The 144,179-nt window shown below is 49.6% G+C and overlaps 1 protein-coding gene across 1 annotated transcript; it reads right to left on the reverse strand.

The window, feature by feature from the left end:
* Window positions 1-2,845: 2,845 nt before the first annotated feature.
* On the reverse strand, window positions 2,846-95,396 carry PABPC1 (poly(A) binding protein cytoplasmic 1). The gene is made up of 16 exons (XM_075353068.1): window positions 95,038-95,396; window positions 91,675-91,891; window positions 64,608-64,801; window positions 64,392-64,507; window positions 44,377-44,516; window positions 44,187-44,281; window positions 8,882-9,019; window positions 8,706-8,801; window positions 8,277-8,546; window positions 7,553-7,643; window positions 7,316-7,426; window positions 6,564-6,724; window positions 6,010-6,094; window positions 5,796-5,926; window positions 5,604-5,703; window positions 2,846-3,285 (listed from the first exon to the last, which is right to left on the reverse strand). Exons 2-15 carry the CDS (start codon window positions 91,865-91,867, stop codon window positions 5,611-5,613), a joined length of 1,914 nt encoding a protein of 637 aa, XP_075209183.1. The 5' UTR covers window positions 91,868-91,891; window positions 95,038-95,396; the 3' UTR covers window positions 2,846-3,285; window positions 5,604-5,610.
* Window positions 95,397-144,179: the final 48,783 nt, after the last annotated feature.

Consider the following 144,179-nt stretch of genomic DNA (forward strand, 5'->3'; position numbering starts at 1 on the left):
GTCCAGCGGAAGCTTCACTATTGCTGATAGAGTATGAAACTCCATGCCAAGATATGTCAGCGATTGAGCCGGGGTCAGATTTGACTTTGAAAAGTTGATGATCCACCCGAAACTCTGGAGAGTCTCCAGCGCAACGTTCAGGCTGTGTTGGCATGCCTCTTGAGAGGGAGCCTTGACCAGCAAATCGTCTAAGTAAGGGATCACAGAGTGTCCCTGAGAGTGCAGGACTGCTACTACTGCTGCCATGACCTTGGTGAAGACCCTTGGGGCTGTCGCCAGACCGAAAGACAGCTACGAACTGAAGGTGTTCGTCTCCTATAACGAAGCGTAGAAAACGCTGATGCTCTGGAGCAATCGGCACGTGGAGATAAGCATCCATGATGTCTATTGATGCTAGGAAATCTCCTTGAGACATTGCGGCGATGACGGAGCGGAGGGATTCCATCCGGAACCGCCTGGTTTTCACGTGCTTGTTGAGCAGTTTTAGGTCCAGAACGGGACGGAAAGACCCGTCCTTTTTTGGCACCACAAACAAATTGGAGTAAAAACCGTGACCTTGCTGCTGAAGAGGAACAGGGATCACCACTCCTAGTGCACACCGCCTGCAGAAGAGCATCGGCTCGGTCGGGAGGCGGAGACGTTCTGAAGAATCGAGTCGGAGGACGAGAACTGAACTCTATCCTGTACCCGTGAGACAGAATGTCTCTCACCCAACGGTCTTGGACCTGTGGCAGCCAAATGTCGCCAAAGCGGGAGAGCCTGCCACCGACCGAGGATGCGGAGAGAGGGGGCCGTAAGTCATGAGGAAGCCGCCTTGGTAGCGGTTCCTCCGGCTGTCTTTTTTGGGCGTGACTGAGCCCGCCAAGAATCTGAGCTCCTCTGATCCTTTTGAGACCTTTTGGACGAGGAGAATTGGGACCTGCCCGAGCCTCGAAAGGACCGAAACCTCGACTGTCCCCTCCTCTGTTGGGGTTTGTTTGGTCTGGGCTGAGGTAAGGATGAATCCTTACCCTTGGATTGTTTAATGAGTTCATCCAATCTTGCAAAGTTTCTAGAATTTTAGTCATAGTCACAGACAATCAGCAAAAACTGCAAACTCCGTCCCCGTCACCTGGACAGTGTTCACAGGTGTTTCTCCCTGGGTCACCTCTAGCAGAGACCCCGGCTGAGCAAGTGCCACAGGGGCCGAACATTGCACACAATGGGGATCAGTGGAACCTGCCGGTAGAACAGCCTCACAAGCAGTACAAGCAGCATAGAAAGCCTGTGCCTTGGCACCCTTGCTTTTTGCGGACGACATGCTGTCCTCTGAGCAATCTAGGAGGGTATATAGCCAAGAATAGCGACCGTACAGTGCAATGTATAGAATACAAGCATAAAAGTACAAATGAACACTTCGGCGCTAGTGGGGTCAGCACTTCAGGTGCTGCTTACCGCCCGCTGAAAAGCGGGTGTGTGGTCGCCAGAATCCCGTGTCCGGGTCCCCCAGAGCTTGTCTCCCCTCTCCAGCTCCGACTGCACACAGGAATGGCTGCCGGCGTCCTGTGAAGAGGGGCGTACCGTGGGCGTGCCTCAGACAAAGTGCGGGAAACTGGCGTCCCACTGTGTTCAGTGAGTGGGCTGGAGTATGCAAGCAGACTCCAGCCCTCGGCGCTGACGTCCGGCACAGCGTCCCGCCCCTCCCCTGACTGGCAGGCCTGGGGGCGGGAAAGCCACGAGACTAGGCCGTAAAAAGCCGGGGACTCGAGTAATAAGCGCGGCCGTTCAGAGGCACGGCCAGCGCGGAAGTCCCCGGCGCACTACAAATCCCAGCCGTGCCGCAGTGTAAAACTGACAGCAGCGGCCGGCGCGGCAGTCCCCAATACATTAACTCAGCAAAGCTGTAGTGAGTAGTGGCACAAGCGTGCAGCGCTGTTGTCCCCAGCGCACTAACACACCCAGCATTGCTGCGGTGTGTCTGCGCGCGGTCTGTACGGGGACACAGTACCTTGACGTAGCAGGGCCATGTCCCTGACGATACTCAGCTCCATATCCAGCAGATACCCCAGTGGCAGTGGATGGAGCACGGTCTCCTGTGCCTGGAGACCGGTAGGATCCCACTTCACCCAGAGCCCTAAGGGGGATGGGGAAGGAAAGCAGCATGTGGGCTCCAGCCTCCGTACCCGCAATGGATACCTCAACCTTAAACACCGCCAAGAGTGGGGTGAGAAGGGAGCATGCTGGGGGCCCTAGTATGGGCCCTCTTTTCTTCCATCCGACATAGTCAGCAGCTACTGCTGACTAAACAGTGGAGCTATGCGTGGATGTCTGACCTCCTTCGCACAAAGCTTGAAAACTGAGGAACCCGTGATGCACGGGGGGTGTATAGGCAGAAGGGGAGGGGCTTTACACTTTTAGTGTAATACTTTTGTCTGGGTCTCCCAATGGAGCGACAAAGAAATCCGCATATAAAGCAACATGGGCACATAGCCTAAAACTTGTTTTGCAGCAGTCACCGTCCTGGTTTTCATATGAAGGGCAACAGCTGCAGAAATTTTATATGGTTGTCAGAAAAAATAAAAATATCAGACTGTGCTCCAAAGAAAAAAAGAGCAAAAGCACTGTGTAACAAGTTGGTTTAATAACACTCCCTATTGGTGACCCATAAAAGCTGCCTTGTTAGTGAATCCTTGTTCTCGTCATTACCTCAAGAAACTTCATGTCCATCTCATCCGTGATTCCTACAATCTAAATATTTTAGTCTAGTTGGAGCAGAATTGTGTATGGGGGTTTTGACACCAGCTGTAATCAGCAGGGGAGAAAAAAAAAAAAAAAAAAACTTATACCAAATAATGACAAAATCATGCAATGTTTTAAGTAATTTTATTAAAGCAACAATTTTATAATCCAAATTATGTTTCTTTTGCCCAGCTATCTTTCCCACAAAATAGCAACGGTGGTGAAATTCTGGGCTTTGCAACAATAAAGAATTACAAAATCAAAGAAAGGAATGCTTAACTTCTCGTACTGTTTTCAAAATGCCTTTCCCCGGGTCTTAAAAAAGAAAAACAAAAAAAAAAAAAAACAATTCCATTTGTTTTTGTATTTTTCTATTTTTTTTCATTTTTTATAATATATCTAGGACCGGCACTGTAATGCCAGCCCTGGCATTTATTTGTACGTAAGCATTGTAGTTTCCTTTCCTTTTTTTATTTGATTTTATGTTTTGCAGTGTTTTTCAGAAATTTAAGATTTTCCATGTTTTGCTATTTTTTCTTTGAAGTGAAGTTCTTCAGTTCCCATAGCCTATAAGGAGAGGGGGGGGAGAAATGTACAATTAGCACACGGTTTCATTGTATATAATTAGCACACGATTTTATAACTAGATACTTTTAAAGGGAACCTGTCATCAGAAATTTGGCTTTCAACCTAAATGTTTCCCCCTCTGCAGCTCCTGGGCTGCAATTCTAGTAAGGTTTCTATACTTTTTGCCCCCTTTTGAACCAAAATACATACTTTATAAAGTTATACCTTTTGGTATGAAAATCTTGTAAATTCTCTATGGGGCGGGCCGTCTGGCGTCCGTTGCTGTCCCTTACGCCGTTCCCCCCCCACGCTCCAAATCATCCCTCAGGACGCCGCCCACTGCGGCCGAGGTCCCTTGCACGCCGGGACACCTGGTGGCTTGGTCGCAGGCACGAGTGTATGGGCGGCGCTGTGATTGCATCGCAAGTACCCGCCCATACTTTCGTGGCCGCGCTCTCCCCTCTGTACGTCGCTCAGATCCTCTCCGCTCCTCCCATCTATTTCCTGCTGCAGGGTACAATGGGAAGGAGGTGACGTCTGGTCATTTGGCCGGCGCTGAACGCTGGAGGAAGAGGGGAAAGTGCGGTCACGAGGTTATGGGCGGCACTTGCTGATGACACTCACAGCACCGCCCATAACCTCGTTCCTGCGCAAAACGTCGCCAGCGGTCACACGTGCACACAGTGCACAGTCCCGCTAGAGTCGCACAGCGCATGCGAGGGACCACGGGCGCCCAGGGGCGGCGTCTTGAGATATGAAATGCAGCGTTCGGGGGCGGCTTAAAGCGGCAGGAGGACAGTAACAGACACCAGGCAGCCCGCCCCCATGGATAATTTACAAAATTTACATACGAAAAGGTACAACTTTATAAAGTTTTTATTTTGTTATAAAAGGGGCCAGAAAAACTAGATGGACCTTGCTAGAATGCAGCCCAGGAGCTGCAGAGGGGGAAACTTAAGTTTATAGCTAAATTTCTGATGACAGGTTCCCTTTAACAATTGTGTTCAGTTTTTTTTTTAGATAAATGTGGGTGAATTGAAGATTAACCAAGAAATGCTGGAAGTGCAGTTGTAGAGATTTTGAAACATCCTCCACACCACCATTAAAGCAAGTTGTCCCCTCTTTCACAAAACTTTAGGTCCAAGTGACACACCCAGGGCTAGTGGGGTACTCAGTTCCGGGCCTTGAATCATAGGGTTGTGTCACTGGGATGGCCGGTGCCCGGTTCCATGGCCCTGAGGGGTGTCGCTTAAAAAGGGGAAATTAAAGAATAAAAATGCTTTTTCGTGATACCACTTGCGGTATGTGGGTGAAGCCACCGCTGCAAAGTCTCACTGCAGGGGCTGGTGGTGTTGAGCAGCTTGGATGTTATGGCCCTCAGCAAGTCGAGCTAGGCCCCAGGGGAGGATGATGGTGGTTGTAGTATGGTGGATGTTGGTGATGCAGAGGTGTAGGAAGAATTCAAACAGAGGGGCTGCAGTTTAACTTGTTCTTTACTCACTGGTTCTGAGTAGCTGCAACCCGGCTGGTGCTGGTCTCTACCAATCTAGGCCTCAGGTAATCCGGTATTCCCTTGTTCCCAGTCCATGTGGTGACCTTTACTTCCTTGCACCTGTCTGCAGTTGGTGGGTCCTCGTGGCCTGAAGCGTTTTGGGGTCCCCTCCTGTTGTCACAGTCCTGGCCCGTATGGCAGGCAGCTTGAACCTCTTGGGATGGACCTCTGTCCCTGCTCCCGGGTTCTCTTTTTACTGCTGTGCCCCAGACACCAACGTTTGTGAGAAATCATGATGATTCCCTCACCGAGCAGATTTATCAGGTGAGCTTGAAGAGTCTTCCCGAACTAGGGCTCTGCACCCCGCCAGTGCTGGGTCCTGTGAGTACTCAACCACACGCCTTGAGCCCAACATGCCATTTTACACTTTGTCTGACCGTCGACTTTGACTCCCTGACTGTCTGACCAACTGTCAAGATGTTAGTCTCCTGTCAAATGCTCTAACTAGCCCCTCCCAGGTTTCTGACTAGCGGATTAAATAAGTTCCGACCAATAGGTGGCCATCCATCAGACACGTCTCTAGCCTGTTACCAAGTCTGGGGAAAAAAGGCGTGTGCGTGTTTGAATGGTATTTACCGGCCCTGGTCTTCCAGGAACCCAGGGGTTAGCACTGCACCGGTCACAGTGTGCAATACCCTGTGGCACCTGATACCTCAGGGGCGCCACAGTCCATGAAAAAAAAAAATGTAACTCACAAAACAGACTGATTGAACAGAGTTTCAGACAGCAGTGTTTGATTTAATACCGAAATAGGACCACAACGTACATGCGTGTTAGACGGCTGCCACTCCAGTAGCGTTGTTTACAGCTTTCTGTGCGGCTTCCTTGGCTTGATGGGCTTGCAGCACAGCAACAGCTTCATCAACCTAAAATAGAAAGCCACATGTTAGCCTCATAACATAGCACCATAGCTGGAATGCACTTAAAAGTATGCACGTATTCACTACACTGCACATACCTTGGAGCGGAGAGACTCTGGTGACTCAAGCATATGAAGAAGCTCAGAATTATCAATCTCCAGCAACATTCCTGTGATTTTACCAGCCAGTGTCGGGTGCATGGCTTGAATGAGGGGGAAGAGGCGCTCACCTAAAATAGAAGAACCCTCAAGTCAGACACTATTGTACTTTGACAGTGTGTACAATGTAGCTTCAAGGACGAGCTTTACGTACCAAGCATTTGTTTCTGTTCCTGCGGTGGAGCAGAGGCCAGCATGGAGGCAGTCAGGGGCTCTTGACCTTGCACATGGACAGCAGGCTACAAAGCAAACATTGAGCAAATTAGGAAAATTACTTTTAGAATTTGGAAACCTGTTAATAGCTGCAACATGTGGTTAATAAAAAGTGGTGTTGTAGAATTGCATGGAATGAAAACTCCCTTTCATGAACTCTGCTGACTGTAGTAGTTTGTCAAGAAAATATTAAGTCACAACTACATAAATTAGATTGATTAACCAATCGATGACAGATGTCTTCGTGGACACTTTCATCTCAGCCGACCGCTCCTTGTGTGCTTTATCAGAAGGCCGGCAACTGACATGTCAGCCAGCGGCTTATCTTAGGCAGAACAATGCAGTTAGCAGCTCAAAACTAGGCATGTGCGATTAATGTGGCCGACTGATGGTCGGGAGAGCGGTCAGACAGTCAGCCAAACCAGGCTCATCCGGCTTAAGCTCAACAAGTATAGGGCTCTTAGCCCTCACTCTTCTCTATAAATCAATCCTTACCTGCTGCATAGCAACTTGTGGCTGGGCGTTGAGGTGTTGCTGAGGATTACGAACACCAGCAGCGTACTTGTACTGTGTAACTGAGCGCACGGTGGAAGTGGCGGCGGCTGCAGCAGCTGCGGCTGTTGGACGCGGTCCCATTGTTTGAGTTGATGTGTTTGCTGTAAAAAGTGAAAATTAGCATTATAAACTATATTACAGGTTTGGTTAAATTGTAATGGCAGTAGCTTTATTGTTTAGATGTTTTGATTGGTGAGCTTTACCAAAGATCATGTCTGAATTTGGCACTTGCAGGCTTGAAAAACAGGATAGTAATTCAGTCTTTGAGTACAGACTGTTTTGCTTAATAGATGTTGAAAGACCTGAAGCTAATCTTATGCAGACTGACCTGGCTGAAGGGCTGCAAAGAGCGCCTAAATCAGTCACCAGAACCTGCATATTTCAAATACGGACCTTAAAATATCAAAGCAGCGCCTGCTGCTCCACTTTACTACTGTCACAGCATGTGGAGAGGACAAGTGAACATTACCAGGATCTACCTGATGCATAGACAGCATTTGCTAAGATGCAGGAGTCTAGAGTTTCTCGACCTATATCAGGGCTGTTCTGGCCTTTGACAATGTATATAAAGCAAAAGTGTTGACTATTTTCATTTGATTTGGGCTTGTTTTGTAATCAGACAAAAGGCAATTTTTCATCTTGTTTTGGACAAGATGCCACTTGTGTACTGAAACATGCAGACAGGCACTTACCAACACGCTGAGCCGATACTACACGTGGGACTGAAGACGCGGGCCTCATTGTGCTGAATGTTGGTGGTCTTGGAGCCGCAGGTCTGATGGCTCCGGGCATATTTTGGAATGCTGCAGGACAGTAAATGGATAACAGGTTACCGTAACCGAAAAGACTTAGCATGACCAGATAAACTAACTTCAAGATCTTGCCACAATATCGGCACCAGCAACATCTACTATTAAAACTAGACTTACGGTGAGGCCTAGCTCCTGGCGCGGTCCAACGTGGATTGGGTCGAAGCTGAGCGATTTGTCCAGTTGGGTAATATGCAGCCCGATTTTGAGCCTAAAACAGAAAAAAAACCATGCATTTAGCAAAATGAACCTTCCACATATACCAGGAATAAAAGGGGCTGGTTGATGTAAGATGTTCAGCAAATACAGCTTGGATAGCATAGATTACAGGAATTCCCAGAGGTTTTAGTTTTGCTCCGTGTCAGTCACTGGCTGTTTGGCTCAATTTATTAAGTCAGTCCCCTCCACAGTATAAAGGGGCTTTCTTAATTACCTGAACCAGCTAGCCACTTAATGGAGGGCAAAGTCTTTCCTCCAAACAAAAAAACACAAAAAAAAAAAAAAAAAAAAAAAAAAAAAAAAACACAACAAACATGCTTTAGGCCAGTTTCACATATCCAGCATTTCACCAGATCCAGCACGCATGCAGTACATTCATTTACAGTGGAAGCGCGACACCATGCGGTAGTGTGCTTCATGCACAACCGCATTTGTCCGCATGGTGTCGCGCTTCCACTGTAAATGAATGTACTGTACCGCATGCCTGTCGCATGTGTTAAACGGGCCTTAGAGATCAGCACTGTAGTTTGGTGATTCATGAAGTATGTTACTCAGTCATTTTACATTTGCCAAATCACTTCTCTCATCCCCTTTAATTTATGTGTTGTGTGGTGTTGAGACTTACTTGTGGAATAGCAGCCATGAAGTAGCTTGATGGTGGTGGCTGATAAGGGTTGATGACTGGGTTGGGTACAGCCCTGACGCTGGCCATTCTCTGCATATACTGGTTGGTCAGATGCGCTTGTCGTTCCTCCTTCCTTTGTGCCAAGGCAACATACAATGGCTTGGTGGCTACTATCCTTCCATTCATTTCTGTTACAGCTTTGGTCGCCTCTTCTGGGGAGGAGAAGCAGACAAAGCCGAAACCTTTGCTTCGTCCACCTTCCATCATGACCTGAAATATCCAATTAAAACATACTTTAAAAATCGAGAGAGTAGGTGCTATTAATTCTCTGCTATTTGCAGAAATCTATGAATGTTACCTTTATTACAGGAGCAAAAATTAAAACGACAGCATATGATAAAGGCATGTTTACAAAGTAGTAAAGCGCACCTTAGCACTGGTGATGGTACCGAAAGGGGAGAATTCTTTTCTTAGTCTCTCGTCATCAATTCCATCATCAAGATTTTTCACATAGAGATTGACACCCTATAAATAAAATATCAATTAATAAACCTTGTAAATGAGCCCTGTAAACATGCACACAAAAACTAAGTGAGGTCATTTACCTGATATCTGGTGATACGATCTTGCTTCATTTGCTCGAATTTCCTCTTAAGCTCGGTTTGGCGCTCAACTTTCTTCTGGGCTCTTCCAACATAAATGGCCTTACCATTCATGTCTTTGCCATTCATGTCATCTACAGCCTTAAAATAAAACAAAATTTGTTTTGAGTGACTTAGAAACTAAAAATTGAGAAAAAAAAATAGGAGCTGAAATTAAACTGCTTAATCATTACAACCTACAAAATAAATAAAAAAAAAAAATGTAAAGACGCCCTGTCTCCCAGGAGGGCCGGCTTATTTCCCGAGTCTTAGGCAAATATACTTAATTCTACCATTTTTGTGTAGAGGTGATGTTTTGATCACCTTTTATTACAATGCTGCAGCGACCCGAAAAGCAATTATGGTAGTTTGATATTTTTTTCTCATTTTCTCAAGTCATTTACTGATCAGATTATTTTATGTTTGGATAGATCGGGCATTTCTGAACTCTGCGATAAGAGTATTTGGTTTTATCAATGGAGCAAAAAAGGGATCAGTTAAAATTGCATTTTTTAGGTTTGTCTTAAGTTTTTATTGGTTTTACTAGTCTCCTTAGGGGTTTTGAAGTTGCAATTGTCGGATCGCTCGTGCTGTACAGAGCAGGGCACAGCACCGCTCTGTACAGCACAAATCGCCTGTCTCCCACTGACGCCAGAATTCACAAAGTACGTCATCCCCACCGCACGATCACATCACAGGAGTGCCGATGGTAGCAGGAATCAGTGTGCGCCCTTGGCATGTTAAATCACACTGTCCCTGCCCTTGATACAGGCTGACAAGACCTTGGACATACCAGTACATCCAATGCCGTGAAGGGGTTAATCATTGATTAAATATAAAATTCTTAATTGAAATCTATAAACATAAGGAAACCTGCACAAAGAACCAAGGCTCAATCTTAGAACTTGCTCCCAAACCTTTATTTGCCACTTGTCACACATGGGCTTAAGGCTATGTGCGCACAGTGCGTTTTTCGTCAGAAAAAGAGAATTTTGTTACTTACCGTAAATTATTTTTCTTATAGTTGCGTATTGGGAGACCCAGACCATGGGTGTATAGCTTCTGCCTCCGGAGGACACACAAAGTACTACACTCAAAAGTGTAGCTCCTCCCTCTGAGCTTATACACTCCCTGGTAGCCAGTCCTAGCCAGTTTAGTGCAAAAGCTGTAGGAGAATAGCCACCCACAAGTAGAACCGAGTAAGAACCGGAACAACCGGAGACTCTGTCCACGACAACAGCCGGTGATAACACACGGAACAAGAAAATTGCCAACAGGCAACAGGGAGGGAGCTGGGTCTCCCAATACGGAACTATAAGAAAAAGAATTTACAGTAAGTAACAAAATTCTCTTTTTCTTTATCGTTCCTTTGGGAGACCCAGACCATGGGACGTTCCAAAGCTGTCCCTGGGTGGGAATAAACAGAAAAAACTAAGTAGGCGGAGCCTAACTTCACAAGTGGGCGACAGCCGCCTGAAGGATGCGTCTGCCCAAGCTCGCATCTGCCGAAGCATGAGCATGCACTTGGTAGTGCTTCGAAAAGGTATGCAGACTGGACCAAGTGGCAGCCTGACAGACTTGTTGAGCCGTAGCCTGGTGCCTAAAAGCCCAAGAGGCACCGACAGCTCTGGTCGAGTGTGCTTTGATCCCCGGCGGGGGAGGCACCTGAGTACTCTGGTAGGCGTCCGAAATGGTCGATCTAATCCAACGGGCCAAGGTCGGCTTAGAAGCAGAGAGACCCTTGCGCCGCCCTGTAGTTAGCACAAAAAGAGGTGCACCGCCCAAGTGCGAGACACATAGATCCGGAGAGCACGCACCAGATCTAGAGTATGCAGCGCTTTCTCAAAGCGATGAACAGGGGCTGGACAGAAGGAAGGCAAGGAAATATCCTGGTTAAGGTGGAAGGGAAAGACCACCTTAGGAAGAAAGTCCGGGGTTGGACGGAGAACTACCTTGTCTTTGTGAAAAACCAAAAAAGGTGACTCCGAAGAGAACGCAGCCAAATCAGACTCTCCTGAGGGAAGTTATGGCAACTAGAAAGGCCACCTTTTGAGAAAGACGATACAAAGAAACCTCCCTAAGGGGCTCGAAAGGGGGTTTCTGCAATACCGTGAGGACCAAGTTAAGGTCCCAGGGATCCAAGGGCCGCCGATAAGGCGGCATGATGTGAGACGCACCTTGCATGAAGGTGCGGACCTGAGCCAGCCGGGCGAGACGCCGCTGGAACAGCACTGATAGAGCTGAGACTTGTCCCTTAAGAGAGTTGAGGGACAGTCCTAGCTGCAGACCGGACTGTAAAAAAGACAGAAGGGTCGGCAACGAGAATGGCCAAGGAGAATGGCCTGAAGAGCGACACCAGGACAGGAAAATTTTCCAAGTCCTGTGATAGATCTTGACGGAGGAAGACTTACGGGCCCGAGTCATAGTGGAGATTACTTTAGGAGGAATACCAGAAGCCGTCAAAATCCAGGACTCAAGAGCCACGCCGTCAATTTGAGTGCCGGAGAATTCGGGCGGAAAAACGGACCTTGCGAGAGCAGGTCTGGACAGTCCGGAAGATGCCACGGCATCTCCACGGACAGTTGGAGCAGGTCCGGATACCAAGCTCGCCTGGGCCAGTCCGGTGTAATGAGGATGACTCGACGGCCCTCCATTCTGATCTTGCGTAGGACTCTGGGCAAGAGAGCTAGAGGGGGAAACACGTAGGACAGACGAAACTGGGACCAGTCTTGAACCAGAGCGTCCGCGGCGAAGGCCTGAGGATCGTGGGAGCGAGCCACGTAAACAGGAACCTTGTTGTTGTGACGGGATGCCATTAGGTCCACGTCCGGAGTGCCCCACTTGCGGCAGATTGACTGAAACACTGCCGGGTGCAGGGACCACTCGCCACCGTCCACGGATTGACGGCTGAGAATCTGCCTCCCAGTTTTCTACGCCAGGGATGTGGACTGCGGATATGGTGGACTTGGGAGTCCTCAAACCATTGAAGAATGCGTTGGACCTCCAACATTGCCAGGCGGCTGCGTGTCCCGCCTTGGTGATTGATGTAGGCAACCGCTGTCGCGTTGTCTGACTGGACTCGAATGTGCCTGCCCACCAACAGGTGGTGAAAGGCTAGGAGAGCTAGAAGTACAGCTCTGGTTTCCAGCACATTGATTGAAAGGGCTGACTCGGACGGAGTCCAAGTGCCCTGTGCTCGAGATGTACCGCTCCCCAGCCGGATAGGCTGGCATCCGTGGTGAGAATCACCCAGGACGGAGTCAGGAAGGAGCGCCCTTGGGACAGGGAGAGGGGTCGAAGCCACCACTGAAGAGAGCTCCTGGTCCGTGGCGACAGAGCCACTAACCTCTGTAAGGAGGAAGGCCGCTTGTCCCAACAGCGGAGAATGTCCAGCTGCAGAGGACGCAGATGGAACTGGGCAAAGGGAACCGCCCCCATGGAGGCCACCATTTGACCCAGCACCTGCATCAGACGCCTGAGGGTATAACGGCGGGGCCTCAGGAGAGAGCGCGCCACCAACCGGAGTGACAGCTGTTTGTCTAAGGGCAACTTCACAAGTGCCGGCAAAGTCTCAAACTGCATCCCTAGGTACGTGAGACTCTGGGTCGGAGTCAGGGTGGACTTGGGAAGATTGACAAGCCACCCGAATTGGGCTAGGGTGGCGAGAGTGAGCGAAACACTCCGCTGACAGTCTGCGCTGGATGTACCCTTGACCAGAAGGTCGTCCAGATAAGGAAGGACTGCTAACCCCTGGAGGTGCAGGACCGCAATCACTGCCGCCATGACCTTGGTGAATACCCGAGGGGCCGTGGCTAACCCGAAGGGGAGAGCCACGAATTGGAAATGATCCTCTCCTATCGCAAAACGTAACCAACGCTGATGTGACACTCCGATTGGCATATGTAGATAGGCATCTCTGATGTCGATGGACGCCAGGAACTCCCCTTGGGTCATAGAGGCAATGACTGATCGCAGAGACTCCATGCGAAAATGCCGCACCCGGACATGTTTGTTGAGAAGCTTGAGATCCAGAATGGGCCGGAAGGTACCGTCCTTTTTTGGAACTAGGAAGAGATTTGAGTAAAAACCTCTGAACCGTTCCTGAGTGGGAACTGGGACAATCACTCCGTTTGCCTGCAAGGACGCCACGGCCTGCGAGAAGGCGGCGGCCTTTGAGCAGGGGGGAGTTGAGAAAAGAAGGGAATTTTGTTACCGTAAATTCCTTTTCTTCTAGCTCCTATTGGGAGACCCAGACGATTGGGTGTATAGCTACTGCCTCCGGAGGCCACACAAAGCATTACACTAAAAAGTGTAAGGCCCCTCCCCTTCTGGCTATACACCCCCAGTGGGATCACTGGCTCACCAGTTTTAGTGCAAAAGCAAGAAGGAGGAAAGCCAATAACTGGTTTAAACAAATTCACTCCGAGTAACATCGGAGAACTGAAAAACCGTTCAACATGAACAACATGTGTACCCGAAAAAACCCAAAAATCCCGAAGGACAACAGGGCGGGTGCTGGGTCTCCCAATAGGAGCTAGAAGAAAAGGAATTTACGGTAAGTAACAAAATTCCCTTCTTCGGCGCTCCATTGGGAGACCCAGACGATTGGGACGTCCAAAAGCTGTCCCTGGGTGGGTAAAGAATACCTCATGATAGAGCTGCAAGACAGCCCTCCCCTATAGGGAGGCAACTGCCGCCAGCAGGACTCTTCTACCTAGGCTGGCGTCCGCCGAAGCATAGGTATGCACCTGATAATGTTTGGTGAAAGTGTGCAGACTCGACCAGGTAGCTGCCTGGCACACCTGTTGAGCCGTAGCCTGGTGTCGCAATGCCCAGGACGCACCCACGGCTCTGGTAGAATGGGCCTTCAGCCCTGATGGAACCGGAAGCCCAGCAGAACGGTAGGCTTCAAGAATTGGTTCTTTGATCCATCGAGCCAGGGTGGCCTTAGAAGCCTGCGACCCTTTGCGCTTACCAGCGACAAGGACAAAGAGTGCATCCGAACGGCGCAAGGGCGCCGTGCGGGAAATGTAGATTCTGAGTGCTCTCACCAGATCTAACAAATGTAAATCCTTCTCATACCGATGAACTGCATGAGGACAAAAAGAAGGCAAAGAGATATCCTGATTAAGATGAAAAGAGGATACCACCTTCGGGAGAAACTCCTGAATGGGGCGCAGCACTACCTTGTCCTGGTGGAAGACCAGGAAGGGAGCCTTAGATGACAGCGCTGCCAGCTCAGACACTCTCCGAAGAGATGTGATCGCTACCAGAAAAGCCACTTTCTGTGATAGTCTAGAAAGTGAAACCTCCTTCAGAGGCTCGAAGGGAGGCTTCTGGAGGGCAACTAGTACCCTGTTCAGATCCCATGGATCTAACGGCCGCTTGTACGGGGGTACGATATGGCAAACCCCCTGTAGGAACGTGCGCACCTTAGGAAGGCGTGCCAAACGCCTCTGAAAAAATAGCGCCGAGACCTGACCTTTAAGGGAGCCGAGCGACAAACCTTTTTCTAACCCAGATTGCAGGAAAGATAGAAAGGTAGGCAATGCAAATGGCCAGGGAGACACTCCCTGAGCAGAGCACCAGGATAAGAATATCCTCCACGTTCTGTGGTAGATTTTAGCGGACGTGGGCTTCCTAGCCTGTCTGATGGTGGCAACGACCCCTTGGGATAATCCTGAAGACGCTAGGATCCAGGACTCAATGGCCACACAGTCAGGTTCAGGGCCGCAGAATTCCGATGGAAAAAACGGCCCTTGGGACAGTAAGTCTGGTCGGTCTAGTAGTGCCCACGGTTGGTCGACCGTGAGATGCCACAGATCCGGATACCACGCCCTCCTCGGCCAGTCTGGGGCGACGAGTATGACGCGGCTGCAATCGGATCTGATCTTGCGTAGCACTCTGAGCAAGAGTGCCAGAGGTGGAAACACATAAGGGAGCCGGAACTGCGACCAATCTTGCACTAGGGCGTCTGCCGCCAGAGCTCTTTGATCGCGAGACCGTGCCATGAAGGTTGGGACCTTGTTGTTGTGCCGGGACGCCATTAGGTCGACGTCCGGCCTTCCCCATCTGCGACAGATTTCCTGAAACACGTCCGGGTGAAGGGACCATTCCCCTGCGTCCATGCCCTGGCGACTGAGGAAGTCTGCTTCCCAATTTCCTACGCCGGGGATGTGAACTGCGGATATGGTGGAGGCCGTGGCTTCCACCCACATCAGAATCCGCCGGACTGCCTGGAAGGCTTGCCGACTGCGTGTCCCCCCTTGGTGGTTGATGTATGCCACCGCTGTGGAGTTGTCCGACTGAATTCGGATCTGCCTTCCTTCCAGCCACTGCTGGAAGGCTAGTAGGGCAAGATACACTGCTCTGATTTCCAGAACATTGATCTGAAGGGTGGACTCCTGCTGAGTCCACGTACCCTGAGCCCTGTGGTGGAGAAAAACTGCTCCCCACCCTGACAGACTCGCGTCTGTCGTGACCACCGCCCAAGACGGTGGTAGGAAGGATCTTCCCTGTGATAATGAGGTGGGAAGAAGCCACCATTGCAGAGAGTCCTTGGCCGTCTGTGAAAGGGATACTTTCCTGTTCAGGGATGTTGACTTCCCGTCCCATTGGCCGAGAATGTCCCATTGAAGTGGACGCAGATGAAACTGCGTAAACGGAACCGCCTCCATTGCCGCCACCATCTTCCCGAGGAAGTGCATGAGGCGTCTTAAGGAGTGCGACTGACCTTGAAGGAGAGTCTGCACCCCAGTCTGTAGTGACCGCTGCTTGTCCAGCGGAAGCTTCACTAGCGCTGAGAGGGTATGAAACTCCATGCCAAGATACGTTAGTGATTGGGTCGGTGACAGGTTTGACTTTGAGAAGTTGATGATCCACCCGAACGTCTGGAGAGTCTCCAGCGCAACATTCAGGCTGAGTTGGCATGCCTCTTGAGAGGGTGCCTTGCCAAGTAGATCGTCCAAGTAAGGGATCACAGAGTGTCCCTGTGAGTGCAAGACTGCTACCCCTGCCGCCATGACCTTGGTGAACACCCGTGGGGCTGTCGCCAGACCGAATGGCAGAGCTACGAACTGAAAATGGTCGTAGAAAACATTGGTGCTCTGTAGCAATCGGCACGTGGAGATAAGCATCTTTGATGTCTATTGATGCTAGGAAATTTCCTTGAGACATTGAGGCAATGACGGAGCGGAGGGTTTCATCCGGAACCGCCTGGCCTCCACGTGCTTGTTGAGCAGTTTTAGGTCCAGCACGGAACGGAAAGAGCCATCCTTTTTTGGCACCACAACCAGATTGGAGGAAAACCGTGTCTTGTTCCTGAAGAGGAACAGGGATTACCACTCCTTCTGCCTGCAGAAGAGCATCGGCTCGGTGGGGAGGTGGGGACGGTCTGAAGAATCGAGTCGGAGGACGAGAACAGAACTCTATCCTGTGCACGTGGGCACAATGTCCCTCACCCACCGGTCTGTGACCTGTGGCAGCTAAATGTCGCCAAAGGCGAGCGAGTCTGCCATCAACCGCGGATGCGGAGAGATGAGAGAGCTGAGAGTCATGAGGAGACCGCCTTGGTAGCGGTTCCTCCGTCTGCCTTCCTTGGGCGTGATTGAGCCCGGCCGGAAGCTGAGCCCCTCTGAGGCTTTTCAGCCCTTTTGGACGAGGACAATTGGGACCTGCCCGAGTTTGGGAAGGACCGAAACCTCGACTGTCCTTCCAGGACAGCATTAATAGGGTAAGTCGCAATGCAGACATTGCGAGGTTACGGACGCCCCTGCGGCACAGATGTACATATGCTCAAGACCAGCTGCGCAAGAACAGCTGAAGCTTAGGGTGCCCATACGGCTGTGAATGCCGGAGCAACCGACACGCCGATAGCCTCATAGACCGATTTCAACCAGAGTCCATCTGTCAGACAATGGCATCTTTAAGTGAAGTCCCATCTCCACTGCAACTATGGCTCTAGCCGCAAGCCTGGAGATTGGAGAATCCACCTTTGGACCCTGGGTCCAGCGCTTGACCACGTCAGGGGGGAAAGGGATAACGTGTATCCTTAATACGTTTGGAGAAAACGCTTATCTGGTAAGCGTGGTGTTCCTGGACTGCTTCTCTGAAGTCAGCGTGGCCAGAAAAATACTCAATATACGTTTGAGCTACTGAAATGGGACTTCTCCTGCTGTGAAGCTGACTCCTCTGCTGGGGGAGCTGAGGGAGAAAGATCCAACATTCCATTGATGGACGCTATAGGATCATTCCTCATGGCGTCACCATCCGGTGTATCCGGATTGAGAGCGGTGTCAGGATCAAAGTCCTGATGAGCTACGTCTGCCTCATCATACAGAGAGCCTCCTGGGACCCCCCCCGGAGCACCGATTTTATTCCAAAAGAGGGTGGCCAGGGAGCACTGATCAAGATTGCCCATGGCCTGTCCGGACTGCAAGTCTCTATCCCATTGCAACTCCGTCCCTGTCCTTGGACAGGGTTGACAGGTGGTTCCTTTGGCCACGTCTAGTAGAGACCCCGGCTGACCAAGTGCTACAGGGGAGCATTGCACACAATGGGGTTCAGTGCCGTGGAACAGTATCAGATGCAGTAAAAACAGCATCGAAAGCCTGTGTTGCTTATATGCTGCTGCCGACTAGCCATCTAGGAGTATAGAGCCAAGAATGGCGACCGTACAGTGCAATGTATAGTATACAAGCATAAAGTACAAATGAACACTGCAGCACATGCAATACAAGCAGCATAGAAAGCCTGTGCCTTGGCACCCCTGCTTTTCTGCTGCTGTAGACTAGCCATCTAGGGGAATATAGCCCAGAATAGCGACCATACAGTGCAATGTATAGCATACAAGCATAAGTACAAATGAACACTGCAACCCCTGCAATACAAGCAGCATAGAAAAAACCTGTGCCTCAGCACCTTTGCTTTTCTGCTGCTGTAGTCTAGTCATTCTAGGCGAAAATAGCCAAGACTAGCGACCGTACAGTGCAGTGTATAGCATACAAGCATAAATACACATGAACACTTCAGTACATGCAATACAAGCAGCATAGAAAGCCTGTGCCTTAGCACCCCTGCTTTCCTGCTGCTGATGTGTCGCCATCTAAGAGGGCATATAGCCAAAAATAGCGACCTATGCAGTGTAAGCATAAAATACAAATGGACAACTGCGGTATTTAGTGGGGTCAGCACTTCAGGTGCCGCTTACCGCCCGCCTATAAGCGGGTGTGTAGTCGCCCTAGTCCTGTGCCTGGTTGCCCAGAGTCCGTTCTCTCAGCTCGGACTGCAGGAATGGCTGCCGGCGTCCTTCTCCAGCTCGTGTGAGTAGGGGCGGGCCGTGGGCGTGCCCCCAAGTCAGAGCGGGAAACCGGCGTCCCACAGTGTCCAGTGAGAGGGCTGGAGCATGTAAATAAGGCTCCAGCCCTCGGCGCTGCTGATTGACAGGGTGGGGGGCGGGAACGAAGCGGAGCTAGGCCGCAAAAGCCGGGGACTGGATTTATAAGCGCCGCCGCCGTAAAAGCGCGGTCGGCGCTAAGTCCCCGGCGCACTACAAGTCCCAGCCGCGCCGCCGCTCCCGGAGCGTCCGGCGCGGTAGTTCCCCATACATAAAGTCACTCAGCTAGGCTGCAGTGACTGTAACCCTTTACTGTCCCCGGCGCACTAGCACACCCAGTAAGTCTGGAGTGTGCTGTGCCTGTGTGTACGGGGACACAGAGTACCTGAATGGTGCAGGGCCATGTCCCTGAACGGTACCCAGCTCCGTATCCAGCAGGTTCAATGGGTCTGTGGATGGAGCCCGGCCTCAGGGCTTTGGGGCCGGTAAGATCCCACTTCCTCAGAGCCCCTCAGGGGGATGGGGAAGGAAAACAGCATGTGGGCTCCAGCCTCCGTACCAGCAATAGGTACCTCAACCTTACAAACCACACGCGGGGTGAGAAGGGAGCATGCTGGGGGCCCTATATGGGCCCTCTTTTCTTCCATCCGATATAGTCAGCAGCTACTGCTGACTAAACAGTGGAGCTATGCGTGGATGTCTGACCTCCTTCGCACAAAGCAGAAAACTGGTGAGCCAGTGATCCCACTGGGGGTGTATAGCCAGAAGGGGAGGGGCCTTACACTTTTTAGTGTAATGCTTTGTGTGGCCTCCGGAGGCAGTAGCTATACACCCAATCGTCTGGGTCTCCCAATGGAGCGCCGAAGAAAAATCTGTTTGGAGGGCTGGAAGAGAATTTTATCCTGTAGCCGTGAGATATGATGTCTCACCCACTGATCAGAGACTTGCTTTAACCAAGCGTCGCCAAAGTGGGAGAGCCTGCCACCGAATAAGGACGTGGCTGGAGCGGGCCGAGAGTCATGAGGAAGCTGCCTTAGTGGCAGAACCTCCTGCGGTCTTCTGCGGACGCGCTTTTGGGCGCCAGTTGGATTTCTGATCCTTGGCTGAGTTAGCGGACGAGGCGGAAGGCTTAGCGGATGACCAGTTGGAGGAACGAAAGGAACGAAACCTCGATTGATTCCTACCCTGGGCGGGTTTCCTGGTCTTTGTTTGTGGCATGGAAGTACTCTTCCCGCCAGTAGCTTCTTTAATTATTTCATCCAGCTGTTCACCAAACAGCCGTGAACCAGCAAAAGGGAGCCCAGCAAGAAACTTCTTGGAAGAAGCATCTGCCTTCCACTCTCGAAGCCACAAAATCCTGCAGATAACAAGAGAATTAGCTGAAGCCACCGCAGTGCGGTGAGCAGCCTCTAGCATGGCAGACATGGCATAGGATGAAAAAGCTGAAGCCTGAGCAGTTAAGGTAACCATCTCGGGCATAGATTCCTTGGTGAGGGAATGCATCTCCTCTAGAGAAGCAGAGATGGCTTTGAGAGACCACACTGCTGCAAAAGTCGGGGAAAATGCGGCCCCCCGCAGCTTCATACACAGATTTGGCCAAAAGGTCAATCTGACGGTCAGTGGAATCCTTAAGTGAGGTGCCGTCAGCCACCAACAACGGTCCGGGCTGAGAGCCTAGACACCGGAGGGTCTACCTTTGGGGAGTGAGACCACTGCTTGACCACCTCAGGTGGAAATGGAAACCTGTCATCAGAACCACGCTTTGGAAAGCGTTTGTCAGGGCAGGCCCTGGGTTTGGTCACAGCGGTCTGAAAACTGGAGTGGTTAAAGAACACACTCTTCACTCTCTTAGGCGAGGTAAACTGATGTTTTTCTGCCAAAGAGAGTTGCTCCTCTGACACTGGCGGATTGAGATCCAGCACAGAATTAATAGAAGCAAATCAAATCACTAAGATCTGAGTCACCCTCAGAGAAATCGATGGGATACATAGCCTCCGAGCCCCCAGTGAGGGCATCCTCCTCATCTTGAGAGTCAGCTCTTGAGACAGAGCCGTGGGATGGGGAGGTGGAGGAAACCCTGCGTCTTCTCTTAGAAGGACGGGATCTGGGATCAGATTATGAATCCTCCGTGAGCTCCGATGGACGGAGGTCAGAGGATAGGAGTCCTCTGTCAAGAGTATTAGAGGCACCCTGTGAGGGGGGCTGATGCATATTCATCAAAGTCCTGGACAAAAGCCCCATGGACTCAGCAAATGACTGGGATATGGACCTAGAAAAGGACTCTACCCAGGCCGGGGGTTCAGTCACAGGTGCAGCAGCAGCCTGAGAGACCACTGGGGGTGAGACTCCAGGCTGTGGCACCGCCAAGTTAGAGCAGACATCACAATGTGGATAGGTGCTCGGCTCAGGCAGCAGGAGCTTACATGCAGTGCATGCAGAATAAAGCTTTGGAGCCTTGCTCCTTGTGTGAGATATGCTGCTGGAGTGGGGGCTTTGCAGAGAATGAACCCCAGGGAGAATATACAGAGGTCCACAACCGGAGACAGACTGTGGCTTACCAGACCGCTGAGCGCGGTGTTGGGTGCCCTCCAGATCCCGAAGCCCGGTCCCCCAGTCGCAGCACCTCAGCAGAGATGCAGAATGCAGGATGTCCCAGAGCAGAGTGAACTCTGCCTGAGAAGAGGGCGTTCCTATAAAAGAGCGGGAACTGGAGGGCTATAGAGACCTGCAGGGAAGGAGGGACGCCCCAGCAGTGGGGAGTGTCCCTCCCCTGTGTAGAACGGCCGCCAGGAGGAGCCGAACCTGTCCCTCTGCATGAGTGACATGCGAGGGCATGAAAATGAAACTAGGCCTCCGGCGAAGCAGGGGCCTAAATTTAAGCGGCGAGGCCGACAAGCAGGCACCATCGGCGCGGTTCTCAGGCAAAAGCTAGAGAACCCGCCGGAAAAGTTAAAACAATCACATACAGCATACTCTCCCCTTACAATAAAGAACCGGGACCCCCAACATAAACGTCTCAGGTACTTAACTGCTGAGACGCAGGGCCATGTCCCTGGGGATGAGTGCTCCGGTCCAACAGAATCCTCAAGGGGCTGTGGATGGAGACCGGACTCCTGCCATGGAGGCGTGACTTCAAGCCAGAGCCCAGAAGGGATGGTGAAGGAGTGCGGCATGTAAGGCTGCAGCTTTGTAAATCAACCTCAACCTCAACACCGCCGACACAGTGGGGTGAGAAGGGACATGCCGGGAGTCCAGACATGGACCCGCTTTTCTTCAAACTCTTTCCAAAAGTCAAACAAATCAGATGAGAATGCATGTGTGGATGTATGCCTCCTGACACAAAGCAATAAACTGGCTAGGACTGGCTACCAGGGGGTGTATAAGCTCAGAGGGAGGAGCTACACTTTTAGTGTAGTACTTTGTGTGTCCTCCGGAGGCAGAAGCTAAACACCCATGGTCTGGGTCTCCCAAAGGAACGATAAAGATAACTGCATGACTGCTTCCCCAGCAAAGTCAATGAGTTCATTTTAGCTGTCCGCAGTGGGGGGTTTTTAGCTACGTTTGAGGTGAATAAAGTCAATTTTTTTCTGCATTTTCCACCCATGCAATGCATTGGAATAACGCAGCAATCAAGAACACAACAATCCAAAATGCAGCCAAAAATGCACAAAAACGCGGTAAAACCATACGTTTTTACTGTTGAGTTTGTGTGGTTTTTGCGGCCAAAACGTTGCATCTTTGTGGTCACAAAAAAGAGCAACGTGCGCATGTAGCCTAACTGTACATCATGCGCTGTGGTGACGCGGGTAATGTGGGCTGTATTTAATAGCTGATGTCCAACAGCCGCGGCTGGAGCAGAGCCATCCATATGCTGCCACCAGTTTTGGAGTCACAGTGACCTCATAGCTGGTGCCAGGGTCCATCGGCTTACTCCCCCTCATGAGGTGATGGCAGGATGCCAATGGGTGACGGACAGCTGGGGGGCTTTCTGCAGGCCCCCGGGCACTGCACTGTCCTCATCTGAAGCTTAGCTACCGTGTTTCCCCGAAAGACCCTGTCTTACATTAATTTTACCCCAAAAAGTCCCACCCTGTCTTACTTTCAGGGGAGGTCTTACATTAGCCGAAAAAAATGACAAAAAAAAAACAAAAAAAAAACAGTGCCGTATCCCACTGCACACAGCCCCATACCCCATAACAGTGCCGTATCCCACTGCACACAGCCCCACACCCCATAACAGTGCCGTATCCCACTGCACACAGCCCCACACCCCATAACAGTGCCGTATCCCACTGCACACAGCCCCATAACCCATAACAGTGCCGTATCCCACTGCACACAGCCCCATACCCCATAACAGTGCCGTATCCCACTGCACACAGCCCCATACCCCATAACAGTGCCGTATCCCACTGCACACAGCCCCATACCCCATAACAGTGCCGTATCCCACTGCACACAGCCCCATACCCCATAACAGTGCCGTATCCCACTGCACATAGCCCCATACCCCATAACAGTGCCGTATCCCACTGCACACAGCCCCATACCCCATAACAGTGCCGTATCCCACTGCACACAGCCCCATACCCCATAACAGTGCCGTATCCCACTGCACACAGCCCCATACCCCATAACAGTGCCGTATCCCACTGCACACAGCCCCATACCCCAGAACAGTGCCGTATCCCACTGCACACAGCCCCATACCCCAGAACAGTGCCGTATCCCACTGCACACAGCCCCATACCCCATAACAGTGCTGTATCCCACTGCACACAGCCCCACACCCCATAACAGTGCCGTATCCCACTGCACATAGCCCCATACCCTATACAGTACATGTTTCCCTACTTGGTTTTTAAATGCTGGACGTTTTCCTCTGCGGTGCGGCTGTGGGTGCGGAAGGCCTGTGCTGCAGGGAACGCTGTGCCAATCAGCAGGGAAACAGCGGTGACGTGGGGCTGGGGCAGCCAATTACAGCCCGAGCTGCTGGGCCAATCAGCGCTCGAGCCGGGGGCCGGCGGTGACGTGGGGAGCAGGGGCGGCCAATGAGCTGTTGAGCTGGGCGGATTGCGGGGTTAACACGGCGAGTTAACCCCATGAGCGCTGGACCCGCCCAGCTGCACCTGAGGACACCTCTGGAGCCTGGGGACCCAATGGGGGACTGCGGCTGCCCAAAGGTAAGGGCCTTACATTTCACAGCGGCCCCCCAACCCTGCCTTACATTCGGGGGAGGCCTTAAGGAAGGACCCCCCGTAACCCCCACCCTGTCTTACTTTCGGGGGGTCCTACTTTCGGGGAAACACGGTACATGCTGAGCTTCAAGATTCCCACTATACTGCAGAATATAGTACAGTTAGACGATTACAGGTATAAGTCTTGTTAAAGGAGACTAAAATGAAAATTAAAAAAATCAAAACATATGTACCCCCAAATCGTTGTAAAACAAATCACACAAGCCCAAGTTGATTGACAAAAGGAAAAAAGCAAAAACAAAGTTGCCCAGTCCTGAGGGGATTACTGAAGATGTGTTTATGTGCCCCAAATGCAACATCGGAAAGGACAAATTTTATGCACATGCTGTTTACTGTAAATAAACCAACCCAAATGGGCACATCACACCTCATTCCAAACCAGGAGGCAGATTCTGAATTTAATAAAAGCAGCCTAGGCGTTTGGGTTTTTTCCCCTTAAAAGTTTTGTTTATGTAGTTCACAGAACTCTTAATCCCCCCTAAGGCTATGTTCACACTAGAAAAATCATTTTTCTTAAGAAATTTCTTAAGAAATTTCTTAAGAGTGCACCTGTGTTAAAAAACGCACCAAAAACGCACCTGCGTTTTTGCCGCGTTTTCGGTGCGTTTTTGGTGCGTTTTAGGTCCGTTTTAGGTCCGTTTTTGGTGCGTTTTTACCGCTGGTTGCTCCCTGCGTTATTGTGCCAATTATCTATGGCAAAAAACGCAGTTAGCTGCAGAAAAGAAGTGACATGCTCATTCTTTTTCTTAAGAAAATCTACTGAAAGAATTTTCTTAAGAAAAAAACGCAGTGTGTGCACAGCTAATTTTTTTTGCCATAGGTTTTGCTGGGGAATGTCTGCAGAAAGGTTACAAGAATTTCTCAAGAAATTTCTGCAGCAAAAACGGACCAAAAACGGACCAAAAACGCAGGTCAAAAACGCAGTGTGTGAACACAGCCTAAAGGTGCTTTGAAGAAAGAAGTACACTTTTTAAACCACTTATTTTCCAGTTTCCTTATACACAATATACACAGATGACCCACTCACACAGACAATACACACTGCTAACATTGCAGCCCTTTATAACCTGCTCACAGAATTTCTCCCCAGTAAGATCTGCAGGATACAAGAGCAATACCGAGAATACCGATCTCTGCAACACACAATCACCCAATAGTAAGATATACCCATTACCTGCACATAATACCTGTAGGCAGAAGCAGATCAGCAATGTTCTGATCAATAAATCAGAGGGCTGCACAGAATTTGAGGCATGCAGGTTTTACTTTCATTTTTCATGAATGAGCTCAGAGTCTGGAGAGTTTCTTTTCTCCTTTGGGAGATACCAACTGAGTAATAGCTGTATAACAAAAGGCAGCGTGTATCCTCCTCCACACTACACCAGGACCCATCTTGCACTGTTCTGTATTCACTACATTCAGCGTACACACCTATGATGACACGCTGTACTGTCTCACACCCCCCCCCCCCCCTTATCAGCCCACACAGTGGTATCTCCCAGCTCAGAAGCAGGAAGTTTCAGCTGTCCTCACAGAGCCAGTGGAGAGCCCAGACTGCAGCACAACACTCCTCACTTTGTAAGGCTAGTTTCACACTTGCGTTGAACGGTATCCGTTGCATTGCGTTGTGTAACGGATGTGTTGCATATAGTGGCACAACGGATGCTGCAAAACAACGCAATTAGTTTTTATTTTTTTTATTTTTTTAGTTTTACCAGCGGCAGACTATTGTGGGCGATCAGCTGAGCGCTCCCTGCAGCCGGCCGCCGGGCGATCAGCTGAGCGCTGTCACTTGCCGGCGCCCGGGCATGCCAGCGGGCAGGCGCTCAGCTGAGCGCTGTGGCTTGCCGGCGGCCAGGCATGCTGGCGGCCGGTCGCTCAGCTGAGCGCTGTCGCTTGCCGATGGCCGGGCACTCAGCTGAACGTTCGGCCACCGCGAGCAAAAAGAAGGGAATTTTGTTTACTTACCGTAAATTCCTTTTCTTCTAGCTCCAATTGGGAGACCCAGACAATTGGGTGTATAGCTCATGCCTCCGGAGGCCACACAAAGTATTACACTAAAAGTGTAAAGCCCCTCCCCTTCTGGCTATACACCCCCAGTGGGATCACTGGCTCACCAGTTTAGTGCAAAAGCAAGAAGGAGGAAAGCCAATAACTGGTTTAAAGACCAATTCAATCCGAAGAAACATCGGAGAACTGCAACCATTCACATGAACAACATGTGTACCGAAACAAACCCTAAGAAAACAGGGCGGGTGCTGGGTCTCCCAATTGGAGCTAGAAGAAAAGGAATTTACGGTAAGTAAACAAAATTCCCTTCTTTGTCGCTCCATTGGGAGACCCAGACAATTGGGACGTCCAAAAGCAGTCCCTGGGTGGGTAAAAGAATACCTCGTGGTAGGGCCGTCAAACAGCCCTTTCGTACAGGTGGGTAACCGCCGCCTGAAGGACTTGTCTACCTAGGCTGGCGTCTGCCGAAGCGAAGGTATGCACCTGATAATGCTTGGTAAAAGTGTGCAGACTCGACCAGGTAGGTGCCTGGCACACCTGCTGAGCCGTAGCCTGGTGCCGTAATGCCCAGGTCGCACCCACGGCTCTGGTAGAATGGGCATTCAGCCCTGAGGGAACCGGGAGCCTAGCAAAACGGTAGGTTTCAAGAATTGGTTCCTTGATCCACCGAGTCAGGGTGGATTTGGAAGCTTGCGACCCTTTACGCTGACCAGCGACAAGGACAAAGCGTGCATCCGGGCGGCACAGGAGCGCCGTGCGGGAATGTAGATCCTGAGTGCTCTCACCAGATCCAACAGATGCAAATCCTTTTCAAATTGATGGACTGGATGAGGACACAAAGAAGGTAAGGTGATATCTTGATTGAGATGAAAGTGGGATACCACCTTAGGGAGAAAGTCCGGAATCGGACGCCGAACCCCCTTGTCCTGGTGAAGACCAGGAATGGAGATTTGCATGACAGCGCTGCTAGCTCGGACATTCTCTGAAGAGACGTGACCGCTACTAGAAAGGCCACTTTCTGTGAAAGACGGAAAAGGGAAACAACTTTCAAAGGCTCGAAAGGCGGCTTCAAGAGAGTCATTAGAACCTTGTTCAGACTCCAGAGCTCTAACGGCCGTTTGTACGGAGTGATGAGAAGACAAACTCCCTGCAGGAACGTGCGTACCTGCGGAAGTCGGCTAGGCGTTTCTGAAAAAATACAGATAGCGCTGAGACTTGTCCTTTAAGGGAGCTGAGCGACCAACCATTTTCCAACCAAGATTGTAGGAAGGAAGGAAAAATAGGCGATGCAAATGGCCAGGGAGAAACTCCTTGAGCAGAGCACCAAGATAAGAATATCTTCCACGATCTGTGGTAGATCTTGGCGGACGTTGGCTTCTTGGCCTGCGTCATGGTGACAACCACTCCTGAGATAATCCTGAAGACGCTAGGATCCAGGACTCAATGGCTACACCGTCATGTTCAGGGCCGCAGAGTTCAGATGGAAAAAAGGGCCCCTGAAACAACAAGTCTGGTCGGTCTGGTGGTGCCCACGGTTGGCCTACCGTGAGGCACCACAGATCCGGGAACCCCGACCTCCTCGGCCAATCTGGAGCGACGAGGATGGCGCGGCGACAGTCGGACTTGATCTTGCGCAGCACTCTGGGCAACAATGCCAGAGGTGGGACACATAAGGTAGCCGGGACTGCGACCAATGTTGAACTGAGGCGTCCGCCGCCAGAGCTCGATGATCGTGAGACTGTGCTATGAAGCCGGGACAATGTTGTTGTGCCGTGACGCCAGTATGTCGACGTCCGGCATCCCGCAGCGGCGACAGATCTCCTGAAACCCGTCCGGGTGAAGAAACCATTCCCCTGCGTCCATACCCTGGCGACTGAGGAAGTCTGCTTCCTAATTTACCACGCCTGGGATGTGAACTGCGGATATGGTGGATGCCGTGTCTTCCACCCACGTCAGAATCCGCCGGCTTCCTGGAAGGCTTGCCGGCTGCGTGTTCTTCCGTGGTGGTTGATGTATGCCACCGCTGTGGAGATATCCGACTGAATTCGGATGTGCTTGCTTTTCAGCCACTGCTGGAAGGCTTGTAGAACAAGATACACTGCTCTGATTTCCAGAACATTGATCTGAAGGGTGGACTCTTGCTGAATCCACGTACCTTGAGCCCTGTGGTAGAGAAGAAGGGAATTTTGTTACTTACCGTAAATTCCTTTTCTTCTAGCTCTTATTGGGAGACCCAGACGATTGGGGTATAGCTACTGCCCTCCGGAGGCCACACAAAGCACTACACTAAAAAGTGCAAGGCCCCTCCCCCTCTGGCTATACCCCCCCGTGGTATCACGGGTTCTCCAGTTTTAGTGCCAAAGCAAGAAGGAGGAAGCCAATAACTGGTTTAAACAAATTAACTCCGAATAACGTCGGAGAACTGAAAAACCGTTCAACATGAACAACATGTGTACCCGCAAACAACCAAGAAATCCCGAAGGACAACAGGGCGGGTGCTGGGTCTCCCAATAAGAGCTAGAAGAAAAGGAATTTACGGTAAGTAACAAAATTCCCTTCTTCTTCAGCGCTCTATTGGGAGACCCAGACGATTGGGACGTCCAAAAGCTGTCCCTGGGTGGGTAAAGAGATACCTCATGTTAGAGCTGCAAAACAGCCCTCCCCTACGGGGATGTCACTGCCGCCTGCAGGACTCTTCTACCTAAGCTGGCATCCGCCGAAGCATAGGTATGCACCTGATAATGTTTGGTGAAAGTGTGCAGACTCGACCAGGTAGCTGCCTGGCACACCTGTTGAGCCGAAGCCTGGTGTCGTAGCGCCCAGGACGCCCTCACGGCTCTGGTTGAATGGGCTTTCAGCCCTGAAAGAACCGGAAGCCCTGCAAAACGGTAGGCTTCCAGAATTGGTTCTTTGATCCATCGAGCCAGGGTGGCTTTAGAAGCCTGCAACCTCTTGCGCGTACCAGCGACAAGAGCATCGGAACGGCGTACGGGCGCCGTGCGTGAAATGTAGATTCTGAGTGCTCTCACCAGATCTAGCAAACGTAAATCATTCTCATACCGGTGAACCGGATGAGTGCAAAAGGACGGTAAGGAGATATCCTGATTAAGATGAAACGAGGATACTACCTTAGGGAGAAACTCCGGAATGATGCGCAGCACTACCTTGTCCTGGTGAAACACCAGGAAGGGAGCCTTGGATGACAGAGCTGCCAGCTCAGACACTCGCCGACGCGATGTGATCGCAACGAGAAACGCCACCTTCTGTGACAGGCGAGAAAAGGAAACTTCCTTCAGAGGCTCGAAAGGCGGCTTCTGGAGAGCAACTAGAACCCTGTTCAGATCCCATGGATCCAACGGCCGCTTGTACGGGGGTACGATATGACAAACCCCCTGCGGGAACGTGCGCACCTTAGAAAGACGTGCTAGACGCTTCTGAAAAAACACGGATAGTGCTGAGACTTGCCCTTTGAGGGAGTCTAGCGACAAGCCCTTTTCTAACTCCTATTGTAGGAAGGAAAGAAAGATAGGCAATGCAAATGGCCAGGGAGACACTCCCTGAGTAGAGCACCAGATTAAGAAAACCTTCCACGTTCTGTGGTAGATCTTAGCAGACGTGGGCTTCCTAGCCTGTCTCATGGTGGCAACGACCCCTTGGGATAATCCTGAAGACGCTAGGATCCAGGACACACAAGCCACACAGTCAGGTTCAGGGCCGCAGAATTCCGATGGAGAAAACGGCCCTTGAGACAGTAAGTCTGGTCGGTCTGGTAGTGACCCCGGTCGGCCGACCGTGAGATGCCACAGATCCGGGTACCACGATCTCCTCGGCCAGTCTGGTGCGACGAGTATGACGCGGCTGCAATCGGATCTGATTTTTGCGCAGTACTCTGGGCAAGAGTGCCAGAGGTGGAAACACATATGTGAGCCGGAACTACGACCAATCTTGCACTAAGGCGTCTGCCGCCAGAGCTCTGTGATCGCGCGATCGTGCCATAAATGCCGGGACCTTGTTGGTGTGCCGAGACGCCATTAGGTCGACGTCCGGCCCCCCCCCCCAGCGGCAACAGATTTCCTGAAACACGTCCGGGTGAAGGGACCATTCCCCCGCGTCCATGCCCTGGCGACTGAGGAAGCCTGCTTCCCAGTTTTCTACGCCCGGGATGTGAACTGCGGATATGGTGGATGCTGTGTCCTCCACCCACATGAGGATTCGCCGGACTTCCTGGAAGGCTGCTGACTGCGTGTCCCTCCTTGGTGGTTGATGTATGCCACCGCTGTGGAGATGTCCGACTGGATTCGGATCTGCTCCCTTCTAGCCACTTTTGGAAAGCTAATAGGGTAAGATACCCTGCCCCGATTTCCAGCACATCGAACTGAAGGGTGGACTCCTGCTGAGTCCACGTCCCCTGAGCCATGTGGCGGAGACAAACTGCTCCCCACCCTGACAGACTCGTATCTGTCGTGACCACTGCCCAGGATGGGGGCTATGGCAATGAGGTGGGAATAAGCCACTATTGCAGAGAGTCCTCGGCCGTCAGGGAAAGGGAGACTTCCCGTCCAGGGAGGTTGACTGCCCATCCCATTGGCGGAGAATGTCCCATTGCCGTTGGCGCAGATGAAACTGCGCAAAGAGAACTGCCTCGATGGCTGCCACCATCTTCCTTAGGAAGTGCATGAGGCGCCTTAAGGGGTGCGACTGGCCTTGAAGGAGAGACTGCACCTCTGTCCGCAGTGAACGCTGCTGGTTCAGCGGAAGCTTCACTATGGCTGATAGAGTATGAAACTCCATGCCGAGATACGTTAGTGATTGAGTCGGAGACAGATTTGACCTTGCCAAATTGATGATCCACCCGAAAGTCTGGAGAGTCTCCAGCGTAACATTCAGGCTGCGTTGGCATGCCTCGAGGGAGGTTGCTTTGACGAGTAGATCGTCCAAGTACGGAATCACCGGGTGTCCGTGAGAGTGCAAGACTGCTACCACTGCTGCCATGACCTTGGTGCCCACCCGTGGGGCTGTCGCCAGACTGAATGGCAGAGCTACGAACAGAAGATGTTCGTCTCCTATCACAAAACGTAGAAAACGTTGGTGCTCCGTAGCAATTGGCACGTGGAGATAGGCATCTTTGATGTCTGTTGAGGCAAGGAAGTCTCCTCGAGACATTGAGGCAATGACGGATCGGAGGGATCCCATCCGGAACCGCCTGGCGTTCGCATGCTCGTTGAGCAGTTTCAGAACCAGAACAGGACGGAAGGAACCGTCCATTTTTGGAGCCACAAAGAGATTGGAGTACAAACCCTCGCCCTCGTTCCTGAGGGGGGACAGGGATCACCACTCCTTCTGCTCTTAGAGCGTCCACCGCCTGCAGCAGGGCATCTGCTCGGTGGAGAGGTGGGGCCGTTCTGAAGAATGGAGTCGGAGGACGAGAACAGAACACTGTCCTGTGCACGTGAGCACAATGTCCGTCACCCACCGGTCTGTGACCTGTGGCAGCTAAATGTCGCCAAAGGCGGGGGAGTCTGCCATCAACCGCGGATGCGGAGAGAGAGAGAGAGAGAGCTGAGAGTCCTGAGGAGACCGCCTTGGTAGCGGTTCCTCCGACCGCCTTCCTTGGGCGAGATTGAGCCCGGCCGGAATCTGAGCCCGTCTGAGGTTTTGTAGCCCTTTTGCACGAGGACAATTGGGACCTGCCGGAGCTTGGGAAGGACCGAAACCTCGACTGTACTTTTAGGACAGCATTAACAGGGTAAGTCGCAGTGCAGACATTGCGGCAGAAAAGGTTAGGTTGCCAATACGGCTGTGGATGCCGGAGCAACCGACACGCCGATAGCCTCCTAGACAGATTTCAACCAGAGTCCATCTGTCTGTGAATGGCATCTTGAAGTGAAGCCCCATCTCCAGTGCAACTATGGCTCTATATGCAAGCCTGGAGATTGGAGAATCCACCTTTGGACCCTGGGTCCAGCGCTGACCACGTCAGGGGAAAAAAGGGATAACGTGTATCCTAAAAACGTTTGGAGAAGACGCTTATCTGGTAAGCGTGGTGTTCCTGGACTGCTTCTCTGAAGTCAGCGTGGCCAGAAAAATACTCAATATCTGCGTGAGACACTGAAAAGGAACTTCTCCTGTTCGTCTCCTATCTCCACTGGGGGAGCTGAGGGAGAAAGATCCAACCTTCCATTGGTGGACGGTATAGGATCATTCCGTATGGCGTTACCACCCGGTGTATCCGGATTGAGAGCGATGTCAGTATCAAAGCCCTGAAGAGCTGCCTTTTGTTCAAGTAGATTGCCCATGGGTGCAAGTCTCTATATTATGACTACTCCGTCCCTGTCCATGGACAGGGTTGACAGGAGGTTTCTTTGGCCACAACTAGTAGAGCCCCGGCAGACGAAGTGCTAGAGACCCCGGCAGACGACGTGCTACAGGGGAGCATGCACACAATGGGACGGTGTCATGAACAGCATCCCATGTAGTAAAAACAGCACTGAAAACTGTGTTGCGTTTTTTGCCGCTGCCGACTAGCTATCTAGAAGTATATAGCCAAGATTGGTGACCGTACATTGCAATGTATAGCATACAGGCATAAAGTACAAATGACCATGCAGCACAAGCAATACAAGCAGCATAGAAGCCTGTGCCCTGGCACCCCTGCTCTTCTGCTGCTGTATACTAGTCATCTAGGGGAATATAGCCCAGAAGAGTGACCCTACAGTGCAATGTATAGCATACAAGCACAAGTACAAATGAACACTGCAGCACATGCAATCCAAGCAGCATAGAAGCCTGTGCCCTGGCACCTCTGCTCTTCTGCTGCTGTAGACTGGTCATCTAGGGGAATATAGCCCAGAAGAGTGACCATACAGTGCAATGTATAGCATACAAGCACAAGTACAAATGCACACTGCAGCCCATGCAATACAAGCAGCATAGAAAAAAACCTGTGCCCCAGCACCCTTGGTTTTCTGCTGCTGTAGTCTAGCCATTCCAAGAGAATATAGCTAAGACTAGCGACTGTACAGTGCAATGTATAGCATATCAGCATAAACACAAATGAACACCTCAGTCGTGCAAAACAAGCAGCCTAGAAAGCCTGTGCTCTAGCACACCTGCTTTCCTGCTGCTGATGTGTCGCTCCCCAAGCGGGCATATAGCGACCTATGTAGTTAAAAACAACACATGTATACATGCAGTTATATCGTGGTCAGCACTATGTGTGCCTCTTACCGCCCGCCTATAAGCGGGTGTATGATCGCCACTGTCCTGCCTTGGTGCCCCGAGCTCTGCAGTAATGGCTGCCGGCTTCTTCCCCAGCTCGTGTGAGTAGGGGCGGGCCGTGGGCGTGCCCCCAAGGCAGAGCGGGAATCCGGCGTCCGACAGAGTGCAGTGAGAGGGCTGGAGCATGTAAAAAGGCTCCAGCCCTCGGCGCTGCTGATTGCTCAGCGCCTGTCCCCTTCCCTGAGTGACAGGGAGGGGGCGGGAACGAAGCGGCACTAGGCCGCAGAAGCCGGGGACTGGAGTTATAAGCGCCGCCGCCGTAAAAGCGCGGTCGGCGCCCAGTCCCCGGCGAACTACAAGTCCCAGCCGCGCCGCCGCTCCCGGAGCGTCCGGCGCGGTAGTTCCCAAAACACAAAGTCACTCAGCAAAGCTGCAGTGACTGTAACCCTTTACTGTCCCCGGCGCACTAGCACACCCAGCAAGTCTGGAGTGTGCTGTGCCTGTGTGTACGGGGACACAGAGTACCTGTAATGGTGCAGGGCCATGTCCCTGAACGGTACTCCAGCTCCACATCCAGCAGGTTCAAATGGGTCTGTGGATGGAGCCCGGCGTCAGAGCTTTGAGGCCGGCAGGATCCCACTTCCTCAGAGCCCCTCAGGGGGATGTGGAAGGAAAACAGCATGTGGGCTCCAGCCTCCGTACCAGCAATAGGTACCTCAACCTTACAACACCATCCAGGGGTGAGAAGGGAGCATGCTGGGGACACTATATGTGTCCTCTTTTCTTCCATCCGAAATAGTCAGCAGCTACTGCTGACTAAAATCTGTGGAGCTATGCGTGGATGTCTGACCTCCTTCGCACACAAAGCTAAAACTGGAGAACCCGTGATACCACGGGGGGGTATAGCCAGAGGGGGAGGGGCCTTGCACTTTTTAGTGTAGTGCTTTGTGTGGCCTCCGGAGGGCAGTAGCTATACCCCAATCGTCTGGGTCTCCCAATAGAGCGCTGAAGAAAAACTGCTCCCCACTCTGATAGACTCGTGCCTGTCGCAACTACCGCCCAGGATGGGGGTAGGAAGGACCTTTTTTCTGACCATGAGGTGGGAAGAAGCCACCACCGTAGAGATTCTTTGGCCGCCTGAGAAGGGAGACGTCTCTGTCGATGGGCGTCGACCTCCCGTCTCATTGGCGGAGAATGTCCCATTGTAGTGGACGCAGATGAAACTGCGCGAAAGGGACTGCCGCCATTGCTACCATCTTACGTGAGAAGTGCATGAGGCGTCTTAATGTGTGCGACTGATCCTAAGGAGAGATTGCAGCCTTGTCTGTAGTGAACGCTGTTTGTCTAGCGGAAGCTTCACTATCGCTGAGAGAGTATGAAACTCCATGCCTAGATATGTTAGTGATTGGCCCGGGGTCGGATCTGACTTTGAAAAGTTGATGATCTACCCGAAACTCTGGAGAGTCTCCAGCGCAACGTTCGGCTGTGTTGGCATGTTCCTTAAGAGGGTGCCTTGACAAATAGATCTCCCAAATACGGGATCACAGAGTGACCTTGAGATTGCAGGACTGGTACTACTGCTGCCATAACCTTAGCGAAGACCCGTGGGGCTATCGCCAGCCGGAAGGCAGAGTTACGAACTGAAGGTGTTCGCGTCTTATAACAAAGCGTAGAAACGCTGGAGCTCTGGATCAATCGGCACGTGGGGATAAGCATCCTTGACGTCTATCGATGTTAGGAAATTTTGAGGCGATGACGGAGCGGGGGGATTACATCCGGGACCGCCTGGTGTTCACGAGCTGGTTGAGCCGTGTTAGATCCAGAACGGGACGGAAATACTCGTCCTTTCTTGGCACCGCAAATAATTCGGAGTAAAAACCGTGACCTTGTTCCTGAAGAGGAACGGGGGTCACCACTCGTTGTGCCTTTAGAGTGCCCACCGCCTGCAGAAGAGCATCGGCTCGGTCGGGAGGTGGAGAAGTTCTGAAGAATTGAGTTGGAGGACGAGAACTAAACTCTATCCTGTACCCGTGAGACAGAATGTCTCTCACCCAACGGTCTTTGACCTGTGACAGCTAAATATCGCCAAGGCGGGAGAGCCTGCTACCGACCGAGGATGCGGAGAGAGGAGGCCGCAAGTCATGAGGAAGCCTCTTGGAAGCGGGTTATCAGGCTGTCTTTTTTGGGCGTGACTGAGCCCGCCAAGAAACTGAGCTCCTCTGATCCTTTTGAGTCCTCTTTGGACGAGGAGAAATGGGACCTGCTCGAGCCTTGAAAAGACCGAAAACCCCGACTGTCCCTTGGTATGTTGGGGTTTGTTTTGTCTGGGCTGAGGTAAGGAAGAATCCTTACTCTTGAACTGTTTAATGATTACATCTCACGCACACTAAACAGTCGGTCAGCAGAACAAGGCAAACTGGTTAAGCCCTTTTTTGGAAGCAGAATCTGCCTTCCATTCAGTTAACACCCAGGCCCTGCGTAAAACCACGGAGTTAGCGGACGCCACTGCCGTACGGGTCGTAGAGTCTAGGACAGCATTAATCGCATAAGACGCAATGCAGACATTTGAGCGGTTAAGGATGACACTTGCGGAACAGATGTACGTGTGACCGTGTCCATCTGTGTAAGACAAGCTGAAGTAGCTTGGAGTGCCTCTACGGCTGCGAATGCTGGAGCTAACAGCGCGCCGATAGCCTCATAGATGGATTTCGACCAGAGATCCCTCTGTGTCAGTGGCATCTTTAAGTGCAGCCCCATCTTCCACTGCAACTATGGATCTAGCTGCAAGCTGGAGATTGGAGGATGCCCCTTGGGGCTCTGGGTCCAGCCATTGCCCACGTCAGGGGGTAGGGATAACGTGTATCCTCAGCCGTTTGGAGAAGCGCTTAACTGGATAAGCGTGGTGTTCCTGGACTGCCTGTGTAAAGTCAGGGTGGTCAAGGAAAGTATTTAATTTACGGTTGGGATACGTGGAATTTCTCCTGCTATGAAGCTGACTCTTCCACTGGAGGAGCTGAGGGAGAAATAACTAACATTCTATTGATGGACGCTATGAGATTATTGACTATGGCGTCACCATCAGGTGTATCCAGATTGAGATCGGTCTCAGGATTAGATCTTGAGCAGCTACCTCCGCCACATCACACAGAGAGTCCGCTTGCTGGGACCCTGACTAGTGTGATGAAGTCGAGGGCCGCTCATAGTGAGCCTCTCAGGCTGTCTGGGACTGTCGTCCGTGTCAGAGCCGTCACTCTGGGAAGCACATGACACCCTCGGAGCTCAAAGTTGTTCCCACTGAGGGGGACCATGGATAATGAATGAACAGTGGCCATGGATTTGAGAGACTTGTCTGGACTGCAAGGCTTCTAGTATCATAGCCATAGTCTCAGAAAATCTGTCAGTAAATACTGCAGGCTCCGTCCCCATGTCCTGGACGATTAGCAGAGACTCCGTAGTATACAATGGGGGTCTATGTACACTGCCGGCCATATAGCCGTAGATGCTGTACCGGCTGCATAGAAAACATGTGCTTCTGCACCTCTGTTTTACACAGACAATATGCTGTTATGTCCTCCGCACAATCAAGGAGGGTATATACAAAAATGCAGCTAAACAGTGCAATGCATAGTGAATAAGCATATATGTATATGTGCACTTCGGCACTAGTGGAGTCAGCCCCACAGGTGCTGCTTAACGCCTGGTCACAGCGGTTGTGTGACTATCCGAATCCCTGCCAGGGATTCCTAAACTTGTCTCTTCTGTCGCTACAGAAAACACTGACAAGAATGGCTGCCGGCGTCCTGTGTAGAGGAGGAAGCCGTGGGCGTGCCTGAGAAAGTGCGGGAATCCGGCTTCACAGTGTACACAGTGAGAGGGGTGGAGTATGCAAAGCATACTCCAGCTCTCAGCGCTGCCGGTTTCACAGTGCACACAGTGAGAGGGGTGGAGTATGCAAAGCATACTCCAGCTCTCAGCGCTGCCGTGCTGTGCAGCATCACGCCCCTACCCTGACTGGCAGGTCTGTGGGCGGAAACGAAGTGAGACCAGGCCGCGCAAGCCGGGGACTCGAGTGATAAGCGCGGCCGGCATATAAGCCTTGGTCGGCGCGGAAGTCCCCGGCGCACCACAAGTCCCAGCCGCGCACGAAATAAAAATGGCAACGGCGGTTAGCGCGGTAGTCCCCTAATACACTAACACACCCAAACGCACAAAAACGCAGCGGCAAAAAAACGCAGTGTGTGAACTTAGTCTTAAAGGGCCAGAGCCATTATCAGTACATTAGGATAACTAAAACCCTTCAACTATTCAACCTTACGTCTACCAAAACAATCTGGGGCACATCCTTTTGGCTAAGCACACAAGCATAGGATCAAACGTGGCCCTTAGCCCCTTCACAACTTTGGATGTACTGGAAATACCAAGGTAGTGTCACTTCCTATGCAGCCTCACACGCCGAGGCCGCAAGTACATAACAGCTGATCTCATCAGACACGTGCCTTTAACAGCAGTGGACGAAGATCAATCTGTTGCGGTTTAGTTAAAGCCAGCTGTCAAGCTCTGCCAGCGGGATTTAACTTATGCTGGCGGGGAGCGCATCATTGCCCCGCTTTTATCAGTGGCCCAGTGACTCGATGGCTTGTCATGACAAACCGGGGTCAGCCGATAACCCATCACTGTCATGAAGAACTTCCTGTAAACGCCGGAGGAGTGACCGCATTCATAGGAAGTCCACATTTCTGCTGTACAGAGCGGTGCTGATGCCCTGCTCTGTAAAGCACAAACAAAAGATTGCAACTTCAAGTCCAATAAGGAGGCTAGTAAAAACGAAAAGTGGGAAAAGTTATATGAAGTTTATATCACCACCCTTCTGTCCCACTGGAAATGAAGGGAATTTTGTTTACTTACCGTAAATTCCTTTTCTTCTAGCTCTAATTGGGAGACCCAGACAATTGGGTGTATAGCTACTGCCTCCGGAGGCCACACAAAGTATTACACTTAAAAGTGTAAGGCCCCTCCCCTTCTGCCTATACACCCCCCGTGGGATCACGGGCTCCTCAGTTTTAGTGCAAAAGCAAGAAGGAGGAAAGCCAATAAACTGGTTTAAAGCAAATTCAATCCGAAGGAATATCGGAGAACTGAAACCATTCAACATGAACAACATGTATATACAAAAAAACAGGGGTGGGTGCTGGGTCTCCCAATTAGAGCTAGAAGAAAAAGGAATTTACGGTAAGTAAACAAAATTCCCTTCTTTGTCGCTCTATTGGGAGACCCAGACAATTGGGATGTCCAAAAGCAATCCCTGGGTGGGTAAATAATACCTCGTAGTAGAGCCGTAAAACGGCCCCTTCCTACAAGTGGGCAACTGCCGCCTGAAGGACTCGTCTGCCTATGCTGGCATCCGCCGAAGCATAGGCATGCACCTGATAGTGTTTCGTGAAAGTGTGGAGGCTGGACCAGGTAGCCGCCTGACACACATGCTGAGCCGTAGCCTGGTGCCTCAAAGCCCAGGACGCACCCACAGCTCTGGTAGAATGGGCCTTCAGCCCTGAGGGAACCGTAAGCCCCGCAGAACGATAAGCTCGAGAATTGGTTCCTTGATCCACCGAGCCGGGCTTGATTTGGAAGCATGCGACCCTTTACGCTGGCTAGCAACAAGGACAAGAATGCATCCGAGCGGCGCAGGGGCGCCGTACGATAGATGTAGAGTCTGAGTGCTCTCACCAGATCTAATCAAGTGCAAATCCTTTTCACATTGGTGAACTGGATGAGGACAAACAGAGGGTACGGGGATACCCTGATTGAGATGAAAGGGGGGAAACCACCTTAGAGATAACTTCCGGAACCGGACGCAGAACCCCTTGACCTGGTGAGACACCGGGAAGGGGGCCTTGCACGACAATGCTGCCCGGACAGACACTCTCTGAAGTGAAGTGACTGCCACAAGGAAAACCACTTTCTGCGAAAGGCGTGAGAGGGAAAAAACTCTCATAGGCTCGAATGGTGGTTTCTGAAGAACCATCAGCACTCTGTTCAAATCACAGGGTTCTAACAGTCGTTTGTAAGGAGGGACTAATCGGCAAACCCCCTGCAGGAACGTGCGTACCTGAGGAAGTGTTGCTAGGCGCTTCTGAGAAAATACAGAGAGCGCTGAGATTTGTCCCTTAAGGGAGCCGAGCGACAAACCTTTTTCCAAACCGGATTGCAGGAAGGAAAGAAAGTAGGCAAGGCAAATGGCCAGGGAGAAACTCCCTGAGCAGAGCACCAAGATAAGAATATCTTCCACGTTCTGTGGTAGATCTTGGCAGATGTGGGTTTTCTGGCCTGTCTCAGTGGTAATGACCTCTTGAGATAACCCTGCAGATGCTAGGATCCAGGACTCAATGGCCACACCGTCAGGTTGAGGGCCGCAGAATTCAGATGGAAAAACGGCCTTTGAGACAGCAAGTCTGGTCGGTCTGGTAGAGCCCACGGTTGGCCTACCGCGAGATGCCACAGATCCGGGTACCACGACCTCGTTGGCCCGTCTGGAGCGACGAGGATGGCGCGGCGGCAGTCGGACCTGATCTTGCGTAACACTCTGGGCAACAGTGCCAGAGGAGGAAACACAAGGGAGTTGAAACTGCGACCAATCCTGAACTAAGGCGTCTGCCGCCAGAGCTCTGTGATCTTGAGACCGTGCCATGAATGTTGGGACCTTGTTGTTGTGCCGGGACGCCATTAGGTCGACGTCCGGCATCTCCCAGCGGCAACAGATCTCCTGAAACACGTCCGGGTGAAGAGACCATTCCCCTGCGTCCATGCCCTGGCGACTGAGAAAATCTGCTTCCCAGTTTTCTACGCCCGGGATGTGAACTGCGGATATGGTGGAAATTCGGAACTGCTTGCCTTCCAGCCACTGCTGGAAGGCTTGAAGGGCAAGATACACTGCCCTGATTTCCAGAACATTGATCTGAAGGGTGGACTCCTGCTGAGTCCACGTACCTTGAGCCCTGTGGTGGAGAAAAACTGCTCCCCACCCTGACAGACTCGCGTCCGTTGTGACCACCGCCCAGGATGGGGGTAGGAAAGGCTTTCCTTTTGACAATGAGGTGGGAAGAAGCCACTACTGAAGAGAATCCTTGGCCGCCTGAGAAAGGGAGACGTTCCTGTGTAGGGACGTCGACTTCCCGTCCCATTGGCGGAGAATGTCCCATTGTAGTGGACGCAGATGAAACTGCGCGAAAGGGACTGCCTCCATTGCTGCTACCATCTTCCCTAGGAAGTGGATGAGGCGTCTCAAGGGGTGCGACTGGCCCTGAAGGAGAGATTGCACCCCTGTCTGTAGTGAACGCTGTTTGTTCAGCGGAAGCATCACTATCGCTGAGAGAGTATGAAACTCCATGCCAAGATATGTTAGCGATTGGGTCGGGGTCAGATTTGACTTTGAAAAGTTGATGATCCACCCGAAACTCTGGAGAGTCTCCAGTGCAACGTTCAGGCTGTGTTGGCATGCCTCTTGAGAGGGTGCCTTGACAAGTAGATCATCCAAGTAAGGGATCACAGAGTGACCCTGAGAGTGCAGGACTGCTACTACTGCTGCCATGACCTTGGTGAAGACCCGTGGGGCTGTCGCCAGACCGAAAGGCAGGGCTACGAACTGAAGGTGTTCGTCTCCTATAACGAAGCGTAGAAAAACGCTGGTGCTCTGGAGCAATCGGCACGTGGAGATAAGCATCCATGATGTCTATTGATGCTAGGAAATCTCCTTGAGACATTGAGGCGATGACGGAGCGGAGGGATTCCATCCGGAACCGCCTGGTTTTCACATGCTTGTTGAGCAGTTTTAGGTCCAGAACAGGACGGAAAGACCCGTCCTTTTTTGGCACCACAACAAATTGGAGTAAAAACCGTGACCTTGCTCCTGAAGAGGAACAGGGATCACCACTCCTTCTGCCTTTAGAGAGCACCCGCCTGCAGAAGGGCACCGGCTCGGTCGGGAGGTGGAGAAGTTCTGAAGAATCGAGTCGGAGGACGAGAACTGAACTCTATCCTGTACCCGTGAGACAGAATGTCTCTCACCCAACGGTCTTTGACCTGTGGCAGCCAAATGTCGCCAAAGCGGGAGAGCCTGCCACCGACCGAGGATGCGGAGAGAGGAGGCCGAAAGTCATGAGGAAGCCGCCTTGGTAGCGGTTCCTCCGGCTGCCTTCTTTGGGCGTGACTGAGCCCGCCAAGAATCTGAGCTCCTCCGATCCTTTTGAGTCCTTTTGGACGAGGAGAATTGGGACCTGCCCGAGCCTCGAAAGGACCGAAACCTCGACTGTCCCCTCCTCTGTTGGGGTTTGTTAGGTTTGGGCTGGGGTAAGGAAGAATCCTTACCCTTGGACTGTTTAATGATTTCATCCAATCTCTCACCAAACAGTCTGTCACCAGAAAATGGCAAACTGGTTAAGCACTTATTTGGAAGCAGAATCTGCCTTCCATTCCCTTAACCACAAGGCTCTGCTAAAACCACGGAGTTGGCGGACGCCACTGCCGTACGGCTCGTAGAGTCCAGGACAGCATTAATAGCGTAAGACGCAAATGCAGACATTTGAGAGGTTAAGGACGCTACTTGCGGAACAGATGTACGTGTGACAGTGTCAATCTGCGCAAGACCAGCTGAAATAGCTTGGAGTGCCCATACAGCTGCGAATGCTGGAGCAAACGACGCGCCGATAGCTTCATAGATGGATTTCAACCAGAGCGCCATCTGTCTGTCAGTGGCATCTTTAAGTGAAGCCCCATCGTCCACTGCAACTATGGATCTAGCCGCAAGCCTGGAGATTGGAGGATCCACCTTTGGACACTGGGTCCAGCACTTGACCACGTCAGGGGGAAAGGGATAACGTGTATCCTTAAGACGTTTGGAGAAACGCTTATCTGGATAAGCGTGGTGTTTGTGAACTGCTTCTCTGAAGTCAGAGTGGTCCAGAAAAGTACTCAATTTACGCTTGGGATACCTGAAATGGAATTTCTCCTGCTGTGAAGCTGACTCCTCCACTGGAGGAGCTGAGGGAGAAATATCCAACATTCCATTGATGGACGCTATAAGATCATTCACTATGGCGTCACCATCAGGGGTATCCAGATTGAGAGCGGTCTCAGGATCAGAATCCTGATCAGCTACCTCTGCCTCATCATACAGAGAGTCCTCCTGCTGGGACCCTGACCAGTGTGATGAAGTCGAGGGCCGCTCCCAGCGAGCTCGCTTAGGCTGTCTGGGACTGTCGTCCGTGTCAGAGCCTTCACCCTGGGATGCATGGGACCCCCCCGGAGCACGGATTTGTTCCAAATGAGGGGGGCCAGGGAGCATTGAATCAACAGTGCCCATGGTCTGAGTTACCGGTCTGGACTGCAAAGTCTCTAGGATTTTAGTCATAGTCAGAGACAATCTAACAGCAAAAACTGCAAACTCCGTCCCTGTCACCTGGACAGTGTTCACAGGTGGTTCTCCTTGGGCCACCTCTAGCAGAGACCCCGGCTGAGCAAGTGCTACAGGGGAGCATTGCACCCTATGGGGGTCAGTGGAACCTGCCGGTAGAACAGCCTCACATGCGGTACAAGCAGCATAGAAAGCCTGTGCCTTTGCACCCTTGCTTTTTGCGGACGACATGCTGTTGTCTAGCCCTCTAGGAGGGTATATAGCCAAGAATAGCGACCGTACAGTGCAATGTATAACATACAAGCATAAAGTACAAATGAACACTTCGGCACTAGTGGGGTCAGCACCTCAGGTGCTGCTTACCGCCCGCTCAAAAGCGGGTGTGTGGTCGCCCGAATCCTGTGTCTGGGTCTCCAAGAGCTTGTCTCCCTTCTCCAGCTCAGACTGCACACAGGAATGGCTGCCGGCGTCCTGTGGAGAGGGGCGGGCCGTGGGCATGCCCCAGACAAAGTGCGGGAAACTGGCATCTCACTGTGCCCAGTGAGGGGGCTGGAGTATGCTAAGCAGACTCCAGCCCTCGGCGCTGACGTTCTGAACAGCGTCCCGCCCTTCCCCTGACTGGCAGGCCTGGGGGCGGGAACGAAACGAAACTAGGCCGCAAAAGCCGGGGACTCGATTTATAAGCGCAGCCGTCGTATAAGCACGGCCAGCGCGGAAGTCCACGGCGCACCACAAGTCCCAGCCGCGCCACAGTGTAAAAACAGCCAGCAGCGGCCGGCGCGGCAGTTCCTAATACATAAACTCACTCAGCTAAGCTGCAGTGAGTAATAGCACAAGCGCTCCGCGCTGTTGTCCCCGGCGCACTAACACACCCAGCATGCTGGTGTGTGTGTGCGCGATTTGTACGGGGACACAGAGTACCTTAATGTAGCAGGGCCCTGTCCCTGACGATACTCAGCTCCATATCCAGCAGGTTCTCCGGGTCTGTGGATGGAGCATGGTCTCAGTGCCTAGAGACCGGTAAGATCCCACTTCACCCAGAGCCTTGAGGGGGATGGGGAAGGAAAGCAGCATGTGGGCTCCAGCCTCCGTACCCGCAATGGATACCTCAACCTTAACAAACACCGCCGACAAGAGTGGGGTGAGAAGGGAGCATGCTGGGGGCCCTATATGGGCCCACTTTTCTTCCATCCGACATAGTCAGCAGCTGCTGCTGACTAAAACAGTGGAGCTATGCGTGGATGTCTGACCTCCTTCGCACAAAGCATGAAAACTGAGGAGCCCGTGATCCCACGGGGGGTGTATAGGCAGAAGGGGAGGGGCCTTACACTTTTAAGTGTAATACTTTGTGTGGCCTCCGGAGGCAGTAGCTATACACCCAATTGTCTGGGTCTCCCAATAGAGCGACAAAGAAAAATCAAAATAGTAAATTCATCTGATCAGTAAACATCTAAAAATAAAATTTAAAAAATGCCAAATTATGGGGTGGGGGGTTGACAGTTGCAACATTACAATAAAAAGCAATCAGAACATAACATTGACCTGAAAATGGTTAAAAAAAAAAAAAAAAGTATTTCTAAAGATCTTATATCATATGCCAATGAGGCCAGGGACTAGTTGTGAGGGCGTTACTTCCCCCGACTACCTGTGCTCTTATGCTAGTATGCCCACAGGGGAGTGCCAGCATGCTGAGCTGAGAGGGCAGATAATCTGGGGAAGTAACGCCCTCCCGACTAGTCCCTGGCCTCATTAGCATATTAAAGAATTATTTTTAAAGATAGCTATGCTAGTGAATACAGGTATAGTTAGGCAGGGATTAGCAGTATGCACCCAGGACTGCTCATGGTTCTGAAAGGGTCCCATTAAGAAAAATAAAACCTACACATTTGATATATATGAACTCTTACTGATTAAAAAAAAAATATATATTTCTTTCATGCGGTTATGTTGACAAAAAAAAACAACAACAAAAAAAAAAAGGATATTTGCCAGGTGGTGAAGGTGTTGAAGAATGCATTAATCTAAAGCCATCTTTGTTCTTACTTTTTGTGCATCCTCGTGTCTCTCAAAACTGACAAAGCCGAATCCTTTGGACTTCCCGGTTTCATCAGTCATAACTTTAACACTAAGTGCCGGCCCTGAAAATAAATAATGCATAAATGTAGTTCAGTAACAAGCCATTCGGATGAGTTTTAGACTGTAGCAGGTTTCTACGAAAGTAAAAGATCTTTACCGTATTTGCCAAACATTTCTTTGAGTCGCTCGTCATCCATGTCTTCTCCAAAGTTCTTGATGTAAACATTAGTGAACTCTTTAGCTCTTGCCCCAAGTTCAGCTTCTCGTTCTTTACGGGATTTGAATCTGCCAACAAACCTTTATGGGAAACAAAATTATGGAATTAGTTTAGCAAACTATTAAAACAACCTACAGAAGGTTTAACATTTAAAAAAAGGGAATTTTGTTTACTTACTGTAAATTCCTTTTCTTCTAGCTCCTATTGGGAGACCCAGACAATTGGGTGTATAGCTTCTGCCTCCGGAGGCCACACAAAGTATTACACTTTAAAAAAAGTGTAACCCCTCCCCTCTGCCTATAGACCCTCCCGTGGATCACGGGCTCCTCAGTTTTGGTGCAAAAGCAGGAAGGAGAAGACTTATGAATTGGTCTAGGGTAAATTCAATCCGAAGGATGTTCGGAGAACTGAACCATGAACCAAAAGAACAATTCAACATGAACAACATGTGTACACAAAAGAACAGCCCAAAGGGAACAGGGGCGGGTGCTGGGTCTCCCAATAGGAGCTAGAAGAAAAGGAATTTACGGTAAGTAAACAAAATTCCCTTCTTTGTCGCTCCATTGGGAGACCCAGACAATTGGGACGTCCAAAAGCAGTCCCTGGGTGGGTAAAAGAATACCTCAATAAAAAGAGCCGAAACGGCCCTCTTACAGGTGGGCAACCGCCGCCTGAAGGAATCGCCTACCTAGACTGGCGTCTGCCGAAGCATAGGTATGCACTTGATAGTGTTTCGTGAAAGTGTGCAGACTAGACCACGTCGCTGCCTGACACACCTGAGCCGTAGCCCGGTGCCGCAATGCCCAGGACGCACCCACGGCTCTGGTAGAATGGGCTTTCAGCCCTGAAGGAAGCGGAAGCCCAGAAGAACGGTAGGCTTCGAGAATCTGTTCCTTGATACACCGAGCCAAGGTTGACTTGGAAGCCTGCGAACCCTTACGCTGGCCAGCGACAAGGACAAAGAGCGCATCTGAACAACGCAGGGGCGCCGTGCGAGACACGTAGAGCCGGAGTGCTCTCACCAGATCCAAAGAGTGCAAATCCTTTTCACATTGGTGAATTGGATTAGGGCAAAATGAAGGTAAGGAGAGAGCCTGATTGAGATGAAAAGGAGATACCAGCTTAGGGAGAAATTCCGGAACCGGACGCAGAACCACCTTATCCTGGTGAAACACCAGGAAGGGGGCTTTGCATGATAGCGCTGCAAGCTCAGACACTCTCCGGAGTGATGTAACTGCCACTAGAAAGGCCACCTTTTGCGAAAGACGTGATAAAGAGACATCCCGCAGCGGCTCGAAAGGTGGTTTCTGAAGAGCCGTTAGCACCCTGCTAAGATCCCAGGGTTCCAGCGGACGCTTGTAAGGTGGGACTATGTGGCAAACTCCCTGCAGGAACGTGCGGACCTGCGGAAGCCTGGCTAGACGCTTTTGAAAAAATACGGAGAGCGCCGATACTTGGCCCTTGAGAGAGCCGAGTGACAAACCCTTGTCCATTCCGGATTGGAGGAATGAAAGAAAAGTGGGTAAGGCAAACGGCCATGGAGAGAAACCGTTATCAGAGCACCAGGATAAGAAGATTTGCCAAGACCTGTAATAGATCTTGGCGGACGTTGGCTTCCTGGCCTGTCTCATGGTGGCAATGACATCCTGAGACAACCCTGAAGACGCTAGGAGCCAGGACTCAATGGCCACACAGTCAGGTTGAGGGCCACAGAATTCAGATGGAAAAACGGGCCTTGTGACAGCAAGTCTGGGAGCGCCCACGGCTGACCCACCGTGAAATGCCACAGATCCGGGTACCATGACCGCCTCGGCCAGTCTGGAGCGACGAGAATGGCGCGACGGCAGTCTGACCTGATCTTGCGTAACACTCTGGGCAGCATCGCCAGAGGAGGAAACACATAAGGCAGTCGGAACTGCGACCAGTCCTGAACTAACGCGTCCGCCGCTAGAGCTCTGTGATCCTGAGACCGTGCCATGAATGCCGGAACTTTGTTGTTGTGCCGTGACGCCATGAGATCGACGTCCGGCGTTCCCCAGCGGCGACAGATCTCTCGAAACACTTCTGGGTGCAGAGACCATTCCCCCGCATCCATGCCCTGACTGAAAATCTGCTTCCCAGTTTTCTACGCCCGGGATGTGAACTGCGGAGATGGTGGAGGCTGTGGCTTCCACCCACTGCAGAATCCGCCGGACTTCCTGGAAGGCTTGACGATTGCGAGTTCCGCCTTGGTGGTTGATGTATGCGACGGCAGTGGCGTTGTCCGACTGGATACGGATCTGCCTGCCCTCCAGCCACCGCTGAAAAGCCAATAGGGCTAGATACACTGCCCTTATTTCCAGAACATTGATCTGAAGGGAAGACTATCGGAGTCCAGGTTCCCTGAGCCCTGTGGTGGAGAAAAACCGCTCCCCACCCTGACAGGCTCGCGTCTGTGGTGACCACAGCCCAGGTTGGGGGTAGGAAGGATTTTCCCTGCGATAGAGAATTGGGAAGGAGCCACCACGGAAGTGACGTCTTGGTTGCAAGGGAAAGAGATGTTCCTGTCGAGGGAAGCCGACCTCCTGTCCCATTTGCGGAGAATGTCCCATTGGAGCTGCCGTAGATGGAATTGCGCGAACGGCACTGCCTCCATCGCTGCCACCATCTTCCCCAGGAAGTGCATGAGGCGCCTTAAGGGGTGTGACTGACTCCGAAGAAGTGATTGCACCCCTGCCTGCAGAGAAAGCCTTTTGTCCCGCGGTAGCTTGACTACCGCTGGCTGTGTATGAAACTCCATCCCGAGGTAAGTCAGCGATTGGGTCGGTGTCAACTTGGATTTCGGGAAGTTGATGATCCACCCGAACTCCTGGAGAGTCGTCAGAGCGACTGTAAGGCTGTGTTGACACTCCACCCGAGAAGGGGCCCTGACTAGGAGATCGTCTAGGTAGGGAATCACCAAGTGGCCCTGAGTGTAGGACCGCCACGACGGATGCCATGACTTTGGTGAAAACCTGTGGGGCTGTCGCCAGGCCGAAAGGCAATGCCACGAACTGAAGGTGTTCGTCCCTGATGGCGAAACGCAAGAAGCGTTGATGTTCGGGTGCGATTGGCACGTGGAGATAAGCATCTTTGATGTCGATCGATGCTAGGAAGTCTCCTTGTGACATCGAGGCGATGACCGAGCGGAGAGATTCCATCCGAAACCGTCTGGTTCTCACGTGTGTTGAGCAGTTTGAGGTCAAGAAAGGGTCGGAATGATCAGTCCTTTTTTGGCACCACGAACAAGTTGGAGTAAAAGCCGCGACCACGTTCCTGAAGGGGAACGGGGGTCACAACTCCTTCTGTCTTCAGAGCGTCCACCGCCTGAAAAAGTGCGTCGGCCTGAGCGGGGGGCGGAGAGGTTCTGAAGAAACGAACCGCAGGACAGGAGCTGAACTCTATCCTGTAACCGTGAGACAGAATGTCTTACCCATCTGTCTTGAACATGTGGCCACCAGGCGTCACCAAAGCGGGAGAGCCTGCCACCGACCGAGGATGCGGTTAGGGGATGCCGAGAGTCATGAGGAGGTCGCCTTGGAGGCAGTGCCTCCTGCGGCCTTTTGGGGGCGTGACTTGGACCGCCACGCATAGGAGTTCCTCTGGCCTTTCTCCTGCCTGCTGGACGAAGAGGATTGGGGCTTGGCGGAGGGACGAAAGGACCGAAACCTCGATTGTATTTTCTGTTGTTGAGGTCTCTTAGGTTTGGACTGGGGTAAGGAGGAGTCCTTTCCCTTGGATTCCTTAAAAATCTCATCCAATCGTTCGCCAAACAAGCGTTCGCCAGAAAACGGCAACACGGTTAAGAACCTCTTGGAGGCCGAGTCTGCCTTCCATTCGCGCAGCCACATGGCCCTGCGGACTGCCACAGAGTTAGCGGATGCCACAGCTGTACGGCTAGCCGAGTCTAGGACTGCGTTCATGGCGTAGGAAGAAAAAGCTGACGCTTGAGAAGTCAAAGACGCAACTTGCGGAGCAGAATTACGTGTGACAGCATTAATCTCAGACAAGCCGAGATAGCTTGGAGTACCCACACGGCTGCAAAGGCCGGGGCAAAAGACGCGCCCGTGGCCTCATAGATGGACTTCACCAGGAGCTCTATCTGCCTGTCAGTGGCATCCTTTAGCGATGAGCCATCTGCCACCGATACCACAGATCTAGCCGCCAATCTAGAGAGATCCAACACCTGGTTGATGGACGAGATAAGATCATTCACTAATGCGTCCCCCTCAGGTGTATCAAGGTTAAGGGCGACGTCAGGGTCAGAACCCTGAGCTGCGACGTCCGCCTCGTCCTCCAGAGAGTCCTCAAGCTGGGAACCCGAGCAGCGTGAAGAAGTCTGGGAAGATTCCCAGCGAGCCCTCTTAGCCTGTCTAGGACTGTGGTCCTGGCAGGAGTCCTCCGCGTGGGACCTAGGGCCCAACCTGGGAGCGCGCTGCGGCTCGGACCGAGAGGGGCCTGGAGGTGACGATCCAACAGGGGCCGGGGCCTGTGTAAGGACCAGTCTGGACTGCAAAGCTTCTAGCAGCTTGGAAGACCATTTGTCCATAGACTGAGCCATGGATTGTGAAAGTGACTCAGTTTCTCAGCAAAAGAGAACTCTGTCCCTGGCGCCTGGACAGGGGGAGCAGGGGGGTCTACATGAGCCGAGGGGTCCACTAGTGACCGAGGCTCCGGCTGAGCAAGTGAAACAGGGGTCGAGCATTGCTCACAGTGAGGGTAGGTGGAACCCGCAGGTAACCTAGCCCCACAAGAGGTACAGGCCGCAAAAAACCCCTGTGCCTTAACAGCTTTGCTCCTTGTGGACGACATGCTGTTGTCTCCTAGGAGAATAATCACTGAGGGTATATTGGCAAAAACAGCCCGACCGAATAGATAGATAGATAGATAGATAGATAGATAGATAGATAGATAGATAGATAGATAGATAGATAGATAGATAGATAGATAGATAGATAGATAGATATATATATATATCTATCTATTATACACACACGTATCTATTCCGGCACCCTAGGGGGGACCAGCACCGGGTGACCGGTGTGGCTTACCGACCGCTAACAAGCGGAGTGTGTGCCTCCAGATTCCCAGCCTTAGGTCCCCCGGAGCGCTGCAGAGCTGTTCCTGAGAATCCTCCACCGGCAGAATGCCCAAAAAATGGCTGCCGGAGAACTCAGGGGAGGAGTGGAGCCGTGGGCAGGGCCAGGAAAGTGCAGGAATCTGGGGTCCCCACAGTGATCAGTGAGGGGGGAGGAAACATGCAGGATGCTCCAGCCCTCACATCCGACGTCAGGTCGGCAGTCCCGCCCTTACCCCTGACAGGCAGGCCCGGGGGCGGGATTTTTGCGACTAGGCCGCGATGAAGCCGGGGACTAAATTTGAGACCTCGCCCGACAAGCAGGCACGGTCGGCGAGGAAGTCCGCCGGTCTTCTCAATTCATCAGCTGCCGCAGCGTCCGGGAAGAAGGTGCGCTCCTGCACAGTCCCCAATGGGGACACAGTACCTTAGAGTTGCAGGGCCCGGTCCCTGAGGTTGAATAGACTCCGGTCCGGCAGATTCCCACAGGGGCTGCGGAGGGAGCACGGTCCCAGCAAATGGATGACCGTTCAGGATCCCACTTCTCCCAGAGCCGCTAAGGGATGGTGAAGGAGACTGCATGAGGCTCCGGCCTTTGTACCCGCAATGGGTACCTCAACCTTAACACCGCCGACGTAGTGGGGTGAGAAGGGAACATGCCGGGGGCCCCGTGGGGGCCCTCTTTTCTTCCAACCGACATAACTAATATGAGAATGCATGAGTGGATGTGTGCCTCCTTCCACACAAAGCATAAAACTGAGGAGCCCGTGATCCACGGGAGGGTGTATAGGCAGAGGGGAGGGGTTACACTTTTTAAAGTGTAATACTTTGTCTGGCCTCCGGAGGCAGAAGCTATACACCCAATTGTCTGGGTCTCCCAATGGAGCGACAAAGAAGAAGGGAATTTTGTTACTTACCGTAAATTCCTTTTCTTCTAGCTCCAATTGGGAGACCCAGACGATTGGGTGTATAGCTACTGCCTCCGGAGGCCACACAAAGCATTACACTAAAAAGTGTAAGGCCCCTCCCCTTCTGGCTATACACCCCCCGTGGGATCACGGGCTGATCAGTTTTAGTGCAAAAGCAAGAAGGAGGAAAGCCAATAACTGGTTAAACCATTCAATCCGAAGGAACATCGGAGAACTGAAACCATTCAACATGAACAACATGTGTACCCGACCAACCAAAAATCCCGAAGGAACAGGGGCGGGTGCTGGGTCTCCCAATTGGAGCTAGAAGAAAAGGAATTTACGGTAAGTAACAAAATTCCCTTCTTCTTCGGCGCTCCATTGGGAGACCCAGACGATTGGGACGTCCAAAAGCTGTCCCTGGGTGGGTAAAGAAATACCTCATGTTAGAGCTGCAAGACAGCCTTCCCCTACGGGGAGGCAACTGCCGCCTGCAGGACTCTTCTACCTAGGCTGGCGTCCGCCGAAGCATAGGTATGCACCTGATAATGTTTGGTGAAAGTGTGCAGACTCGACCAGGTAGCTGCCTGGCACACCTGTTGAGCCGTAGCCTGGTGCCGTAATGCCCAGGACGCACCCACGGCTCTGGTAGAATGGGCCTTCAGCCCTGATGGAACCGGAAGCCCAGTAGAACGGTAGGCTTCAAGGATTGGTTCCTTGATCCATCGAGCCAGGGTGGATTTTGCAGCCTGCGATCCCTTGCGCTGACCAGTGACAAGGACAAAGAGTGCATCCGAGCGGCGCAGGGGCGCCGTGCGGGAATGTAGATTCTGGGTGCTCTACACCAGATCCAACAATGTAAAGCCATTACATATCGATGAAATGGATAAAAGGAAGGTAAGGAGATATCCTGATTGTGATAAAAAGGGGATACCACCTTAGGGAGAAACTCTGGGATCGGACGCAGCACTACCTTATCTTGGTGAACACCAGGAAGGGAGCTTTGGATGACCGCGCTGCTAGTTCGGACACTCTCCGAAAAGACGTGACCGCTACCAGAAAAGCCACTTTCTGTGAAAGTCGAGAAAGTGAAAACATCCCTCAGAGGCTCGAAGGGCGGCTCCTGGAGAGCAATTAATACCCTGTGCAGATCCTATGGGTCTAACGGCCTCTTGTACGGAGGGACAATGTGATAACCCCCCTGCAGGAACGTGCGTACCTGAGGAAGTCGTACTAGGCGCTTCTGAAAGAATACCGACAGCGCTGCGACTTGTCCTTTAAGGGAGCCGAGCGACAAACCTTTTCCCAATCCAGATGCAGGAAGGGGGGAAAAAGGAGACAATGCAAATGGCCAGGGAGACACTCCCTAAGCAGAGCACCAAGATAAGAATAACTTCCACGTCTTGTGGTAGATCTTGGCAGACGTCGGCTTCCTAGCCCGTCTCATGGTGGCAATGACGTCTTGAGATAATCCTGAAGACGCTAGGATCTCGGACTCGATGGCCACACAGTCAGGATCAGGGCCGTAGAATTCAGTGGAAAAAACGGCCCTTGGGACAGTAAGTCTGGCCGGTCTGAGAGTGCCCACGGTTGGCCGACCGTGAGATGCCACAGATCCGGGAACCACGACCTCCTCGGCCAGTCTGGGACGACGAGGATGGCGCGGCGGCAAGCGGAGCTGAGCTTGCGTAGCACTCTGGGCAACAGTGCCAGAGGTGGAAACACATAGGGTAGCTGGAACTGCGACCAATCCTGAACTAGGGCGCCTGCCGCCAGAGCTCTTTGCTCGTGAGACCGCGCCATGAAAATCGGGACCTTGTTGTTGTGCCGAGACGCCATTAGGTCGACGTCCGGCATCCCCCAGCGGCTACAGATTTCCTGACACCATTCTGGGTGCAGAGGCCATTCCCCTGCGTCCATGCCCAGACGACTGAGGAAGTCTGCTTCCCAATTTTCTACGCCCGGGATGTGAACTGCGGATATGGTGGATGCTCTGTCCCCCACCCACATCAGAATCCGCCGGATTGCCTGGTAGGCTTGGCGATGCGTGTTCCGCCTTGGTGGGCGATGTCTGCCACCGCTGTGGAATTGTCCGCCTGAATTCGGATCTGTTTTCCTTCCAGCCACTGCTGGAAGGCTTGCAGGGCAAGATACACTGCCCAGATTTCCAGAACATTGATCTGAAGGATGGACTCCTCTGAAGAGAGTCCTTGACCGTCTGAGAAGGGAAACGTTCCTGTCTAGGGACGTCGACTCCCCAACCCATTGGCAAAGCATGTCCCATTGAAGTGGACGCAGATGAAACTGCGCGAAAGTGACTGCCTCTGCATGAGGCGTCTTAAGGGGTGTGACTGGCCTTGAAGGAGAGACTGTACCCCCGTCTGTAGTGAACGCTACTTGTCCAGCGGAAGCTTCACTATCGCTGAGGGAGTGTGAAACTCCATGCCCAGATATGTCAGCGATTGGGTCGGTGCCCGATGTAACCTTGAAAAGTTGATGATCCACCCGAAACTCTGGAGAGTCTCCAGGGCCACGTTCAGGCTGTGTTGGCATGCCTCTTGAGAGGGTGCCTTGACAAGTGGATCGTCCCAGTAAGGATCACAGAGTGACCCTGAGAGTGCAGGACTGCTCCCACTGCTGCCCTGAACTTGGTGAAAACCCGTAGGGCTGTCGCCAGACCGAAGGGCAGGGCTACGCACTGAAGATGCTCGTCTTCAATAACGAAACGTAGCAAACGCTGGTGCTCTGGAGCAATCGGCACGTGGAGATAAGCATCCTGATGTCTATTGATGCTAGGAAATCTCCTTGAGACATTGAGGCAATGACGGAGCGGAGGGTTACATCCGGAACCGCCTGGCCTTCACGTGCTTGGTGAGCAGTTTTAGGTCCAGAACGGAACGGAAAGAGCCACCCTCTTTTGGCACCCCAATCAGATTGGAGGAAAAAAACGTGTCTTGTTCCTGAAGAGGAACAGGGATTACCACTCCTGCCTGCAGCAGAGCATCGGCTCGGTGGGGGGGGGGGGGGGGGATGTTCTGAAGAATCGAGCCGGAGGACGAGAACAGAGCTCTATCATGTACACGTGAGACACAATGTCTCTCACCCACCGGTCTGTGACCTGTGGCAGCTAAATGTCGCCAAGCGGGAGATTCTGCCACCAACCGCGGATGCGGAGAGAGAGAGCTGAAAGTCATGAGGAGACCACCTTGGTAGCGGTTCCTCCTGCTGCCTTCCTTGGGCGTGATTGAGCCCGGCCGGAATCTGAGCCCCTCTGAGCCTTTTGAGCCCTTTTGGACGAGGACAATTGGGACCTGCCCGAGCCTGGGAAGGACCAACCTCGACTGTCCCCCCAGGACAGCATTACTAGGGTAAGTCGCAATGCAGACCTTGCGAGGTTAAGGACACCACCTGCGGCACAGATGTACATGTGCTCAAGACCAGCAGCGCAAGACCAGCTGAAATAGGTTAGAGTGCCCATACGGCTGCGAATGCCGGAGCAACCGACACGCTGATAGCTTCACAGACAGATTTCAACCAGAGGTCCATCTGTCTGTCAATGGCATCTTTAAGTGAAGTCCCATCTCCACTGCAACTATGGATCTAGCCGCAAGCCTGGAGATTGGGGGATCCACCTTTGGACCCTGGGTCCAGCGCTTTACCACGTCAGGGGGAATCAGGGGGAAAGGATAACGTGTATCCTTAATACGTTTGGAGAAAACGCTTATCTGGTAAGCGTGGTGTTTCTGAACTGCTTCTCTGAAGTCAGCGTGGCCAGAAAAGTACTCAATATACGCATGAGATACTGAAAAAGGATATCTCCTGCTGTGAAGCTGACTCCTCCACTGGGGGAGCTGAGGGAGAAATATCCAACATTCCATTGATGGACGCTATAAGATCATTCACTATGGCGTCACCATCCGGTGTATCCGGATTGAGAGCGGTGTCAGGACCAAAGCCCTGATCAGCTACGTCTGCCTCATCATACAGAGAGTCCTCCTGCTGGGACCTTGACCAGTGATGAAGCCGAGTGCCGCACCCAGCGAGCTAGCTTAGGCTGTCTGGGACTGCCGTCCGTGTCAGAGCCTTCACCCTGGAATGCCTGGGACCCCCCCCCCCCCCCGGAGCACTGATTACGTTCCAAATGAGGGTGGCCAGGGAGCATTAATCAAGATTGCCCATGGCCTGTCTGGACTGCAAAGTCTCTATCCCATGACAATCTATCAGCCGAAACTGCAACTCCGTCCCTGTCCCTGGACAGGGTTCACAGGTGGTTCCTTTGGCCACCTCTATTAGAGACCCCGGCTGACCAAGTGCTACAGAGGAGCATTGCACACAATGGGGGTCAGTGGAACCTGCCGGTGGGACAGTATCACATGCAGGAAAAGCAGCATAGAAAGCCTGTGTTGCTTTTTTGCTGCTGTATTCTAGCCATCTATGCAATGTATAGCATACAAGCATAAACACTTCAGCACATGCAATACAAGCAGCATAGAAAGCCTGTGCCTTGGCACCCTTGCTTTTTTGCTGCTGTTGTCCAGCCATCTAGGAGAATATAGCCAAGAGTAGCGACCGTACAGTGCAATGTATAGCATACAAGCACAAGTACAAATTAACACTTCAGCACATGCAATACAAGCAGCCTATAAAGCCTGTGCCTTAGCACCCTTGCTTTTTTGCTGCTGTTATCTCGCCATCTAGGAGGGCATATAGCCAAAGATAGCGACCTACAGTGCAGTGTATAGCATACAAGCATAAAATACAAATGGACACTTCGGTATTTAGTGGGGTCAGCACTTCAGGTGCTGCTTACCGCCCGCCTATAACGCGGGTGTGTGGTCGCCAGAGCCCTGTGTCGGTTGCCCAGAGCATGTCTCCGTTCCCCAGCTCGGACTGCGTGCAGGAATGGCTGCCGGCGTCCTTCTCCAGCTCGTGTGACGAGGGGCGGGCCGTGGGCGTGCCCCAGACAAGAGCGGGAAACTGGCGTCCCACTGTGTCCAGTGAAGGGGGCTGGAGAATGCAAAGCAGACTCCAGCCCTCGGCGCTGACTGTCTGTACAGCGTCCCGCCTCTCCCCTGACTGGCAGGGCTGGAGGCGGGAACGAAACGAAAACTAGGCCGCAAAGCCGGGGACTCGAGTAATAAGCGCGGCCGTCCATGTGCACGGCCAGCGCGGAAGTCCCCGGCGCACCACAAGTCCCAGCCGCGCCACAATGTAAAAAACACCCAGCAGCGGCCGGCGCGGCAGTTCCCAATACATAAAGTCACTCAGCAAAGCTGTAGTGAATAATAGCACGAGCGCTCCGCGCTGTTGCCCCCGGCGCACTAACACTCCCAGCAATGCTGGTGTGTGTGTGCGCGCTTGCCCGGGGACACAGAGTACCTTAATGTAGCAGGGCCTGTCCCTGACGATACTCAGCTCCATATCCAGCAGGTTCTCTGGGTCTGTGGATGGAGCCCGGTCTCAGTGCCTGGAGACCTGTAAGATCCCACTTCGCCCAGAGCCCTGAGGGGGGATGGGGAAGGAAAACAGCATGTGGGCTCCAGCCTCCGTACCCGCAATGGGTACCTCAACCTTAAACACCCGACAAAAGTGGGGTGAGAAGGGAGCATGCTGGGGGCCCCATATGGGCCCACTTTTCTTCCATCCGACATAGTCAGCAGCTGCTGCTGACTAAAAACAGTGGAGCTATGCGTGGATGTCTGACCTCCTTCGCACAAAGCTTGAAAACTGATCAGCCCGTGATCCCACGGGGGGTGTATAGCCAGAAGGGGAGGGGCCTTACACTTTTTAGTGTAATGCTTTGTGTGGCCTCCGGAGGCAGTAGCTATACACCCAATCGTCTGGGTCTCCCAATGGAGCGCCGAAGAAAAATAAATTAAAAAAAAAAAAAGTGTCCAATATTATTCAACTGAACAGCATACAAAACTGCAGCCTCACTTTAGCTGCAAAAACTCCTACCTTATTTTCACCACATTATGTAAGGCACAGGCTCAGGAGCTGAGGCTGCATCATACAAACCTGATGCTGGCTTCATCTGTGATCACAGCAGCCAACGCTTCCAATAATCACTGCTGTACTGTTAGCCGTTTAGATCCTGCTGTCAATTACCGACTACGGCATTTAAATAGTCATATTGCTGATGCCCACCCATGATCACCCCAATAGACTATGGCAGCCACATGCTGAGCCTAATAGGAAAGAAGGGAATTTTGTTTACTTACCGTAAATTCCTTTTCTTCTAGCTCCTATTGGGAGACCCAGACAATTGGGTGTATAGCTTCTGCCTCCGGAGGCCACACAAAGTATTACACTTTAAAAAAAAGTGTAACCCCTCCCCTCTGCCTATACACCCTCCCGTGCATCACGGGCCCATCAGTTTTGGTGCCAAAGCAGGAAGGAGGAAACTATATAAATTGGTCTAAGGTAAATTCAATCCGAAGGATGTTCGGAGAACTGAAACCATGAACCAAAAGAACAATTCAACATGAACAACATGTGTACACAAAAGAACAACAGCCCGTAGGGAACAGGGGCGGGTGCTGGGTCTCCCAATAGGAGCTAGAAGAAAAGGAATTTACGGTAAGTAAACAAAATTCCCTTCTTTGTCGCTCCATTGGGAGACCCAGACAATTGGGACGTCCAAAAGCAGTCCCTGGGTGGGTAAAGGAATACCTCAATAAAAAGAGCCGACAACGGCCCCCTCCTACAGGTGGGCAACCGCCGCCTGAAGGACTCGCCTACCTAGACTGGCATCCGCCGAAGCATAGGTATGCACCTGATAGTGTTTCGTGAAAGTGTGCAGACTCGACCAGGTAGCCGCCTGACACCTGCTGAGCCGTAGCCTGGTGCCGCAATGCCCAGGACGCACCCACGGCTCTGGTAGAATGGGCCTTCAGCCCTGAAGGAACCGGAAGCCCAGAAGAACGGTAGGCTTCAAGAATCGGTTCCTTGATCCACCGAGCCAAGGTTGACTTGGACGCCTGCGACCCTTTACGCTGGCCAGCGACAAGGACAAAGAGCGCATCTGAACGGCGCAGAGGCGCTGTGCGAGACACGTAGATCCGGAGTGCTCTCACTAGATCTAACAAATGCAACTCCTTTTGACATTGGTGAACTGGATGAGGGCAAAATATGAAGGTAAGGAGATATCCTGATTGAGATGAAAAGGGGACACCACCTTAGGGAGAAAGTCCGGGACCGGACGTAGAACCACCTTGTCCTGGTGAAATACCAGGAAGGGGGCTTTGCATGACAGTGCTGCCAGCTCTGACACTCTTCGGAGTGATGTAACTGCCACTAGAAATGCCACCTTCTGCGAAAGACGTGATAGAGAGACATCCCGCAGCGGCTCAAAAGGTGGTTTCTGAAGAGCCCGGAGAACCCCGTTGAGATCCCAGGGTTCCAGTGGCCGCTTGTAAGGTGGGACTATGTGGCAAACTCCCTGCAGGAACGTGCGGACCTGCGGAAGCCTAGCTAGACGCTTTTGAAAAAACACGGAAAGCGCCGATACCTGTGCCTTAAGAGAGCCGAGAGACAAACCCTTGTCCATTCCGGATTGAAGGAAGGAAAGAAAAGTGGGTAAGGCAAACGGCCAGGGGGAAAAACCCTTATCAGAGCACCAGGCTAAGAAGATCCTCCAAGTCCTGTGATAGATCTTGGCGGACGTTGGTTTCCTGGCCTGTCTCATAGTGGCAATGACCTCTTGAGATAACCCTGAGGACGCTAGGAGCCAGTACTCAATGGCCACACAGTCAGGTTGAGGGCCGCAGAATTCAGATGGAAAATGGCCCTTGGGACAGCAAGTCTGGTCGGTCTGGGAGCGCCCACGGTTGACCCACCGTGAGGTGCCACAGGTCCGGGTACCACGACCTCCTCGGCCAGTCTGGAGCGACGAGGATGGCGCGGCGGCAGTCGGACCTGATCTTGCGCAACACTCTGGGCAGCATTGCCAGAGGGGGAAATACATAAGGCAGTCGAAACTGCGACCAATCCTGAACTAAGGCGTCCGCCGCCAGAGCTCTGTAATCCTGAGACCGTGCCATGAATGCCGGGACCTTGTTGTTGTGCCGAGACGCCATGAGATCGACCTCCGGAGTTCCCCAGCGGCAACAGATCTCTTGAAACACGTCTGGGTGAAGAGACCATTCCCCTGCGTCCATGCCCTGGCGACTGAGAAAGTCTGCTTCCCAGTTTTCTACGCCCGGGATGTGAACCGCGGAGATGGTGGAGGCTGTGGCCTCCGCCCACAGCAGAATCCGCCGAACTTCTTGGAAGGCTTGACGACTGCGAGTGCCGCCCTGGTGGTTGATGTACGCGACCGCCGTGGCGTTGTCCGACTGTATGCGGATCTGCCTGCCCTCCAGCCACCGATGGAACGCTTTTAGGGCTAGATACACTGCCCTTATCTCCAGAACATTGATCTGAAGGGAGGACTCTGTCGGAGTCCAGGTTCCCTGAGCCTTGTGGTGGAGAAACACCGCTCCCCACCCTGACAGACTCGCGTCCGTCGTGACCACAGCCCAGGATGGGGGCAGGAAGGATTTTCCCTTCGACAGAGAAGTGGGAAGGAGCCACCACTGAAGAGAGGTTTTGGCTGCCAGGGAAAGACGTTCCTGTCCAGGGACGTCGACCTCCTGTCCCATTTGCGGAGAATGTCCCATTGGAGTGGACGCAGATGAAACTGCGCAAAGGGGACTGCCTCCATTACTGCCACCATCTTCCCCAGGAAGTGCATGAGGCGCCTCAAGGGGTGTGACTGGGCCCGAAGGAGAGATTGCACCCCTGTTTGCAGCGAACGCTGTTTGTCCAGCGGAAGCTTGACTATCGCTGAGAGAGTATGAAACTCCATCCCGAGGTACGTCAGTGATTGGGTCGGAGTCAATTTTGACTTTGGGAAATTGATGATGCACCTGAACCTCTGGAGAGTCTCCAGAGCAACGGTCAGACTGTTGACATGCCACCCTGGAGGGTGCCTTGACTAGGAGATCGTCTAAGTACGGGATCACCGAGTGGCCCTGAGAGTGTAGGACTTCCACAACGGCTGCCATGACCTTGGTGAAGACCCGTGGGGCTGTCGCCAGGCCGAAAGGCAGTGCCACAAACTGAAGGTGGTCGTCCCCCATGGCGAAACGCAGGAAGCGTTGATGCTCTGGTGCGATCGGCACATGGAGATAGGCATCCCTGATGTCGATTGATGCAAGGAAGTCTCCTTGGGACATCGAAGCGATGACAGAGCGGAGGGATTCCATGCGAAACCGCCTGGTTCTCACATGTGTTGAGCAATTTGAGGTCCAAAACGGGACGGAATGAACCGTCCTTTTTTGGCACCACGAACAGGTTGGAGTAAAAACCGCGACCACGTTCCTGAAGGGGGAACGGGGATCACAACTCCTTCTGTCTTCAGAGTGTCCACCGCCTGAAAAAGTGCAACGGTTCGCTCGGGGGGCGGAGATGTTCTGAAAAAACGAGTCGGAGGACGAGAGCTGAACTCTATCCTGTAACCGTGAGACAGAACGTCTCTCACTCATCGGTCTTGGACATGTGGCCACCAGGCGTCGCAAAAGCGGGAGAGCCTGCCACCGACCGAGGATGCGGTTTGGGGAGGCCGAAAGTCATGAGGAGGCCGCCTTGGAGACGGTGCCTCCGGCGGTCTTTGGAGGACGTGACTTAGACCGCCATGCAGAAGAGTTCCTCTGGCTCTTCTGTGGCCTGTTGGATGAGGAGGATTGGGATCTGGCTGAGGGCCGAAAGGACCGAAACCTCGCTTGAATTTTTCGTTGCTGAGGTCTCTTTGGTTTGGGCTGGGGTAAAGACGAGTCCTTTCCCTTGGATTGCTTAATAATTTCATCCAATTGCTCGCCAAACAATCGGTCGCCGGAAAAAGGCAAACCGGTCAAGAATTTCTTGGAAGCAGAGTCTGCCTTCCATTCACGTAGCCACATGGCCCTGCGGACTGCCACCGAATTGGCGGATGCTACCGCAGTACGGCTAGCCGAGTCCAGGACAGCATTCATGGCGTAGGAGGAAAACACCGACGCCTGAGAAGTCAAAGACGCTACTTGCGGAGCAGAGGTACGGGTGACCGCATTAATCTCAGACAGACAAGCTGAGATAGCTTGTAGTGCCCACACGGCTGCAAAGGCTGGGGCAAAAGACGCGCCTATGGCTTCATAGATTGATTTCATTAGGAGCTCTGCCTGTCCGTGGCATCCTTGAGCGATGAACCGTCAGCCACTGCTACTACGGATCTAGCCGCCAGTCTAGAGACTGGAGGATCCACCTTGGGACATTGAGCCCAACCCTTAACTACGTCAGCGGGGAAGGGGTAACGTGTGTCATTAAGGCGTTTAGTAAAGCGCTTGTCCGGAAAAGCCCTGTGCTTCTGGACAGCATCTCTGAAGTTAGAGTGATCGAAGAAAGCACTCAGAGTACGTTTGGGAAACCTAAACTGGTGCTTCTCCTGCTGTGAAGCCGACTCCTCTACAAGTGGAGTTGGAGGGGAAAGATCCAGCACCTGGTTGATGGACGCTATAAGGTCATTTACTATGGCGTCCCCTTCAGGTGTATCCAGATTGAGAGCAATGTCAGGGTCAGAGTCCTGGGCTGCGACCTCCGCCTCATCCTCCAGAGAGTCCTCAAGCTGAGACCCCGAACAGCGTGATGAAGTCGGGGAAGATTCTAAGCGAGCCCGCTTAGCCGGTCTGGGACTGCGGTCCGTGCCGGAGTCCACCACGTAATAACTAGAGGCCACCCCAGGAGCATGCTTCGTCGCAGACCGAGAGGGGCCTGGGGGCGATCCCGCAGGGCCCGGGGCCTGTGTAAGGGCCGGTCTGGACTGCAAAGCCTCTAGTATCTTAGCAGACCATTTGTCCATAGACTGAGCCATGGATTGTGAAAGTGACTCAGAGTTTGTCAGCTAAAACTGCAAACTCTGTCCCTGTCACCTGGACAGAGGAAGCCGGCGGTTCTACCTGGGCCGAGGGTCCCCCCAGTGCCCCAGGCTCCGGCTGAGCGATTGCCACAGGGGCCGAGCATTGCTCACAGTGAGGGTAGATGGAACCTGCAGGTAGTATAGCCGCACAAGAGGTACAGGTTGCAAAATAACCCTTTGTCTTGGCACCCTTGCTCCTTATGAACGACATGCTGTTGTCTCCCAGGAGCGTGATCACTGAGGGTATATATCCACAAGCTAACAGTACAGCCGAACCGAGAAAAAGTATAATATATTATATATATATATATAATCAGTTCAGCACCCAAGGGGGACCAGCACCGGGTAACCGGTGTGGCTTACCGACCGCTCAAGCGGTGTGGCCACCAGATTCCCTGCCTCGGGTCTCCCAGAGCTGCAGCCAGAAGTCCTCCACCGGCAGGATGTGCTTAAAACATGGCTGTCAGCGTTCACAGGGGAGGAGGGAGCCGTGGGCGTAACCAAATAAGTGCGGGAATCTGGTGCCCCAGAGTGATTAGTGAGGGGGGAGGAGGACATCTAAGCGTGCTCCAGCCCTCACTGTCGGCGTCACGCCGACCGTCCCGCCCTTACCCCTGACTGGCAGGCCCGGGGGCGGGAGTTTAAGGCACTAGGCCGCAAAAGCCGGGGGCTAAAGTTAAAACCGCGGCCGGCAAGCAAGCACGGTCGGCGCGGTAGTCCCGGTCTCATACCAACACCGCAGCCGCTGCAGCGTCTGAGGCCCAAAGTGCTCCATGCACCATCCCCAAAGGGGACACAGTACCTTTATGATGCAGGGCCTGTCCCTGATGATACTCAGTCTCCTGTCCGTCAGATTCCCACAGGGGCTGCGGAGGGAGCCCGGTCCCAGTGCCTGGATGACCGGTCAGGATCCCACTTCTCCCAGAGCCCCTAAGGGATGGGGAAGGAAAACGGCATGTGGCTCCAGCCTTTGTACCCGCAATGGGTACCTTAACAACACCGCCGACTCAGTGGGGTGAGAAGGGAGCATGCCGGGGGCCCTGTTAGGGGCCCTCTTTTCTTCCATCCGATACAATCAGCAGCAACTGCTGACTAAAATGGGAGCATGAGTGCATGTGTGCCTCCTTCAACACAAAGCATAAAACTGATGGGCCCGTGATGCACGGGAGGGTGTATAGGCAGAGGGGAGGGGTTACACTTTTTAAAGTGTAATACTTTGTGTGGCCTCCGGAGGCAGAAGCTATACACCCAATTGTCTGGGTCTCCCAATGGAGCGACAAAGAAACTGCAATTGCCCTATATATCACGATAAAGTAGATTGAGATTTTTTTTTTCAGCTGTATGATTAAAAATGGGGTTAGTGTGACAGTTCTATAGATTGGGATGTTCAAGACAGCGATACCAAATGTGTTTCTACATAAATATTTATTGGTATATTTTTTATATAATATTTCAGATTTTATATATTTTTACAATTTCTTTTAGTCTCTATGGGACATTAAGACAAAAAAGACTGACTGCACTCCTCGACCTGACGTGTGAACAGGTGCATAACTGAACATGACAAAATACAAAAAAAACAGTTTGCACTCTGATAATGCTAAAGTATAGAAACCATGAATATGTGAACATGGACAAGCATTACTGCTAAGGAAAATCTGAGAAAAATGAGATATTTAGCATATATAAATGGCCATTTGTATATCTGCCCAGTGCACCCTTCCCCCAGTTGCCACAGGTAATCTTATCCTATATAGCAGGTTCCTACTTGCCCATACCCAGGAGGTTTTTAACCTAGAGAGGCTTCAGCATAGCGTCAGGGACCCAGTTACGAGATATGCAGTCTATGGGACATTAAGGCTATGGGCGCACGTTGCGTACTAGCCCTGCAGAAATTTCTGCAGCGATCTGAAGAGCACACGTGCGCTTCAAATCGCTGCAGAAAATGTCCGTAGCAAAAAAAAAAAGCCGATTCCATGCGCTCTGCCTGCAGCTCCTGCCATAGACAGAGCAGGAGCTGCCGGCAAAGCGCACGGAAGTGACATGTCACTTCTTGAACGCAGCGCTTCGGGCAGCAGCCGAAGCTCTGCGCTCTAAGACACCACGTGCGCAGGGCCCCTGCACAATCTCCATAGATTATGCAGGGGACGCAGGACGCATGCAGTTACGCTGCGCTACAAAGCGCAGCGTAACTGCATGAATTACGCACACGTGTGCACATAGCCTAACTGTCTGATCACTGGCATACTGTATTGCAATGCACACATTGCAGTACATTATACCTGTCAGATCTCCATTGACAGAAGCCTTTTAGAGTCTAATAAGCTTTCAGCAGCTAGATGACGCAGACGTAGTCACAACAATCCATATTACTACACAGAGGTCCCGATCGGATGGGAGAGGGAGCGGGCTTACTTTCCCAGGCCCCTTAATGCTGTGATTGCTAGCATTTAGAAGGTTACCCACAGGCAGTGCAGGGACCATCCCTGGCTGTGACTGCTATAACTTTTGCTGAGATCATGGGGGCACCGCCTGTGCCCACAATTGCCATGACAAAATGGGGAAGGAACCCCTTACCCACTACAATGTAAACTTACACATCATGAAGGGGTTAAAACTGAGAAGTTTAAAAAAAAAAAATATTCAGTTGCTGCACCTTACCTAAAAAATTAAATTACAAAAATGTGTTATGTGCTCCAAAATCATATTGAAAAAAACTACAGCCCAGCATGCAAAGACCAAGCCCTTATGAATAAAATAAAAAAAAAAAAGGCAAAACAAAGTTTAGATCCTTAAAGTGTTAAAATAGTTGTCTCCCACACCCCTCATAAAATAGCCCTTGTGCAGTCAGCTGATCACATGTCCTGCTCAGCAGCACCCCTCGAAATCAGCAGAGGCAGCGTGCTAAGCATGTCACATGACAATTTCTGCTCTCCAGATAACGGACAGAGGTGTTGGGGGATATCTGGTGTTATGAGAACCCTGTTAATGTTACTTTATGGAATTTTCAGGGAATACATACACTTTGCGATCGTTTAAAAGCATGCCGTTCATCTTGTCAATAGCCCTTTCTGCAGCTTCTTGGGTCTCGAAATGTACAAATCCATATCCCTTAGATCCATTTTCATCACACACGACCTGCAAGAGGATAAAAAAAAAAGTTACCAAGTGACATTAGGTTGTTCATTGTACAACCTAAAAAAAACAAAAAAAAAAAAACATACGTAGCCAAGATTACCTTGCAAGACAAGATGTTGCCGAAAGCCGAAAATGTGTCATAGAGCGCTTTGTTATCAATAGATTTATCGAGATTCTTGATGAAGATGTTGCCAACGCCGCTCTTCCGCAGGGATGGGTCTCGCTGGGACCACATAATGCGAACAGGCTTGCCCTTAATGACATCAAAGTTCATAGTATCCAGAGCACGTTCAGCTGGAAGAGCAAGGAAATAGCGTAAGCAGCAAGTATGCAATGTGTACAGGCCGCAGTTTACTTCATTAATTAACTGATTACATAAGTATTCAAAGCAAATTTTAAACTTAAGTCATTCACAATTTTTACTACTAATTTAACCCCTTCAGCCCCAGAGCGTTTTCCGCTTTTTTTGTTTTTTGCTCCCCTTCTTCAGAGAGCCGTAACTCTTATTTTTCCGTCAATCTTGCCATATGAGGGCTTGGTTTTTTTTTGTGGGAAGAGTTGTACTTTTAAATGAAACCATACGTTTTACCATATAGTGTACTGGAAAAAGGCAAAAAAAAAAAAATCAAAGTATGGAAAAGAAGGGAATTTTGTTTACTTACCGTAAATTCCTTTTCTTCTAGCTCCTATTGGGAGACCCAGACAATTGGGTGTATAGCTTCTGCCTCCGGAGGCCACACAAAGTATTACACTTTAAAAAGTGTAACCCCTCCCCTCTGCTATACACCCTCCCGTGCATCACGGGCCCATCAGTTTTGGTGCCAAAGCAGGAAGGAGGAAACTTATAAATTGGTCTAAGGTAAATTCAATCCGAAGGATGTTCGGAGAACTGAACCATGAACCAAAGAACAATGAACATGAACAACATGTGTACACAAAGAACAACAGCCCGAAGGGAACAGGGGCGGGTGCTGGGTCTCCCAATAGGAGCTAGAAGAAAAGGAATTTACGGTAAGTAAACAAAATTCCCTTCTTTGTCGCTCCATTGGGAGACCCAGACAATTGGGATGTCCAAAAAGCAATCCCTGGGTGGGTAAAAGAATACCTCGATAAAAAGAGCCGAAAAAACGGTCTCTTACAGGTGTGCAACTGCCGCCTGAAGGACTCGCCTACTTAGGGCGGCATCTGCCGAAGCATATGCATGCACCTGATAGTGTTTTGTAAACGTGTGCAGACTCGACCAGGTAGCCGCCTGACACACCTGCTGAGCCGTAGCCTGGTGCCGCAATGCCCAGGACGCACCTACGGCTCTGGTAGAATGGGCTTTCAGCCCTGAAGGAATCGGAAGCCCAGAGGAACGGTAGGCTTCAAGAATCTGTTCCTTGATCCATCTAGCCAAGGTAGACTTGGAAGCCTGCGACCCCTTACGCTGGCCAGCGACAAGGACAAAGTGCATCAGAACGGCGCAGGGGCGCCGTGCGTGAAATGTAGAGCCTGAGTGCTCTCACGAGATCTAACAAGTGCAAATCCTTTTCACATTGGTGAACTGGATGAGGGCAAAAAGAAGGTAAGGAAATATCCTGATTAAGATGAAAAGGGGATACCACCTTAGGGAGAAATTCCGGAACCGGACGCAGAACCACCTTGTCCTGGTGGAACACCAGGAAGGGGGCTTTGCATGACAGTGCAGCCAGCTCCGACACTCTCCGAAGTGATGTGACTGCCACTAGGAAGACAAATATATCTAGAAACCCTTAAAACATCATTTTATTATAAAATTTAAAAACATCCAAAATACACACTATAGAACCTAAAGTGCACAGGTGGAGAAGGGAGGAGGGTAAAGGATAAAGTAACCCCTAAATATAAACCTCCCTCCTGTCCACTACCTCACGCGGGGGTTGGCACCCTAAAAGCACGATATGGCGCCCCCACTCACCGCCGGCTATCCTTAGCCTGCCCTAGTTATCCCTAGCGGCAGGTATGAAAGGTGCTCAAAAACTCATAAAGTGCATAAGTGCGGATAGCTAATGAGGTATAAAAAGAGGATCATGTAAATCAATTGGCCTTAGAGGTTAGGCGAGGATGCGCCAGAAAACGTGGAGGGGACCTTAATAGCTGTCTCCTAACCACTCCCTACCTCAAGCGGGGGTCGGCACCCTGAATACACGATAACATATGGCGCCCCCACACCACGAAGGCTGCCCCTAAACAGTCCCTTATTGCATCCTATCAGACAATATGCATACAAATATAAAGTGCCTGTGCTGTGGGCCTAAAGTGCATAGTGATAAATAACGATAAGGAGGCACTTATACTAGGATGCAATAATAATTTTACAGCAGCATTTTAAACCATAAAGTGCATGTGCTTATTCAAAGATGCAGGGGACTAAGAAAGGGGTGTACTCATCACTGATACATGATCCAATTGTCGCCTTTGGTTGCCTCAACGCGTTTCTCCCTCCAGGGTCATCAGGAGGCCTGATATTCAACGTGACAGACAGATGTAAAGATGAGCAGATGAGAAAAGGGGCCTGATGCCAGCAGCTCCCTTTTAAACTGAACCAGGTACCTCTGGGCCCACCCCCTCCCAGCCCCACCCCCCCATCCAATCACCCCCCCATAGATATAGATAATATACCCAAATGTCCATGATTCATCCATCAGCATGTTTATCAGCATTTGGTGCCACAAATGCGTTACTCACACGCCTCGTGGTGACCAATGTAATCCTTCCTCCGGCCAATTCAGGCATGTGGAGGCCGTTTGCGTTCCAGGGTGAACCGCATCACATGACCGGGACCGCATCACATGACCGGAAGTGACGCTACGATATCCAGCATCAAACCGGAAGTGATGCGGTAACATCCGCGATCATGTGACCGGTGCTTGCCTTCCAGTCTGGAACGCACCACCATGTTAATAACTGGTGCAATAGGGGCTGAGAACCCCCCTTCTCTCCTCCAAACCACTGCAGAGTTTATAAACCAGGGCATCAGTCATCCCTCATCCATATAGACGACCATACACGGACAATAGATAAACAAAGCATACAAATGTATACATAGTTTCTGTCCCTTCATCAATTATTCCAATATTTCATTATGGTTTAATTATTTACTGATTAAGGTCTCAAAAAATGAGGCACTAATATTCTTGTGTTGGAGAAGATGTCATTTAGTCATGTGGACAAATAAAACAAAAAATACCCTTAATGTAACACAAGGGAAAAATATTGGTCGGGAGTAGGAAAAACAGGGTGGAGGGGGGGGGGGGGGAGAGGGGGGATGGGGAAGGGGAGGGCTCGCCGTACCAGGCATCACATATATATAATCAAAGATGCACAAACATGTCATTTAATGCAAAGTATTTACCTCCCAGTTGCGGGATACAGACCAGTATGACCATCATAAACCAACAAAATAGCACTCCTGGGCTTAAAGGAAAGAAACATACGATAATTGCTCATTAAGCCCCCCAGGGTGTACCGACTCCATCCTGAAGATCCACTCACACTCCTTTCTCAGGAGGATCCTGTCATGATCACCCCCCCTAGGGTTCTTTTTTACCACCTCTAGTACACGGAAGGATAACTGATGGATATCCCCTCCATGATGTCCATTCATGTGTCTCCCTAGCGGCGTGTCCCGCTGGTTGCGGACATCACCCAGGTGTTCCCCAACTCTCCTACGTAGTTCCCTCTTAGTCTTCCCTACGTAGTCTAGGGGGCATGAACAGGTGGCCACATATATCACCCCTGTGGTCTTGCAGTTACAGAAACTCCTCAGAAAAAATTCTTTGCCATTTTTGGCACTGATCACAGACTTTGAGGGTTTCATGGAGCCACAGTATATACAGTCACCGCATCTGAAAAAACCACAGAGACCTCTATTGAGCCAAGTGCCCACAGGTTGTGGTCTTGTATACCAACTGTGAACCAATCTGTCCCTGATCGATCTACCTCTCCTATATGTAACACTCGGTTTCTGGGATATCATCCCCCTCAAATCTGGATCCAGCGTGAGTACATCCCAGTGTTTTCTCAGGACTCCTAGCACCCGCTCATTCTGGCAATCAAAGGTGCCAATTAATCTGGTGATATCCTCATTGCATTTATCCCTATTGCCACATCTATGCAGGAGTGCTGCCCTGTCCTGTTTCTCTGCAAAATCACGGGCTGTATGTAGAATCTTGACAGGGTAGCCTCTATCCAGGAAGCGTCGGGTCATGTCCCTAGCCTGTGTCCTAAAGTTCGTCATGGTGGAGCAATTTCTCCTCAGGCGCAAATATTGGCCCTTCGGGATACCCATCTTTAAGGGAGTCGGGTGGTGGCTATCCCATCGAAGTAGATTATTTGTCGCAGTAGGTTTGCGATAAGTTCGAGTGGAAAGACCACCATCCCGCTCCTTCAGTATAGTAACGTCCAGAAATGGCAATTCATTAGCATTAATCTCAAATGTGAAATGGAGCCCCAAATCATTGACGTTAAGCTGTTCTACAAATTTTTCAAACAGAGCACTCGTCCCTGACCACAAAACAAAAACGTCGTCAATAAATCTAGTCCATAAAATGTGTCTGCCACCAATGGTCCTCATCAGTAAATACGACGGTTTCTTCCCACCAGCCCAGGAAGAGGTTAGCATACGAGGGAGCACAAGGGCTCCCCCCATAGCTGTCCCCCTGAGCTGGTGGAAGTACTTACCGTCGAACTTAAAGACATTATGATACAGCAAAAATTTAAGGAGACTCAGAAGGAACCGAGTATGACTGGAGCATTCAATATTTCTGGTGTTTAGATAATACTCAACAGCTCTAAGCCCCAAGTCATGTGGTATATTACTATACAGTGCCTCCACATCAATGGAGGCCAAGAATACCTCCTCCCCTACAACAATGCCATCAATTTTGCCCAACAGGTCTGCAGTATCCCTTGTGTAGGAAGGGAGTGAGATGACAAATGGACGGAGAATCTCGTCAATATAGATACCACTGTTTTGTATATATGAATCGACTCCAGATATTATAGGACGCCCCTTAAGTACATCAAGACCCTTATGAACCTTGGGTAAGGCATAGAAAGTAGGTAGCATCGGGGAAACAGGCTTCAAGAAATCAAATTCACTGTTTGATAGTAAACCACCTTCCCTGGCCTCCTCAAGGATCGCTACAAGGGCTGACTCAAAATCATTCATGGGGTTAGAGGGGAGAACCGCATAGATGTTTCTATCCCCCAAAATGCGCTGACACATCCCCAGATATTTTTCATGGTCCATAATTACAAGGTTTCCACCTTTATCAGATGGTTTCAGTACGAGGTTATCATTTTTCTCCAGTTCCTCTAGTACTGACCATTCCTCACTAGAAAGATTACTCTCTGAATTGCTTCCCCCTTTATGTGGGATCCTTTTTAGGTCCCTTTCCACCAGTTCCAGAAAGATATCAATATTTAGGGTGTCACCTTGTGGAGGCATTTTCTTACTTTTCCCCCTAAGTCTGGTGAATGGACCAAGACCATTTTCTGAGGTGGTGCTCTGTTCTTGCAGAAGCCCCATCAATGATTGATAGCCCTCCAAGTCTTCCTCTGTCAGCCCCATCCGTTTGCAATTCTCCCTATCATTGTTCAAAAAGAACTTCCTCCACTTCAGCTTCCTTCCAAAGAGTTGTAGATCTTTCACCCAATGGAAGCAGTTGAAGTCATTTGTGGGGACAAACGATAGGCCCTTTTTCAAGACATCATATTGTTTCTCACTCAATGAGCAGCTAGATAGATTAATGATTTGATTCCTGTTGAGTCCACCCTGCACTATATCACTAGACACTAGTTCACTCGACTCCTCAATTGATAAACCTTGGATATCCCCTGTTCTAAAAAAGAGGGTGCCTTGGATTTGCGCCTGAGGAGAAATTGCTCCACCATGACGAACTTTAGGACACAGGCTAGGGACATGACCCGACGCTTCCTGGATAGAGGCTACCCTGTCAAGATTCTACATACAGCCCGTGATTTTGCAGAGAAACAGGACAGGGCAGCACTCCTGCATAGATGTGGCAATAGGGATAAATGCAATGAGGATATCACCAGATTAATTGGCACCTTTGATTGCCAGAATGAGCGGGTGCTAGGAGTCCTGAGAAAACACTGGGATGTACTCACGCTGGATCCAGATTTGAGGGGGATGATATCCCAGAAACCGAGTGTTACATATAGGAGAGGTAGATCGATCAGGGACAGATTGGTTCACAGTTGGTATACAAGACCACAACCTGTGGGCACTTGGCTCAATAGAGGTCTCTGTGGTTTTTTCAGATGCGGTGACTGTATATACTGTGGCTCCATGAAACCCTCAAAGTCTGTGATCAGTGCCAAAAATGGCAAAGAATTTTTTCTGAGGAGTTTCTGTAACTGCAAGACCACAGGGGTGATATATGTGGCCACCTGTTCATGCCCCCTAGACTACGTAGGGAAGACTAAGAGGGAACTACGTAGGAGAGTTGGGGAACACCTGGGTGATGTCCGCAACCAGCGGGACACGCCGCTAGGGAGACACATGAATGGACATCATGGAGGGGATATCCATCAGTTATCCTTCCGTGTACTAGAGGTGGTAAAAAAGAACCCTAGGGGGGGTGATCATGACAGGATCCTCCTGAGAAAGGAGTGTGAGTGGATCTTCAGGATGGAGTCGGTACACCCTGGGGGGCTTAATGAGCAATTATCGTATGTTTCTTTCCTTTAAGCCCAGGAGTGCTATTTTGTTGGTTTATGATGGTCATACTGGTCTGTATCCCGCAACTGGGAGGTAAATACTTTGCATTAAATGACATGTTTGTGCATCTTTGATATATATATGTGATGCCTGGTACGGCGAGCCCTCCCCTTCCCCATCCCCCCCTCCCCCCCCCCCCCCCCCTCCACCCTGTTTTTCCTACTCCCGACCAATATTTTTCCCTTGTGTTACATTAAGGGTATTTTTTGTTTTATTTGTCCACATGACTAAATGACATCTTCTCCAACACAAGAATATTAGTGCCTCATTTTTTGAGACCTTAATCAGTAAATAATTAAACCATAATGAAATATTGGAATAATTGATGAAGGGACAGAAACTATCTATGTATACATTTGTATGCTTTGTTTATCTATTGTCCGTGTATGGTCGTCTATATGGATGAGGGATGACTGATGCCCTGGTTTATAAACTCTGCAGTGGTTTGGAGGAGAGAAGGGGGGTTCTCAGCCCCTATTGCACCAGTTATTAACATGGTGGTGCGTTCCAGACTGGAAGGCAAGCACCGGTCACATGATCGCGGATGTTACCGCATCACTTCCGGTTTGATGCTGGATATCGTAGCGTCACTTCCGGTCATGTGATGCGGTCCCGGTCATGTGATGCGGTTCACCCTGGAACGCAAACGGCCTCCACATGCCTGAATTGGCCGGAGGAAGGATTACATTGGTCACCACGAGGCGTGTGAGTAACGCATTTGTGGCACCAAATGCTGATAAACATGCTGATGGATGAATCATGGACATTTGGGTATATTATCTATATCTATGGGGGGTGATTGGATGGGGGGGTGGGGCTGGGAGGGGGTGGGCCCAGAGGTACCTGGTTCAGTTTAAAAGGGAGCTGCTGGCATCAGGCCCCTTTTCTCATCTGCTCATCTTTACATCTGTCTGTCACGTTGAATATCAGGCCTCCTGATGACCCTGGAGGGAGAAACGCGTTGAGGCAACCAAAGGCGACAATTGGATCATGTATCAGTGATGAGTACACCCCTTTCTTAGTCCCCTGCATCTTTGAATAAGCACATGCACTTTATGGTTTAAAATGCTGCTGTAAAATTATTATTGCATCCTAGTATAAGTGCCTCCTTATCGTTATTTATCACTATGCACTTTAGGCCCACAGCACAGGCACTTTATATTTGTATGCATATTGTCTGATAGGATGCAATAAGGGACTGTTTAGGGGCAGCCTTCGTGGTGTGGGGGCGCCATATGTTATCGTGTATTCAGGGTGCCGACCCCCGAGGTAGGGAGTGGTTAGGAGACAGCTATTAAGGTCCCCTCCACGTTTTCTGGCGCATCCTCGCCTAACCTCTAAGGCCAATTGATTTACATGATCCTCTTTTTATACCTCATTAGCTATCCGCACTTATGCACTTTATGAGTTTTTGAGCACCTTTCATACCTGCCGCTAGGGATAACTAGGGCAGGCTAAGGATAGCCGGCGGTGAGTGGGGGCGCCATATCGTGCTTTTAGGGTGCCAACCCCCGCGTGAGGTAGTGGACAGGAGGGAGGTTTATATTTAGGGGTTACTTTATCCTTTACCCTCCTCCCTTCTCCACCTGTGCACTTTAGGTTCTATAGTGTGTATTTTGGATGTTTTTAAATTTTATAATAAAATGATGTTTTAAGGGTTTCTAGATATATTTGTCACTTTAAATTACCCTTCACCTTATATACTGCCACTAGGAAGACCACCTTTTGCGAAAGGCGTGAAAGAGAAATCTCTCTCATTGGCTCGAAAGGTGGTTTCTGAAGAGCCGTTAGCACCCTGTTCAGATCCCAAGGTTCTAACGGACGCTTGTAAGGAGGGACTATGTGACAAACCCCCTGCAGGAACGTGCGGACCTGCGGAAGCCTGGCTAGACGCTTTTGAAAAAACACAGATAGCGCCGATACTTGTCCCTTAAGGGAGCCGAGAGACAAACCCTTTTCCAGTCCGGATTGAAGGAAGGACAGAAAAGTGGGCAAGGCAAATGGCCAGGGAGAAAAACCCTGATCAGAGCACCAGGATAAGAAGATTCTCCACGTCCTGTGGTAGATCTTGGCGGACGTTGGTTTCCTGGCCTGTCTCATAGTGGCAATGACCTCTTGAGATAACCCTGAAGACGCTAGGATCCAGGACTCAATGGCCACACAGTCAGGTTGAGGGCCGCAGAATTCAGATGGAAAAACAGCCCTTGAGACAGTAAGTCTGGACGGTCTGGCAGTGCCCACGGTTGACCCACCGTGAGATGCCACAGATCTGGGTACCACGACCTCCTCGGCCAGTCTGGGGCGATGAGGATGGCGCGGCTGCAGTCGGACCTGATCTTGCGTAATACTCTGGGCAGTAGGGCCAGAGGAGGAAATACATAAGGCAGTCGAAACTGCGACCAATCCTGAACTAAGGCGTCTGCTGCCAGAGCTTTGTGATCTTGAGACCGTGCCATGAATGCCGGGACCTTGTTGTTGTGCCGGGACGCCATTAGGTCGACGTCCGGCTTCCCCCAGCGGCAACAGATCTCTTGAAACACTTCTGGGTGAAGAGACCATTCCCCTGCATCCATGCCCTGGCGACTGAGAAAGTCTGCTTCCCAGTTTTCTACGCCCGGGATGTGAACTGCGGAGATGGTGGAGGCTGTGGCTTCCACCCACAGCAGAATCCGCCGAACTTCCTGGAAGGCTTGCCGACTGCGTGTGCCGCCTTGGTGGTTGATGTATGCCACTGCCGTGGCGTTGTCCGACTGAATTCGGATCTGCCTGCCCTCCAGCCACGGCTGGAACGCCTTTAGGGCTAGATACACTGCCCTTATCTCCAGAACATTGATCTGCAGGGAGGACTCTGGCTGAGTCCAGGTACCCTGAGCCCTGTGGTGGAGGAAGACCGCTCCCCACCCTGACAGACTCGCATCCGTCGTGACCACCGCCCAGGATGGGGGCAGAAATGATTTCCCCTTCGACAAGGACGTGGGAAGAAGCCACCACTGAAGAGAGGCCTTGGCTGTCCGAGACAGGGAGACGTTCCTGTCGAGAGACGTCGACTTCCTGTCCCATTTTCGGAGAATGTCCCATTGAAGTGGACGCAGATGAAACTGCACAAATGGGACTGCCTCCATTGCCGCCACCATCTTCCCTAGGAAGTGCATGAGGCGTCTCAAGGGGTGCGACTGGGCTCGAAGGAGAGATTGCACCCCTGTCCGTAGTGAACGTTGTTTGTCCAGCGGAAGTTTCACTATCGCTGAGAGTGTGAAACTCCATCCCGAGATATGTCAGCGATTGGGTCGGAGTCAATTTTGACTTTGGGAAATTGATGATCCACCCGAATCTCTGGAAAGTCTCCAGAGCAATGTTCAGGCTGTGTTGGCATGCCACCTGAGAGGGGGCCTTGACCAGGAGATCGTCTAAGTAAGGGATCACCGAGTGTCCCTGCGAGTGCAGGACCGCTACCACTGTTGCCATGACCTTGGTGAAGACCCGAGGGGCTGTCGCCAGGCCAAAGGGCAGCGCCACGAACTGAAAGTGTTCGTCCCCGATGGCGAAACGCAGGAAGCGCTGATGCTCTGGTGCAATCGGCACGTGGAGATAAGCATCTCTGATGTCGATTGATGCTAGGAAGTCTCCTTGGGACATCGAGGCGATGACGGAGCGGAGGGATTCCATCCGGAACCGCCTGGCGTTCACATGTTTGTTGAGCAGCTTGAGGTCCAGGACGGGACGGAAAGATCCGTCCTTTTTTGGCACTACAAACAAGTTGGAGTAGAAACCTTGACCCCATTGCTGAAGGGGAACCGGGATCACCACTCCTTCTGTTTTCAGAGTGCTCACCGCCTGAAGAAGAGCATCGGCTCGCTCGGGGGGCGGAGATGTTCTGAAGAAACGAGTCGGAGGACGAGAGCGGAATTCTATCCTGTAACCGTGAGACAGAATGTCTCTCACCCATCGGTCCTTGGACATGTGGCAACCAGGCGTCGCAAAAGCGGGAGAGCCTGCCACCGACCGAGGATGCGGTTTGGGGAGGCCGAAAGTCATGAGGAGGCCGCTTTGGGAGCGGTTCCTCCGGCGGTCTTTTTAGGACGTGACTTAGACCGCCATGAGTCAGAGTTCCTCTGACCCTTCTGTGGCCTGTTGGACGAGGAGAATTGAGACTTGGCTGAGGTCCGAAAGGACCGAAATCTCGATTGTACCTTCCTTTGTGGAGGTCTGTTGGGTTTGGACTGGGGCAAGGACGATTCCTTTCCCTTGGATTGTTTAATGATTTCATCCAATTGCTCGCCAAACAGGCGGTCGCCAGAAAATGGCAAACCGGTTAAGAACTTCTTGGAAGCAGAGTCTGCCTTCCATTCACGTAGCCACATAGCCCTGCGGACTGCCACCGAATTGGCGGATGCTACAGCCGTACGGCTCGCAGAGTCCAGGACAGCATTCATGGCGTAGGACGCAAATGCCGACGCCTGAGAGGTTAAGGACACAACCTGTGGAGTAGAGGCACGTGTAACTGCATTAATCTCAGACTGACAAGCTGAGATAGCTTGGAGTGCCCATACGGCTGCAAATGCCGGAGCAAAAGACGCGCCTATAGCCTCATAGATGGATTTCATCAGGAGCTCTATCTGCCTGTCAGTGGCATCCTTGAGTGATGCACCATCTGCCACTGGAACTATGGATCTAGCCGCCAGTCTGGAGACTGGAGGATCCACCTTGGGACACTGAGCCCAACCCTTGACTACGTCAGGGGGAAAGGGATAACGTGTGTCATTAAGGCGCTTAGTAAAGCGCTTATCTGGAAAGAAGGGAATTTTGTTACTTACCGTAAATTCCTTTTCTTCTAGCTCCAATTGGGAGACCCAGACGATTGGGTGTATAGCTACTGCCTCCGGAGGCCACACAAAGTATTACACTAAAAAGTGTAAGGCCCCTCCCCTTCTGCATATACACCCCCCGTGGATCACGGGCTGCTTCAGTTTTAGTGCAAAAGCAAGAAGGAGGAAAGCCAATAACTGGTTAAACAATTCAATCCGAAGGAACATCAGAGAACTGAAACCATTCAACATGAACAACATGTGTACCCGAACAACCAAAAATCCCGAAGGAACAGGGGCGGGTGCTGGGTCTCCCAATTGGAGCTAGAAGAAAAGGAATTTACGGCAAGTAACAAAATTCCCTTCTTCTTCGGCGCTCCATTGGGAGACCCAGACGATTGGGACGTCCAAAAGCAGTCCCTGGGTGGGTAAATTAATACCTCAAGTTTGGACTGTAAAAACAGCCCTCCCCTACATGGAGGCAACCGCCGCCTGCAGGACTCTTCTACTTAGGCTGGCATCCGCCTAAGCGTAGGCATGCACCTGATAACGCTTGGTGAAGGTGTGCAGACTCGCCCAGGTAGCCGCCTGGCACACCTGCTGAGCCGTAGCCTGGTGCCGTAATGTCCAGGACGCACCCACGGCTCTGGTAGAATGGGCCTTCAGCCCTGATGGAACCGGAAGCCCAGCAGAACGGTAGGCTTCAAGAATTGGTTCCTTGATCCATCGAGCCAGGGTGGATTTGGAAGCCTGCGACCCTTTGCGCTGACCAGCGACAAGTACAAAGAGTGCATCCGAGCGGCGCAGGGGCGCCGTGCGGGAAATGTAGATTCTGAGCGCTCTCATCAGATCCAACAAATGCAAATCCAATTCATATCGATGAACTGGATGAGGACAAAAGGAAGGTAAGGAGATATCCTGACTGAGATGAAAAGGGGGATACCACCTTAGGGAGAAACCCCGGAATCAGGCGCAGCACTACCTTGTCTTGGTGAAACACCAGGAAGGGAGCTTTGGATGACCGCGCTGCTAGCTCGGACACTCTCTGAAGAGACGTGACCGCTACCAAAAAGGCCACTTTCTGTGAAAGTCGAGAAAGTGAAACATCCCTCAGAGGCTCAAAGGGCGGCTCCTGGAGAGCAAATAGTACCCTGTTCAGATCCCATGGGTCTAACGGCCTCTTGTACGGAGGGACAATGTGACAAACCCCCTGCAGGAACGTGCGTACCTGAGGAAGTCGTACTATGCGCTTCTGAAAGAATACAGACAGCGCTGGGACTCGTCCGTTAAGAGAGCCGAGCGACAAACCTTTTCCCAAACCAGATTGCAGGAAGGAAGGAAAAGTAGGCAATGCAAATGTCCAGGGAGACACTCCCTGAGCAGAGCACTAAGATAAGAATATCTTCCACGTGTTGTGGTGGATCTTGGCAGACGTCGGCTTCCTAGCCCGTCTCATGGTGACAATGACGTCTTGAGATAATCCTGAAGACGCTAGGATCCAGGACTCAATGGCCACACAGTCAGGTTCAGGGCTGTAGAATTCAGATGGAAAAAACGGCCCTTGGGACAGTAAGTCTGGCCGGTCTGGTAGTGCCCACGGTTGGCCGACCGTGAGATGCCACAGATGCAGGTACCACGACCTCCTCGGTCAGTCTGGGGCGACGAGGATGGCGCGGCGGCAATCGGAGCTGATCTTGCGTAGCCCTCTGGGCAACAGTGTCAGAGGGGGAAACACATAGGGTAGGTGGAACTGCGACCAATCCTGAACTAAGGCGCCTGCCGCCAGAGATCTTTGATCGTGAGACCGCGCCATGAAAATCGGGCCCTTGTTGTTGTGCCGAGACGCCATTAGGTCGACGTCCGGCCTCCTCCAGCGGCTACAGATTTCTTGAGACCCGTCCGGGTGCAGAGACCATTCCACTGCGTCCCTGCCCTGGCGACTGAGGAAGTCTGCTTCCCAGTTTTCTACGCCCGGGATGTGAACTGCGGATATGGTGTATGCTCTGTCTTCCACCCACATCAGAATCCGCCGGACTTCCTGGGAGGCTTGCCGACTGCGTGTTCCGCCTTGGTGGTTGATGTATGCCACCGCTGCGAAGTTGTCCGACTGAATTCGGATCCGTTTGCCTTCCAGCCTCTGCTGGAAGGCTTGCAGGGCAAGATACCCCTGCCCAGATTTCCAGAACATTGATCTGAAGGGTGGACTCCTCTGAAGAGAGTCCTTGCCCGTCTGAGAAAGGGGTACGTTCCTGTCTAGGGACGTTGACTTCCCATCCCATTGGCGAAGAATGTCCTATAGAAGTGGACGCAGATGAAACTGCGCGAAAAGGACTGCCTCTGCATGAGGCGTCTTAAGGGGTGTGACTGGCCTTGAAGGAGAGACTGCACCCCCGTCTGTAGTGAACGCTGTATGTCCAGCGGGAGCTGCATTATCGCTGAGAGAGTGTGAAGCTCCATGCCAAGATATGTCAGCGATTGGGTCGGTGTCAGATTTAACTTTGAAAAGTTTATGATCCACCCGAAACTCTGGAGAGTCTCCAGCGCCACGTTCAGGCTGTGTTGGCATGCCTCTTGAGAGGGTGCCTTGACAAGTAGATCGTCCAAGTAAGGGATCACAGAGTGACCCTGAGAGTGTAGGACTACTCCCACTGCTGCCATGAACTTGTGAAAAGCCGTGGGGCTGTCGCCAGACCGAAGGGCAGGGCTACGAACTGAAGATGCTCGTCTTCAATAACGAATCGTAGCCAACACCGGTGCTCTGGAGCAATCGGCACGTGGAGATAAGCATCCTGATGTCTATTGACGCTAGGAAATCTCCTTGAGACATTGAGGCAATGACGGAGCGGAGGGATTCCATCCGGAACCGCCTGGTTTTCACGTGCTTGTTGAGCAGGTTTAGGTCCAAAACGGAACGGAAGAGCCGTCGTTTTTTGGTACCACAACCGGATTGGAGTAAAAACCGTATCTTGTTCCTGAGGAGGAACAGGGATTACCACTCCTTCTGCCTGCAGAAGAGCATCGGCTCGGTCGGGAGGTGAGGAAGTTCTGAAAATCTAGTCGGAGGACGAGAACAGAACTCTATCCTGTACACGTGAGACAAAATGTCTCTCACCCACCGGTCTTTGACCTGTGGCAGCTAAATGTCGCCAAGCGGGAGAGTCTGCCACCGACCGCGGATGCGGAGAGAGAGAGCTGAACGTCATGAGGAAACCGCCTTGGTAGCGGTTCCTCCGGCTGCCTTCCTTGGGCGTGATTGAGCCTGCCAGGAATTTGCGCCTCTCTGAGCTTTTTGAGTCCTTTTGGACGAGGACAATTGGGACCTGCCCGAGCCTGGGAAGGACCGAAACCTCGACTGTCCCTTCCTCTGTTGTTTGATCTGGGCTGGTGTAAGGAAGAGTCCTTACCCTTGGACTGTTTAAGGATTTCATCCAATCGCTCACCAGTCTGTCACCAGATAATGGCAAACTGGTTAAGCACTTTTTTGGAAGCAGAATCTGCTTTCCAGTCCCTCAACCACAAGGCTCTGCGTATAACCACGGAGTTGGCGGACGCCACTGACGTACGGCTCGTAGAGTGCAGGACAGCATTAATAGCGTAAGTCGCAATGCAGACATTGCGAGGTTAAGGACGCCATCTGCGGCACAGATGTACATGTGACAGTGTCCACGTGCGCAAGACCAGCTGAAAAAGCTTGGAATGCCCATACGGCTGCGAATGCCGGAGCAACCGACACGCCGAGAGCTTCATAGACAGAATTCAACCAGAGGACCATCTGTCTGTCAATGGCATCTTTAAGTGAAGTCCCATCTTCCACTGCAACTATGGATCTAGCCGCAAGCCTGGAGATTGGGGGATCCACCTTTGGACACTGGGTCCAGCGCTTGACCACGTCAGGGAGAAAAAAGGATAACGTGTATCCTTAATACGATTGGAGAACGCTTATCTGGATAAGTGTGGTGTTTCCGGATTGCTTCTCTGAAGTCAGAGTGGCCAGAAAAGTACTCAATATACGCTTGAGATACTGAAAAGGGATTTCTCCTGCTGTGAAGCTGACTCCTCCACCAGAGGAGCTGAGGCAGAAATATCCAACATTCCATTGATGGACGCTAGAAGATCATTCACTATGGCGTCACCATCCGGTGTATCCGGATTGAGAGCGGTCTCAGGATCAGAGTCCTGATCAGCTACGTCTGCCTCATCATACAGAGAGTCCTGCTGGGACCCTAACCAGTGATGAAGCCGAGTGCCGCTCCCAGCGAGCTCGCTTAGACTGTCTGGGACTGTCGTCCGTGTCAGAGCCTGCGCCCTGGGATGCATGGGACCCCCCCGGAGCACTGATTTGTTCCAAATGAGGGCGGCCAGGGAGCATTGTATCAACATTGCCCATGGTCCGTCTGGACTGCAAAGTCTCTAAGATGTTAGTCACAGTCACAGACCTATCAGCCGAAACTGCAACTCCGTCCCTGTCCCTGGACAGGGTTCACAGGTGGTTCCTTTGGCCACCTCTAGCAGAGATCCCGGCTGACCAAGTGCTACAGGGGAGCATTGCACACAATGGGGACAGTGGAACCTGCCGTGTGGAACAGTATCACATGCAGTACAAGCAGCATAGAAAGCCTGTGCCTTGGCACCCTTGCTTTTTTGCTGCTGTTGTCTAGCCATCTAGAAGCATATAGCCAAGAATAGCGACCGTACAGTGCAATGTATAGCATACAAGCAGAAAGTACAAATGAACACTTCAGCACATGCAGTACAAGCAGCATAGAAAGCCTGTGCCTTAGCACCCTTGCTTTTTTGCTGCTGTTGTCCAGCCATCTAGGAGTATATAGCAAAGAATAGCGACCGTACAGTGCAGTGTATAGCATACCAGCATAAAGTACAAATGAACACTTCAGCACATGCAATACAAGCAGCCTAGACAGCCTGTGCCTTAGCACCCTTGCTGTTTGCTGCTGTAGTCTAGCCATCTAGGCATAAAGTACAAATGGCATTAGTGGGGTCAGCACTTCAGGTGCTGCTTACCGCCCGCACAAAGGCGGGTGTGTGGTCGCCCGAATCCAGTGACTGGTTGCCCAGAGCTTGTCTCCCTTCTCCAGCCCAGACCGCGTGCAGGAATGGCTGCCGGCGTCTTGTGAAGAGGGGCGGGCCGTGGGCGTGCCCCAGACAAGAGCGGGAAACTGGCGTCCCACTGTGTCCAGTGAAGGGGGCTGGAGAATGCAAAGCAGACTCCAGCTCTCGGCGCTGACTGTCTGTACAGCGTCCCGCCCCTCCCCTGACTGGCAGGGCTGGGGGCGGGAACGAAGCGAAAACTAGGCCGCAAAGCCGGGGACTCGAGTAATAAGCGCGGCCGTCCTATGTGCACGGCCAGCGCGGAAGTCCCCGGCGCACCACAAGTCCCAGCCGCGCCACAGTGTAAAACACCCCGCAGCGGCCGGCGCGGCAGTTTCTAACACATAAATTCACTCAGCTAAGCTGCAGTGAATAATAGCACAAGCGCTCCGCGCTGTTGTCCCCGGCGCACTAGCACTCCCAGCAATGCTGGTGTGTGTGTGCGCGATGTGTACGGGGACACAGAGTACCTTAATGTAGCAGGGCCCTGTCCCTGACGATACCCAGCTCCATATCCAGCAGGATCTCCGGGTCTGTGGATGGAGCCCGGTCTCAGTGCCTGGAGACCGGTAAGATCCCACTTCACCCAGAGCCCCGAGGGGGGATGGGGAAGGAAAACAGCATGTGGGCTCCAGCCTCCGTACCCGCAATGGGTACCTCAACCTTAACAAACACCCGACAAAAGTGGGGTGAGAAGGGAGCATGCTGGGGGCCCCATATGGGCCCACTTTTCTTCCAACCGACATAGTCAGCAGCTGCTGCTGACTAAAAACAGTGGAGCTATGCGTGGATGTCTGACCTCCTTCGCACAAAGCATGAAAACTGAAGCAGCCCGTGATCCACGGGGGGTGTATATGCAGAAGGGGAGGGGCCTTACACTTTTTAGTGTAATACTTTGTGTGGCCTCCGGAGGCAGTAGCTATACACCCAATCGTCTGGGTCTCCCAATGGAGCGCCGAAGAAAGCTCGGTGTTTCTGGACTGTATCTCTGAAGTCGGAGTGATCAAGAAATGCACTCCGTGCTCGTTTAGGAAACCTAAAATGGAATTTCTCCTGCTGAGAAGCTGACTCCTCAATCTGAGGAGTTGGAGGAGAAAGATCTAACACCTGATTGATGGACGCTATAAGGTCATTTACTATGGCGTCCCCTTCAGGTGTATCAAGGTTGAGAGCGGCGTCAGAATCAGAGCCCTGATCTGCCACCTCCGCTTCATCCTCCAGAGAGTCCTCATGCTGAGACCCTGAACACTGATGAAGTCGAGGGAAGCTCCCGGCGAGCCCGCTTAGCTGGCCTGGGACTGCGGTCCGTGTCATAGTCCTCACCGTGGGAGCTATGAGTCGCCCCAGGAGCACTTTGCTGCTCCAACCTAGGGGGGCCTGGGGACAATGATTCAACAGTGCCCGGGATCTGTGTTACTAGTCTGGACTGCAAAGCCTCTAGAATCTTAGCAGACCATCTATCCATAGACTCAAAGTTTGTCAGCAAATACTGCAAACTCTGTCCCTGTCACCTGGACGGTGGCAGCCGATTGTTCCACCTGGGCCGAGGGTCCCACTAGTGGCAAAGGCTCCGGCTGAGTGAGTGTCACAGGGGCCGAGCATTGCGCACAATGAGGATAGGTGGAACCTGCAGGTAGCATAGCCGCACATGAGGTACAGGTTGCAAAGTAAACCTGTGCCCTGGCACCCTTGCTTTTTTCGGACGACATGCTGTTGTCTCCTTTTAGAGCAATCAGAGAGGGTATATAGCCAAGGCAACAGTGCGGCCGTACAGAGTAAATGTATACAAAATATGGATATAAATATACACTTCTGCACCCAGGGGAGCAAGCACCTCGTAACAGGTGCTGCTTACCGACCGCCCTCAGCGTTTGTGTGACCACCAGATTCCCTGCCTGGGCTCCCAGCGCTGTTGGTGCTCGTCTGCGTCAGCCGTGCTGCTAGTAATGGCTGCTAGCGTTCTGTGAGGAAGAGGGAGCCGTGGGCGTGCACTAAAAAGTGCGGGAATCTGGTGCCCCACTGTGCACAGTGAGGGGGGAGGAGGATACAAAGTATGCTCCTGCCCTCAGCGCTGACGTTCCGTGCAGCGTCCCGCCCTTACTCCTGACTGGCAGGCCCAGGGGCGGGAATATGCGGCACTAGGCCGCAAAACCCGGGGACTCGAGTTATAAGCGCGGCCGGCAAACAAGCGCGGCCAGCGCGGTAGTCCCGGCGCACCAACACACCCAGCAGCTGCTGCAGCGTGTATCAAACAGGCGCTCTATGCGCCGTCCCCAAGGGGACACAGAGTACCTCAGAGTAGCAGGGCCATGTCCCTGACGATACCCGGGCTCCTGTCCAGCAGATTCCCCCAGGGGCTGCGGAGGGAGCGCGGTCCCAGTGCCTGGAGACCGTTTAGGATCCCACTTCACCCAGAGCCCTGTAAGGGATGGGGAAGGAAAACGGCATGTGGCTCCTGCCTGTGTACCCGCAATGGGTACCTCAACCTTAACAGCACCGCCGACTCATAGTGGGGTGAGAAGGGAGCATGCCGGGAGCCCTGTAATGGGCCCTCTTTTCTTCCATCCGATATAGTCAGCAGCTGCTGCCGACTAACTTGGAGCTTGCGTGCATGTGTGCCTCCTTCATCACAAAGCATAAAAACTGATGGGCCCGTGATGCACGGGAGGGTGTATAGCAGAGGGGAGGGGTTACACTTTTTAAAGTGTAATACTTTGTGTGGCCTCCGGAGGCAGAAGCTATACACCCAATTGTCTGGGTCTCCCAATGGAGCGACAAAGAAACTGCAAAAAAAGTGTGATCGCACAATAGTTTTGGGATATTTTATTCACCGTTTACTATATGGTAAAACTGCTGTGTTGTGATGCCTGAGGTCGGTGCGAGTTTCTAGACACTACACATGTATAGATTTACTGGTATCTAAGGGGGTTAAAAAAAAATCACAAGTTTGTCCAATAAAAGTAGAGTACGCTTTGCGTTATTTTCCGAAACCCGTAGCGTTCTCATTTTTTGGGATCTATGGCTCAGTGACGTCTTATTTTTTGCATCTTGAGCTGACGTTTCTAATGGTACCATTCAGCGCCTTTGATTTGATCGCCTGTTATTGCATTTTGCACAACTTGCGGCGACCAAAAAGAAGGGAATTTTGTTTACTTACCGTAAATTCCTTTTCTTCTAGCTCCTATTGGGAGACCCAAGACAATTGGGTGTATAGCTTCTGCCTCCGGAGGCCACACAAAGTATTACACTTTAAAAAGTGTAACCCCTCCCCTCTGCCTATACACCCTCCCGTGGACCACGGGCTCCTCAGTTTTGGTGCAAAAGCAGGAAGGAGGAAACTTATAAATTGGTCTAGGGTAAATGCAATCCGAAGGATGTTCGGAGAACTGAAAACCATGAACCAAAAGAAGAATTCAACATGAACAACATGTGTACACAAAAGAACAACCAGCCCGAAGGGTACAGGGGGCAGGTGCTGGGTCCCAAAAGGAGCTAGAAGAAAAGGAATTTACGGTAAGTAAACAAAATTCCCTTTTTCTTTGTCGCTCCATTGGGAGACCCAGACAATTGGGACGTCCAAGAGCAGTCCCTGGGTGGGTAAAAGAATACCTCAATAAAAAGAGCCGAAACGGCCCCCTCTTACAGGTGGGCAACCGCCGCCTGAAGGACTCGCCTACCTAGACTGGCGTCTGCCGAAGCATAGGTATGCACTTGATAGTGTTTCGTGAAAGTGTGCAGACTAGACCAGGTAGCCGCCTGACACACCTGCTGAGCCGTAGCCCGGTGCCGCAATGCCCAGGACGCACCCATGGCTCTGGTAGAATGGGCTTTCAGCCCCAAAGGAAGCGGAAGCCCAGAAGAACGGTAGGCTTCGAGAATCGGTTCCTTGATCCACCGAGCCAAGGTTGACTTGGAAGCCTGCGAACCCTTACGCTGGCCAGCGACAAGGACAAAGAGCGCATCTGAACGACGCAGGGGCGCCGTGCGAGACACGTAGAGTCGGAGTGCTCTCACCAGATCCAAAGAGTGCAAATCCTTTTCACATTGGTGAATTGGATTAGGGCAAAATGAAGGCAAGGAGATATCCTGATTGAGATGAAAAGGAGATACCACCTTAGGGAGAAAATCCGGGACCGGACGCAGAACCACCTTATCCTGGTGAAACACCAGGAAGGGGGCTTTGCATGACAGCGCTGCAAGCTCAGACACTCTCCGGAGTGATGTAACTGCCACTAGAAAGGCCACCTTCTGTGAAAGACGTGATAAAGAGACATCCCGCAGCGGCTCGAAAGGTGGTTTCTGAAGAGCCGTTAGCACCCTGTTAAGGTCCCAGGGTTCCAGCGGACGCTTGTAAGGTGGGACTATGTGGCAAACTCCCTGCAGGAACGTGCGGACCTGCGGAAGCCTGGCTAGGCGCTTTTGAAAAAATACGGAGAGCGCCGATACTTGGCCCTTGAGAGAGAGCCGAGTGACAAACCCTCGTCCATTCCGGATTGAAGGAATGAAAGAAAAGTGGGTAAGGCAAACGGCCATGGAGGAAAACCGTTATCAGAGCACCAGGATAAGAAGATTTGCCAAGACCTGTAAAAGATATTGGCGGACGTTGGCTTCCTGGCCTGTCTCATGGTGGCAATGACATCCTGAGACAACCCTGAAGACGCTATGAGCCAGGACTCAATGGCCACACAGTCAGGTTGAGGGCCACAGAATTCAGATGGAAAAACGGGCCTTGTGACAGCAAGTCTGGGCGGTCTGGAAGCGCCCACAGTTGACCCACCGTGAGATGCCACAGATCCGGGTACCACGACCGCCTCGGGCAGTCTGGAGCGACGAGAATGGCGCGATGGCAGTCGGACCTGATCTTGCGTAACACTCTGGGCAGCATCGCCAGAGGGGGAAACACATAAGGCAGTCGAAACTGCGACCAATCCTGAAGTAACGCGTCCGCCGCCAGAGCTCTGTGATCCTGAGACCGTGCCATGAATGCCGGGACTTTGTTGTTGTGCTGTGACGCCATGAGATCGACGTCCGGCGTTCCCCAGCGGCGACAGATCTCTCGAAACACTTCTGGGTGCAGAGACCATTCCCCCGCATCCATGCCCTGACGACTGAGAAAATCTGCTTCCCAGTTTTCTACGCCCAGGATGTGAACTGCGGAGATGGTGGAGGCTGTGGCTTCCACCCACTGCAGAATCCGCCGGACTTCCTGGAAGGCTTGACGACTGCGAGTGCCGCCTTGGTGGTTGATTTATGCGACGGCAGTGGCGTTGTCCGACTGGATACGGATCTGCCTGCCCTCCAGCCACCGATGGAAAGCCAATAGGGCTAGATACACTGCCCTTATCTCCAGAACATTGATCTGAAGGGAAGACTATCGGAGTCCAGGTTCCCTGAGCCCTGTGGTGGAGAAAAACCGCTCCCCACCCTGACAGGCTCGCGTCCGTGGTGACCACAGCCCAGGTTGGGGGTAGGAAGGATTTTCCCTGCGATAGAGAATTGGGAAGGAGCCACCACTGAAGTGACGTCTTGGTTGCAAGGGAAAGAGACGTTCCTGTAAGGCTGTGTTGACACGCCACCCGAGAAGGGGCCCTGACTAGGAGATCGTCTAAGTAGGGAATCACCGAGTGGCCCTGAGAGTGTAGGACCGCCACAACGGATGCCATGACTTTGGTGAAAACCCGTGGGGCTGTCGCCAGTCCGAAAGGCAATGCCACGAACTGAAGGTGTTTGTCCCCGATGGCGAAACGCAAGAAGCGTTGATGTTTGGGTGCGATAGACACGTGGAGATAAGCATCCTTGATGTCGATCGATGCTAGGAAGTCTCCTTGTGACATCGAGGCGATGACCGAGCGGAGAGATTCCATCCGAAACCGTCTGGTTCTCACATGTCTGTTGAGTAGCTTGAGGTCCAGAACGGGACGGAATGATCCGTCCTTTTTTGGCACCACGAACAAGTTGGAGTAAAAGCCGCGACCACGTTCCTGAAGGGGAACGGGGATCACAACTCCTGTCTTCAGAGCGTCCACTGCCTGAAAAAGTGCGTCGGCCTGAGCGGGGGGCGGAGAGGTTCTGAAGAAACGAGCCGCAGGACGAGAGCTGAACTCTATCCTGTAACCGTGAGACAGAATGTCTCTCACCCATCGGTCTTGAACATGTGGCCACCAGGCGTCGCCAAAGCGGGAGAGCCTGCCACCGACCGAGGATGCGGCTAGGGGATGCCGAGAGTCATGAGGAGGCCGCCTTGGAGGCAGTGCCTCCTGCGGCCTTTTGGGGGCGTGACTTGGACCGCCACGCATAGGAGTTCCTCTGGCCTTTCTCCGGCCTGCTGGACGAAGAGGATTGGGGCTTGGCGGAGGGACGAAAGGACCGAAACCTCGATTGTATTTTCCGTTGCTGAGGTCTCTTAGGTTTGGATTGGGGTAAGGAGGAGTCCTTTCCCTTGGATTCCTTAATAATCTCATCCAATCGTTCGCCAAACAAGCGGTCGCCAGAAAACGGCAAACCGGTTAAGAACCTCTTGGAGGCCGAGTCTGCCTTCCATTCGCGCAGCCACATGGCCCTGCGGACTGCCACAGAGTTAGCGGATGGCACAGCTGTACGGCTAGCAGAGTCTAGGACTGTGTTCATGGCGTAGGAAGAAAAAGCTGACGCTTGAGAAGTCAAAGACGCAACTTGCGGAGCAGAATTACGTGTGACAGCATTAATCTCAGCCAGACAAGCTGAGATAGCTTGGAGTGCCCACACGGCTGCAAAGGCCGGGGCAAAAGACGCGCCCGTGGCCTCATAGATGGACTTCACCAGGAGCTCTATCTGCCTGTCAGTGGCATCCTTTAGCGATGAGCCATCTGCAACCGATACCACAGATCTAGCCGCCAATCTAGAGACTGGAGGATCCACCTTGGGACATTGAGCCCAACCCTTAACGACATCAGAGGGGAAGGGGTAACGCGTGTCAGTTAGGCGCTTCTGGACAGCGTCTCTGAAGTTAGAGTGATCGAAAAACGCACTACGTGTACGTTTGGGGAACCGAAACTGGTGTTTCTCCTGCTGAGACGCCGACTCCTCTACATTAGGAGGCGGGGGAGAGAGATCCAACACCTGGTTGATGGACGAGATAAGATCATTCACTAAGGCGTCCCCTTCAGGTGTATCAAGGTTAAGGGCGACGTCAGGGTCAGAGCCCTGAGCTGCGACGTCCGCCTCGTCCTCCAGAGAGTCCTCAAGCTGGGAACCCGAGCAGCGTGAAGAAGTCGGGGAAGATTCCCAGCGAGCCCGCTTAGCCTGTCTAGGACTGTGGTCCGGGCAGGAGTCCTCCACGTGAGACCTAGGGCCCAACCTGGGAGCGCGCTGCGGCGCGGACCGAGGGGGGCCTGGAGGCGACGATCCAACAGGGGCCGGGGCCTGTGTAAGGACCGGTCTGGACTGCAAAGCTTCTAGCAGCTTGGCAGACCATTTGTCCATAGACTGAGCCATGGATTGTGAAAGTGACTCAGAGTTTCTCAGCAAAAGAGGCGAACTCTGTCCCTGCCGCCTGGACAGGGGGAGCAGGGGGGTCCACATGAGCCGAGGGGCCCACTAGTGACCGAGGCTCCGGCTGAGCAAGCGAACCAGGGGTCGAGCATTGCTCACAGTGAGGGTAGGTGGAACCCGCAGGTAACATAGCCCCACAAGAGGTACAGGCCGCAAAAAAAACCCTGTGCCTTAGCAGCTTTGCTCCTTGTGCACGACATGCTGTTGTCTCCTAGGAGAATGATCACTTAGGGTATATGGGCAAAAAAGGGTATACAGCCCGACCGAACAGAAATATATATATATAAATACGTATCTATTCCGGCACCCTAGGGGGACCAGCACCGGGTGACCGGTGTGGCTTACCGACCGCTAACAAGCGGAGTGTGTGTCCTCCAGATTCCCTGCCTTAGGCCCCCCGGAGCTGCAGAGCTGTTCACTGAGAATCCTCCACCGGCAGAATGCCAAAAAATGGCTGCCGGAGCTCTCAGGGGAGGAGTGGAGCCGTGGGCGGCCCCAGGAAAGTGCGGGAATCTGGGGTCCCCACAGTGATCAGTGAGGGGGGAGGAAACATGCAGGATGCTCCAGCCCTCACATCCGACGTCAGGTCGGCAGTCCCGCCCTTACCCCTGACAGGCAGGCCCGGGGGCGGGATTTTTGCGACTAGGCCGCGATGAAGCCGGGGACTAAATTTGAGACCGCGCCCGACAAGCAGTCACGGTCGGCGCGGAAGTCCGCCGGCCTTCTCAATTCAGCAGCTGCCGCAGCGTCCGGGAAGAAGGTGCGCTCCCTGCACAGTCCCCAATGGGGACACAGAGTACCTTTGAGTTGTAGGGCCCGGTCCCTGAGGTTGAATAGACTCCGGTCCGGCAGATTCCCACAGGGGCTGCGGAGGGAGCACGGTCCCAGTAAATGGATGACCGCTCAGGATCCCACTTCTCCCAGAGCCGCTAAGGGATGGTGAAGGAGACTGCATGAGGCTCCGGCCTTTGTACCCGCAATGGGTACCTCAACCTTAACAACACCGCCGACGTAGTGGGGTGAGAAGGGAACATGCCGGGGGCCCCGTGGGGGCCCTCTTTTCTTCCAACCGATATAACTAATATGAGAATGCATGAGTGGATGTGTGCCTCCTTCCACACAAAGCATAAAACAACTGAGGAGCCCGTGGTCCACGGGAGGGTGTATAGGCAGAGGGGAGGGGTTACACTTTTTAAAGTGTAATACTTTGTGTGGCCTCCGGAGGCAGAAGTTATACACCCAATTGTCTGGGTCTCCCAATGGAGCGACAAAAACGCAATTTTGGCGTTTGCAATTTTTTTTGCCGCTACGCAGTTTACCAGATTAATTGATTTTACATTGATAGATCAGGCGTTTCTGAACGCGGCGATAGCAAATGTGTATATTTTTTATTTTTGTAACCCTTTAATTTTCAATGGGGTGATTTGATCTTTTAGTTTTTTTATTTTTAAAACTTTTTTTCACTTAATCCATATAGCCCCCTAGGGGGACTAGTAAAATAAACAATCCGATCGCTCTGCCCTATTTTCTGATCACAGCTACAGAGCTGAGAACTGCAGATACGCTGCTTTACTCAATGCCGGAAGTATGCCGGCACTGACAGAAAGTGACTCATGTTAGCTACAGGCATCATGACATGACCCTATGCTACCATGGCAACCACTGAAAGTCATGTGATTACACACGTGACTTCCGGTGGGGGCGGCAGTAAGAAAGTAATGGCCACGCGCATATTCATCTCGCTGCCAGAGTTCGGCAGCGAGATGTAAGGGGTTAAAAGTTGCAGGTGGAAGTGATTCCACCCGTAACTTGCAGGCACACGTCAGCTGTTAAAAACAGCTAATATGTGCGCGGATCGCTGTGACCTGCCCACAGCAGGGGGCGGGGATTAACCTCACATGATCCACGATGGATATATCAGTCATGGGTCGTGAAGGGGCTAAGCTGAGTATTGCCATTAATTCTAGAAGTTTTTCCCCCTTCAGGGTATGTGCACACGTTTAGCATTTGGTTGCAGAAATTTCTGCACCATTTTTGCATCTCTTGACAGGAAAAATGTAGCACCAACGTGTTTTTTCAAGGGCACATGAGAAAAAAAAAAACTAATGCAGAATCTGTGGAACTGCACAAATTAAAGAAGACATTCAGTGAAAGGTGCGCTTTAAAGCAGATCTGTCACCAGGTTTCATAAAAATAGATCCTAGGCCTGATGAGGCTGATGTACTTAGAAACCAGTGTCAGAATGGCTGTACAACCCTGTTAAGATTAACATTTTTAACTTCAACTACTACGACTTCGGAAATCATGTTTGTATAGTTGGGACAAAAAAGTTAGTCAAATGTACAAGGATTTGTATTTTTAAAGCAATTACACCAGCCTCATCAGGGCAGAGAACAGTATGCATTTGTATTTTGAAATGTACTGACAGATCCGCTTAAGAGTGAAGTCTGCATCATTGCAAAGCTATTCAGCTAGAGGTGAGGACTTGCAATGAGAAATTACGCCACTTCCCGAGAGGCTCAGACACAGGAAGTGTCATTTGCCCAATACATTCTAAATTTATTGCCTATTTTTTAAAAGATGTTACCAAGACATTGGAGCAGAGAGGTATAAAGACATCCTTAAAAAAATGCTTTGAACTCAACCCCTTTGGTAAAGATCCTAAAAATTAGCAATAACTAAAAAAAAAAAAAGGTCCTTCAATGGAAGTGTATGGCAGATTGAGAAAAACAAAAGGTATTCTCCAGATTATAAACCACACTACCCCCCCACAATTGAATTGTAATCTGAGGTATTCAGGACTCTTCCACTGGAGCTTGCAGTGTTGTGATCCACAATATGGAGGAAGCCAATCCTCCCCGAAACCAAATCTCACAACTGACTTTGCAAAAACAAATCTGAGTCGTGTAACTTTCAACAAAACACATGTTTAAATGCATGCGAGGAATTCTTACCGTCGGCCGGCTGCTGGAAGTTGACATAAGCGTAGCCAAGAGATCGACGGGTGATCATGTCTCTGCATACTCTGATGGACAAAATGGGACCAGCGGGACTGAACTTTTCATACAGCATAGCTTCTGTGACATCAGGGTGGAGGTCCCCAACATACAGGGATGCCATAGGATAGCTGGGAGCACTTGGATTCATGTTTTTAGTTGTTTTAAGGTTTAACTGGAGGAAAAAAATAAAATATACAATTAAGTCTCAACATTTTAGATCCATAATTTACAGAATAGGCACATGAAGTGGTCTCATTGGGTTCAGTCACAGCATCAGGCTACAAAACATAGAAGTGCATATTGGGACTAAGGTATTTATCATCTACACAGCTGGGATCCAACATTAATCACTAGAAAGGGGTCAAAGTCCTGCGCAGGTCCTCACCGCACAAGGCTGGTGTTCAGACAAGTGACAGGTGATGCGCACTTTATGCACTTAAGACTACTTTCACGCTTGCGTTGGACGGCTTCCGTAGCATTGCGTTGTGTGACGGATGCGTTGCATATAGTGGCACAACGGATGCTACGAATCGTACAAAACAACGGAAAGCTTTTTTTTTCTTTACAGTTTTACCGGCAGCAGACTATTGTGAACGATCAGCTGATCACTCAATAGCCGGCAGCCGGGCACTCAGCTGAACGTTCGGCCACCGAGAGACAAAATAAAGTTTGTGATTTAAAAAATAAAAAAAAATTAAAAAAAAGCATGTGCAGTGAAATCCTACGGATTGCGCTGCTCATAAAAAGTCACATGCTGCGTTTCTTCCACCCGACGCAGCGTCAAAATAACGACGCTGCGTCGTCCAGCGGATGCAACGCTGACACTTGTGTTAGTGCGTCGTCCATACAAGTCTATGGAGAATAGCGCAGTGCGTTAACGGACTGCGCTATTCTCCATAGTGACGGACTCCACTGAACGCAAGTGTGAAAGTACCCTAAGCTAGAAAACGACGGTTTTGCTGCACAAATCTTGGCCGTGCAGAACACAGGCATTTGCACTATTGCTTCTCATAGTCCGCACTGTAACTTTATAAACTGCCTCCTAAGTTGTACAGTCCAGTTTCCTACAGGAATCAGGGGAAATAAAATGAGAGGTTGAATGTCTTATTACAGAATAGGCTCTTAATATAATGGACATTAATCATTAACTTAAACGCCTTTACGTCTTCACTGAAGGTGATTTATGGACAGGATTCACCTCGTGAGGCGTAATCCCTCCCTCCAGTGATATCACACGACAAGCATGTAGATTATGTGGAAGCACGCAGCTTACACCCAACACGGAAATTCATCTACACTAACAAAAAAAACGCACATGCCTTGTTTGGTATAAATGGAGCATAATAAAAAACTACAAACTCAAGTCAGAGATTCTGCATCCGACAGCAAAGCACAGAAACCGTAACCATACGCTGCCGTGTGTGGGATGTATTGCGGCTTTCTCAGCCCCGTCAGCAAATAGTGACAACAGGTTTAGCCCCGTCATATACTAATCATTATCTGGGAATACCAGGAGACATCTTGGGACCAGTAACAGACTTGTGATAAGTGTCGAATCTTCAGATCCACAGCAGATAAAATAGAATATCTTCAGCTCTGTCACAGTTGGTGCCATCTTGTCTCCTTGGCCCAGCACATGCTTACCATAGGAGACAGAGGCTACAAAACCAGAACTCCCAGCATGTACTGAGCGAGAGGCTGAGGGCAGTAGTTGTGCAGAAACCACCAGCTCAAGACCACAAAGCTAGAAGACATGAAGCAAGACTAGTGCTCTCCTGTAGACATCACCTCAGGAGCAGAATGTGTCCATAGCCGAGCAGCACAGCAGCACCAGGACGCAGATTACAGGGGTGGATGTGACCGGACGGCTGAGGACTCAGTCTACAACAAATATTTTCTGTGTAATATTCAGTATAATGGATGGAGTCCCTGCACTGCTCCGGCAGAGGTCCATTACCTGTGCCCACCTCACATGATCAGTCTAAAATCTGCCCATGGTGCACAGCTTCATTTTGTCTGAACCAGGCCTAAAAAGGGCATTAAGAGAAAACTGGGTGACCTGCCATCACTTGATGGATGTTTGGGAAGAAACTGGCCATATGCCCCAATATTATGGCCCCATGATGTCAGTCACTAGGAGGAAGCCATGACCAAAACACGTGCCATAGCAGTGACTCACCTAGCACCAGCTGGGAGTATACAAGTGTCACACACCCCCTCGGGCTGGGGACCCCCACCACCATGTGATACACACCGGGTCGGGGACCCCCACGTGACACACACACACACCGGGTCGGGGACCCCCACGTGACACACACACACACCGGGTCGGGGACCCCCACGTGACACACACACACACCGGGTCGGGGACCCCCACGTGACACACACACACACCGGGTCGGGGACCCCCACGTGACACACACACACACCGGGTCGGGGACCCCCACGTGACACACACACACACCGGGTCGGGGACCCCCACGTGACACACACACACCGGGTCGGGGACCCCCACGTGACACACACACACCAGGTCGGGGACCCCCACGTGACACACACACACCGGGTCGGGGACCCCCACGTGACACACACACACCGGGTCGGGGACCCCCACGTGACACACACACACCGGGTCGGGGACCCCCACGTGACACACACACACCGGGTCGGGGACCCCCACGTGACACACACACACCGGGTCGGGGACCCCCACGTGACACACACACACCGGGTCGGGGACCCCCACGTGACACACACACACCGGGTCGGGGACCCCCACGTGACACACACACACCGGGTCGGGGACCCCCACGTGACACACACCGGGTCGGGGACCCCCACGTGACACACCGGGTCGGGGACCCCCACCATCATTTGATACACCGGGTTAGGGACCCCCACATTACACACACACACACACACACACACACACACACACAGTCAGGGCCCCCCCACGTGACACACACCGGGTCAGAGACCCCCTGCGCCATGTGACACCGGGTAAGGGACCCCCACCCCATATGACACACACACACCAGGTCGGAGACCCCCACCCCACGTGACATACATATACCCCGGGTCGGGTACCCCCACGTGACATACATACACCCCGGGTCGGGGACCCTTACCCCATTATGACACACACACGATCACGGACCCCCTGCAGTCGCACCAGTAGCCCCGCTTTCCGGGTAGTCAGCAGGGCCGGCAGGACACGTGCACACCGGCGGAGGCCGGCAGACCGGGGACCGCAGGCGGTGTCCCCCAGGCCGGCACGCACGGGCCCCCTCCGGCACGAGGCCCGGTCCCCCCGCTCACCGGTTTCGCAGTGACGGCAGTGTCCTCGGCGCTCTCCTCGGTCGGGCAGCAGCTTTTTCTCTTCACTTCTCGTTACTTATTCCGTTTTTTTTTTCTTTTGTATTTTTTTTCCTCTAGCTTTAAAATCGTTGAGAGCTGGCGGCGGCGGGAACGTCTTCTCTTGTTAAAATCAACAGAAAATAAAACGTGAGGGGAAAAGAGGAGCTCGGGGGATTTTTCTGGGTTTTTTTGAAGGGATTTTGTGCTTTTTTTTTATTTTTTATATTTTTTTAATAATAAGAAATGTGTGCCGAGGCCAGGCTCCGGAGCACACACTCACACACAGCACTAACAGCCGGGGTAGAGGGGAAAAGGCCGCAGCCCGTCGGCGCGCTATTTATACGGGCGCATGGACGTACGGCGTGCTCTGACGCTCGTGACGTCAGCATTTCCGCCCATAACTCGTGACTTGGGAAAAGAGGCGTGGTTACTAAAACTACGTGAGCAGTTTCTGAACTGGGCGCCATTTTATCGGATGACGACGACTGGTTTGAAAGGAGGAGAGATAACGACGAGAAAAGACAGCTGTTACCGGGAGACGTGTCCTATAACTCTGTGTATGAGAAGGAAATGGTCTGCTGTCAAATACCGAGGGAGCGGCGCTCTGTGGACTACAATACCCGGCATCCTCCCACGCTTGATTTGCTGAGCAGGAAGTGGCGCGGCATGCTGGGAAATGTAGTTTAAATTTTTGAAAATTGTAGGTTGTTTTTTTTTCTTTTTACCACGTGTGCAGCACATGGTCACAGAGCCTCAGTGCAGACCTTACAGGGAGTTCACACATGTTTCTACCTGTTCCTCATACTTGTCATCACATTTTATGCTTTTTTTTTTTTTTCCAGGAGCCTCCTTGTCTTTATGGGAGAGACTGATTAAAAGCCCAGCGGCGCGGTCTTTAGTCCACATTCACACAGTCTTCTGATTGGACGGCACCTGATTTGGGGCAGATGCCCTAAGACCGAGAAAACTCTTGCAGCATGCTGCGGGTGGGATCCGATCCGCTTTCACTCACAGCCATACAAGACTATGGGGACGAGGGAAATGTCGCACTGCACTCGGATGACACTGGAGTGCAGTGCAACAATCGCATCAGCTGATAATGGAGGAAATAGGGAAATTAATCCCTCCCTCTCCTCCGCAGCTGTGATCGGGTCACAGTGGCATGACACTCAGCTTACACTTGCAGCACTACGGGAGCTAGCTATCGCATCTGATGCACTCGTATCGGATGCCATTCGCTCGTGTGGCCCCAGCCTACTAGAAAAACTCCCACTATATCTGAATATAAAGGGGACGCAGGCTCAATAATGAGGGAGGTGGTTCCCAGGCCAGGGAGGGGAGTTAGCCAATGCGTTTCGCCCACTGGCTGCAATCGCTTGTACAGACCACCGACTCCGCCGTTTCCAGGCTTTAGTGTTTGTGCAAGCGGCAGAGAGTACGGCGTCTCAGAGAGCTGCACCCCGGATCATGACCATGGATTATTTCCTTGTTTTATGACGTGTTTTGAGATTTAATTCAAAGACCCTTATTAAAACTCGGAAATACATTTTTCAGTTTGTTTGTTTTTTTTGTTTGTTTATTTTTTAAATTGAAGTCATCCTCTGAATGTTTTTTTCGAAGCTTTAAAATCTACTTTGTTTCAGTGAAAATAAGCCCTACTCCAAATATAAGCCCTAGCAGAAATTTTCGGTGTAAGGCTGGGTTCACACATAGCGACAACGACGTCGCTGTTACGTCACCATTTTCTGTTACGATACGTTACCATATGTTACGTCACCATTTTCACCTACAGCCGAAGCAGCGATCATAACATCGCTACATGTGCAGAGAGCAGGGAGCCGCGCACACTGCTTAGCGCTGGCTCCTTGCTCTCCTTGCTACAGTACACATCGGGTTAATTACCCGATGTGTACTGCAGCTACATGTGCAGAGAGCAGGGAGCCGCGCACACTGCTTAGCGCTGGCTCCTTGCTCTCCTTGCTACAGTACACATCGGGTTAATTACCCGATGTGTACTGCAGCTACATGTGCAGAGAGCAAGGAGCCAGCGCTGGCAGCGAGAGCGGCGGAGGCTGGTAACGAAGGTAAATATCGGGTAACCAGGGAAAGGCCTTCCCTTGGTTACCCGATGTTTATCTTGGTTACAGCTTTCCACAGCTGCCAGACGCCGGCTCCCTGCTCGCTTCATTTGTCGCTCTCTCACACAGCGATGTGTGCATCACAGCGGGAGAGCGCCTTTGAAGAAAACTAACCAGGGCTGTGTGTAACGAGCAGCGATCTCACAGCAGGGGCCAGATCGCTGCTCAGTGTCACACACAGCGAGATCGCTATTGAGGTCACTGTTGCGTCACCAAAACCGTGACTCAGCAGCGATTTCGGCAGCGATCTCGCTGTGTGTGAAGCACCCCTAAGGCTTAAATACAAGCCCTAGTCGCGGTTCAATAATGAAGTGTCCGGCCAGATAAAAAAAGAATACTGCAGGACACTTCATTATAGAAAGCAGACACCCCCAAAAGAGAGACGACCGACCCCGCAATCATACTCACCAGACCGGGATGCTGTGAAATGCGCGCACACACATCTGGTGACCTGAGACACTGTGGAATGCATGGAGGTCCTGAGGTAGACCACATTGATGCGATCCACTGCAGATCCTCGATATGCTCCACTGCAGGTCCACGTGGTCACAGGTCACCAAAGCAATATGGGATCACCAGGTGTGTGTGCGTGTGCACGCAATGGTCCTCCCCAGGAAGCAGGGGAGGACCACTGTGTGTGGAGAAGACAAGAACCTGCAGGGCGCATGTGCTGAGGACCTTGGAGCAACACAGATATCCACGGTTTGGTAAGTATGATCCTGGGGTGAGGGGCTGCTTTTTGGGTTGTTTTTTTTTTTTGGGGGGGGGGAGCAAAAAACTTACCCCATCCTGTGTTTCCCAGAAGATAAGTCCTAGTGCATTTTTCGGGACAAAAAATGATATAAGACAGTGTCTTATTTTCTGGGAAAACTGGTAGTACAACGTTATTGCTTTTAAGTATTTATGGCACCTACATATTTTGTTATTGCTCTCCTGCTGTGCTATGTGCACATGTTGCTTTTTATGTGCTGTACCCCCACGATCGCTGCCGGCTGATGTTACAGCTGGAACCTGTCTCTCACTGCCCGGACCTGTGCCCGGTAGTTTAACCTCTTGAATGCTGTGATCAATGTGCTCAAATCTTTCAGGAGGCAGAGCGGTATCGCTTACCCCTCCTTGGTGATCAGGTCCCTGTAATGCGATCACAGGGACCTGATAGGTGCCATGGAAACCGGCCTAGATCATCAATATGACGACCACGGGTTACTAAGCTAAGGAGAGCCTCACACACCATGCTGTATGCACGGAGTGTGAGGTGAAGGGCTGCGCTATAATCCCCTGTAGTGATAAAGCATTGCCGGGGATTATAGAAACGCAGAAACAATTGACACGCTGCTTCTATTTTTTTTCAGCAACAAAATCTACAAGGAAAAAAGAAGCAGCGTGTGCACAGCAAGTCAGGATTGTCATAGACTTTGCTGGGATGCTTTTTCCTTGCAGTATTGATTAAAATCTGCAAGGAAAAACGCATGAAAAAAATGCCAAATGTGCACATAGCCTAAAATACCTGTATCAGATACAAACACTTGTGAAATATTGCTTGTCACAGCCCAGCATCTCGCGCGCTCTCCTTCACTGCAAGCGCTGCAATTAGGAGCGATGCTGGGCTGTGACGAGCGGTGAAACTCCGCCCACAGCCCTGTCACTCAAGAAGACTGGGGCATGCCTGAGTGATGTCGGGTCAACTTCCAGTTGACCCGACATCACAGGATCCCAGGGATCATGGAGCCCGGTGTCACACGATGTGGATGAGTGCACCGCAATAGCGCCTCTCACAGGCTGAATGTGCTACACAAGGTATTTGACAAAAGCCTTCCCTATGGGTTTTACAGCGATGTGGCCAATTATGCTGAGTAGTGAACAACCTCTAACCATTTTACACATGGGGAGACTTCTGTGCTGATCTATTAGATCTCCAATGCTTGGTGGGATCTATTTGGTTCTCTTCTTGATGTATTTATTTTACTGTATGTCATAAATGTAGCAATAATGATTTATGTAATATTTAATATATATGAATATACTACTCCAATTGTGTTTTCACAAGGTTCAGTCCATTAATGTGCTGCAGATTCGTCACATTGCACAAGGGATCACCGTTGGTCACCAGCTGCCTGATGAGTGCGATCAATATGGCCCTCCAATATTACATGAGAATCATCAAGGCAGTCTCCATTATCCCTGTCCTTATGTTAAAATCTGCAGACTGAGCACGCTGAGTATTTCGTGCAGAAATTACTGCACCAAATCTGCATCTCTTGTCAGAAAAAAAAACATTGTTTTTACGCTTTTTTTTTTTTTTGCATACGTTTTCTATACTTTCTGGGGTGGATAAACAGTGAAAGAATTGATATACTGCAAATTTATTTCTGCACCAAATCTGCAAGGGAAGAAAAAGCAACATGTGCCCAAAACTAAAACCGCACTGTGTGCACATATCCTAAGGTTGTGTGCACACAGTCAGTTTTGATGCGTTGTTTTTTTAGTACAGTTTTGTCATAAAACTCCATGCCTAGCCTTAGGCCAGCAATGTCAATGAGAATCCTGATGTGTTGTGCACCTGTTGCTTTTTTTGCATTGCAGATTTGGTGCAGAAATAATCTGCAGCATGTCTATTCTTTTATTGTTTTTCCGCCCCAGAATACATGAAAAATACAGCGTTTTTTTCAGCGATGCAGAAATGGTTTTCAGCTAGAAGTTCAGGTCTAGACAATAGATTGCGGCGCCAAGATTAAGTCTGGTTCAGACAATGAATGATCATATATTAAAGGGGTTCTGTCACCAGGTTTTTGCTCCCCCATCTGAGAGCAGCATAATATAGAGACAGACACCCTGATTGCAGTGATGTGTCACTTAGGCTACTTTCACACATCAGTTTCTGCATTCAGGCACAATCCTTTTTTTTCCTGATCCAACAGATCCGGCAAAAAATGTAAAAACCGTATCCACAGGACCCGGTTTTTAACGGATCCGTTATGCCGGATGCGTAAAAAAACGGATCCGTTGGATCCGTTTTGTATCCTTTTTGCATCCGTTTTGTCCGTTTGTTTTTGTTTTTTTTTTTTGCTGGATCCGTTTTTTCAAAACATTGGAGCATGCCATGCTCAGTTTACAAAAACAGATCCGGCAGCTGCATCCGTTTTTTGCCGCATTACGCCGGATCCGGCGTCCATAGGCTTCCATTGTAAAACACGCCGTATCGCACCGGATCTGGCGCAATGCAGTTTTTTTGCCGGACAAAAAACGTTAGAAGATACGTTGCTTCCGGCCGCCGCTTTAATTAATTTTGCTGCCGCATCCGGAAAAAAATGGATGCAACGCAAAGCCATCAGGCACAATCCGGTAACAATGCAAATCTATGGGGATAAAACTGATGCGGTACCGGATCCATTTTACCCGTTTTTTTCCGGATTGTGCCTGATGGAAAAACCTGATGTGTGAAAGTAGCCTTACTGAACTGTTTGCTGTCATTTTGATAAAAAACAATGTTTTCTCTGCTGCAAATCTAGCAGTTATCCAGAGCTCATGAATATGCTGGACTATCTGCAGCACGGCAAGTAGTCCTCTAATGATAATCTACTGCTGATTAATCAGTGATTTTATCAAAACTACACTAAGGGGTACTTCTCACATAACGAAATCGCTGCTGAGTCACGGTTTCTGTGACGCAGCAGTGACCTCATTAGCGATCTCACTGTGTGTGACACTGAGCATCTGAATGTGCAGGGAGCCGGCGTCTGGAAGCTGCGGACGCTGGTAACCAAGGTACACATCAAGTAACCAAGCGAAGCGCTTTGCTTAGTTACCCAATATTTACCTTGGTTACTAGCGTACGCCGCTCTCAGGCTGCCAGTACTGACTCCCTGCACACGTAGCCAGAGCAAACATCGGGTAACTACGCGAAGCGCTTCGCTTAGTAACACGATGTGTACCCTGGCTACGAGGGCAGGGAGCCAGCACTAAGCGGTGTGCGCTGGTAACCAGGGTAAATATCGGGTAACTAAGGAAAGCATTTTGCTTAGTTACCCGATATTTACCTTGGTTACCAAGCGCAGCATCGTTTCCACAAGTCGCTGGTGGCTGGTCACTGGTTGCTGGTGAGATCTGCCTCATTGACAGCTCACCAGCGACCATGTAGCGACGCACCAGCAAACCTGACTAGGTCAGATCGCTGGTGGGATCGCTGGAGCGTCACTTAAATGTGACGGTACCCTAAGCAGCTCAGTAAGTGACACATCGCTGGAATCAAGATCTCTGCCCTTACATTATGCTGCTCTCAGATTAGGTGGCAAAAAGCTGGTGACAGATTCCCTTTAATATATGATGATCGATTCTATAGGCCCCTTTACACACTGAGACTTTCTAGCGATCCCACCAGCGATCCCAACCTGGCTACAAAGTCTCTGGTGAGTCGCTGGTGAGCTGTCAAACAGGCATACCTGGAAAACGACGCAACAGCGATCCGGACCTGCAGAACGACCTAGCTAGTCATTGGGGACGTTGTAAAGCAGCTTTTTGAAAGGGAAGTCGCTAACGAAGTCGCTGTAAAGTCCCCTTTACACACTGAGACTTTCTAGCGATCATGCCGCACAGCGGGAAACAAAGGACCAAAGAATGGTCCTGAGAGATGTGCAGTGATCAGCAACTTCACAGCAGGGGCCAGGTCGCTGATGTGTTTCACACACTGCAATGTCGCTGGGGAGGTCGCTATTACGTCACAAAACCGGTGACGTTACAGTGATGTCGTTTGCGATGTTGCAGTGTGTAAAGGGGCCTTATGAACCAGACCTAACCTTGGTGCTGCTATCAGCAGTGATTGGAGATAGCACTCTATTGTCTAGACCTGCACTTCTAGCTGGAAACAAATATTGATTTTTTTTTTTAAACTTGTTAAAGTTATTTGTCCCTGCAAATTAAGTCAAAGTTGTGCAAAACCTTTGTCCTGATTCCTTATTGTTCTCCTATTTATTTTACCTGTCGCACCGAGCCGCTCCAGCACAGTGCTGTCCTGTACCGCTCCTGCTGCTGATTATGTCAATTTATGTCAATAGAGCACATCTTCCAGGGCTGCATGTACCTGAAAAAGATGGCAGTAATAGCCGAAACTTGTGTAGAGTTCTATATTTTATCCACCTACTTTTATAATCAAATCACAATACTACCTAGATTGGGAGTCAGTCATGCTTAATGCACACCAATGTCCAGCCGCTAGTGGCGCGGACCGACCGTATCCTTTCTGTGAATAACATTGGTGCGAGTGCAATGTGGCACGGTGGCTCAGTGGTTAGCACTGCAGTCTTGCAGCCCTGGGGGACTGGGTTTGAATCCCACCAAGGATACCATCTGCAAGGAGTTTGTATGTTCTCCCCGTGTTTGTGTGGGTTTCCTCCGGGTTCTCTGGTTTCCTCCCACACTCCAAAGACATACTGATGGGCAATTTAGATTGTGAGCCCCAATGGGGACAGTGTTTCCGATGTATGTAAAGCTCTGCGGAATATGTTAGTGCTATATAAAAATAAAGATTTTTTTTTTTTTAATTTTTCTTGCACTTTGCTTCTCCAATTTATTTTCAAGTGCAAGCAAAGGGTAATAGAAACACGGGCACCACTTACCAAATACTGAACATGTGAACATGGACTAAGGCCCCTTTCACGTTGCGGTCCGATCTCCGTTCACTGTTCCCGTCTGGGCTTTCATCCAAACCCCCCCCCCCCCCCCCCCCCGCAAAACAGTTTTTGGATGTATACACCAACAGGGCCATTGACTATAATGGTGCAGATGGAGTCAGTGTGTGCTCTCTCGTGTATCATTTTTGGGATATGCTTACTGGAGGTGGACACCCAGACGTAGTCTACTGGAAAGCGTATACTCCCGAAATGGTGCACAAGAGAGCACACGGTGACTCCGACTGCACCATTATAGCCAGTGGCCTCGTCGGCGCATATGTCTGAAGCCCGTTTTGCGGGGGTTTGGTTGAAGCCCCGACGGGACCACTGAACAGGGAGAGGAATGCATGTGAAAGGGGCCTAAGGCTATATACACTTTTGCGGCATTTTTGTGCGTTTTTCAGGTGCGTTTTTGGCCTGAAAACTGCATGACTTTGCTTCCCCAGCAAAGTCTATGAGTTTTCATTTTTGCTGTCCGCACACAACTTTTTTTTTTTTTTTTAAGCTGCGTTTTTGAGCTTAAACAAAAAAAATGGACATGTCAATTCTTTCCTGCGTTTTTCTGCGTTTCCCCCCCCCCATGCAATGCATTGGAAAAACGCAGAGATCAAAAACGCACCAAATCGCGGTAAAAACACATGCGTTTTTTGCTGCGTTTTTTTGCCGCGGGTGCGGTTTTGTGCGTTTTTAGCGGCCAAAAACGCAGCGGCAAAAAAACGCAGTGTGTGCACATAGCCTAAGGCTGCCTTTATACTCTGCGACTACAGTGTTTTTTTGGCCTTGACCATTGAATCTTGATCTTTAGAGGCTGTTTTTGGAAAATGGAAACAAAACGTTGCTGCAAAAAAGTATCCACAACGTGTGAACACAGCCTAAGGCCATCGTCACACACGAGTATGAAACACATACAAGCAAAAGTGGTGTCATCAATGACGAGGACCAATACAAGTCTACTTCGTGCTGCCGGAAAAAAAAAAAACGGGGTTCACTATTTTGGAAAGTTTTTGTCAAAGCCAAATACCGGGAAGTATCAAAACTAAGCAGCTTTAGTATCAAAAACATCACATAGCAAAAAAAAAAAAGACAAAAACTGCAGAGTCAAAAACACAACACAAGAATTCTGGATTGACTTTGATGTTTCCTTTGTGGTTTATATTTCTGCTCTTTACTATTCCATCCCTGTCCTCTTCTCCTCTTCACCCTGCACTTTCTTGAGTGGATTAAGTTTGTTTGGCCTTTTCTAATCTTAATTGTGACTGTGTGTATTGTGCAGATGCTTCTGGAGGTGTCAGACCTGGTTACATCACCTTCCTGTGGAGGACCCGAGTCCACACCCAGCCGTGCTGCAATAATTAACCATGTCACTTCACCACTGCTCCAGTTTTGGCATTATGGTATTTTCAGGTCCAAAAAATAGACACTGATCAAGGGAACATTTTCTCATGATTTTTTTTATTTATTTTTTTTTAAATAAATAAATAAATAAAAAGTTTGTTTCCATATGCAAAATCTGTTTAAGGCCCTGTGTGCACTGGAAAACGGAATTTTCTCAAGAAAATTCCGCAGGCACTAAAAGATTACCGCACCTGCGGTAAAAAAAACCCGCGGCAAACCGCACCCGAAAACCGCATGCGGTATTGTTCGCGGTATTGCCGTGGTTTTGCCGCGTGTGGGTTGGTACATGTGTTTTATTGCATTCAATGCAATAAAGCACATTGAAAAAAAAAATTATTTCCTTCTGAGATAGATAGTAGATAGAGGGATAGACAGATAGGGGACAGATCGCTGCATTTCTCCCGAGCGGTATTGAGTTGTTCACATTACCGGCCATGGGAAATGCCCTGTGGTTACCTCTGCTGTCTCGCTGCGAGGCTGCATTCAGCGCTGTGTGTCAGTGTCAGTCGCGGCTGGTTGCAAGCATCGCAGGACGTGGATTACGCCGGAGCTGTGTGTTTCGGGGGGGTTAATAAAAGGGTGAACGAGGAGCTTATTTGTGTTTTATTTAAAATAAAGGATTTTTCGGGGTGTGTGTTTTTTCACTTTACTTACGGGTTAATCATGTCAGCTGTCACATAGACGCTGCCATGATCAAGCCTGGAGTTAGTGGTGGCAATCCGGCAACAGGAAGAGCCGGGGACACTCCGGCACTGCCGCATAATGGATGCGCCAGTCCCAGGGCAGCTGCGTGCTGATATTCTCGGCTGCGGGGGGGGGGGGGAATTAACCCTGGCCCTCGCCCTCCCCAGCCTGAGAATACCGGGCCGCCGCTGTGTGCTTACCTCGGCTGCACGGTAAAAATACAGCGGAGCCCACGTGTTGTATGTCCGTTTGCTTTCTATGTGTATTCTATATGTCTGTGTGTGAGTGCGATATGTGTGTCCTGTGTCTGTGATGTCTGTGTGTGTGTGTGATCTCTGTGTGTTTACTCTGCTCCGCTTCCTGTCATAATGACATCACTTCCCTGCAAACCGCAGGCAGCGATAAACATTACCGCAGGTAAACCGCGAAATACCGGAGGGAATAACGCAGGAAAACGCAGTGAACCACACAGAATTTGCTGCCTGCGTTATTCCCTGCGGGATTTCACGATTACATTGCAGTCAATGGAGTGAAATCCCGCAGCGACGTGCGGAAAAGAAGGGACATACAATTGTTTTTGCTGCGGGAATCCCACAGGAAAACATGCAGCTGTCAAATTCCGCATAGTGCGCACAGCATTTTTTTTTTCCTATAGGATTTGCTGGTGAATCACTGCAGAGATGTTATGAACATTTTCTGCAGCGAAACATGCAGCAAATCCGCGACAAAAACTGGCAAGTGCGCACAGGGCCTAAGAGACTTTGTCAGCACAGAATGACCTCAAACCAGGGGCAGGCGCTCAGTGCATTATGTCAGGGCTAAACCTTTAGGCTAAGACCCCACTTTCCGTTTCCAGGTGCATTTCAGGTCCGTTTTGAACTGCAGCGTTTTCATGCCAAAAAGGCATGCGTTCTGATTTTCCAGCAAAGTTTATGGAAAATGGGGATTTCTTGTCCGCACTTTGCGTTTCCAAACGCAGCGTTTAATTTGCATAATTTGTGGCAAAAAACATGCATTCAAAGAAGCAGCATGTCAATTGTTTTTGCCATTTCTGCTGCGTTTTGCTAACATTGAAGTCAATGAGAAATGGCAAAAAGCAACCAACATCAAAATTCCAGCGTCTTACCTACTTTTTAGCTGCAGAAACAATGCGTTTTGGAATTCCAAAACGCATGCTTTTCTGACATTAAAACAATGGAATAATATGTCCCTTTACACACACACACATAGTCCGACAATTAAAATAATGAAAAATATAAATTTAATGCTATTTTACCACGAAATAGTATAAAACCGCTATAATTATAAGAAATATAACTATTTTCTCTATCATTTCAATAATTATATATCTGTTCCTTTTTTCCCCTTTTTTCATTGTGTTTGACTATTTAAACTTTATTTAGCAGTGTCTTTATGTTCAAAATGCATCTTTCAAAACGCAATGGAAAAGCATGTAAAAAGCCCAAAAAAACGCGGCTAAAACACGGTAAATACACATGCATTTTTAGCGCTATTTTGTGGTCAAAAGCAACTTTGGCAAAATCAATTACTGCCAGAGGGTGCGTTTTGAACTGCAAGTAGGACGACGCAAAGTGCGGACACAGCCTTAGGCCGTGTGGGCCCTTTGCGTGTTTTCATGCGTTTCCACAGCGTTTTGAACTGCAGCGTTTTAATGCAAAATGCATGCGTTTTGATGGGCGGCACGGTGGCTCAGTGGTTAGCACTGCAGCCTTGCAGCGCTTGGGTCCTGGATTCTAGTCCCACTCAGGACACCATCTGCAAGGAGTTTGTATGTTCTCCCCGTGTTTGCGTGGGTTTCCTCCGGGTTCTCCGGTTTCCTCCCACAATTCAAAAATATACTGATAGGGATCTTAGATTGTGAGCCCCAATGGGGACAGTGTTGCTGATGTATGTAAAGCGCTGTGGAATTAATAGCGTTATATAAATGAATAAATATTATTATTATTTTCAAGCAAAGTCTATGGGAAATTGTGATTTCTTGTGCACACAATGCAGTTAAAAACGCAGCGTTTCAGTTGCAGAAAATTTGGCAAAAACTCAGCGTTTAAAGAAGCAGCATGTCAATTGTTTTTGCCATTTTAGCAGCGTTTTGCTAACATTGGAGTCAATGAGAAATATCAAAACGCAGCCTAAATCAAAATCCCAGCGTTTTACATGCGTTTTGGATGCAGAAAACATGCGTTTTAGACTTTATAATATGGCAATAATATGACCCTTTACACACACACACACACCGACAATTAATGAAAATCCATAATTGAATGTTATTTTATGCATAAATATTAAAAAAGTTATTATTTTATTAAAATTAGTTATTTTATGTATAATTTTACTCATGATATTTGTTATCTTTTTTTTCCGTTTTTTTCATAATGTTTGAATGTTTAAACTTTATTTAGTAGTGTGTTTGTATTCAAAACGCATCTGACTTTAAGCCATGAAAAATCATGTAAAACGCGGTAAAAACGCAAGTGTATTTATAGCGTTATTGTAGTCAAAACCAAATTTGACAAAGACCATTTCTGCCAGAGGATGCGTTTAGAACTGCAAGAAACTCAACGCAAAGTGCGCACATAGCCTTAAAGGGATTGTATGGGACCATTTTATTTTTGTACTATGGACCTAAGAGCTGACAGGCAGGTAGTTACTATTCTGTTAGAGTTGAGCGAGTACCTAACTATTTGTACTCGCTATACTCATAACAAGTACTGTTTAATACTCACCTATTCATTCTGGATACGTGTGCAATGCAAGTCAATGGGGAAAAACTCACAATGTAATGAGTAACCAAAAATCCGCACTATTTACTACTCACACGAACATTACGGCATTTGGGTTACTCGTTACATTGCAAGTATCCCCCATTGACTTGCATTGCACACGTATTCAGAATGAATACGCAAATATTAGACAGTGCTCATTATGAGTATAGCGAGTACAAAGAGTTAGGTACTCGCTCAACTCTATATTCTGCTACTTTACTTCATTGAGCGCAACTGCCAACTTTAGGGTACCACATGCTCATAGCTTCTGATGCAAGAGCATTGGAAGCGATATGCTAATGACCCTCTGCTGCGAGCGTCAGCCGAGGGTCATGCGACTGTGATCTAATATTCCGATCGTATCACAGCTGTGGAGGACAGGGGGAGGGAGCACTTTTTCCCAATCTTCTCCCGTCCTGTCTCTGCGTACATCGCCCTGCAGTCCGATGACATGCAAATACAGTGCGATGCTTCACACGCTCCCATGGACTTGTATGGGAGTGTGTGATCCGAGAATCGCTGCCAAACGCAGCATGATGCGATTCATTCCTCAGGCCAATATGGCTTGAGAAATCAGTTGCAGATGGAAACTGCCCCATAGTTGTGCACTAGTGAGTGTAGTCTGATATTTTATCAGATATAGCACACGTCCGTGCATAACGCAAGTGGAACCGTACCCTTACTGTGGTTGACAGACGGCTCCCCAGAGGCAGCAGGGAACTAGCTGTCAGTCAGCATGGCATTGGCAGTCGCACCCGGTCAGAAAATTGGAAGAGAAGACTTAAGGATACAACATCTCAGATAGGAACTTCCTACCTGTTAGTTCTTAGGCCCATAGTAAAAAAAAAAAGTCCCAGGCAAGCCCTTTAAAGACTTTTGCTATTTAATCTGAAGACAGCATGTTGTAAAGGTTAACACATCAGGCCCAGTCACACACAACGACTTACCAGCGATTCTGACAATGATACTTCCTGATAGGGATCGCTGGTAAGTCGCTGGGAGGTCGCTGGTGAGATGTCACACAGTCAGACCTTACCAACAATGCAGGAACAATACAGATTGCAGTAGCGACCTGTATAACGATCTCTGCTGTCATTGGGACCCTGTCACACAGTGTCAAACACAGCGATGCGTCCTGCCCAGCAGGACATCGCCTTTGAAGAAAATGGTCCAGGACATTCAGCAACGATCGGCGACCTCACAGCAGGGGCCAGGTCGTTGCTGGATGTCACACACAGCAACATCACTAGCAATATCGCTGTTGCGTCACAAAAACCGTGACTCAGCAGCGATGTCGCTAGCGATGTCGCTTAGTGAGACGTGGTCTATGCATTTTAGCAATTCCTCTCTTTTCACACTGTTGGCAGTTGTTTACCTGCAATGTTTGTTTTAACTTCATGAGATTATCATTGCTGTACTAGGTCAGCTAGTCCGGCACGCCTTCTGCTGTGATTAGCAGCTTACTGTCTGTAGACATGGTACATAGAGCCTGGTGTGGGCAACTTTCTGAGCACTGCTACATGCTAAACCTCCAAATGTGTTAGAACCACTGCAGCCAGTAAACTAAGTGATACATCATTAGATTCAAGATCTTTTTGCCTATATCATGCTGCTGTCACATGAGGTAGCAAAAACCCACTGACATCCCTTTTAACCCCTTCACGACCATGGACATGTATATAAGTCCTACGTCGTGTCCCCCTGGTTACTCTGTAATCCCCACACATGTGTGCTGATCTGATAAGCAGATGTGTTGTTAACAGGCACGAGTGGATCAGAGATTCACGCACATCTGCTTACCACATAGATCGCGCTGTCAAAATCTGACAGAGATTTAAATGTCCACAGCGGGCATCCATGGTGCTGCCATGGTAGTGCGGGGTCAGCTGATGACCCCTGACTCTACCATTACGTATTTCCTGTGAGAGCCGATAGAGCGCCGGCACTCACAGGAACTCTGCATTTCTGCTTATCCAATAAAGCAGCAATCTCTGTGTACAATGATAAAGTCCCCTAGGGTGACTAGTAAAATAAATAAAAAAGGTAGAAAAAATTATGAAATAAGTAAAAAAAAAAAAAAAGAAAAAACTTCAAATCAACCGCATTGCCCATTGAAAATAAAGCAATAACAGTTTCACATTTGGTATCGCCACGTTCAGAAATGCCTGATCTATCAAAATATAAAAACAAATAACTTGATCGGAAACGGCATAGCGATAAAAAAAAAATCCAAAAGCCAAAATTATGGTTTTGGTCACTGCAACATTGCATTAAAATGCAATAACAGGCGATCAAAACAGCACATCTACTCCAAAATGGTGTAATTAAAGGGAACCTGTTCTCATTTTTCAGGATCTGTGGCTCAGTCATGGCTTATGGTTTGTGTCTTGAGCTGGCGTTTTTAAAGGGAACCTGTCACCTAGAATATGCGTTCTGACCTATCAGCAGACGCATGTGTGCCCTAATTACACCTCCCAACCCATCCCTGTGTTATAAAATTGTATAATATGAAAGTAATAAAAAACGTTTTATTGCCTTCATATTTCCTATGTAAATAGCAGGGAATATGGTCACAGGGGCGGCACCTTGCCCTGCATACTTTCCGTGGTATCACGCCCCTGTGGGCGTGATACCATGGAGTCACATAGCGACGTCCCCATCGCTCATTCTATCCTGCGTGCATTGTGGCAGGCTTCGTTTCCGGGTGTTCACGCGCTGGCTTCAGACGCGCACTGCGCATGCGCAGTGCGCGTCTGAAACTGAGAAGGAGAACCCAGAAGAGAAGCCTGCCGCAATAGTAAGTTTAAACATGCACAGGATAGAATGAGCGACGGGGACGTCGCTCATGTGACTCCATGGTATCACGCCCACAGGGGTGTGATACCACGGAAAGTATGCAGGGCAAGGCGCCGCCCCTGTGACCATATTCCCTGCTATTTACATAGGAAATATGAAGGTAATAAAACGTTTTTTATTACTTTCATATTCTACAATTTTATAACACAGGGATGGGTTGGGAGGTGTAATTAGGGCACACATGCATCTGCTGATAGGTCAGAACGCATATTCTAGATGACAGGTTCCCTTTAAAAACGCCAGCTCAAGACGCAAACCATAAGCCATGACTGAGCCCCAGATCCTGAAAAATGAGAACGCTACGGGTCTCTGAAATGGCGACAAAAGCACAAATCTTTTTTTGGACAAACTCGTACTGACGTGAGGCATCGTACGGAGGCATCTGTTTTACCATATAGTGAACGTGGTAAATAAAAGATCCCAAAAACAATTGTGCAAATGCACTTTTTTTTTTGCTATTTCACCGCACTTGGCATTGTGTTCCAGTACACTCTATGGTAAAACTAATGTTCTATTCAAAAGTACAATCCGTCCCGCAAAAAAATAAGCCCTTATATGGCAATATTGCCAGAAAAGTCCAAATGTTATGGCTCTTGGAAGGAGGGGAGGAAAAAAGATGAAGAATCGCCCGCCGGGGGTGGGGGTGGGGATGTGGGGAAGAGGTGAAGGGGTTAAAGGATTATCCCATCTCCAAAATCCTATCCCAATATGTAGTAGGTATACTAATAATATTAGCAAATCCCTCCAATTAGAAATGTAGTATAGTTCTCGGCGGCACGGTGGCTCAGTGGTTAGCACTGCACGGTGGCTCAGTGGTTAGCACTGCAGTCTTGCTGCGCTGGGGTCCTGGGTTCTAGTCCCACTAAGGACACCATCTGCAAGGAGTTTGTATGTTCTCCCCATGTTTGTGTGGGTTTCCTCCGGGTTCTCCGGTTTCCTCCCACACTCCAAAGACATGCAGATAGGGACTCTAGATTGTGAGCCCCAGTGGGGACAGTGTTGCCAATGTATGTAAAGCGCTGTGGAATGAATAGCGCTATATAAATGAATAAAATGAATGAATGAATATAGCCATGTCTCTTACCTCATGTGCAGGGCATTGCAGCTTAGGTATCCATGGTTATGTCCTTTCATATAGTTACAGTTAGTTGCCTGTGTTTGTAACAATAGATACCTAAGCTGCAATGCCCTGCACATGAGGTAAGAGACATGTCTATATCAGGAGAACTATACTACATTTCTAATTGGAGGAATTTGCTAATATTATTATTACACCTACTACATAATGTGATAGGATCTTGAATATGGATGTACCCCTATAAGTGCATTTTCCCACCAGCTTTCAATCTATCTCGATCCTTTCATTGGCTCTATGAAGCCAAGGAAGAGAATGGAGATAGAGATAAAACAAGCGAGTGGGAATTTGCATTTAAAGATGTTTTCCCGCTAACATTTTAATTAATAGATATTTGAATTATAATAATTTCCACAATTGGATGTGTTACAAAAAAAAAAGTTCCTGTTCTGAGATCTTATATATGTGCCCCCGTTGTATACTGTGTAATGGCCGTGTCTGACAGTACGGGGACATGGTCTGATCATACCACAGCTCCTGGGCCGGGAAGGAAGTAAAACGTATACAGATATACATACAGCATGGGAGAATAATGAAAAAGACAAGGACCACCCACGGATCTCATATTAGACAAGTGGGCAACAACTCCCAAAAACATACATTAGAAACCCAGGAAGAAAGGAGTCTTTACATTTTGCCAAGAGTAGACATAGTATCCTAATAAGCAACACCATAATATTATTATAATAATTGATTTAATTTTTGCTCCAGGATACAAATAATTAAACAAGAATAGGGATGGGGTATAGTGCAAAAGGGGAAAGAACCCCACGTGCCCCCGGAATAAAAGGACCAGTAAATATGATCTATAAACTCAGTAATGGGATACAGTGGGGACTAACATTAGATGGTGCCAAACAATTGTGACTAACAGGTGTAACTCATAATGATTGTAGCTCACTACCATCCATGAATAATCACACATAAGGGCAACCAATATCACTCTCCCATAAACTAGCAGCTCAATAACCGTCTGCTACCGGGGTTACACGTGGGGACCGACGTTGATTGAGCTACTAGTTTATGGGTTATGATACTATGTCTATTCTTGGCAACATTTAAAGACTCCTTTTCTTCCTGGGTTTCTAAAGCATGGGAAAATAGCTGATTCTTTCTGTGAGGTAAAACAAATTTCTGTGAGGTAAAATGGCCATTAAACAGCACATAGTAGGGGCACATATATAGGATTATCTCAGCACAGGAGCAATAGTTTTAAAACATTCAATTGTGGAAATCATTTTTATTCCAAGATCTATTGATTGCAGTGAACTTTGTTTGTGGGATAGCAACCCCTTTAAACCTTTGGCTCCACCATGATGCACCGAGCACCTGTGCTTGGTGTGAACAGTCATTCTGTGCTGACAGAGTCCCTTTAAGAACAGTATATGGGTGGGAGGATCATAACTAGTAGGGCTGACATGGAAAAAAAATAATGTAAACTATAGGAGATAGTTGAGTTGGCTCACTTAGGTTTCAAAAGAAAATCCAAGGCTGTGTTCACCATGTTGTAAAAAAAAAGAATTAAAAAAAAAATATAGAGATAGATATGTATATAGATAGAGGTAGATAGATATGTGTAGATAGATAGATACTGTTTGTGTATATAGATATAATATATCTAATATAGGGAGAGAGAGATAGATGTGTCTGTGTGTGTGTGTGATATATATATATATATATATATATATATATATATATATATATATATATATATATAAGAGAGATGGATACATGTGTGTGTGTGTGTGTATATAATATATATATAGATAGATAGATATGCATACAGTATGTGTATATAGATAGATATGTATGTATATAATGTACCGTATATATATATATATATATATATATATATATATATACATAGTTATGTACATATAGATAGATATGTATGTGTGTGTGTGTGTGTATGTGTATATATATATATATATATATCTATATATATATATATAATATGTATATAGATAGATATGTATTAATATATGAGAGCGAGAAAGAGAGGTAGATATATATATATATATATATAAATATACAATATATCTATATTTTTATATATGTGTATATATTTATATATATATATATATATTTATATATATATATAAATATTGATATGTAGATAGTTATGCATATAGATATGTGTGTGTAAATAAATGTATGTATGTATGTGTGTGTGTGTATGTATGTATATATAGACAATGCATTCCCCTTTTTGTAACTTCAGAGCTGAGCTGAAACTTGAAGGGAGCAGGAGCTCCAGCCTGGGTGGCTGTGGACACGGACGGAGCTAGGCCTGTGTGGCGGCCCGTGGGATTGTGTGGAACTCTTTGGACTACTGTAAGGACGATTGCTTTGTAATCCGGTCCGAGGATTGTCGGGAAGGGCCCCCGAATCTGTTTTACGTGGACTTATCGTGTGCTGTTCCAGTGTTCTTGTGAATAAACCTGTTGGATCGTTCCTCGGCCTGTTGTCTCTCCTTGCTCTGCTGTACACCCCGTCACAAACTGGGCATATATATATATATGGGCGGCACGGTGGCTCAGTGGTTAGCACTGCAGACTTGCAGCGCTGGGGTCCTGGGTTCAAATCCCACCAAGGACACCATCTGCAAGGAGTTTGTATGTTCTCCCCGTGTTTGCGTGGGTTTCCTCCGGGTACTCCGGTTTCCTCCCACACTCCAAAGACATACAGATAGGGACTCTAGATTGTGAGCCCCAATGGGGACAGTGTTGCAAATGTATGTAAAGCGCTGTGGAATTAATAGCGCTATATAAATGAATAAAATTATTATTATTATTATTATATGTGTGAGGATGTATGATACACTAGCTTGGAGTGATAACTGTTGTTAAAAAGATGGATTGGTACAACCATACAATGGGCTAAATAGAGGGCTGACTGTACCCAAGAATACATTGAAGGCTGCCCAAAAGTAAAGACCATGTTCCCACAGTGTATGTGCAGAAATCACAGCTGGAATTCTTTGCATGTGATGTAGGTTTTTAAATTTGTAGCATTTAATTTATAAGGCAAACCAGAAACAAAAGTTTCCAGCTGCACTGGACATTCAACACATGCAGATCACAGATACATTGTTGAAAAATGTGCAGATTTTTTTTTTTTTGTGGAATAGTTTGGACGAAAGCATATTCATGTGTGTGAATGGCCCAGGCCCAGTCACAGCCCAGATCTACTGTACATCCCATAGAGAATGTGCAGCAAGACATGAAAACTGCTCATCACAGACATCTCCATCCAATCTCACTGAGCCAGAGCTCGTTTACAAGGAAAAATAAGCAAACACTTTGTCTCTAGATGTGCAAAACTGGTAGAGACTTTTCCCAAATGATTTGCATCAGTAATTGCAGGGAAAGGTGATAAAGTATTAACTCACGGGGGCTGAATACAATGTACGTAACAATCTTCAGATTTATTCTATTAAAATATTTAGAAAACTCTGCATACCATGACCTTTACACAAATTCTTGTGTTTTTGCTGGCATAATACATGAAATCCCAATAAAATACAAGTTTGTGAAACATGAAAAAAAAAAAAAAAAAATATATATATATATATATATATATATATATATATATATATATATATATTATTAGCTTTCTAATGCCTATGACTAACTTTAAGGGTTGTTTCACTTTTTCTAGTGCCTTGAATATATATAATATATTTTATATTTCAAGGTACTAGAAAAAGTGAAACAACCCTTAAAGTTAGTCATAGGCATTAGAAAGCTAATACTATTTTCCTGGTAATGTTATTTCATCATTTTGGCTTATCAAAATGTTGAAATACCATTACCATTACCAAGAATAAATAGGATACAGTCCAAAAATAATATCAAGACATATTATTGACTATACCAATATCAAATGCTAAGAATACCACCACAATAATATCATCCCTACGTACGTTCTAGGAGATGATTAGTATGCAAAGCACAGTATTATAAAATGTATAAAACAAAATGGTTTATACCCAGAATCAAAGGCAAAGTATAAAACAGTTAAAAACAAATAAATGATCACAAAACCCAATAACTACAATATTATATACAAACAACAAGAAGACACAAATGACACCACTGCCCCGATTCATCATCCCCTTAGCGCCTGATTTTTGTCAAAGTGTATGTGTTTTGCGCCTTTTTAATTTGTTTGCACAAAATGCATTGTTCTAGTTGATCCTTTTTTTTTTTTTTTTAAATCTATTTCATATTTGCTATTTTATTTTATTTTTTTTTTGCCAATTTATGGGCAGATTTTAATAATTCTAGAAGTTTTTCATCAAGATTTATCAGTTGCCACTTTTTGAAAAGGCTACAAAATTTGTTTATATTTGAGTATTGCAAACATTTGGCTCAATTTTTGCACAACGTTTGATAATTTAAGATTGTGCAAAAACTGTCATATCCAATGTGATTTTTTTTTTTTTTTCTTCAAAACAGGAAAAAAAAGACCATTTTTGACCTGGCCCCAAATTAACGAATTAAAGAATTTGTCGTTTAATACAGCAACTAATACAGCAAGATTAAGGCTATGTGCACACGGCAGATTTTTTTTATGTACAATAAAAGCAAGTTTTGGCAAAAAAAAAAAGCTGCTGAAAAAAGCGTGTTTTATACATCTTTTCATGCTTTTTTTATCTATTGAAATAGGGAAAACACAGGGAAAAAAAGCAGAAAATTGATATGCTGCTTCTTTTTTTCTGCAACAAAAGCTGCAAGGAAAAAAAGAAGCAATATGTGCACAGCACTTCAGGATTTTCATAGACTTTGCTTGGATGCTTTATTTACTTGCAGTATTGATCAAAATTTGCAAGGAAAAATAGCACGAAAAAGCAATGTGTGCACATAACGTTAAAAATAAAGTGACTTGGGGCGGGGGGGGGCAAATAATGAATCGTGGATGATAATAGCAAAGACTAGTAATAAATCCAGCCCACCACCTTTTGTTCAGAACTCGGACATAGGCTCCAGCATGGCCTGGTTATTGAATAAGTGGAACAGGATAGTCCAAGCTCAAATGAACAACTTCTCCTCTATTATTCGAAAAATTCTTGTACACAAGACATCAAATAAGTGAAATGAACAACTTCTCTTTACTTGGAAAATACTTGTACACGGGATATCAAATATTTATAAGGAAAATACTATGGTAGCATTTGTATCAACGTATTTCTGGTGTGATTAAGGGTGGATGCACACCAGAAACGCGTTGATACATACTCTACCATAGTGTTTTCTTTGTAAATATTTGATGTCCCCTGTGCAAGAATTTTTCAAGTGATAAAGGAGAGGTTGTTCATTTGAGTTGACACTATCCCGTTTCACTTATTTGATGTCCCTTGTGCAATAATTTTTTTAATAATAAAGGAGAGGTTGTTCATTTGAGCTGGGACTATCCCTTATCACTTATTTGATGTCCTTTGTACACACACTTTTCAAACAATAAAGGAGAAGTTGCTCATTTGAGCTGGACCATACTGTTTCACTTATTCAGTAACTAAAAGAGGATTTAAAACATTCTAAATTGTAAACTAAATAATCCATTAATTGTGAAAGAAGGAAATGCAGTAATCCATAGTAAACCCAAATCTATCACCTATGGACCAAACACTCCAATAATGGAGACCCACTAATATACTTACAAAGTCTGAAGATAGCATCTTCACTACTTTTTTAGGGATTTTTCTGTCGGCATGACCTACGTCGGAGATGACGTCTTCTCTGTCTCTCTTTCAGTCAATGATATGTCTTTTCAGGACTTAGCTCTTTATATCCTCATCACAACCTGGAGATGATTTGATGAAAGACCTGTCCAATGACCATCCCAGACCAATCAGGGTCCTTTATTTGAAAAATGCATCATAATTTCACCATCCTAGTCTTCCTTTATTTGCACATTTGCATTAAAATCAAGGAGTGTTGAAAAGGAGACTGGCTGTCCACAGCTTTGGTTGCAGGTCATGTTTATCCTCCACTTAGAAAATAATGGTGCTGTAAGGAGCCTTTGTCCTACTCACTTGCATCTTGATCAACATTTGTGTGAAGACCTGTACAATTGACATCAGCCATACTAATTAGATCAAGTTTGTGTAATGCAAATATTTCAGATATTTTACACCTGAATAACGAGGAGTTTCTATTGAGTTTTTGATACTTTATTTTTGCAACATCTTACAGCTCCAGCAAATAGGATAGGATTACTAGGAATCTCATGAATGGCCACTAGCACAGTTTTCTTTTTTCTTTTTTTGTTTTAAGTGCAGATTTCCCCCATAGACTTGTATTATATGCAGAAAAAATGCAGGGTAAAAAAATGCACATGCATTATTATTACGTTTCCACTGCGGAAAGGCATCAAAAACACATGTAATCTGCACATAGGTATATAAAAAACGTTTTGTGAAAGCTGAATACCAGGAAGTATAAAAAAACAAAGCAGTTTTGTTTAAAACATGACACATCAAGAAACATAACATATTCGGTGTAGAAATGATACAGAGATTCTGTAAAGGTACGTACCCATGAACCGGGTGAGGGAGCATTCTGGACGCAGCGCGTTTTCTCTTCCAGAGAAACTAGCGTCCTATGTGGGAGAACGCGTTGTCCGTGCCCACGATAGAATCACTGATGCGGCATATTTTCACTGTTTTCTCCATCTCAGAACACTTGTATCTTCGCAAGAATAAATTGACATGCTGCGACTTGAAAACCCGCACCACTGGTCAGTTTATGGAGCGTCTAAAACAAGCAAAGTGGGCTGGAGATTTCTATAAATCTCATCCACGGTGCTTCTATTGTACAACGCAGCAGTTTAGACTCAACAAATGCATCCAAAACACTGCAAACCCAGATCCTTGGCACAGGCCCTAACATCAAAAGCTCATTGTGTTACCATAGCCTAACAGATCAATCATTCAAATATTGCGCCCGACTCCCCAATACATAGCAATGCTTAAAGCACCATTTCAGTATTTATTTCTCTCTGTTGGAGTGGTGTTTTTAATCTAAGGTCTCTGCCCCTAGTAATATACTCATCCTCCGGTGTCTTCACCTATTACCGCCGCCGCTCCAGCGGTGCCATCTTGTGACCAGCTGGAAGTCAGACGTTGCATCACAAGCTTTCAATACAACTCTACTGTATGAGTGCCAGAACGAGACTCCCATAGAGTTGTATTGAGTTGTGATGAAACACTGAAGCAGCCGGCAGGTCACAAACTGCTGGAAACCGACGGGAGCGGCGATGATAGAAGATGAAGATGCTGGAGTATAAGATTAGGATCAGGAAACTTAGGTTTAAAGGCCCAGTCACACTAAACAACTTACCAGCGATCCCAACAACGATACAACCTGATAGGGATCGCTGGTAAGTTGCTAGGAGGTCGCTGGTGAGATGTCACACTAAGCGACGCTTCAGCGATCCCACCAGCAACCTGACCTGGCAGGGATCGCTGGAGTGTCGCTACACGTGGAAGCATGCTGCGTTTGGTAACTAAGGTAAATATCGGGTAACCAACCCGATATTTACCTTGGTTACTAGCGCACACCGCTTAGCGCTGGCTCTCTGCACACCTAGCCACAGTACACATCGGGTTAATTACCCAATGTGTACTGCGGCTACGTGTGCAGAGAGCAGGGAGCCGGCACTGGCAGTGTGAGAGCGGCGGACGCTGGTAACGAAGGTAAATATCGGGTAACCAAGGTAAGGGCTTCTTAGTTACCCGATGTTTACTGTGGTTACCAGCGTCCGCAGAAGCCGGCTCCTGCTGCCTGCACATTTAGTTGTTGCTCTGTCGCTGTCACACACAGCGATGTGCGCTTCACAGCGGGAGAGCAATAACTAAAAAATGGTCAAGGACATTCAGCAACAACCGGCGACCTCACAGCAGGGGCCAGGTTGTTGCTGGATGTCACATACAGCAACATCACTAGCAAGTTGTGCCTCAGCAGTGATGTTGTTAGCGATGTTGCTTAGTGTGACGGTACCTTAAAGCATCAATCCAATGGTAAAATAAAAAAAGTGGTGGAGTTATGCCTTCAGGTTATGCTCCCATGATGAACTTGTAATGAGTTTCTGATATTGCAGAATTTGTACACCATTTCTTCACTCCAAAAGACATACAGAAAGAGAATTTAGATTGTGAGCCCCAATGGGGACAGTGTTGCTAATGTATGTAAACCATTGCGGAATATGTTAGCGCTATATATAAAAAAAAAATCAACATATTATGTAAATTAGATTACTTGCGTTTCTCTGCATTTTTTATCACATCTTTGACGCTGCATTTTTTGTCTCTTGTTAGCAGCTCGGAGCTGGACGTTCCATCTACACTGGATTTCCTGAGCGGCTGAGCTCACTGATCGGCTGCCACGCTATGAAGGTGACGTCAGCACCACAACCAATGCCACATACAGGCGTAGCGGCGGAGACTTTCCAGCATGCCGTGATTTGCTTTTTTAAAAAAAAAACCTAAATGCAGCAAGGAACAAATAATATCTGAAAAGATAAACAGATAAACAACCCCTTTAAGTTGTCCGAGTGCGGCCATGTCCCCTGTGAGAGAGTTGCTGTCAGACTCCGCTGGCGGTGCCCTTCCTCCAGGGAGAACAAACAGATTAGATGTTGAAATTCTTTGTTTGACAATTGGGAGGCCGCCATTCATGTCAGTAAGACCTCCCTCCCTCCCTCACGTCGCGTAATTTCATGCGTTTACGCTGCATATTGCACTGCAACATAAACGCATGCGTCCTGCGTCCCCAGCACAATCTATGAAGATTGTGCATAATCCATCCGCACGTTGCGTTTGAGAGCGCAGAGATTTGCATGCTGAAATTTTGATCCAAATCACTGCGCTCAAAAAAGCAACATGTCACTTCTTTCATGCGCTTTGGATGCTGCACCGCTCTGTCTATGGGAGAGGCAGTATCCAGAGCGCATGAAATCGGCATCTATTCTGCAGACAGACTGCATCCATTACACAGTGTTTCTGCAGCAATTTGAAGCGCACATGCACTGCCAAATCGCTGCAGATTTTTCAGCATGGACACTACGCAACGTGCGCACATAGCCTAAAACTATTGAATCCCCCATTTGTTAAGGCCTCGTTGAAGTAGGCCATATGCTCGATCAGTGTGCCATTTGTGGACACAACGAACAACGGCACATCTCAATAATAAGCCAGGGGCCAGTGCACATCAGTTGTTCTACAAACAGATTGATGGTCCATGTGGGGGAAAAAAACAGCAGCATGCATTAGCCTGGTAGAATTACATCAATCCGCGATACAGACTACAACATGGGACTGGGCCTAAACCTCTGTTTGCGCTACAATTGTGAGATCAGACTGCAAAGGATATTTTGCCTTGATGTCCTCGCCCTATGGTGCATACCAGATCTTCATACCAGAAACTAGAATCAAGAGAGAAATGTCCCGCTAACTAAGCAGCAGGCAAAGCAATAGTAACGAGCAAAAGGAATCTAGCTCCCGCGAACTAGTAAACTATGAAAAGGTTTTATTCAAAATTCCACTGAAAGACAACATGACAAAAGAGCAAAATATTCAATGCGCTTCGGATCACTTATTATCCTTCTTCATGGCCAGACCCGGACTGGCCCATGAGGGAACCGGTGAATTCCTTGGTAGGCCCTTGTGCAGGAACGGGTCACAGAGCAGTAGTTGGCACAATACATTTAATTCAATTCGCTTTGTACAGACAGAAGAAGCATTTATAGTGCCCCTGAAGCTATCAGGAGCTACAGGGAACTGCATCCTGTCAAAGATGCAAAGCCTACCCCAGGGACCCAGAAGACCAGTGCCAGTAACACCAAAACACATATATAATCCCTGTTTTTCCTCTTCCCCAAGAACTGGTGACAGGCTAGGGTTGGACCCAATGGATGGCCACCTAGGGGTGGAACCAATCCAGTCCACTAGACGACAACCAGGGGGGAGGGGTCAGACAGTCAGTTAGTGGAAGTTAACGGAGACGGACGTAACGATACTGACGGGAGAGTGTAACAGTGACCTGTCAGGCTCAGGCATGTGGAGCCCTAGGTTAGGAAAACGCTCCAGGCAGACCTGATAAAATCTGCATGGTGAGGGGACCATCCAGGACCTCACCGACCATAGAGTCTGGGGCACAGCAGTGATGGGAGAACCAGGGGACCGGGAACTGAAGACTGAACCGACAGGGTTCAAACTACCTGCCATACGACCAGAACCGAAAGACAACCAGGAGGGGACGCCTAGACACTCCAAGCCACGGGGACCCACCAACCAGAGACGGGTGCAGGGGAACTAAGCCACCAGATCACCACACCGGCACTGGAACTAAGGGGACCAGTGGTGAGGACCAGCCTCCATCAGGTTGCAAGCATCACCATCGTGAGTAAAGAACCAATTACACTGCAATCCTTTGTGTGGTCTACCTTCTTTCCGCGCCCTGGTACTGTTAACGGACTTAAACATCAAACACCATAATTTATCCCCTGGGGCCTAGCCCTACTTGCGGAGGCCACAACATCCAGGCTGCCATTAACATCAGCCCCAGAAGTGAGAGACTGTGCAGTGGCGGCTCCATCCATATAGCCGCAATCCGCAAGTGGCGTCACAACAAAAACTTTATTATAATCCCTGGAAATACCCCCTTTTAAATGCGACCCCCCCAGGGTCACGGAATTGGGCACCGACCATTACACCGTGACACTACTCAGCGAAACTAGGCCTGGGACCGAGTACCCCATAGCCCTGGGGTGCGACACATTTCATCCTCCATTTAACAAACTACAAAGTGTATGATTATATACATATGTGAATGAGCAAAATATAATATTTGCGTGCAGCTGAACAGTCTAGCTGTACTACCCGGCTTCGCCCAGGTTAATAACTGTTGTTAACAAAATAGAATGTATTAACAAAAATGTATTCTGCACACAAAAACCACAAAACAAATAGATAGAAATGTAATTATTAAAAGGAAAAAACTAAGCTAATAGAAGCATTTCACAACATATATTTCAACACCACAGATATTCTACACAGATTTAACTAAATTGGGCAAGTAATGTGCTCCGTCTGCCTCTTTCCAGGTCTGTCTCTTTCCCCGTCTGCTCTTTCCCCGTCTGTCTCTTTCCCCGTCTGTCTCTTTCCCCGTCTGTCTCTTTCCCCGTCTGTCTCTTTCCTTGTCTGTCTCTTTCCCCGTCTGTCTCTTTTCCCGTCTGCCTGTTTCTGTCTGTCTCTTTTTTTGTCTGTCTCTATCTCTGTTTCTTTCCCCATCTGTCTCTTTCTACGTCTGTCTCTTTCCCAGGTCTGTCTCTTTCCCCGTCTGTATCCCCGTCTCTTTGTCTGTCTTTTCCTTGTCTGTCTCTTTCCCTGTCTGTCTCTTTCCCCGTCTGCCTGTCTCTGTCTGTCTCTTTTTTTGTCTGTCTCTATTTCTCTGTCTCTTTCCCCGTCTGTCTCTATCAAGGTCTGTGTCTTTCCCCATCTATCTTTGTCTGTCTCTCTGGCTGTCTACTCCTTCCCTGTCTGCCTGTCTCTTTCCCTGTCTGCATGTCTGTCTGTCTCTTTCTCCATCTGTCTCTTTCTCCATCTGTCTCTTTCCAGGTCTGTCTCTTTCCAGCTCTGTCTCTTTCCAGGTCTGTCTCTTTCCAGGTCTGTCTCTTTCCAGGTCTGTCTCTGTCTGTCTCTTTCCCCGTCTATCTCTGTCTGTCTCTTTCACTGTCTGTCTCTGTCTGTCTCTTTCACCGTCTGTCTCTGTCTGTCTCTTTCCCTGTCTGTCTGTCTCTCTCTATCCGTCTCCCCACCGACATCTTATTACCTCACATATAAGCTTCTTATACTATAAATGTATTTTGTTCCTATAGCAACCAATCTCCTTTCCTACTAATAACCTTTCGTTCCAGGCTCCATTTACTTTAATGGAGGCATGTTTTTTGGAGAGTAACTGTAAAGCGCGGGGTTACATTTTCCTGTCAAAACATAGTCTACGATGTTCCCTGGGTCACATGAGGTGTCTGTGCAAAATTTCGTGATTTTAAATGCGACGGTGCGGATACACTTTTCGTTTCACTTTTTCCCCATTATGTAGATAGGGGTAAAATTGATTGGTAAATTGGAATGCGCGGGGTTAAAATTTCACCTCACAACATAGCCTATGACGCTCTCGGGGTCCAGACGTGTGAGTGTGCAAAATTTTGTGGCTATAGCTGCGACGGTGCAGATGCCAATCCCGGACATACATACATACATACACACACACACATTCAGCCTTATATATTAGATATATACAGTGTATATACCGTATATATATATATATATATATATATATATACTAGAAGGTGGCCCGATTCTAACGCATCAGGTATTATAGAATTTATTGTGTAGTTAATGTATGATTTTTGTTATATATATAGATGTTGTTGTGTGTAGTTGCCAAGTATTTGTGTAGGGCGCTGTAAATGTTTTGGGTGTTGTCTGGGTGGGGGTGTGTGAGAGCAGTGTTGTTTGTGTGTTGCGTTGTTTGTGGAGCGCTGTGTGTCTGCAGCGTTGTGTGTGTGTGTGTGTGTGGTGCTGTGTGTTGCGTTGTGTGTGTGTTGTGTTGTTTGTGGAGCGCTGTGTGTCTGCAGTGTTGTGTGTGTTTGGTGCTGTATGTGTTGCACGGTTTGTGTGGGTGTGTGTGTGTTTTGGGGGGAGGTATGTTTTGTGCAGTGTGTGTGTTGGAGGAGTAGTCCTGGAGGGAGAGGAGTATAATAGTAGGAATAGTCCTGGGGAGAGAGGAGGATAATAGGAGGAGTAGTCCTGGAGGTGAGGAGAATAATAGGAGGAGTAGTCCTGGGGGGGAGAGGAGGATAATAGGAGGAGTAGTCCTGGAGGTGAGGAGTATAATAGGGGGAGTAGTCCTGGGGGGAAAGGAGTATAATAAGGGGAGTAGTCCTGGGGGGAGAGGAGGATAATAGGAGCAGTAGTCCTGGGGAGAGAGGAAGATAATAGGAGGAGTAGTCCTGGGGGAGAGGAGTATAATAGGAGGAGTAGTCCTGGGGGGAGAGCAGGATAATAGGAGGAGGAGTCCTGGGGGGAGAGGAGTATAATAGGAGGAATAGTCCTGGGGGGACAGGAGGATAATAGGAGGAGTAGTCCTGGGGGGAGAGGAGTATAATAGGAGGAGTAGTCCTGGGGGGAGAGCAGGATAATAGGAGGAATAGTCCTGGGGGGACAGGAGGATAATAGGAGGAGTAGTCCTGGAGGTGAGGAGTATAATAGGAGGAGTAGTCCTGGGTAGAAAGGAGGATAATAGGAGGAGTAGTCCTGGGGGAAGAGCAGGATAATAGGAGGAATAGTCCTGGGGGGACAGGAGGATAATAGGAGGAGTAGTCCTGGAGGTGAGGAGTATAATAGGAGGAGTAGTCCTGGGTAGAAAGGAGGATAATAGGAGGAGGAGTCCTGGAGGTGAGGAGTATAATAGGAGGAGTAGTCCTGGGGGTGAGGAGTCAAAGAGACAGTGCTGGGTTACTTGTTGGTCTTCTGCTGTGCAGCACGCATCAGCGTGTGACAGCGGGAGACCAACGATCTGAATGGGCAGGGAGCCGGCATACGCTGGTAACCATGCTACACAATATTAGCCGATGTGTACCATGGTTACCAGCGTACCCCGCCCCCAACACGCACGGGAGCCCACACCAGCGTACGCCGGCAACCCCAGTAATGCGAGGGTATGTGTCGGCTGGGTTGGCGGCGTACGCTGGTGTGGGCTCCCGGGGGTACAGCACTCACCTGGAAGTCGGGGCTCCGTGTCGGTTCGGGGAATGCGTGCGGGGAACGGGGCCAGAGCGAGCGTGCAATGCGTGAGGGGGGCGGGGCGTGGCCGAGTTGCCAATGCGTGCAGGGGGTCGGGGCGAGCGGCCAATCCGTTTGGGGGCGGAGCCTGGGCAAGCGGCCAATCCGTGTGGGGGGCGGAGCCGAGGCGAGCGGCCAATGAGACGCTTGTCACGGTAACGACAGAATTTTGGAGCAAGACAGACAGACAGAATAAGGCAATTATATATATAAATATATATATATATAACCTATGACGTTCACTGGAGATTACAAGGAATATATTATGAGAATTGATAAAAACTGCAGGAAAATGAGACAAAACCAAAATAAAAAAAACTCAACTAAAAACCATACAAGAAATAATGTAAAATTAGATGGTGTTTTTTAAACCAGGCTATTCGGGGGTGAGAGAGAAGATCTGTGATGCCCCTGGACTATCAGGTCGTCACAGGGTACTGCACGCTCTTTTCCCTTAGTGCAGTATTCAAATCCCTCATGGTTCTGGGTCCCCATCTTACAGTGCTGCCTCCAACAGCAAATCAAATCCTAGAAATACCCTGCACCACACCCACTAGACACACCAGTGGGTGGCTTAAGAGGAATAGGGTCGCCCACCTAGGGGTCAGGAAGGGAGGGTCGGGAGAGTGTCAGTGCTGTGAAGGAGAGTGAAGTGGAGAAAGCAGGGAGCGGTGGCTCCTCAGAGTAGCTGTCTAGGTTGCAGACGGTGGTCTGGACCTAGAGGAGTCGGACCCCCGGTCGCAGGGGATTGAGGTAAGGTGCCTGGACCTGTTGAGTCAACGGTCGGCTGCCTGGTCCTATCACCGGTCCGGGACCGAAGGCACAGCGGGGTATACGGACCATAGGGGAGAAGCTTCAGGCAACCCGGCAATTAACCTGCAGAGAGCGGAGCCTTTATGGACTGTTCCCACTAGCTCCAGAATCGGGCCACTAGCGCAATGAAGGGGATAGGGCCTTCCATATACGCAGCCTACTGAAATCCCAAGCGTGAGCCCTTAGCGCAGGCTCCCACACTTAGCCACAGTGGGGAGCGGGGCCCGGCAGGTTCCAGACTACCGGGCCACTTGAGAGACAGCGGCACCTTGAGACTTGGTTTACCCAGTTGTCAGCGTCTTCTTATTGGCTGAGTGAGTACATAAGTGATCTCCCCGTAATGGCACCCAGTATCATCTTCCAGAGCCCCGGGGCATACCCCTACCCATGGAGGGTAACGACACCTTGCTGCCCCATTCCATCACCCCGGGTACTCCCAACAACGGCAGCGGCAGTACTCCTAATTACCGCACACCACGGGTGGCGTCACGAACTATCATCTCCCTGTAAATATCCCCTTTTACTTTAGAGTGTGGTCCCAGGCCGCAGGTCCGGAGACCCTCGAGCCACGAACCGACATTGCCCACGGATCCGAGCGGTTCGTTCCGCTGCTGGGGCAGCACAGATCCAATATGTATATCTACATAGAAGTTTGCATTTGTGATCCCCTCCTCTCAAGGGTGGGTGACTCTCAGTACCCTCAACCGAAAGTGAAGAAGTCACTTTGTTGAACAATTTGTTTGGACTTGATACACAAGAGTGTTTCCATTTTTGACTACTACATATGCTCTACGTAAAGGCCACGCAGGACAGTCTCGTCTAAGAAGGTGAATATTGGTGGCCTCAGCGGTGGAGCAATTCCTTCATGCTCTACTGTAATTACTGTATGGCGATGGTGTGGATCACAATGGTGTAAAGCGATGACATCTGCTCTGAACAATGGCTTCCACCTGAAGTCAAGTACACAAGTGGTTTCTCGTATACATGTTCATGTATAAATAGTGTTTGGAGTCGGCTGACAACCCAGGAGCAAAGATTTTAATTACGAGACCCAACGCCAGCGGCTATAGGTGTAAAGACTATAAAGTTGTTGGCAGTCAATACTATGTAGATGAATATTCCCAATTGTTTGCACATTTTTCATTGACTTGTTAAGAGACTAACAACACAATGTCTAGTTTATTATCAGCGCACAGCAGGTGGCCTGGGATGATTCTCCGTTCTGGAGCTGTACAGGCCTATGTAATGCAGGCTGAGCCCCACACCCAGACTTCTGGCCGCACAGATTAGCACTTCAATACATATTCTTCTGGTTCCCCCAGTATGCGATTTTTGGTTTATTTGCTCATCATTTGTATGGAAAGTTTCTGCTACACATGAACATTTCTGCCTACTCCACTTCAACAACCATTGTTACTTTGTTCCATCACAGATGATTTCAGCAGCTCCACACATGGTTAATGCTTTCACTGGTTCTGCTGTCCTGGCACGAAAATAAGCCACCTAAGCAACTTTGAGCGAAATGTAGCAACAATAAGGGTCCATTCACACAGGCGATATGTGCAGGATTGCTAGTCCTGTAGCTGCCTGGGATTATTCTCGTCCATGGGCAGGATCACGTTACATGCATTTCACACAATCAGGTTGTAGGTGCTCCACATAATCACATTCCAGGTGCTCCACCAGATCACATTCCATGCGCTCCACATGATCACGTTCCAGGTGCTCCACACGATCACGTTTCAGGCGCTCTACATGATCACGTTCCAGGCATTCCACACGATCACGATCTAGGCTCTCCACAGGATTATGTTCCAGGTTCTCCACAGGATCACGTTGTAGTCGAAGCATATGATCATGTTCCAGGTGCTCTACAAGATCACGTTCCAGGCGCTCTACACGATCACGTTCCAGGCGCTCTACACGATCATGTTCCCGGCGCTCCACAAGATCGCGTTCCAGGCGCTCCACATGATCACGTTTCAGGCGCTCTACATGATCCCGTTCCAGGCATTCCACACGATCACGATCTAGGCTCTCCACAGGATTACGTTCCAGGTTCTCCACAGGATCACATTGTAGTCGAAGCATATGATCATGTTCCAGGTGCTCTACAAGATCACGTTCCAGGCGCTCTACACGATCACGTTCCAGACGCTCCACATGATCATGTTCCAGGTGCTCCACAGGATCACATTCTAGTCGAACCACATGATCACGTTTAATGTCCTCCACAAGATCACGTTCCAGACGCTCCACAGGATTACGTTCCAGGTGCTCCATGTGATTACGTTCCAGGCACTCCACACGACCACGTTACAAGTGCTCCACGCAATCACATTCCAGGTGCTCCACACGATCACGTTACAGGACATTACTGGCGATCCACGCTATCATGTTCCAGGTGCTCCACACGACCCCATTTCAGTCGATCCACACAATCACGTTCCAGGTGCTCCACACAATTACGTTCCAGGTGCTACACATGATTATTTTCCAGGCGCTCCACATGATCACATTGCAGGCGCTCCACAAGATCACATTCCTGACGCTCCACATGATCACGTTCCAGACTCTCCACAGGATCATGTTCTAGTCGCACCACATCATCACGTTCAATGTGCTCCACAACATCATGTGCGCCTCTTTCCGCCATCTTCGTTCTCCTTCTTCTCTAGCCTTGGTGCATGACGCGTCCGACGTCATCCACACTTGCCGACATTCAGGTCCTGAGCAGGGCAGATCAAAGTATTGTAGTGCGCCTGCGCAGGACCGGCGAGTGTGTATGACGTAGGACGCGTCATGCACACAGGAGTCAGAAGGAGAACAAAGATGGCCTAAAGAGGCGGCGCCGGCACCGGACAATGGAGACGCCCATATGGCCAACCAAGCGACCGTTAGTTAAGTATTACAAAGTGTTTTTTATGTTCTCACAGCGGCCTGGGCTCTTATATACAGCATGTTAGAATGCTGTATATAAGAGCCCGGTGGTGGTGACCGCAGCTTATAGGCCGAAAAAGTGGTGACAGGTTCCCTTTAAATAAAGCTGTTTTGTTTGTGAAACTTCCTGGTATTGACATCATTACATGCGTTTTTGGTGCGTTTCTGCCGAGTAAACACACCAAAAACGCATGTGTATCTTTTACCTGCAATAGAGATTGCCATGCTTCAAATTGGAAAAACAAACTGCGGTCAGTTTACGCAACGTAGAAAAGAAATGTAGTGGGCATGAGATTTCTTTAAATCCCATCCAGTTTTCTGAAACTGTAAGACAGTGCGTTTTGGACTCAATGCACTGCATCTAAAACATGAGAAACACTGATTGTGGACACGTACCCTAAGGTCCCCTTCACACGTCCGTGATTCCAGTACGTATTACTTCCATTTTCACATGTACCGTAGACCCGGACATACGCAGACCCATTAAAATCAATGGATCTGTCTGTTCACACATCTGTGTTTTTTATGGACGTGTGGAGCAGACGTATGTCTGTGTTTTCCGCAAGGAGACATGTCCGTTTTTCTCCGGCAGCACGGGTGTCACACGGACCACACAATGATGTGATCCGTGTTACATCAGTGTGACACGTACTGCAGAAAACACGTGTCTTTGAAATAAAATGATTTTTTATACTCACCTGTCTTTTATCCGTGTCCACTCTTTACTTCCATGAGATAGACAATTTTTTTTTTTATACAGTGCCTTGCGAAAGTATTCGGGCCCCTTGAATTTTTCAACCTTTTCCCACATTTCAGGCTTCAAACATAAAGATAAAAATGTTAATGTTATGGTGAAGAAGCATTAACAAGTGGGACACAATTGTGAAGGTGAACGAAATTTATTACTTATTTTAAACTTTTTTTAAAAATAAATGACTCAAAATTGGGGCGTGCAATATTATTCGGCCCCTTTAAGTTAACACTTTGTAGCGCCACCTTTTGCTGCGATTACAGCTGCAAGTCGCTTGGGGTATGTGTCTATCAGTTTTGCACATCAAGAGACTGAAATTCTTGCCCATTCTTCCTTTATAAACAGCTGGAGCTGAGTGAGGGTGGATGGAGAGCGTTTGTGAACAGCAGTTTTCAGCTCTTTCCACAGATTCTCGATTGGATTCAGGTCTGGACTGTGACTTGGCCATTCTAACACCTTGATACGTTTATTTGTGAACCATTCCATTGTAGATTTTGCTTTATGTTTGGGATCATTGTCTTGTTGAAAGACAAATCTCCTTCCCAGTCTCAGGTCTTTTGCAGACTCCAACAGATTTTCTTCAAGAAAGGTCCTGTATTTGGCTTCATCCATCTTCTCATCAATTTTAACCATCTTCCCTGTCCCTGCTGAAGAAAAGCAGGCCCAAACCATGATGCTGCCACCACCATGTTTGACAGTGGGGATGAGCTGTGTTGCTTTTACGCCAATCATATAATTTGGCATTGTGCCCAAATAGTTCGATTTTTGTTTCTTCTGACCAGAGCACCTTCTTCCACATGTTTGGTGTGTCTCCCAGGTGGCGTGTGGTAAACCTTAAACAACACTTTTTATGGATATCTTTGAGAAATGGCTTTCTCCTTGCCGCTCTTCCATAAAGGCCATATTTGTGCAGTGTATGACTGATTGTTGTCCTATGGACAGACTCTCCCACCTCAGCTGTAGATCTCTGCAGTTTATCCGGAGTGATCATGGGCCTCTTGGCTGCATCTCTGATCAGTCTTCTGTATAACGTTTTGGAAATCTTTTTGTAACCAAATTTGGCTTTAAACTTCTCCACAACAGTATCACAGACCTGCCTGTTGTGTTCCTTGGTCTTCATGATGCTATCTGCGCTTTAAACAGAACACTGAGACTATCACAGAGCAGGTGCATTTATACGGAGACTTTATTACACACAGGAGGGTTATATGTATCATCATCAGTCATTTAGGACAACATTGGATCATTCAGAGATCCTCAATGAACTTATGGAGTGAGTTTGCTGCAGTGAAAGGAAAGGGGACGAATAATATTGCACGCCCAAATTTTCAGTTTATTCTTTTTTACAAAAGTTTAAAATAAGCAACAAATTTCATTCAACTTCACAATTGTGTCCCACTTGTTGATTCTTCACCATAGCACTAAAATTTTTATCTTTATGTTTCAAGCCTGAAATGTGGGAAAAGGTTGAAAAATTCAAGGGGGCCGAATACTTTCGCAAGGCACTGTCATTAACATCGCAATGAATAAGAGAAGATTTATTATTTATTTTTTGATATGAGAAAATTACTGATAAAACACTGATGGTAAAAACTGATGTACTGACCAAACACTGATGAAAATCAGATGAAAAACACTGATGATCGCCAGTCTGATTTTACATGCAATTTGAGAACGATCTACTAGATAAAAACTGGATCAATCAGATGATTCCTGGACATGTGAACTCAGCCTTAGGCCCCCTTCACACGTCAGTGAAAAACACTGACTTTCTTCGCTGACGTGTAAAACACGCACATGTCCCTTCGTGTTCTGTGATTCACGGCACACATGGGTTGTCCATGTGCAATCCGTGATCCGTGATTGCAAATGGACATTACTCACCTGCCTTCGGTCCTGCTGTCCATGGTGCTGAACTCCTCGGCTCTGCAGCGTCCGCCCACCACTCTCTGCAGCTACTTCCGGGTCGGCTGTTCCTGCTTTCATGAATATTCATGAGCCGGGCAGGAGCTGCAGAGAGTAGAGGCTGCACAGCGCATCGCTGGCAAGGTGAGTTGAAAATGTTTAGTATTTGATATGTCAGTGTTTTTCTGGTACGTGTTTCACAGATCACACACGGATCACACCATAGTGTGGTCCGTGGGTCATCAGTGATGCCAGAAAAAAACTGACTTGTCTGCGTGCAGAATCACGGACACGCATGTACGCTGCACGGAGACACGTTCAGTGAAAAATCACTGATGTGTGAGCAAACCCATTGATTATAATAGGTCTGCGTATGTCAGTGATTCTGGTATGTATAAAAAAAAGCACATACATCCCAGAATTACTCTCTCCGGTACATGTGATGTCTGTTTCCACACGTACTGGAGACATGGACACACGTAGACCCATTCAATGGGTCCATGCTTTCACATATGTGTCTATGTGCTCCAGATCGTGACATGTTCATTTTCTGCCGGCAGCATGAGTGTCATACGGACCGCACACTGATGTGACCCGTGTGACATCAGTGTGACACATACCAAAGAAAACATCTGTCCCTTAAAAAAAGAATGTTTATACTTACCTGTCCCCGGCGTAGTTGTCTCTGCCTCTGATGTTGCTTCCGGTCCTGCTCATTATACTCATGACTATTCACTGCACTGACCATGGATTCGGAAGTAACAGCAGCGCTGGAGACAGGTAAGTATACAGCTCATGCTGTCTGTGTGCTACCCGGTTGTCACACGGAGAGCACAGAGACAACACACAAACATACTGACCTGCCCCAAAGACCATCAAACGTGCGTTAAATTTATGGACGTATGAAAGTGGCCTTATATATGTGAATTCTTTGTGTTTCCAGATGGGCGCAGACATTAATAATGAGAATATTTCTATAGTGCCTTCATATTTCTTTACAATTCAGAGGGTTCTTGTACAAACCATTTAAGATATTACAGAGTAATAAGTTAATTTATACGCTAGAAGTGTGGCCCTTGCTCGCAAAAGCTTACACTTTATGAGGAAATGGGGTGACACAGGAGGTAAAAAGTGCTGTAGTTCTCCATATTTTGAGGGGACTGGCATGGAGGATGAGGAGCAAGCAGATACTCTACCTATCAGTCATGAAGAAACTGAACCATTGGATAACTGAGCTATCAACTCTGTAGAATTCCTTTAAGCAGTTATCCAGTACTTTGATATTAATGGCTTAGCCTAGGATGGGTCAGCAATACCAGATTGGTGGAGACGTGTGTGACCCCCGGCACCCATGAGGTCTGCAGCTACTCGTGGCCTCTGGGTCCATAGAGGGCTTATTTAAAAGAGGCTGAAAGAGGACCTGTCACAAGATCACAAGTGGCCAGCTTTTCACAATAAAGGGGGCTTTACACGCTACGATATCGTTAATGTTTTATCGTCGGGGTCACGTTGTTAGTGACGCACATCCGGCGTCATTAACGATATTGCAGCGTGTGACACTTACCAGCGACCTCAAAAATGGTGAAAATCATTCACCATGGAGAGGTCGTCCCAAACTCAAAAATCGGTAAGGGTTGTTTATCCATGCTGTTCGTCGCTCCTGCGGCAGCACATATCGCTGTGTGTGACACCGCAGGAGCGAGGAACGTCTCCTTACCTGCCACCGGCCGCAATGCGGAAGGAAGAAGGTGGGCGGGATGTTACGTCCTGCTCATCTCCGCCCCTCCGCTTTGATTGGCCGGCCGCTTAGTGACGTCGCGGTGACGCCGAACATCCCACCCCCTTGAGGGAGGGGATTGTTCGGCAGTCACACTGACGACGCAAACCAGGTAAGTGCGTTTGACGCTGCTGTAGCGATAATGTTCGATGCGGCAGCGATCACATGATAGCACATGGGCGACGGGGGCGGGTACTAAACACGCTCGATATCACTAGAAATTGCTAGCAATATCGTAGCGTGTAAAGCCACCTTTAGTCCCTGATAATTGTATTGTTTCTTGTTTTATTTTACCTACGCCATATGGTTAGATGTGGGCCTTTTCATTCAGTGCTAATTTTCATGGTCTTTACTAATGATGGGCGAGTGTGCTCAGCACTGCTTGGTACTTGATCGAGCATCGGAGTGCTCGGGTACATTCGGTGCTCAGCGAGTATCACAGTACTTGAATATGTGGTTCATGAAATAGTGAACACAAAGCACAGGCTCGCATCACTGCATAATCTGAGCCGGTACCGGAGTGAGACACTTGCAGTCTCTGAATGGCTCTCAATGGGGGTAAAAAACAACATTTTCAGATGTAGTGTGTCCCAAAGAAAAAAAAAATCCACACCCTCCCTTCCCCCTGGAAATGCTTTCTTTATGGCTGGCTGTATGGGGGCTGAGAGCCAAACTGCCCAATCATCGACTGTCGTTATACTCGTTACTCAAGTTGAGCTTGTCCGAATGTCTGACCTGCACGATTAACGAACATTTGAGCATTGTAGTGATCACTCATCATTTAGAGTACTGAGAACTGAGCATTGTACTGTCTTTACCAAGAGGGTGTTGCTCACAAGTTAGCTCAGCCTAAAGACACACCCCTGAGGATCCTGAGAATAAACCCCCTTGTAAAGACCAGAAAAATTAGCCCATATGTTAGAAACCTTATGACTAATTTTAGTAAAACAAAAAAACTGCATAATCAGCAGGACCGGCGTTGGGGAGGGATGCAAACTGGGCAATTGCCCGGAGTCCACACTCTGTTAGCGGCCTCCAGTGTTTACAGCAGAAACTAATTGACAATTGCAGTTCTACATTGTCAGTGTAATTTCCGATGTTGAGAGTCCAGAAGGACCTTTGGTGACATCACTGTCACCACAGGTCCAGCACAATGCAGGAGGATAGGAGATCTGAAGAAGAGGAGACAGACTGTTAAGTCCTGTCTAGTGTGTGTGTATATATGCATGTGTTTATGTGTGTGTGTCGGTTATGCATTGCGTGTGTGTGTATTATACATTGTGTGTATGTAGCATCCACATTTATAAATCCCAGCATTGCAGACGAGAGTTCATAGGTGTAAACAGATTGGGAATCATCCAATGAACGAGCAAAATGCTGCTCATTCATCAGGTGATTGGATGGTTTATGGTGGAACAAAAATCCTTGTTCTGAGCAGCACATCGCCCGCTGCAAACTGCATATGTGCTGCTGATAACATGATACTATATGGGGACAGATTGATCTACTAGTGATCGTTCTGTGCCCATCATCAATCCTGGGGCCAGGTCGCATGTTATTCTACGAACTAAAGAATGTATGTCTGGAACACCAATGGTGTGAACATGGCGCAAGACTCAAAAAACATAACTATTCAATAGGATAAAGAGTTGCACACAAGTCACAATGTATATAGGAATGATGAAAAGCAAAACTGCTATGGAAATACTAGACTGAAAAATACAATGAACTATCTGAAAAAGTGAATAAACATGAAAAATGGAATATGCATAACTGCTATGAATAGGAATATAAGCCATGTTTAGCCATTGTATTGATCAATGCAAAAGAGCCCCAAACCAACGCCAAGGTAATCTCTATTTTTGGGGTCCCTAGCCTATATTTAACCTCACCTGCAGTTAAAAAACTTGCTCTGTATGGGAAGCAAAGGACCAAGCTATATAAGTGAAGTGAAACAAATGGCTGTGGGTGGGGCAGGGTTCGCAGACAAAAAGTGCATACTAACTAAAGAATGTATGTCTGGAACACCAATAGTGTGAACATGGTGCAAGACTCAAAAAACATAACTATACAATAGGATAAAGAGTTGCACACAAGTCACAATTTATATGGGAATGATGAAAAGCAAAACTGCTATGGGAATACTAGACTGAAAAATACAATGGACTATCTGAAAAAATGAAAAAAATGAAACATGAAAATAACTGCAGGTGAGGTTACACATAGGTTAGGGACCCCAAAAATAGAGATTACCTTGGCGTTGGTTTGGGGCTCTTTTGCATTGATCAATATAATGGCTAAACATCGCTTATATTCCTGTTATTCATAGCGGTTATGCATATTTCATTTTTCATGTTTATTCACTTTTTCAGATAGTTCATTGTATTTTTCAGTCTAGTATTCCCCTAGCAGTTTTGCTTTTCATCATTCCCATATACATTGTGACTTGTGTGCATGTTATTCTACGATTTTTTTTTTTTTTTTACGATTGAGGATTTTTTTATTCTCCAATTCACCAATCAAATAAAATTTCAACCATACAGTTCAGGTATTAATATTGCCAATGACCTCATTATTTGATGTTTTTTCATACATTTTTGTTTTACTTTATTTTTGTTTCAGAGAAGCAGATGGAGCTAAATAAATTTGTAGCGCCCAGGGATATGGGGTACTCACTCGGTCCCGGGCAGTAACAAATGGGAAGGTCACGCTGGTGGCCATTGCCCGGTCCTGTGCCCTGGGCCCCTTTTGTTAATGGGGGGGTATTTACAGGGGAGATAAGAGTTTTTGTCATGTGACGCCACCTGCGGGTTGCGGTTAAGGATGGAGAACCGCCACTGCTGAATGTGGGTACTCAGAGGGTTGATGGTAGTGGCAGCTGTGATGGTAGGCCCTCCGCAGGTAGGGCTGTGCCTGGGAGATGTAACGGGGGCAATAACGGAGACCACACCAGGTTGTCTTAACAGTCTCTACTCACTGTGGACCCAGGGGTTGCTGGTTCAGGTCCCCGGATGACCAGTGCCAATGTAGTGACCCAAGTTGCTCTTTCCCCGGCACTCTCAGTTGATTGGGTCCCCATAGCGTGGAGAATTTGGGGGCCCTGACTGTCCCTTTTGGGCTCCAGACTCCTTCTCTGTACGGCAGGCAGTGCGGACCCTGTGAGGTAAGTGTCCGAACCCCGATCCTAGTTTACTACTGATGACCCCGGATTATTTGGTTCGGTGAAGTCCGTGAAGCTGTCCTCACCGAGCAGGTATTTGCCAAACAGTCTAAAACTTGCGCTTGACCTAGGGCCCTGTGCCCCGTGCGTGCTCTGGTCCCAGTGGTATCTCCGGTACCCATCCTGGCGACCACTCTCCTGTGCCCCCGGGGTCACCGTTACATGGACCCAGCTCAGGCACGTCCGCACACCTCTCCTGTGTGCTACTCAACTCTCTTCTCACAGGCTGGCTATACCCAGGGATTTGTTCCCATGGCGACCATCCCCTTACATGGTTGACCCTCTATGCTCAGTGTGGAGTGGAGAACTAGTATTTTGGTCGTGTTATGGTGGAATCGGCACTGGTACTCCAGGTCCCAGGGGGTAGGTCCTGCATCCCCAAGAGGATGCAGTTCCCTGTAGTGCCCTGAGGGTCTCAGGGGCACTACAAATTTGCAACTTGCAGATCTGACTCTCCTTATTCTTACAATGACAGTCTGAACCAGGCATGAAGCTGCACGAGGCAATAAGTGTGTATGTACAATATATAGTGCATTAAAAAGAATTTTCCAAGTTAACTTTTTTTTTTGCACCATAGAACTTTTCCACTTTTAAACAGTCAATAACAAAGTCAATATTTTGGAGTGGCCATCATAAAGCCTTGATCTCGATCCTATTGAAAATTTATGGGCAAAGATGAAAAGGCCTTTGCGAGCAAGGCAACCTATGAACATGGCTCAGTTACACCAGTTCTGTCAAGAGGAATGGGCCCAAATTCCTACCAACTATTGTGAGAAGCTTGTGGAAGGAGATCCAAAACGTTTGACCCAAGTCATACAGTTTAAGGGCAATGGTACCAAATACTAATGAAATGGAGGGAAACTTTTGACTTTGCAGGAAGCAAATATAAATATAATATTGGTTCCTAATTGACCTAAAACGGGAAAGGTTTATTCTGATATCATGTCAGATAGTGAGAAAAACATGCAGATGTGCCTGCATAGAGAGCGGAGGGAAACTTCTGGTTTCAACTGTATGTTTTCACATGGATTTTTCTGATTGAAAATCTACACTGCGGCTCGGTTTTGTAAGAATAATCTTTTTTTTAGCATAGTTGTTTTATGTTATTATAAGGCTATGTTTACATGGAGTTTTTATGACAGTGATTTTTGTGGCATTTTTCCACTGCAATAATTTAATTAATAATAAACAGTGTTGCAAAATGCACAAAAAAAAAACATTTTCGCCTTGATTCATCAAGAAAACATTTTACTAAGTAGCAAAAAAACATGAGGAGCTGAAGCTGAACTGACACGCCCCACCAGGACCGTCCGAGGGACACTCAGAACCGGGTAGGTTCTATTCTGGGAGGTCACGGTGAAAGGCCCAACTCCGTGACCCTGGCGGTGTCATTTAAAATAAAGCGGGGAATGCTGAATCGTAATGCCACCTGTGGTATTCGGCCAGATACAGCCGACGCTGCTAGATGGGACCGCTGGGACAGATGGTGACCAGCAATGATGGTATAGCTCCCCACAGATGGAGCTGAGACCCCAGGGCAGGGCTGGCGGTGCAGGCAATGAGTCCAGGACACTGCGGGATGCAGTCATTAGTTCTTTACTCATAGTTGTCAGCTCCAGATTATCACGGCCGGCCGGAGTGCTTTGGAGTGCTGAGTCCTGCAGTGACGAGATCCAGCCAATCCTCAGGTAATTTAGAGGCACAAGACCGGTGTCCCTTTCTGTATCCCATTCCTGGGCGTCTTCCTGCACTTGCTTCGCCCTCCTGCCCTGCGCCTCACACAGTGCCCTGAACCGGTGTCCGCGGGTCTTGTCTGGGAGACTCTTCTGCCTAATCCCCTGGCCCTCTGTGGTCACCTTTTCAGCGGATTCGCGTGTGGTTGTCGCTTCGACACATGAAGATACCTCAGCCTCCAGTTTTGCTAGCTGAGCATGATTGTTCTTCACTAGTCTAGGGGCTGGTCCCCTTTTGTGGCCTAGTCCCTCCAATAGGATGAGTCGGCTGTGGATGTGAGCCCACGGGTGGATGTCTCATTTCCCGTGACTCTAGGACCTCTTCTTCCTTTTTTCCTCCTTGTCCTAGGACGAGGTCCTTCAGCTCCAGTCCTCAGGACCTCTCCCCTCCACGTCCTACTTCGTTCTGCAGTCTGTTCTAAGTGTCCACCCACTAACTAACCCCACCCTCAGACCGGCTCCAAGACTGTGCTCTCCCTAAGGAGCAATCTCGCCCTAACCATGGCCTGAAGTGGTGTAGCTATACTAAGAGTGTGTGTGTGTGTGTGTGTGACGCCCCTGGACTAGTCAGGGCGTCACAGGGTACTGCAAATTCTTTACCTCTTAGTGCAGGACTCAACCCCCCATGGTTCTGGGTTCCCAACCTATAGTACTGCCTCCATCCGCATCCAAATACCAACCACACCTCACAACACAGACACACCAGTGGGCTGCTGAGCTGGAATAGGGCCGCCCACCTAGGGGTCAGGCAGACTGGTGGGAGGGAAGTGGGGACAGAAGAGTGTTGGTCCTCGAGGAGTGAGGAGCTAGGGGAGTGTGTGGCTCCCTGGGAGTTAGAGGTTGGGTCACAGACGGTGGTCTGGGACCGGAGGAGTCGGAGACCCGGTCGCAGGGTATTGAGGCCGAGTGCCTAGACCTGGTCTTGGAGGACGGTCAGCAGCTCGAGTCTAATAACCAGTCTGGGACCGAAAGCATGGCGGGGTACTGGACCCTAGGTCGGGGAGTAGCTTCAGGCAACCCGGCAATTAACCTGCGGAGGATAGTGACTTTATGGACTGTCCCCATGAAGCTCAGAGATCAGGGGCATTAGCGCAACGAGGGGGATAGGGCTTTCCAACCCACGCAGCCCACAGAAATCCCAAGCCTGACCCCTTGAGAGCACAGCTCCACTACCAATAGTAGGGAGTGGGGCCGGGACAGCTTTACGCCAATGGACCACCAGAACACTTCTAATTTGTGCAAGGAGGCAGGCTCTGGACCACCCAGCGGTACTATAGGGGACGGATACCCGGAAGGGCTCCCCCAACAGGGCAGCGGCACCCAGAGACTTGGTTTACCTTGTTGTCAGAGTCTGCTTTTCATCATCGATACTGCCTGAGTGAGTACATAGTCCTCCCCTGCTTCCAACTAGCCCTGCGCTCCCCTGCACCAGAGTCCCAGCATCTAGAGTCCCGGGGCCTCCCCTACCCGTGGAGGAAAATGTCACCTGGCTGCCCCCACACCATCTCCTCCAGGTACTCCCATCGGCATCGGCGGTACTCCCCTTTACCGCGAACCACGGGTGGCGTCACTAACTCTCTCTCCCCTGTAAATAGCCCCCTTTTCATTTGAGAGTGGCCGCGAGCCACCGGGTCCGGAAACCCTCGAGCCACAGCAGCAGACCCCGGATCCGAGCGGTTTGACCGCTGCAGGGGCGGCACATGTGTACTATGGTCTGTGTGCTCCTTCTTACCAGTGAATGGGATATCACACCTCTGGCTGAGGTGCAGTACCTCTGTGGTATACATAATCATATACATCAGGAAGTGGCCTAGAATGGGGCAGATATATAACAGGATGTTGACATATATATCAGGAAGGAGCCCATAATGGGGGACATATATTCCAGAAAGGAGCCCAGGATGGGGGAAGATATTCCAGGAGATTGTTCAGGATGGGGGAGATATATACCAAGATGCTGCTAGGATGGGAAACATATATAACAGGATCGGGGACATATATACCAGGATGCGGAATATATATACCAGGATGAAGAATATACTGTATATACCAGGATGGAGGACATATATACCCGAATGGGAGATATATGTACCAGGATGGGGGTCATACTGTTTATATCAGAAAGGGGCCCAGGATTCCGGGCAGTGTCTCTCTTGGGGATGTCACGGTGGTGGCCTTTACCCGGTTCCGTGCCCTAGGCACTTTTTGTTATGGGGATATTTATAGGGGAGAATAAGAGAATGTTCACATGTAATGCCACTTGCGGTGTTGTGGCTAAGTGTATGGAGCCGCCGCTGCAGAATGTCTTAACTGGGGCTGATGATATTGGCAGCTAGTATGGTAGTCCCTCCGCAAGTAGGGTTTTGCCCCAGAGGGTGTATGGTGCAGTGGGCGTCGGGAGAAGTTAGTGTACCGCCCCGCGGGCTCGGCCAGCTGCCGAGCCGCTCGGATCCGTGCTCGTACGGTGGGTGGCTCAAGCTCCTCACGGACCCGGGGATCACGTCGCTCTGCAATGGGGTTGGCGCTACACGCAGGGACATCGGTGGGGAGTTCCACGGCCGGGGCCACGGTTGTTTGTAAGGGTTGTAAGTTCGTGACGCTGACTCGCCCACCCCAGGGCTATGGGACACCCGGTGCCGGGCCGGACTAGTCCGGTGGTAGTCAGTGGTGGCTGGGCCCGGCTCCGTGGCCCTGGTGGGTGTCAGTAGAATATGTGGCTTGATGAATAAAGTTTGTGTTCATGACGCCACCTGTGGTATGCGGCTATTAAGCCGCCGCTGCTGTGTGAGGCCTCCGGGGTGATGATATAGCAGCAATGGTGGTACTGCTCCCCACAGATGGAGCGGAGCCCCGGGGACACTGTTAGTGCTCGTGAAAGTCTATGGTGTCGTGTGGCTAACACGGTGCAGGGCCGACAGGCAATGAAAGAACCAGGCACAAACAACAGTCTCTTTGCCTTTTCCTCTTTTACTTTGGGAACAGTCCAGTCCTGGGAGACCGTTACAGGTGGTGATGGGGATCCGGTCGGCCTGGAAGTACTTGGGGTGATCTTTCTGACCAGCTGAGTATGAGGCCTACTCCTGTGCTTTTCTTTGTTATGATAGGACCCTGCTTCTCTGAATCCAGCAATGGCCCTCTTTGCTGCTGGGACCGATGATACGTCCCTTTCCCTCTGTAGCAGGCTGCGCAGGCCCTCTCTGGTGCTTCTCTGCTGGAGTCCACACCGGGCCCTGATGCTGCAGCTGTGTGTTCGGGATGTATATGGGCCAGGTGCTTGCAGCTCTCCTGCCCTTCGGATTCGGCTACCAGGGGTATTTTAAGCCCTGGTGGCCACAGACTCCGATGTCCGAGTCTCTTCTGTGCCTCTCTGCTACTCCTGCTTCCCTGGGCCAAGCTACTCTAGCTCTAGGCCCCAGATCCACAGGACAGCTCACTCTGCGTCTGCTCACTATCACCTCTCTCTACAGACTGACCACTACTTCCTCCCTCTGGTCAGACTTGAGGAAGGCTCCCTGGAATTCCAGGTTCAGAGCTCCCCCTGCTGGCCGGAGGGAGAACTGCGTTGGATGTTAAACTTGCTGGCCAATGGACCTCCCAATTACCTCCAGGCTCAGCATTAACCCTTTTGGAAGGGCAATGCTGTTGTGGCGACCAGGTCCTGGGGCGCCACACTCCCCCTTAGTTAAATTCAGTACTCCCGGACTGTAGAGACAAAACAAAACAGGTTACAACATTTCATCCCATTATGGGAGGCACATTACTTAAACGTTACCAACTTAAACACTACTATAAGAGTCCAGTGTGGCTCCCTGCCGGGTGTCCATTGCACTGCTCCATGGGGGACCCGCCGCGATCAAACCCCCAACGTAGGCTCTGGGCGTGCGTCAGAGCATTGATGACCCCACTCTATGCACGCCGGACTGGTTTTTCTTCAGGGGTGTTGAGCACGCAGGTACTAACTATGAACAATGTAGGTGTTGGCCACCCATAGTCCAGTGGCCCAGTTGTCCATTTACTTAATCACCTAAGACCAAAAGCATTCTATACACAACATTACAGACATTTCACATAACTATTTACATTCTGTTAGGTATTTTATTTTCTATGTTCTATACCTTGGAGGGGGCTGTCCCCGGGAGCTACGTTGGGACCGGCGTAGCTCTGGGGTTTGTCCCTGACTACTTGGAGTGTCTGCCCCCCCCGTGTTATTGGTAGGCCTAACCCTGACAGGGATGCACGTTGGTTGCCTACGGGAGCTCAGATTCGCCAAGGGTACGGCAGGTTCGCCACTGGCAGGGGGTTGAACCTCCGGTTCCACTGCTGGCGTGTCATCTTGTGTTGGAGCGGACGGTTCTTTAGGTGGATCTGGAACCTCTTCTGTTTCTGGCTCGACCAACTGCGGGAACGTCAAAACTGGCAACACTATGGCATTGTTTATTCGGGTCCAAGTTTTGGGGAATTTTCCAAGGATAGTTTGGATCATCTCCTCCTCTTTTTCTTGACTTTGGGGACTTTCCTGTACTTCTTCCACTTCCCTTTGGATCCTGCACCGTTCAGGGCACGCTTTCAGGCGGTCTCGAGAAACTGCTTGATAGGTCTTGCCTTCGTCCTTGCTTATGAGGCATACCTTACTGTTATCAAAGTTGGAGGGGATAATGGTGTAGGGTTCCTTCTCCCACTGATCATCCAATTTATGCGCCCTCCGCTTCTTCTTGAGGACTTGTTCTCCAGGTGCTAAGGGAGTTGCTGGGGCTGTTTGATTGTAATGCTGCTCTTGTCTCGTTCTTGCTTGAGACAGGCTCCTTTCTACGCATTCCTGGATCTTACGGTACTGCTGCTGCCGTTCGGTATCCCAATCCTCTATTTCCTGAACCGCCTCAGGTGACACAGTCCCCATCTCAAAGTCTACAGGTAACTTGCCAGGTCTGGCTCGCATCAGGTAAGCAGGGCTGCAGTTGGTCGAATTTACCGGGATATGGTTGTACAAGTCTACCAGATCTGGTAACTTCTCTGGCCATTGGTTTCTTTCTTCCAAAGGTAGAGTCTTGAGCATATCAATAACCACATGGTTCATCTTCTCGCACAACCCATTGGTTTGAGGGTGGTACGGTGTGGTTCTGATTTTCTTACAACCGTACATGTTACAGAACTCGTGGAACACTTCTGCCTCGAATGCAGGACCCTGATCAGTCAGTACCCTTTCAGGGTAACCGTGAGGTCGGCAAAAGTATGCCTGAAATGCTCTCGCTGCTGTTCTGGCTGTCTGGTCCTTCACGGGCACTACTACCAGGAAACGAGAGTAATGGTCCACAATGGTGAGGGCGTACACAGAGCCTGACCGGCTTGGTGTTAACTTCACGTGGTCCAGGGCCACCAACTCCAGGGGCTGCTTCGTGACAATTGGCTGTAGGGGAGACCTCTGGCTGGCATCATCTTTCCGCCTCAGGTTACATGGACC

Source organism: Anomaloglossus baeobatrachus, chromosome 6 (assembly GCF_048569485.1).
Source record: "Anomaloglossus baeobatrachus isolate aAnoBae1 chromosome 6, aAnoBae1.hap1, whole genome shotgun sequence".
Lineage (NCBI taxonomy): Eukaryota > Metazoa > Chordata > Amphibia > Anura > Aromobatidae > Anomaloglossus > Anomaloglossus baeobatrachus.

Excerpts from the sequence above, each read along its gene's own strand:
- PABPC1 (XM_075353068.1), bottom strand. The coding sequence starts at position 91,867 with ATGAATCCAAGTGCTCCCAGCTATCCTATGGCATCCCTGTATGTTGGG. Across the intron at positions 64,802-91,674 it reads CTTCCAGCAGCCGGCCGACG|CTGAACGTGCTCTGGATACT; the intron begins GTAAGAATTCCT and ends TTGCTCTTCCAG. Across the intron at positions 6,725-7,315 it reads AGTATCGGCTCAGCGTGTTG|CAAACACATCAACTCAAACA; the intron begins GTAAGTGCCTGT and ends CACTTTTTACAG.